The following is a 144,179-nucleotide window of genomic DNA, read 5'->3' as shown; positions in this document are numbered from 1 at the left end:
AAGGTCAGGAGATCGAGACCATCCTGGCTAACAGGGCGAAACCCCGTCTCTACTAAAAATACAAAAAATTAGCTGGGCGTGGTGGCGGGTGCCTGTAGTCCCAGCTACTCGGGAGGTTGAGGCAGGAGAATGACGTGAACCCGGGAGGCGGAGCTTGCAGTGAGCCAAGATCGTGCCACTGCACTCCAGCCTGGGCAACAGAGTGAGACTCCATCTCAAAAAAAGAAAAATAAATAAATAAATAATTTGACGTGTGCTATTATCTCATTTAAACATCCCAAGAGCACTGTGAAGTAGTCTCATTATCCTCATTTTTTGAATGAGGAAAGTAGAGTTCACAGAATTTTCGGAACTTGCCCTAGCTTCACAGCTAGTGAATGGCAAAACTAAACTCTTAATTTAAGTCTGTCTCACTCCAAAAGCAATGGGTTTCCCACTATTTCAAACTGTCCCCAGATACTTCCTGGAAAAGCGGACCTAGAATACGATCTGAGCTGGTCAATGTTGTCACAATCTCTAGAGCTTGGGAGTAAACAGGCCTGGTGACATTACTTAGGGCCACATGCTACTAAAATAATAGGACAGTTAACAGAATGATTTGGAAAGGACCCAGAATGTAGGTGTCAATGACCCTGACCAAAACTCCCTGATCCCCTGAAGCTAACTCAGAATGCAAAAAATCCCAATGCAACCATCACCTCTACTTCCTCCTTTAATAACGACAGAGACCGTTCAAAACAGATTCTCGTCTGACTTTCCCCCTTCACCTTTCCATGAGCCTTCTGCCACATTAATTCAATACGAGAAACAATTCTACAATAATGTATAAAAGCAAAGACTTCAAACTCAAGTCGATGCTGTATGTGAGCAAAGGAGTACGATTTTCCTGTTGAATTTTTGTCATCTAAAAGACTTCAATTCAGACATAAATTACCAACTTAAGAAATGAGAGAGGACCAGGCACGATGGCTTATGTCTATAATCCTAACATTTTGGGAGGCTTAGGTGGGCGGATCACCTGAAGTCAGGAGTTCGAGACCAGCCTGGTCAACATGGAGAAACCTCATCTCTACTAAAAATACAAAACTTAGCCGAGCATGGTTGGTGCATGCCTGTAATCCCAGCTACTCAGGAGGCTGAGACAGGAGAATCGCTTGAACCCAGGAGGCGGAGGTCGCAGTGAGCCGAGATCGCTGCACTGCACTCCAGCCTGTGTGACAGAGTGAGACTTTGTCAAAAGAAGGAAAGAAAAAAAGAATGAAAGAAAGAAAGAAAGAAAGAAAGAAAGAAAGAAAGAAAGGAAGGAAGGAAGGAAGGAAGGAAGGAAGGAAGGAAGGAAGGAAGGAAGGAAGGAGAAAGGAGGCCGGGAACGGTGGTTCACTCCTGTAAACCTAGCACCCTGGGAGGCCAAGGTGGGTGGATTACTTGAAGTCAGGGGTTCAAGACCAGCCTGGTCAACATGGTGAAACCTTGTCTCTATAAAAATCCAAAAATTAGCTGAGCGTGATGGTGCACACCTGTAATCCCAGCTACTCAGGAGGCTGAGGCAGGAGAATCGCTTGAACCCAGGAGGCAGAGGCTGCAGTGAGCCGAGATCGCACCGCTGCACTCCAGCCTGGGTGACGGAGCGAGACTCCATCTCACAAAAAAAAAAAAAAAGGGAAATGAGAGAGGAGATATCACAAAGATTAAAAGGATGGTAAGGAAAAGTCATGAACAACTTTATGCCAATACATTTGACAACTTAGATGAGAGGGACAAATTCAACTACCAAAGACACTTGAGAAGAAATAAACAACCTGAATAGACCTCTATCTGTTAAATAAACTGAACATATAGTTTAAAACCTTTCCACAGATAAAAATCCAGATCCAGATGGTTTCACATATGAATTCTACCAAACATGTAAGGAAGAAATTATACCAATTATATACTTCTGGAAAATCTAGTGGGGGGATTACTTTTCAACTAATTCTATGAGGCTAAAATTATACTGAAATTAAAAGACTTTAGTTCAAGGCCGGGCAGGGTGGCTCATACCTGTAATTGCAGCACTTTGGGAGGCCGAGGTGGGTGGATTGCTTGGGCTCCAGAGTTTGAGACCATGCTGGGCAACATCCAAAACCTCATCTCTACAAAAAAAAAAATACAAAAAATTAGCTGCACATGGTGGCACATGCCTGTAGTCCCAGCTACTTGGGAGGCTGAGGTGGGAAGATCACCTAAACCTAGTGGTTGAGGCTGCAGTGTGCCATGATCGTGCCACTGTACTCCAGCCTGGGTGACAGAGTGGTATGCTGTTAAAAAAAAAAAAAAAAAAAAAAAAAAAAGACTTTAGTTCAAGTTGAGACCAAAGACTGTGCTATTACGGGGTGGAGAACAGTATCACAATTTTGGTAATACTAGACAAGATGTAACCTCAAGTCTCCGGGCAGCCCCATGAGGTAAGCAAGTTTCCTTCGTGTCCCTGTTTTGCCGATGAGGAAGTAGAAAGAGTAAATAGACTAGGGAACCTCAACCTGATCACCTCTCTTCTGGTGGTCGCGAAGGAAGAGGTAGGCAGACACCCAAAATAAACTTTGCCTGCTTCACAGTTTCCCTGTGAATGAAAACAGAAAAAGTTCAGGAGCAACCAGAGGATGTTAAGGAGGCTTCTTAGAGAAGACATGGCAATGTACCTCATGGAGATGTTTGATTTCTTCATTACAAGGAATTTCAAACTTATCTAAAAGGAAACAGAATACAACAAAGCTCCCTTACCCAATCCCAACGAACAACCATCAATGTCCTATTCATTCATACCTCCATCTACTTCCTCTGTCACATATTATTTTGAAGCAAATCTTACCCATTGTATTTTACCAATAAAGGTTTCATTCTGTATCTCTAAAACATTGTCTCTAGACCTCAGCACTATTGATGTGTGGGCTAAATAATTCTTTGTTGTAGAGGACAGTCCTGTGTGTTGTAGGACGTACAGTAATATTCCTGGTCTCTACCCACTAAATGCCAGTAACACCCCTCCCCCGCTGTTTTGACAAACAAAAATGACTCCAGAAATCTCCCCTGGGGGTGTGGGGGTAAAACGTCAAAACTGAAAACTACTGCTCTAATAGATAAGGACTCTTTCTTAAAAAGCATACGCATGATACTATTATCACACCTTAAAAAATATAATTTTTTTTTTTGAAACAGAGTCTCACTCTGTCACCCAGGCTGGAGTGCAATGGCATGGCCTCAGCTCACTGCAGCCTCCACCTCCCGGGTTCAAGCAATTCTTCTGCCTCAGTCTCCTGAATAGCTGGGATTACAGGCGTGCACCACCACGACCGGCTAATTTTTGTATTTTTAGTAGAGAGGGGGTTTCACCATGTTGACCAGGCTGGTCTCGAACTCCTGACCTCAGGTGATCTGCCTGCCTTGGCCTCCTAAAATGCTGGAATTACAGGAGTGAGCCACCACGCCCGGCCTAAATTCTTGTATTAAATTTCCTCTAAGAAGCAATTTATTTAGTAATGGCTACCTGCAAGGTTGGGATGAACAAGATTCTGAAGCTTTGTCCAAGTCCAGTAGAAAGAGTGCCAAGACTGATTTTTTTTTAAGATGGCGGGAGGGGGGTTTCACTATGTTGGCTAGGTTGGTTTTGAACTCTGCCTGGCATGAGCATGTGATGGGACAGTGCTAGTTTCTGTCCCTAATCTAGTCCATTCCCCTCTTTTTGAATTGAAGACTCAGTAGAAAGAAATGAGATCACTAAGCATAGCTTACAGAGTATTGAGTATGGTTATGGAATCAGGGCAGATTCAAAATCAAAGTGGGATTTTTCTCTTTTTTGTTTTTAATAACTCCAAGTGTTGACAATGTGCAAGGGAATAAGCATGTTCAGATATTATTTGTGAGAATATAATTTGGCACAAATTTTCCAGAGAACAATTTGACAATATATAACAAAAACCTTAAAAGTTTGCTTACCCTTTGACCTGGAAATTCTACTGCCAGAAATGTATTCCAAGGATGTGCAGAGAGACAGTGAAGATTGTTTATTGCAAGGTCTGTAATAATAAACCATTGGAAACAATCTAAGGGTTTGACTACAGGGGATTAGCTAAACACAGTATGCTCTCCAACTGATGACCTTGCAGTCACTTGAATATTACAAAAACACATGAGGACATGGAAAGATATTTGTGACATATAGGGAAGTGAAAAAAAGCAAGTCTGTATATTCAGTAAGTCTCAGTTACTGAGTATATTTCAGTAAGTAAGTAAGACTTACTGAATATATTTCAGTATATCACTATATATATATTTACTTAATATCAAGCAAGTATATTCAGTAAATCTCACTATTTTTTTAAAATTTTTACACATAAATATATGCACAAGAAAAAAGGTCATAGTAATTATCCAAAATAGTAACAGCGGTTGTTGCCAGCTAGTTAAATTAAGAGTAATTTTTATTTTCTTCCTTTTGTTTACCTGGCTTTTCATAATTTTATTTATTTATTTATTTATTTATTTTTTGAGACAGAGTCTAGCTCTGTCGCCCAGGCTGGAGTGGAGTGGCGCAATCTCGGCTCATTGCAACCTCCGCCTCCCAGGTTCAAGTGATTTTCCTGCCTCAACCTTCTGAGTAGCAGGTATTACAGGTGCCTGCCACCAAGCCCGGCTAATTTTTTTATTTTTAGTAGAGACGGGGTTTCGCCATGTTGGCCAGACTGGTCTCGAACTCCTGATCTCAAGTGATCCGTCCACCTTGGCTTCCCAAAGTGCTGGGATTACAGGCGTGAGCCACCGCACTAGGCTTATAATTTTCTATAAGAATTCCATGTTATTTTTTAGGGGAAAAATGTTTAATAACAATGCTTTTTTTTTTTTTTTTTTTTTGAGACAGAGTTTCACTCTTGTTGCCCAGGCTGGAGTGCAATTGTGCGATCTCGGCTCACCGCAACCTCCACCTCCCAGGTTCAAACAATTCTCCTGCCTCCGCCTCCTGAGTAGCTGGGATTACAGGCATGTGCCACCATCCCCATCTAATTTTGTATTTTTAGTAGACACAGGTTTTCTCCATGTTGGGCAGGCTGGTCTTCAACTCCCAACCTCAGTGATCCACCCACCTCGGCCTCCCAAAGTGCTGAGATTACAGGCGTGAGCCACCGCGCTCAGCCAACAATGCTTTTAACTGGCTTGCCAGATCAAATGCACCATGGGACATACTTACACTAAAATATTATTTATTATTTATATAGAATTTAAATTTAACTGAGTGCTCTGAATTTTTCTTTACTAAATCTGGCAAGCCCACTTTTAATGTGAAGTAATAAAAGAGAGATCTGGGTGCTGGAACCCAGTGGGCTGGCCTCTGTGAAGATAGGAGAGGAATTATTGTTCCAAGTCTTTTAAACAAGAACATCAGGATTTGGGTGAAATAAGGAGGGAAAATCAATTTGAGAGCCACACAGTCCTTGTCTGAAATCTGGAGTCTACTATCACCATCACCACCACCACCACCATCCCACCTCACTCCCCTCTCTGCGTCCTGATCTGCATGTCCTGGAGCAAGTTACTTGTTTCCCCCCATTCTCAGTAATAGTGCGTATCTTCCAAGGATTAAATGAGAACATGTGTGTAAAGGCAACTTGTAAATTGCAAACTGCCAAACAGCAGGTTGTTATCACGTTAGTAAATTACACACACAAGGACACGTCAAACAGGAACAAAACATCTGCCGCAGACAACCACAAAATTGTTCCTCGCAGCACATTTTTGATGGCTCTCTGAGGTCAAAATAACTCAAGGTTTAGTCACTCCAGTGCTGAACCCATATATTAACATCTATCCAAATTGTTCTATGATCCTATTTACAGCTGCACTGATCATTAAATGTTGTTGGAACATTTTGCCTCAAGTCAGTTGTTAAATTGCTTGGCGAGTAGTGTACAACGCGTGGCTCAGGGGAAGCCTGTGTGGTTTATGAGTTTGGCAGCTCATAACTCCAGGGCCTCACCTTATCCTCACACACTAGTCCCAGTCACCTTGGAAACTGCCCTATTCTAGATGCAGAGCACAGGACCCCCTGGCTGACATGGAATCAATCAGCAGCCACCTTCTCTACTGGTCTCTGTTACTGGAAAAACATCAGTGCCTCTCAAGCCATTTTAGGGAGGATCCATGGCAGAGTTTTAAGGATCTTCCAGGGAAAATTAATATAAGAGTCTGGGGTTTATGAGAAAATGGAAAAATAAAACAAGTGAGAAAGAAATTAAGAAAGAAAGAGGAAAAGACAGAAATAAGAAGAAAGAGAAAAAAAATAAGGAGAAGAAAAAAACCAGAAGATTATTATCCCATTTTACAGATGACGAAACTGAAACTCAGATGCCCAAAGTTACAAAACAAGTAAGTATCAGAGCTGTGTTTCAAATCCAAGATAAACAAAATACCTTCAGGAGAAAAAACTCCCCCCAAAAAGAATGAATTTTACAGATGTCCAAGGATGTAAAGACAATAACCTGTGTTTATGTCCTTCAGCTAGAGAGTAAATTCAAAAATTCCATGAAAATATATGAGGATACCCCAATGGATGGATATTTTTTAAAGTGAAAAGTCTCAAAGCCAGCAAAATGTGTTATTGAAACTCATGCATGCAGACGTGGTTGGTGACAACAAAAAGCAATTTGTAAAATTTAACAGGAGTCATAAAAATGTTACTAGCTTGTTCTAGTTACTGTTGCTTATAACAAATTACCCTAAAATTTAGCAGCTTAAAATAACCATTTAATGATATCCATGGATTCTATGTGTCAAGAATCTAGACAAGGCACAGTGGGGTGGCTTATCTCTGCTCCTCAATGAGTAGGGCTTCAGCTGGGAAGACTCTATGGCTGGGAGGACTTAGTGGCTGGGCTTGGAATTATCCAAAGGCTCGACTGGGCTGAAAAATCCTAGATGGCTGCCAGTTGGTGCTAGATGTTGGCCAGGAACTCAACTGGGCTATCCTGGAGAGCATCTATCTGTGGCCTCTCTAGCATGGTGGTCTCAAGGTAGTTCAACTTTGTGGCTGACTCTCCCAGGAGAAAGAATCAGGCAGCAGCTTCATGGCCTTTTCTGACCAGTCACACGGTATCACTTTCACTGCATTCCCTCAATTGAATCAGTCACAGCTGGACACAGTGGCTTCCGCCTGTAATCCCAGACTTGGGGAGGCCAGGGCGGGAGGATCATTTGAGCCCAGAAGTTCGAGACCAGCCTGAGCAACACAGGGAGAACATGTCTCTACCAAAAAATTTAAAAAATTGAAATTAGCCAGGCGTGGTGGTGTGCACCTGTAATCCCAGCTACTCAGGAGGCTGAAGCAGGAGCATCACTTAAGCCGAGGAGGTCAAGGCTGCAGTGGGCTATGATGGTGCTGTTGCACTCCAGCCTGGGTGACAGAGTGACACCTGTCTCAAAATCAAAATAAAAATTGTTTTTAAAAGTGTTGAATATAGGCCGGGCACAGTATCTCACACCTGTAATCCTAGCACTGTGGGAGGCCAAGGCAAGCTCATCACTTGAGGTCAGGAGTTCAAGACCAGCCTGGCCAACATGGCAAAACCCCATCTCCACTAAAAATACAAAAATTAGCCAGGTGTGGTGATGCACACCTGTAATCCCAGCTACTCGGGAGGCTGAGGCAGGAGAATCGCTTGAACCTGGGAAGTGGAGGTTGCAGTGAGCCAAGATCACACCACTGCCCTCCAGCCTGGGTGACAGAGTAAGACTTTGTCTCAAAAAATAAATAAATAAATAAAAGGCTGGGCACTGTGGCTCACGCCTGTAATTCCAGCACTTTGGGAGGCCAAGCTGGGCAGATTACCTGAGGTTGGAAGTTCAAGACCAGCCTGGCCAACATGGTGAAACCCTGTCTCTAGTAAAAATACAAAAAATTAGCTAGGTGCAGTGGCACATGCCTGTAATCGCAGCTACTCGGGAGGCTGAGGCAGGAGAATCGCTTGAATCTGGGAGGCAGAGGTTGTGGTGAGCCAAGATCGCACCACTGCACTCCAGCCTGGGTGACAGAGCAAGACTCCATCTCAAAAAAAAAAAAAGGGTTGAATATCTTATGGAATTTATTGACTAAGTACTGAATGTATATTGCTTTTACACCATAGTAAAGTTGAAAAATTGTAAGCCAAGCCATTGTAAATCAGAGTCCGTCTATATATACATAGAATCAAAGACTGAGAGGAAACACAAAAATGAAAACAGTTGCTGTTTACAGGACTGGAATTATAGGTGACTTTTTTCTCCCTTCTTTGTTTCAGAATTACTGTTGTTTAACTTCTTTATAATAATTTCTGAAATTGTCAAAGTCTAGGATAAAAAACAGGCACAGAAAATGAGAGCAACAGGGAGAGAGAAGAGGATGTGTGGGGAGTGTATCAGTCAGCTACTGCTACGTAACCAACCACCCCAAAACTCTGCGTCTTAACAATTATTATTGATTGTTAAGCTCACTTGTGTGAGTCAGCTGAGGTGTGGCCAATCTACTCTGAGCTTACTCATGCATCTATGGGTTGGTTGGAGGATCTTATCTAGGCTGGGTTTGTCTGGGGCAGCTCTGTTCCCCATGTTCCCTAGGGGGCTATGGGGAGCCATATTCTTCTCATGGTGATGGCAGAGGTGTACAAAGATAAGCAGAAACACATGAGGTCTCTTGAGACCTAAGTGCAGAATTCAGGTGTGTTCACTTCTGCATTACTGACATAACCAAACCCAAAGTTTAGAGCCAGGTGGAATTCACAGAAGACACTGCCAAGTTACATTGTAAAGGATGTGGATACAGGAAGGGATGATAAATAGGGACCAAAAACATCATCTAACTACAGGAAAGGAAAGGAAAATGAGAGACTGGACAGGATGAGAAGCAGTTCAAGGGAGGAGGTTGAAGGTCACAGTGGATAACAGTTATTCTCTCATACTCCCCAAACCGGACCCCCCCCACCCCCGCCACACACACACACACACACACACACACACACACACACACACACACGAAGCATCTAGTCGTCTACCTACTATCCATTGCTTTTCTCCTTTACAAGAAGAAATCTGACCCAGCTCCAGCCAGAGGGGATACTTCCTACCTGGTCTAAGCTAATCTTTGTAGTCCATTTATCTGGTCAGTGATTGGTTTAGGATTGGTCACATGATACAGTTCAGGCCAATAAGAAGTGAGAGAAAAAAAGCTGCTAGCCAGTAGAAGGGTTTCTCTGAAATGTTTCCTGGCTAAAAACAAAACAAAAACAAGGAAAAATCAGCAGTCCTCCCTCTTCCAAACTTTGTGAGATCTGGACCTGCCACCACCATCCTGCATGGCAGAGTGGACAGAAGGAAAGAACCTTAGACTTGCTGATATTGATAACAGCTGAATTCACTGCCAGAGCTACCCTCCCTCTGGGTGACCTAACATCTGAAATGAATTTTATTTTCTCCAGTCTTGTCCTCGCCCCTAGACTCTAAATGCTTTCAGCTGCCTGTAGTAGCCTCTACATTCGAATGTCTCACTTAAGTCCAAACAAATTCCTCACGGGATTTGCTGGGATTCCCCAAGAGCAGAACAGAAATCGGGCACTCTGAAAATCGTGCCATGGAAATGCAATTTGTTAGTGAGGTGAGGAGAGAATACCAGTGTGGAGCCCCACAGTCCTCAGCCTGAATCCTGTGGTTCTGCCACATACTTACCTGAGTGAAGTCCTTATATCTCCTCTGTGGGTCTCAATTTCCTCATCTGTAAAATGGGGATAATAGAGTCCAGGTGAGGATTACAGAGATAACATACAAAAAGCTCCTAGTGCACGATGCTCAGTAAATGTCAGTGGTTCCCTTTGTTGGTGCCGAGAACAATAATAAAATCTTGGCTGGGCGTGGTGGCTCATACCCGTAATCCCAGCACCTTAGGAGGCCGAGGCAAGTGAACCATCTGAGGTCAGTAGTTCGAGACCAGCCTGGCCAACAGGGTGAAACCTTGTCTCTACTAAAAATACAAAAAATTAGCTGGGCGTGATGGTGGGCACCTGTAATCCCAGCTACTTGGGAGGCTGAGGCAGGAGAATTGCTTGAACCTGGGAGGCAGAGGTTGCAGTGAGCTGAGATTGTGCCATTGTACTCCAGCCTGGGCAACAGAGCGAGACTCTGTCTCAAATAATAATGATAACAAAATCTCAGTTTGGAAAGGAGCCTGACAGGTACAATAAATGATTGTATTTCCTGGATGATCATAGCAGGATCATTGCATGTTCTGCCCAAATAACCATCACTGCACACAGCAAGGCATACAGGGCCAGAACCAACTGCACTGGGCATTAGGGTGGCATTTCCTAAGTGTATTCTTAGAAACTTAGCTCTCAAGTAGTATGAATGTTATGAAGGGGCAAAAGAAATGCTAGGATCAAATAACTTTGGGAAACATTGCGTTAAATAACACCAAAGCAGGTTTCTTTAATGCAGGACCTCTCAGAGCATTGAACATAGTTGTACACTTTGAAATATCCAATGAAGGATGGAATCTGCAGAGTTTCCTAAACCTCTTGCTCCTGGGAGACCATCCAGCTGGGAAAGGCTGCATCAGGAAATGAGGCATCTGTCCACGTAGTGGCGAAACCACAGACAACCACCAACGTCAGCCTCAACTTTACATTCACCCCCAATCACTGCATTGTAGAAATTCTCTCCTTTCCTACTTTAGTCTAAATAGTAATTTAAGAAACTCCAGTCACTGCTGCTCCGCAGCCTTCCACAGTGTCCCCATTCGCTCCCTCTGAGTGAAGCAAACCTCCAAGTTCATGGTTTTAGGTAGTCTTCTGAGGCTAAGAGAAGAGGGTCATCTTGTCAGGACGGAGAGAATTCTCCCTTCCTATTCTCGTCCTGAAGCAGGCCCTAAACAATGTGGGCAGAGCTGGCTTTCCCATCTCAGCCAGGTCTCTCAGCTGCTGAGTTCAGTAAATTTCAAGATAGCTGGCTTTCTTGGGTCCTTCTATTGCCCTCTTGTAGGTTAATGAACTTCCTTTAAAAACCCATCATATGTTTTGAGACTGTAACTAAGAGATATAAGGAAAGGTCAGGATCTGGGGCAGACCAAACAGCCTTAGCAAAACCCTAAGACTCTGGGAAAGGGACTGTGCATAGTTCCAGAAGACCTTTGTTCCAAAGTTCACCTGTAATACACATGTGAATAAGCTATTCCTTTCTGTTGTCACCTCCCAGAATGATCAATAATTCTATCTCAGAAATTGACCAGATAAAATGACTCTCAGTTCTCATATAGGCTCATCCTGAGTCTTTTCGTCTCAGAAACATTGAGAAAGCAGGCCTTTTCCTGAACTCTTTTAACTAGACTGAAGAAGACATTCCCAGGATGACTCTAAGACAAAAACCACAGGCACTGATGAATCTTTATTAAGCATGTACTATGTGACAGATGTATATGGTCCTAGTCAGAGAGAAGAGCCAACTGCCCACAAATGTGTATGGCAAGGATTAATCCTAGCCATTCCTAGGACCATCGCCAGCTCCCGCGAGCTATCTGCTCAGCTGCAGTTTGGGAAACTGAGCAATGTCTGCAATGTAAAGAATCCGATCCACCCAACCCTTATCAACCCGCTCAGACAGCTGCAGCTGTGGGTGAGGCCCTTGGGAAGATTTACTTAAATATGAAGCTAGACATGGGTTTGTCTTTCATTCAACTTACTTGCAGGGAACAGGCATTGGAGACAGCAGAAGCCTTTACAGAAACTATGGAGTGGCATGCAGCTCAGGCCTTTGCATGCCCCTGAAACTTAGTTTTTTTGGTAAGGGGTTCTGGGGAGGGGGTGGTTGAGGAAGAGAGGCAGACTGCTGTAGGGGGCTAGGGGATCAGCAGTCCTAGCCTCACCTCTAACAGGTGGTTGTCTGTGGTTTCACCACTACGTGGACAGATGCCTCTAAATGATCTCACCAGGTCATTTTCTTTTTTTTTTCTTTTCTTTTTTTTACTTTTATTTTATTTTCTTTCTTTCTTTCTTTCTGTTTTGTTGTTGTTGTTGTTGTTGTTGCTGCTGCTGTTCTTGCTAGTACAGACAGGGTTTCACTATGTTGCCTTGGCTGCTCTCAAACTCCTGGACTCAAGCAATCCACCCAACTAGGCCTCTTAAAGTGTTGAGATTACAGGCATGAGCCACCACACACAGCCATCATTTCTGCTCTCTGACCTCAGTTTCCTTGTCAGTAAAAAATGAGACGGTTGTTCTAGATCTGTCTATTAGGATTTTTTTTATTGTGGTAAAATACAATTAAAATTTACTGTTACTGACATTAAGTACATTCACAATGTTGTATGACCATTATCACTACTTAGTTCCAGGACATTTAATCATCCCCAAAAGATACCCTATATCCATTAAGCAGTCATTCCCCATCGCCCCCTCCCCCTGACCCTGGCAACCACTGGTTGGCTTTCTGTCTCTATGGATTTGCCTGTTCTGGATGTTTTGTATAAATGGCATCATACAATATGTGGCCCATTGTGTCTTACTCCTTTCACTTAATACACTGTTTTTGAGGGTCATCCATATTGTAGCATGCATCAGTATTTCATTCATTTTTAATGCCTGAATAACTCTTTGTTGTAGGAATAGATACATTTTGTTCATCCATTTATCAGTTGATAAACATTTGGGTTGTTTCCATCTTTTGGCTATTGTGAGTAGTGCTACTATGAACATTACAGGTTTTAAATTGAATACCTGTTTTCAATTCTTTTGAGTATAAACCCAGGAGTAGAATTGCTGGGTCATAAGGTAATTCTATGTTTAACTTATGAGGAACTGCCCAACTGTTTGTCATAGTGTCTGCATCATTTTACATTCCCACCAGCAATGTAAGGGAGTTCCAATTTCCCCACATTGTTGCCAAAAGGAGAATTTTTTTTTTTTTTTTTTTTTTGAGATGGAGTCTCACTCTTGTTTCCTAGGCTGGAGTTCAATGGCATGATCTTGGCTCACAGCAACCTCCACCTCCCAGGTTCAAGCAATTCTCCTGCCTCAGCCTCCCAAGTAGATGGTATTACAGGCATGCGCCACCATGCCTGGCTAATTTTGTATTTTTAGTAGTGACTCAATGTAGTTTGTCCATGTTGGCCAAACTGGTCTCAAACTCCTGACCCACCTGCCTCAGCCTCCCAAAGTGCTGGGATTATAGGCATGAGCCACCACGCCCAGCCAAAAGGAGAATTTTTTAAAACAGGGAGGCCACTTAGTAATCAAATGTTTTCTTCTAATGAAATCTTTCTTGGAAACCCACTATAATAAAACAGATTAAAATAAACTGCTGGGGTAAAAGTGACAGCACTTCTGAGGGCTATTCTAGGGTTTCAAAAGCACAGTTTTAAAACTACTTGCTCCAAATGAGTTTGTTAGATCCTTCCCTGCATGGCATCTGAAGACCCTATTTTCTCCCTTTCCTTCTCCAAGGTCCATCCATCTGGTCCCTAGAAGTAGGAATAGCTTGAAGAAGGTTATTCCCATCTCTATTCCATGCTTTTGGGGAAAGTCTGAGGTTACGGTGCTCCTCAAACTGTGGCATGGGGCCTACTTTCAGAAGAAATCACCTGGTTATTGTTAAAATGAAAATTCTGGGCTGGGTGCGGTGGCTTATGCCTGTAATCCCAACACTTTAGAAACTCAGGGCAGGTGGATCACTTGGAGCCCAGGAGTTCAAGACCAGACTGGACAATAGGACAACACCCTATCTCTACAAATATATATATATTTTAAATTAGTCAGGCTTGGCGGCACATACCTGTGGTCACAGCTACTCAGGAGGCTGAGGTGGGAGGATCACTTGAGCCTGGGAGGTTGAAGCTGCAGTGAGCCATGATCACACCATCACACTCTGGCTTGGCCAAGACCCTGTCTCAAAAAAATAAATAAATAAAACAAAAAAATAAAATAAAAAAAAATACTAGGACCCCACTCCAGACTTACAGAATGGGAATCTTCTTAGGGAGAACCTGAGATTTGCATTTTTTACATACTTTCCAAATGATTTTGATGCCCTAAAATCTGAGCACCACCAGCTGGAAAGGACTGAGAGGTGAGAGATGGGAGAGTAAATGAGGGAGGCTGACAAAGACCAAAAAACCACCACCTTCCTGTGCCCTTGTGAACACCCTTCTCTGCTCTCTGAATGGGAGGGAGAAGCTGGATTTACTTTCGGATCCAGGTGCCAACTGGGGCTACTTCAAGGTGATCTGGGCATCACTCCCTGTGCACAGGACTGTAAAGACTGGTCCCGAAGGACAAGGACCCTCTTATGCCCATCAGGAACTGTGTACGGTGTTTAGCATTTCTAAGTGCTGTTATTTTTTTTCTAATAATGCTTATTATGGCTACTTTTTTGAAATTGGAAGATTTCAAAAATAGCAAATCAGCCATGAAGCAATGACTGTTTATGTGAGTTTAAGCAGCATTAGGCAATGCTTCCTTTGTGCTGAGAATCAACATTATTTACTTTGGGAATCTTGCCCAGATTTCTGTTAACTCATTTATGTACAGTTTCTCCTCCCAAGCCTTGTGACTCAATGTAGTTGTTCCAAGCTGGGGCAGGGAACAAGAAAAAGCACCATACACAGACCCAGCCTTGTGCACTGAACTCATCAAGGCCATTGAAGGTCCCCTACTCCAGCCACACCCCCAGGGAAGTAATCTCCTCTTCAGACTCTGCTGGGACTCATCCAAGAATGAGTAGCTTCCCCATTTTGGTTATCCATTGCTGTGTAACAAATTTTGCCAAAACATAGTAACTTAAAACAACCACCATCATATTCACTCTCGCCATTCTTTGGATTGACCGAGCTTGACTGAGCAGTTCTGCTCCCTGTTCTGTCAGCTGGGGCTGCAGCCATGCGAGAGCTGAACTGGGCTAAGAAGTCCCACATGACTTATTCAGATGGCTGGTTGTTCACTGGGAGCTCAACTAGGGCCGTTGACTGAAATGTCTCCACCTGGCTTCTTCGTGTGCCTTGAGCTTCCCACAATATAGCAATATAGCAGCTGGGCTTTGAGCAGGAGTATCCTAAGAGCAAGTGTTCTAAGAGGGAGGAAGTGGTTCAAAGCACAGATTTGGAATTCAGTTCCAGCTCTAGGATCTTGAACCAGTTACTTAATCTCTTGGAACCTCAGCTTCTCCATCCACCTGATGAAAATAATATCTTCCTCATCAGATTTATGTAAAGATTAGAGATAGCATATGTAAAGCCCTTCTCACAGCGTTTCATAAACAGGAGTGGGTTATGATCATGGACACTCCAACACCTAAGCCTGGGATCACCCTTGAAAGTACATGCTGACTGGGCGAGGTGGCTCACACCAGTAATCCCAGCACTTTGGGAGGCCGAGGTGGGTGGATCACTTGAGGTCAGGAGTTTGAGACCAGCCTGGCCAACACGGTGAAACCCTGTCTCTATTAAAAATATACGAAAATTAGCCGGGCATGGTGGCCAGCACCTGTAATCCCAGCTACTCAGGAGGCTGATGCAGGAGAATCGCTTCAATCCGGGAAGCGGAGGTTGCAGTGAGCCAACATCACACCACTGCACTCCAGCCTGGGCAACAGAGCGACACTCTGTGTCAAAACAACAAAAAAGAGGAAGTGCATGCTGGATCTTTCCACTCTCTCTCTGAGGCTCATACAAATTCCTGAGTTGCCATCCTGACTTTTAAAAAAGTGTGTGTGTGTGTGTGTGTGTGTGTGTGTGCTGCCTGTAATGGGATCCTACAGGACTAGATGCAGAATCAGAAACTATGACCTGACTTTTCAGAAGTTATCTTAAAGGAAAAAAACCTTGCAAGTGTTCAGAGATATTTATAGAAAAATGTCCCTTGCAACAGGACAAATATCATGTTATTAATAGCACATTACAACCTAAATATGTAACAATAGGGGATGCAATGTTGGGATATTATACATCCATATTCTGCTGGATATTAGCTGCTTATTAAGATATAAAGTATCTGATCATCATTCCTCTTAGGGGGAAATTCTAAGGTAGGGAAGCTCTCCTGCTTTTCACTACAGAATCAGGAAGAAGGCAGATATACTCACTCCCTGCTCCCTGGCAGGCAAGGTACAGGCATGTGAGCTGAGTGTGGTTGAGTGAGACACTCCTGCCTAAGGCTTTGCCCACAAAGACAGAGGGACCATGAGCGGCTTTTGAGATTGCCACGTTGGTAGTAGAGCCTAGCTTCCAGGGGCATAGATGTCTTGTTGTGCAGAGCTGCCTTACCAAGCTAGACTATGAGAACTGTGATGTGTGAGAGACACACATTGGAACTATGATGTGTGAGAGAAAGAAACTGTATTCATTAAACCACTCTAGGTTGGGGTCTCTTTGTTACAGCAGCTAACCTTACCCTAATTGTGGTGGCTTTAGGGCATGGCCACAAATTCTTTGGCACTCCTCCCATTGAGAAGTAGAGTAGGTCCCCTCCCTTCATACCTGAGCAGACTTATGACCACTTGGATCAATGTAATATGGTGAAAGTGACACTATTGACTTCCAAGGCTAGGTCATAAAAGGCCACATATCTTCCTTTCTCTTTGCTGGAATGTTAGCCTCTAGAACACCTAGCAGCCTTTTGGAAGAAATTAGACAACCCAGGCTGGGTGTGGTGGCTCATGTCTGTAATCCCAGCACTTCGGGAGGCAGAGGTGGACAGATCACCTGAGGTCACGAGTTCGAGACCAGCCTGGCCAACACGGTGAAACTCTGTCTCTACTAAAAAATACAAAAATTAGCCAGCCACGGTGGTGGCCACCTGTAATCCCAGCTACTTGGGAGGCTGAGGCAGGAGAATCGCCTGAACCTAGGGGGTGGAGGTTGCAGTGAGCCGAGATTGTGCCTCTGCACCCCAGCCTGGCGACAGAGTGAGACTCTGTTTCAAAAAAAAAAAAAAAAAAAAAGAATCTTGGTTAGCATATATACAATAAAACACTATGCAACCTTTAAACTAATGATGTAGTTGCATATGAATTGTCATGAAAAGATGTTCCAACTGTAATTTTAAGTGAAAACAATAGGTTCCAAAACAGCATGTACAGAGTAGTTTTATTTTTTTTAAATAAAAGTATTACTTTTGCATAGAATAAATTCCAGGGTGCTATCTACCAAAAATATACAGTGATTCTCTCAGGATATTGGCATGATAGCTTCTTTCTTGTGCTTAACTGTATTTTCTAATTTTTCTATAGTGAACATCAGTTTCTTATGTAATTTTTATCTTACATAATTTTTTAATTAAGAAATATTTTTTAGAAAAAACAAAGCAAGGGTTACAGATCTAGGAATTTGAGAGTGCCTGAACTACCCCTCTGCCTCTGAGAGACCCAATTTCCCAATGAGAGACCCCAAAGTGTAATCTCTTAAGTGTATGGTAGCCCTGAGTAATTCCTCCCCTCCACATATATATGTGTGTGTGTAATGTATATGTACATGTGTATATATATAAAATACATGTATATGTAGTGTGTATATATATGCATGTACACACACAAATATATACATATGTATATACACATATATATACACACACACACATATATGCTGCTTTTCACTTTAAGAAGTGTTTATTTCCCCTCTCCTTACGTCTGAACTGGCCTGTGACTGCATTGGCCATAGAATGCATCATAAGATGTTCAAGGACATCTGAATCTCAGGCCTCAGGAAGACTGGTAGCTTCCATTTCCTTCCTCTTACAGTGCCTGTCCTTGGGGTGTTCTTTTTTTTTTTTCTCCCTTCAACTTTTTTTTTTTTTGAGATGGAGTCTTGCTGTGACACCCAGGCTGGAGTGCAATGGCATGATCTTGGCTCACTGCAACCTCTGCCTCCTGGGTTCAAGGGATTCTCCTGCCCTGGACTCCCGAGTAGCTGGGATTACAGGCATGTGCCACCATGCCCGGCTAATTTTTGTATTTTTAGTAGAAACGGAGTTTCACCATATTGGCCAGGCTGGTCTCGAACTCCTGACCTCAAGTGATCTGCCCACCTCAGCCTCCCAAAGTGCTGGGATTACAGGCACGAGCCACTGCGCCCGGCCTTCCTTCAACTTTGAAGTTCAGGGGTACATGGGATGTTCTCTGTCATTATCAGCCTATTCCATGTGGAAAGACCACATGGAGGAGAACCAAGACTCTCCTGCTGACAGCCTCAGCTGAGCTCCAGGCCAATAGCCAGCAACAACTGCCAGCCTGGCGAGTGAGTCATTTTGGATTCCAGCCATGTTGAACCCTAGTTGACTACAGCTTCAACCAATATCATGGAGAGCAGAAGAACTGCCAAGCTGAGTCCTGTTAACCCACAGATATAAGGGACACTAAAATGGTTGTTGTTTTAAGCCTAGGTTTTGGGGTAGTGTGGTAGCCAGCCTCCAAGATGGCCTCAGTGGTCCCCACCTCCTGGTATTCACACCACTTTATAAGCCCTTTGCACTTTGTACCAGACCTGGTCTGTGTGACTAATAGAATACAGCATGGTGTGTCACTTCCTGGATTAGGCTATAAAAGACCCTGTGGCTTCTGTCTTGGTGACTCTTTCAGATCCCTCTTCCTGTTGGAAACAGCACCATGGAGAGGCCCACATAGTGTGACCGACTCCTTCCAGGACTTCCCAGGACTTTCCTGGTTCAGCACTGAAAGTCTCACATCCTGAGAACTCCCTCAAACCTGGACAAACCAGGATGGTTGGTCACCATATGCCCATATGGTAAGGAAATGAAACATTTGGATAATAGCAAGCAAGAAACTGAGGCCTCCTACACACAGTCATGTGAGGACACCATCTTGGGAGCAAACCCTCCAGCCCCAGCCAAGCCCTGAGCTGCCTACAGTCCCAGCTGAAGCTTAACTGCAACCTCAGGAGAGCTTCTGAGCTAGAACCATTTGCCTAAGCTGATTATGGAATCCTGTCCCTGTGATGTATTATTTTAAGCTGCTAAATTTGGGATAATTTGTTAAACAACAATAATAGATTTTTTTTTTCTCAAGACAGGGTCCTGTTCTCTCGTCCACGCTGGAGTGCAGTGGCACAATCTCAGCTCACTGCAACTTCCGCCTCTCAGGTTCAAGCAATTCTCTGGCCTCAGCCTCCCGAGTAGCTGGGATTACAGGTGCACACCACCACGGCTAATTTTTTTTTTTTTTTTTTTTGTATTTTTAGTAGAGACAGGGTTTCACCATGTTGGCCAGGCTGATCTCGAACTCCTGACCTCAGGTGATCTGCCTGCCTTGGCCTACCAGAGTGCTGGGATTACAGGCGTGAACCACTGTGCCTGGCCAACAAGAGATATCTTATACAGGTTGTTTGTTACACCCCAACAGAAGCAGGGGACATTAGTGGATCATGTTCTCCACCCTGTTGTCTGTATTTTATATAAATGTATGGGGTAAACAATAATTAAAATTTAAAAAACGAAAAAAACTGGCCGGGCGCGGTGGCTCACGCTTGTAATCCCAGCACTTTGGGAGGCCGAGGCGGGTGGATCACGAGGTCAGGAGATCGAGACCACGGTGAAACCCCGTCTCTACTAAAAAAATACAAAAAAATTAGCCGGGCGTGGTGGCGGGCGCCTGTAGTCCCAGCTACTCGGAGAGGCTGAGGCAGGAGAATGGCGTGAACCCGGGAGGCGGAGCTTGCAGTGAGCCGAGATCGCACCACTGCACTCCAGCCTGGGCGACAGAGCGAGACTCTGTCTGAAAAAAAAAAAAAAAAAAAAAAAAAAAAACAAACAAAAAAAAAAATGAAAAAAACTTTTATGGGGTACAAGTGTAATCTTGTCACATGGATACATCGTGTAGTGGATCTACCTTTGTGTGTGTGTGTGCGCGTGACAGGGTATCACTCTGTCCTCCAAGCTGGAGTACAGTGGTGTGATCATAGCTCACTGAAGCCTCAAGCTCCCGTGTTCAAGCAATTCTCCCACCTCAGCCTTCCAGGTAGCTGGGACTACAGGCATGCAACACCATGCCCAGCTAATTTTTAAATTTTTTCAGAGATGGGGTCTCCCTGTGTTCCTCAAGCTGGTCTCAAACTCCTGGACTCAAGCAATCCTCCAGCCTCAGCCTCCCAAAGTGCTGGGATTACAGGTGTGAGCCACCGTGCCCAGCCTACCCTGTTTTAGACAGCTGTGATGATCTTTCTGTTTGGGGATTTCTTTTCCTTTCCTGAAAATCAACCTGAGGGAATTTTGCTCCTAGAGTTTCTGGAGAGCAGTGCTGGGCAGGTCTCCTGGCTGCTGCTGGGTGAGCATTCCAACTCTAATTGTTTTCCAAGCTTTAACCGTAAGTCCCTTGGACTCCCTTGGGTCCTCTAACCTCTCTATTTCCAAATGCTCTCAGAGGTGGCCCTTATTTCCCTGAAGGCCTGAGGTGTTTACCTGGGCTGCTTACATAGCCTTCACTGCTAGAAAAGATCCCTGATGTCTGGCAGCATGAGATCTGTGCAGAGAACAGTACATGGGGTGCATGGCCTACAGGGTACGCAGGTGTGGGATTCTGGGTGGGCCCCTCCTTGACCTCAAAATCTTTTCCAACCAGGCACCAAGGAATCAGATCTCAGCATCTGGGTGTGATTCATTCACTTGGGAGGGACAATTTCTTCACTGGTACCTCCTTTTGAGTGAGTTTATTGAAGACATTCTTTTCTGCTGGGGTAGCATGAGATGAATTTGAACATAATCCAAGGCCAGCACAGAAGGCAGGTGTGGCCCAAAGCTGACCCTGGCTCCACTTCATAATGTCATGTTAGACCGATCCTGATCTGTCTACAGAGAGTCAGGCTGCAGGGCTACACCCGTGCTGAGTATGCTCAAGGGCGTGAGTATGCTCAAGGGCAGGCCCTGGTGTACACCAGAGACCCAGAGACAGGTTGCAAGTACAAAGTAGGTAAGATATAAATTAACATGTACTGAGTGCATTTGCTTCCCAAGGCTGCCATAACAAAGTCCATAAACTGGGTGGCTTAAAATAACAGAAATGTATCCTCTCACAGCTCTGGAGAGTAGAAGTCCAAAATTAAGGTGTCGCGGGCTTGGATCCTTCGAAGGGCTGTGAGGGAGAATCTGTTCCTGGCCTCTCTCCTCGCCTCTGGTGTTTTGGTGGCGATCTTTGTTGTTCCTTGACTTGTTGGTGCGTCACTCCAATCTCTTCATCTTCACATGGCCTTTTCCTCGTGTGCATCTCTGTCTCTGTGTCCAAACTTTCCACCCTAATGTCTTCATCTTCACTTAATCATCCACAAGGACCCCATTTCCAAATAAGGTCACATTCACAGGCACTAGGGGTTAGAACTTCAACATCTTTCAAGGGAATGCAATTCAATCTGTAACACTGAGCAGTTAGTAAAAATAGTTAATATCTATGAAGTATCAGAAACTGCCGTGACAGTCATTTTATATACATTATTCTTAAATTTTCTTTTCCTTTTTTTCTTTTTTTTTTTTTTTTTTGAGATGGAGTCTCACTCTGTCGCCCAGGCTGGAGTGCAATGGCACGATCTCGACTCAATGCAACCTCGGAGTCCCAGATTCAAGCAATTCTACCTCAGCCTCCCAAGTAGCCAGGATCACAGGCATGCACCATTACACCTGGCTAATTTTTGTATTTTTAGTAGAGACAGGGTTTCACCATGTTGGCCAGGCTGATTTTGAACTCCTGACCTCAAGTGATTCGCCCGCTTCAGCCTCACAAAGTGCTAGGATTACAGGCGTGAGCCTCCACGCCCAGCCTATATACATTATTCTTAATCCGCACAAAGATGTCCTCATTTTATAGCTGTAGAAACTGAGGATAAGAAAACTTATGGGGCTTATACTAAATTACATAGCTAGAAAGTACAAGCTCTGGAATCAGATAGCCTGGCTTCACCACTTACCTGTATGAAGCCTTGGGCAAGTTATTTTAACCTCTCTGTGCCTCAGTTTCCTCATTTGTAAAATGAGAATAATAATCATGATACTTTCATTCATGCTGAGTTGTTGCAAGGATTGTAAAGATAATGCACAGAGGGCCGAGCACAGTGGCTCACGCCTGTAATCTCAGCACTTTGGGAGGCCAAGGCAGGCAGATCACGAGGTCAGGAGCTCGAGACCAGCCTAGCCAACATGGTGAAACCCCGGCCCTACTAAAAATACAAAAATTAGCTGGGCGTGGTGGCAGGTGCCTATAGTCCCAACTGCTTGGGAGGCTGAGGCAGAAGAATTGCTTGAAACCGGAAGGTGGAGGTTGCAGTGAGCCGAGATCATGCCATTGCACTCCAGCCTGGGTGAAAGAGTGAAACTCTGTCTCAAAAAAAAAAAAAAAAAAAAGATAATGCACAGAGCCTGGTACATAGAAATTACTGAATTCATGGTAGTTGTCGTTTTAAGTCATGGAGTCAAGATTTAAATCCACATCTCCTTAGCTCCAATTTCTTCATTCTTTTCTCTCTGATCCAGCATAACCAGGTGTCAGGCACTTCTGTGTCCATGATTTCATAGAATCTTCATAATACCTCTGTGAGGTGAATATTTCTGGCTAGCTTTTATGCTTGTAGGAAATAAGGCACAGAGAGGTGAGGTGACTTTACCAAGGTAATCCAGTAAATAAAGCATTCTATTCTAGCTCCATGGATTCTAATATTTCTTCCCCTATGTTACCTCTCATCCCAGGGCATGGAGGTTCACAGGCATAATATAAAGGAACATTTTCCTCTACAATGGTTTGCTAGTAGCCTCTATATCTAAGGTAGTCAGTCAAGATTATGAGCTAGGTCAGTGGCCCAATCTGAGACTATGACAGGCAAAGAGTTCTGTTCCCATAAGAGTCAGCTCCTGCCAGGTTCAGAAAGCTCAGGCCACAGAACGTGCTGTTAATCTTGAGAAGGTCCTTCAGGAGAAGGCAGCTGTCTCTCCCTCTTTTTCTCCCTCTCTCTCCCCTGCTCCTACACCACACACACACACACACACACACACACAAACACACACACACACACACACAATGCTTAGAAGAGTCTTCACCCTTGGGACAAGCAACTAACCATTGAAAAGAGATGGGTTATATAAGACTTTTCTGTTCGGAAGCCTGAGAAGTGAAAACCAGCTGTGATATGGTTTGGATCTGTGTACCTGCCAAATCTCATGTTGAAATGTAATCCCCAGTGTTGGAGGAGGGGCCTGGTGGGAGGTGTTGGGTCAGGTTGTCTAAAGTGCGTGGCACCTCCCCTACTCTCTCTTGCTCCTGCATTTGCTGTGTGACGTGCAAGCTCCTGGCTTTGCCTTCCGCTGAGAGTAAAATCTCCCTGAGGCCTCCCCAGAAGCTGAGTCCTGATGCCAGCACAATGCTTCCTGTATAGCCTGCAGAAACATGAGCCAGTTAAACTTCTTTTACTATAAATCACCCAGTCTCAAGTATTTCTTTATAGCAATGCAAGAACAGCCTAACACAAGCTGCCAGGCCCAGTTCAAAGTTCCCCAGCAAACCAGTGCTAGGGAGGATTCCAAAAGACAAAAATAGAAAGAAATTCCAAAAATACAAATACCTCAGAGAGGAATGCTTTTGGGTTTCTTCATCAGGATAGAAAGAAAGTTAGAGCAGCAGAGGCCTTTTGCTGGAGCTTTCTCTGATCCTCCCTCTACCACCTCTGCCCAGCGGCCCTCCACACCACAGCTTAATGGAGACACCTGGGGAGAACAGACATTTCCATAGCTACCCAGGGGCCTCACCTGGCCCTTAGACAAGTTTTGTTTAACCTGCACACATTTTTAAGTAGTTGCTAAAAATTTTAAATTATGAGATTTTACCTAAGCTTCTGGATTTTTGTTGTTTTGCTTCTTTTGAAAAATCAAAGGTTCTGGCCAGGTGACTGTATTCTTGAGTGGTGTGAGCTGGAGTTGGGTCATGGCTGCCTCCTGATTATTTTTATGCCCAGACCACTAATCTTGCCTAGTCCCTGCAAGAATTTGGGTTTTTCACTTCAGGCCAACTGTGACCTCACCTCTGCCTTTCAAATGAAACGGATGTGGCTTTGCCCTGGCATTCAAAATTATTTCTAAGCATGGCTTATTCAGACTTACCACTCATGACTACACTTCATTCAAAATTTTTCTACTCCTTCATCGTCTAACGGATCTCTTATTTTCCCACATTAATGGCTTTTCTAGTGATTTTTATTTCCTCTAACATGTCTTCTTTCCGAACTTGGCCTTGGAAGTCTTCCATATCCTTTAAAATCCATATGAAGGCCTTGCAGAATCTCCCAAATAAAGTTTTACAAACTTTCTTTCCTTTGATGCTCCAAAACAACTTTTTTTTTTAATTTTTAAATTTTTACTCAGGCTGGTCTTGAACTCCTGGCCTCAAGTGATCCTCCCACCTTGGCCTCTGAAAGTGCTGGGATTACAGGTATGAGCCACCCCATTCCCAGCCCAACTTGTTATTCTTTGAAGTACTCACTCTGGATTTTCATAACTTCACATATTTGCACATTCTATTTTTTCTTCCTGGAATTTACTTCCCTCTTTCTCTGCCTATTGAAGTCCTAATTCTTTTATACTCCTTCATAAGCCACTCCCTCTGGGCTTCATTCCCCATTTACCTGAGCAGAATGGATTGATTTTTCTTCTGTGAGATGCATTTGTAGAAACATATTTAGTATGTAAATATATATACCATCTATTTGCATTACACACACACACACAACATAATAACATATATACCTTTTGGAGACAGAAAGCCCTGGATTCAATCCCAGCTCCACCATTTGCAAGCTGCTTGATTTCAAGCAAATAAATTATCTAAATCACATCTGCTTCATCTATAAAAATGGCAGTGACAATGATAAAACCTACACCAAACAGTCATAGTGAATATCAGCTGCCACACAGCTAACCTCTCAGTAAAGTTTCACTAGTGCTTTTATCCCTGTATTAGCACTAGTTTCTTTGTATAATTATTTGGGGGAATGTGTCTTCCCTATCAGCCTGTGGGCTTCAGAGTGGGGACTGTGTCTTATTCATCTTTCTAGTGCTTAATAAATATGTATTCAATGAACCAACTCACTATTATGTGTACATTGGTTTCGTGACCTCTACTTGAGGGTTAGCTCCTTGAGGTTGTCAACTGGGCCTTTCTTTTTATGACGTAAGCTCCATGATCCTCCAGGGCCTACCACAGTGACTTTAATAGGCCCTTAATGTGTAAATACTTAGCGAATGATTGAATGGACTTCCCAGAGTCTAGCTTTCAAAGACCACTGATGAACAAGAATCTGTGCTAGTAACTGCTATGTGCCAGGAACTGTATACATATCATTTCCTTTAAAGAGGACATATCATTTCCTTTAAAGTCAGACCAGGAGCAGTGGTTCACGCCGGTAATCCCAGCACTTTGGGAGGCCAAGGTAGGAGGACTGCTTGAGCCCTACAGGTCAAGGATGCAGTGAGCTGTGATTGTGCCACTGCACTCCAGCGTGGGTGACAAAACAAGACCCTGTCTCAAAAAAATAAATAAAAATAAATAGATTTCTGTATTAATCTTTACCAACACTTAATCCTCACCAACATGCTGTAAGGTTAATGTACTGTTTTAGAGGAGGAAACAGAGACTTAGAAAGGCTAAGTGAACTTGTAAGACTTCAGAATCCCATTGCAGTAGCACCACTCTTCTTAGCCAGAAGTTTTTTGTCAATATCCAGTAAATAGAACAAAATTTCTCAACTGTCTCTGTTCTAACCTGGAGCAATAATGGTTGCTAAAAATAGGGCCCTGCCCCTCACTCCCAGCCCACGGCTCTTCTGTTAAGGACTTTTAAATACTTTCTTTTTCTCCTTGTCTTTCCCTTCCTCCACTTTTCTAAAGGAATGGAAAAACCTTCCTTGTGAAGAGGCTTGGAATAAGAGCTATGATCACGTTCTCAGGGCCCAGTGCAAAATGTAAATGCAGGGCCCCTTGTTCAAAAAAAAAAAGTTTTTTTTCTTTTTGAGATGGCGTCTCACTCTATCGCCCAGGCTGGAGTGCAGTGGCGCGATACCAGCTCACTGCAAGCTCCGCCTCCCGGGTTCACGCTATTCTCCTGCCTCAGCCTTCCGAGTAGCTGGGACTACAGGCGCCCGCCACCATGCCCGGCTAATTTTTTTTTTATTTTTATTTTTTATTTTTAGTAGAGACGGGGTTTCACCGTGTGTTAGCCAGGATGGTCTCTATCTCCCGACCCCGTGATCCGCCTGCCTCGGCCTCCCAAAGTGCCGGGATTACAAGCGTAAGCCACCGCGCCTGGCCCCCTTGTTCAATAATTATCAAGAATTTAAAGATGGCTGACAACAGAGCATTTAATTGAGTGTCCAAGAGCAATCCTGCCGTTTCTGAGAGCAGGGTCCTGGGCAACTGCACAAGGCTGCAGGCCTCTAGAGGCATGCCATGCCCCTAGGCCTCAACTGTTTTTCCCATCAAAAATCGGTATCACCAGCTTTTGTCCTACCCAACTTTCCAAACTTGGCTGCCATTAATTTCTCACATCCCTGCATGCACTAGCCACTCCCCTTAAGTAGAGGTGAAGAGAATTCCTCTTCTTCTTCTCCCATAACATGTTTTAAATTTTAAAAAAAAGAAATTTAACCAGGAGTGGTGGCTCACACCTATAATCCCAGCGTTTTAGGAGGCTTGAGGCAGGAGGATCACTTGAGCCTAGGAGTCCAAGACCAGCCTGGGCAACGTAGCAAGACTTCTTCTCTACAAAAAATAAAATTAGTAGGGCATGGTGGCACGCACCTGTAATCCCAGCTACTCAGGAGACTGAGGCGGGAAAATCACTTGAGCCCAGGAGTTCGAGGCTGCAGTGAGCCGTGATCCCACCACTGCACTCCAGCCTGGCTGACAGAGTGAGACCCCATCTCAAAAAAAAAAAATTAAGCTGGTGATAGTGAAGCCATGTTATGAGCTTTAAGGACATTGAAGTCATTAAGATTCCTGGAAATGGCTACAAAAAATTTTTAAAAAACAAAAACCAAAAAACTAGAGGTGAAGTTTATTTTATTTCTCTTCTTTTTGAACTTTGTATGGCAGACACACCTGACACCGGTAACTTAACTTAAGCATACGCTGAGAATGACCCTATGGTCTAAGAAGAGTATGCATTTGGCGTTCCGAGCTAAGAAATCCAGGAGTGGCAAACCCACAGACTTACTCATTATCAATGAAGGACATTTGAATCCTTGGCCCATTCCTTGGAACACAGGCTGTACAGGGCATGAAGGCCCTTTGTTTTGGGTTAAAAGAAGGTTGCTAGGTGGAGGCTGCTAAATAAAAATGCTATGTGTAGGCTGGGAGCCGTGGCTCATGCCTGTAATCCCAGCACTTTGGGAGGCCGAGGTGGGCGGATCACCTGAGGTCAGGAGTTTGAGACCAGCCTGGCCAACATGGTGAAACTCTGTCTCTACTAAAAATACAAAAATAAGCCGGGTGTGGTGGCAGCCGCCTGTAGTCCCAACTACTCTGGAGGCTGAAGCAGGAGATTTGCTTGAACCTGGGAGGTGAAGGTTGCAGTGAGCCTAGATCACACCACTGCACTCCAGCTTGGGTGACAGAGCAAGACTCCATCTCAAAAATAAAAGAAAAACACTTTACATATATTATTTTTTTTTTCAAGATGGAGTATCTCTCTGTCACCCAGGCTAGAGTGCAGTGGTGCGATCTCGGCTGGCTGCAACCTCTGCCTCCCCGGTTCAAGTGATTCTTCCCACCTCAGCCTCTCAAGTAGCTGGGACTAAAGGCACGCACCACCAAGCCCAACTAATTTTTGTATTTTTAGTAGAGACGGGGTTTCACCATGTTGGCCAGGATGGTCTAAAACTCCTGACCTCAGGCGATCCACCCACCTCAGCCTCCCAAAGTGCTGGGATTACAGGCGTGTTTTGTTGTTGTTGTTGCCAGACTGGTCTCAAACTCCTGGACTCAACCAATTCACCCACCTCAGCCTCTCAAAGTGCTGGGATTGTATAATAGGTGTGAGCCACCCCACCCGGCTGTATTATCTTTTCATTTTGTTTTATTTTATTGTTTTGAGGAGTCTCACTCTGTCGTCTAGGCTGGAGTGCAGTGGCGCAATCTTGGCTCACTGCAACCTCTGCCTCTCAGGTTCAAGGGATTCCTGCCTCAGCCTCCCAAGTAACTGGGATTACAGGCACACACCACCACACCTGGATAATTTTTTATTTTTACTAGAGGTGGGGTTTCACCATGTTGGCCAGGCTGGTCTCGAACCCCTGACCTCAAGTGATCCACCCACCTTGGCCTCCCAAAGTGCTGGGATTACATGCATGTGCCACCGTGCTTGGCCTATGATCTTTCAAATGATCAAACCAATCATGAAATGCAGGCAAAATTATTATCCCCATTTTAGAGATAAGGAAATTGCAGCTCAGAAAATTTAAGTGCCCGCCTGGCATAAGAACACCAGCTCTGTCTGACTCCAAGAAACCGCCACACCCCATAAGTCAATGGCCAGGTATCTTCCCAGGGAAACATTTTGATATTTCACTTTAAAACAAATGTTAATATTAATATCTTTCAGACAGTTGCTGAGGTAGGTTAAAAATGGCTCGAATTCTGCAACATTCCTCCCATGGAGATGTGGGGTCTCTGTACACTCTCCTTGAATCTGGGCAGGCTCTGTAACCACTTGAACAATAGAACACGGTAGAAGTGAGCCCAGGCATGGTGGATCATGCTTGTAATCCTAGCACTTTGGGAGGCTGTGGTGGGTGGATTACTTGAGGTTAGGGGTTCAAGACCAGCCAAGCCAACATAGTGAAACCCCGTCTCTACTAAAAATACAAAAATTATTTGAGTGTGGTGGCACACACCTGTAGTCCCAGCTTCTCAGGAGGCTGAGGCAGGAGAATCCCTTGAACCCACGAGGCAGAGTTTGCATTGAGCCAAGATCGCAGGGCTGCACTCCACACTCCAGCCTGGGTGACAGAGGGAGACTCTGTCAAAAAAAAAAAAAAAAAGAACACAGCAGAAGTGATTCTGTGCCAGTCTCCAGGCCCAGGTCTTAAGAGTCTGACAGCTTCCTCTTCCTGTCCTTCAGACACTCACTCTAGAAGTCCTGAGCCACCATGTAAAAATGCATTTACACTGAGACCTCCATACTGCAGAGGCCACAGGTAGGACTGAAGAGCAAAAAATAAAAATAAAAAATAAAAGAGTTTCAACTGAGCCTAATACCAGCCCTATGAATAAGGAAGGTATCTTGACCCTCCACATCAGTTCAGTCATCAGATAGACTACTGAGTGGCTTTAGTGAATGCCACAAGGAGCAGAAGAATTCTATGGCTGAGACTTGCCTAAATTCCTGATTTTAAAATTGAAATATAATGAAGTAGTTGTTTTAAGCCACTAACTTTCAGGCCAGTTTGGTACATAGCAATAGATAACTGAAACAGCTGAGAAAATAAAAGAGACCTGCCTGCTTCCACCTCTCAAAGCGCTGGGATTACAGGCATAAGCTACTGTGCCCGGCCTCGTGAATTACCTTATCCAATACTGAAAACAGTCAAGCTTTTTTACCCATATTTTACTTGTTCTTTCTTTCTCTTTTTTCAGAGGCAGATCTCACTCTGTGACTCAAGCTGGAGTGCAGTGTCACAATCTTAGCTCACTGCAACCTCTTACTTCAGGGCTTATGTGACCCTCCCACCCCAACCCACTGCCTCAGCCTCCAGAGTAGCTGGGACTACAGGCATGAGCCACCATGCCTGGCTAATTCCTGGCCTCAAGTGATCCTCCTTCCTTGGCTGCCCAGAGCATTGGGATTACAGCAATGTGCCACAACTCCTGGCCCACATTTTAAAAGCAAAGATTCAATGATGATAGTAAGGAGCTTAAAACAAAAGGAAAAACAAAAATAAAAAAGAAGAAAACTAAAGCCCAGAGAAGTTAATGAGCTTGCAGATGATCACACAGCTTGTAAGTGGGGGAAATGGAAACTGAACCCCCAGTCCGGTCTATCCAGCTAGAAAATCCATGTTCTTGTCACCATCTCACATAGCTGCACCACCTCTCTGGGTTCTGATTGTGTTTTTTTTTTTTTTTTTTTTTTTGAGATGGAGTCTCGCTCTGTCGCCCAGGCTGGAGTGCAGTGGCGCGATCTCAGCTCACTGCAAGCTCCGCCTCTCGGATTCACGCCATTCTCCTGCCTCAGCCTCCCGAGTACCTGGGACTACAGATGCCCTACCATCACGCCTGGCTAATTTTTTGTATTTTTAGTAGAGACGGGGTTTCACCGTGCTAGCCAGGATGGTCTCGATCTCCTAACCTCGTGATCCGCTCGCCTTGGCCTCCCAAAGTGCTGGGATTACAGGCATGAGCCACCGCGCCCGGCACTGATGGTGTTCTACATTCCCCTTAGTATGACATCATGTGTGGTTTTTCATGTTGCTACAAAGCCTCCAAAATCCTCCTTTAATTTATTTATGTTTACCTTTTTTTTTTTTTTTTTTTTTGAGACGGAGTCTCATTCTATGGCCCAGGCTGGAGTGCAGTGGTGCAATCTCAGCTCACTGAACCTCCACCTCCTGGACAACACTTCTTTTAAATGGCCACATATTATTCCAACTATAGTTTACATGCCATCCCCTTTTTGAGTATTTACATTCCTTCCAAATGTTTTTGTCATTAAAAGGAATTCAGAAATGAACAAGCTGCATCATGTGGACATAAAGCAGAAATTCTAGAGGGAGGACTGTATTATGTATTGAACCTGCTTCCAAATAAACTCAATGAAGAATAACTCAATTTGTAAGTTCTCGGTAAAATGACAAAGTCAATTAAAGATGCTCCGTGATGGTAAGCCACTCCCTGCCCTGTAACCCCACTTCCATGGCAAAGCAGCCCAGATCCAAACCTACCCCTGTCCCACCCTGCCACGTTGCAGCAAAGCTGCAATTGTTGGGAGACTGAGCCTCTCTTGGGGTTCCTTTGGTATTATCGGCAATTTCATTTACACAACTCCTCCCCATTTTCTGCTTCTTCTCTGCGCTGACTGCCTTAATGAACCTGGTTACCCAGTCACCTAAGAAGGGTGTCCTGGCCTTGCTGTGTCCCAATGTGCAGCAGGGAAGGTAGAGAAAAATGATCCCCTTGGAATTCCCATGCCATTCAGGCCAGATAAATTAATCACCATTTAACAACTTAGTGCAGACCTCATCAATCTTAAATAGCTTGGACAGCTGCAAAAATTAAGATTGTCTCAGGATGCTTGTTGGCTTTGAAAAGATTATAAATCCCCTTATCTCAAAAGGGCCAGGTGAAGAATTTGTAAATCCTGTTAAGAATTTTAGTCTTTATCCTGAGGGCAGTGGGTAGCCCTTGAATGGTTTTAAACAGAGGAGTGATGGCCTGATCAGATTTTTTGATATGGAAAGAACACCTTGGTTGGAGGGCAGTTGTAGGATTAGGTGATCAAAGGGATGGAGGGTAGAGAAAAGGGAGGATTCCATCATGCCCCCAGGATCCTGCCCAGAACAGCTGGGTGGGTAGGATGAAGAGCAGAAGGGGAGGGAATGACAGGAGAGTGGTTCCCTCTTGGACCATGTGAGTAGGGTACCTGAGGGTAGAGCCCAGGGCTGTGATTAGGGCAGACAAGCAAGCTGACTTCCAGATGCTCATCACCCAGGGCTCTCTTCCTGGCTGGCCACTTGGTCACATGGACCCAGGTACAGGAGGGAGGGCCCCATAGGCCAGCCTAGCCCAGGGAACTGAGCATTCTCAGAGACCACAGCTGGCCCAGCAGAACTGCGGACATTGGGAAAGATCCTGAGGCTACGAAGGCTGCTAAATCCATGAGACTGTGAACCTCTTCCTTCCTGTATAGGGAGCAGTGGACTACCCCATCTTTAGGGGCTGTTGGAAGCTATCAAGTCATGGAGCTTTTCAATTCAAGAATTCTTGCTAATTTTATACTTAGGGGTAAGCACTATCCCATAGCCCCAGGATGAAAATTCCCCAGTTCCTCCCTCCCAAAGATCTACAGCCAGAAGGAGACAGGAGCCAAGGTGACACACAATGGCGTGGGCTGGGACCAGTGCTTTAAGAGAGGGAAAAGACCAGGGCAAACCTGGAGGAGGCAGAGTTTAACCCAAATGGTGGGCATCTGGGAAGGTGTAGAAGGTCATAGGTTTTCCTCTGGGCCCTAAAAAAAGGTTGACTTCCACAGACGGATAGGAGGGAGCAGGACATTCTCGCAAAAGATAATAGCTTGTGCAAACATCCAAAGTTGAAAAAATACAGGACGTGCTGGAGCAGAGGCAGCTTTGCAGAGGCATGATACTTTTTAGATGCAAGGATACACAATTGTTCATACTGCCCAGATTCCTCAGATTGTGAGAATCTGGGACAATGACCTAGATTTGGCCCTGAATTCAACATTAGCACCAGTGGCTGAGATAGAAATTTCCTGGTGACGTCACCTAGGGAAATGCTAGGAAGCTCAGTCCCCGACTTGCCCTGTCCCCAACCCCAAAAAACAACTTCCCAGATCATTGAGACATACATGTTTTGTACCAGCTTCATATCTCCATACATTTTACTTTCCTAAATATGTTTCTTTTTTTCTTTTTTTTTTTTTTTTGAGACGGAGTCTTGCTCTGTTGCCTAGGCTGGAGTGCAATGATGTGATCTCGGCTCACTGCAACTTCTGCCTCCTGGGTTCAAGCGATTCTTCTGCCTCAGCCTTCCAAGTAGCTGGGATTCCAGGCGCCCACCACCACACCTGGCTAATTTTTTTGTATTTTTAGTAGAGACAGGGTTTCATCATATTGGCCAGGCTGGTCTTGAACTCCTGACCTTGTGATCCACCTCCTTTGGCCTCCCAAAGTGCTGGGATTACAGGTGTGAGCCACTGCACCTGGCCCTAAATATATGTTTCCATTGCTTTCTTTCTACTTAAGCCTTTAGAGGAGGAGGTAAGGTATGTAAAAATAACCCCACAAAACACAAAATGTATCATATTATCTTTCTCTTTTTTTGAGACAGTCTCACTCTGTTGCCCAGGCTGGAGTGCAGTGGCATGATCTCAGCCAACCGCTGTCTCCCAGATTCAAGCGATTCTCCTGCCTCAGCCTTCCGAGTAGCTGAGATTACAGGCATGTGCCACTACACCCGGCTAATTTTGTATTTTTAGTAGAGATGGGCTTTCACCCTGTTGGCCAGGCTGGTCTTAAACTGCTGACCTCAGGTGATCTACCCACTTCGACCTCCCAAAGTGCTGGGATTATAGGTGTGAGCCACCATGCCCAGCATCGAATTATCTTTCAAAACAAATCCAGGCTGGTTGAGGTGGCTCATGCCTGTAATTCCAGCACTTTGGGCTGGCGTGCAGTGACTATTCACAGATGTGATCATAGTGTACTATAGCCTCGAACTCTTGGCCTCAGCAATCCTCCCTCCTCAGACTCCCAAGTAGCTGGGATTACAGGTTCATGCCTCCTTGCCAGGCCAAATTCACAATTGTTTACAAATACATGACATGCACTTTGTTCCTCCGGGACCTCTTGGCCCACAGATGCCCATGAGGACAAGATTTGCCAGCAACAACGGAAAAAGCCCCAGAGAGCTTCACAAAACTTTTCAATTTCTATCCTCTGGCCATCCTCAGGTTGGGCTTCCCATTGCATGAAGAGGCCTGCCTGAGGCCAGGAAGGGGTTGGGGGAGCAGATCCCAGAATCCAATGGTCTAGGATTAAATCCACGAAGTGGGTTGGGTCACAGCCATCAAATTGTTCCATAGGAGAATAATCAGTGATTATCTGAGGCTACTTTTGCCCCCACCCTCAGTCCAGTTCTATTTGGTCTGAGAGGGAGAGTGACTCCTCAGCTCCCAAACAGACTGAGTGAGAAAGCAGGTAGCAGTAATGTACTCAGGAATGAGCCAGTGTCACTAAGTGGACAGGGAACTTGGGAGTGGTCATTTTGCTTCAGTCATTTTTTTTTTGAGACGGAGTCTCGCTCTGTCACCCAGGCTGGAGTGCAATGGCGTCATCTTGGCTCACTGCAACCTTCACCTCTGGGGTTCAAGCGATTCTTCTGCCTCAGTCTCCCAAGTAGCTGTGATTACAGGTGCCCACCACCATGCCTGGCTAAATTTTTTTTTTTTTTGTATTTTTAGTAGAGACGGGGTTTCACCATGTTGGTCAGACTGGTCTCGAACTCCTGACCTCGTGATCCTCCTGCCTTGGCCTCCCAAAGGGCTAGGATTACAGGCATGAGCCACTGCACCCAGCCTATTTCAGTCATTTTGAGGTCATGGATGGTTTAGCATGAGGAATAGAAACTATATATAATCAGAACACTTGAGAGAAAAGCCCCAAATACCAAGCTATTTCATATCTAGAAACTGCAAACGTATGGCCGAGCGTGGTGGCTGGCGCCTGCAATCCCAGTACTTTGGGAGGCTGAGGTGGGTGTGTCACTTAAGGCCAGGAGTTCAAAACCTGGCCAAAATGGTGAAACCCCATCTCTACCAAAAATACAAAAATTAGCCAGGCGTGGTGGTGTGAGCCTGTAATCCCAGCTACTTGGAAGGCTGAGGCAGGAGGATCGCTCGAACCTGGGAGGTGAAGGTTGTAGTGAGCCAAGATTGCGCCAGTGCACTCCAGCCTGGGTGACAGAGTGAGACACTGTCTCAAAAAAAAAAAAAAAAAAAAAAAAAAGAACACATTGAGGACCCAGTAATGAATGAGTGGCAGAGTTAGGGAGGACAGATAAGAGAATAATCCAGCCAGGTGAGATGGCTCACGCCTGTAATCCCAGCACTTTGGGAGGCCGAGGCAGACAGATCACAAGGTCAGGAGATCGAGACCAGCCTGACGAACATGGTGAAACCCTGTCTCTACTAAAAATACAAAAAATTAGCTGGGCGTGGTGGCACGTACCTGTAGTCCCAGCTTCTTGGGAGGCTGAGGGAGGAGGATCGCTCGAACCCAGGAGGCAGAGGTTGCAGTGAACCGAGATCACGTCACTGCACTGCAGCCTGGTGACAGAGCAAGACTCTGTAAAAAAAAAAATAATAATAATAAATAACCACAGACCCCCACCGTGTAATTATAAATGAAGATACACGCCATCATGATCATCACCGTCATCATCCCTCACACTAATTGTAACATTAATTGGGTTTCCTATTTGCCAAGCACTAGAGCTGAGTGGTCTTAAATTCACGTCCACATTTCATCCTCACAACTCCAGGAGGCAGTTGTCTTTATCATCCAGACTTTACAGGTGAAAAAACCTGTGATGCAGAGAAGTTAAGTGACTTGCTAGGAGTAGGCAGAGCTGGTACTCGAACCTAGATTTGACTCTAGAAAGCATGCGCTTGACCACGGAGTAAAAAGCAAGGTCCCCGAGACAAAGTATAGGATTTGCCTTCCACCCAGCATGCGGAAGGTTTCCCTGCACTCTGACCCTCTCTCTGCTTTTTGTCAGCCTAAGGAGGATGACAATAGCATTGACCTAGTGACCTAGTAACCAGGAATACGGAGGCTCTGAGTCAGAAGCAGAAAATGCCAGACAATCTCACATGTAGCTGTTGGATCATGAAGTAAGATCAGGAATGGAGCTGGGGTCAGGAACAGGATAATTGTGCCTTGCCAACGTAATTATATCCCTTGCACTCTGTGATCAAAACGATTGAGTCAGAATGTCTTGCTTTGTGCCAGAGTCATTCGACTGGCTCCCAAAGCGGACACCCAGAGTAGCTTTTCCTTGGCGAATTTGCCACAGAGCTGAACCTGGGTCATAGTCATATCAGTGTCCTGTCAGGGTTCATCTGCCTGAAAAAGCCTGACTCCCAGCAATCCAACTCATAAGAGGCCAAACTATATAACCACATACATACCAATGTATTCACTACCAGTGTTAGTCTTTCAGTAACTGGAATGTTCCTCTCCCAACTAGGGCACGCTTTTCCCAATATCAGCAGTCTCAGAGAGTCAAGTTAGTCATCAACAGGCTGGTTGGTGAGTGTATCCCAAGAGTTAAGGAAAGCTGACCTTTTGAGGGCTATTTCAGCCAAATCAGGGTACGGTCTACTGAATCATCTCCACCTTACAGCAGGGCATGTCTATGTGAACACAAGTTTCACACTGCTCTTTCCTGGACAGTGGTGGGTAATAAGTGCCAACTTCTGGCCTCATGGCTTTATCCTATTTCTTTTTCCTTCCTCTTTCTATTCTCCAGCCTCTTCCCTCATCCTTCAGTTCACACATTCTCCATACAATAAAGTTGATTCGGTTGCTGATCATTCAACTGTCATCACATTGCAGCCCTTCCCTCACTGATACGCTCAAGGAGGTCACCTTGATGGATAGGTTGGTTGTTCCCAAGCTCTTCATTTATTTACAGAACTTTTTGGTTTATTTTCTAATGTTAGGTTTAACCTTTTGAAATGATTGTTTTTGGCAGGTCAAAAGCAGTCAAATAGCAGCAATTTTATGTGGTTCGACAATCAGCAAACCAGACCCATTGGGGGTGGGGTTAATGAGTCTGACTCCCTTCTCAAGCCATGGTGGTGGGTGTATGTGTGTGTGTGTGTCTGTGTCTAGGAGAGGGGGGTGTATGGCAGCCCTTTCCTCTTTCTGGAAATAAGCTCTCCTGGATAGTTGCTGGGCCTCCTCTTGCTGTCCATATATCCTCCAACTAGGGCCCTAATGTCAAAAATGAGCTAAGGAGGAACTTGAGGTTGAGGGAGAAGGTTGAATTGTTTGTTATGTGTGGCAGAGTTAGCCTATGCTCATAAGCCAACAAGGAAACACTTTTAGAGTCCATGATTTGTGCCGTCCTCTGTTAATGTGGAAAACTGGAGATTAATGGAGACATTTTTCATTTTACAAACATCAGTTAAATGCTCGTGTGATATAGGCTATATGCTCAATGCCATTCCTACCTTCAAGAGTTTTCAATGTGCTATTGTAGGTGTACCTGTGTGTCTCCTTCTAGTTACCAGCTTAGTGTACAACAAGCTCTGTGAAGGTAGGGCTTATCTCTCATTTAACTCCTAACATAGGGCCCAGCATATAGTAGGTGCTCATTAAATACATGTTTTATATATGTGAGTGAATGAATGCGAGTGGTTAAATAACAAACCAATCACGCAAATACCAGGAAGGCATCAACTATCATACCAAATGAAAAGACTCTGGGCCTCTGAAGTTTAGGAAATCAAGCTGCCTGTAGAGAATAAGAAGAGACTCCCAGAAGAGATGACCTGTAAGTAGTTGCTCCCCAGTTGAAAAGGGGACAGTTCAGGCAGTGGCATAGTTGGCCTTACAGATGTTAGAGAGGAAGCCAGAAATGAAAAGAAGAATTCTACTCACCCATTTCCTGGTGAGCACTTTGGCCAGCATGAGCTGCATTCCTTTGAGCTGAGCATGAGTGGAATTTCCAGCCTAGGTAGCAGAATGGAACTTGGAACAAATAGCCCAGCAGAAAAGAACCCAGAAACAATGGGGCTGGGCTCAACTGCCCTTTGCCAGCTCTTGAGCTCATGGAATATTGGAACTCAGCAGGCCTTGTTGAGGGAGATACATGATGTCCTTCGGATTGCACCACTTCAGAGGACCAAGAGGGAAACTGCCATGTTCAGACAGCATTAGGAACCTTGGAAGATGTGCAGAAATACCTGGGAATAGTACGCATTACTATTCAACTTTTCCATCTGGCAAGTACAAGTGAAGGTCTGTTTGCTTTAAGCATGCAGACAGTCCAAACACATTGGATGGCATAGGGGAAGACACCTCCTTCAAGAGAGAGCTAGAGGAGCCGGGCATGGCGGCTCCTACTTGTGATCCCAGCTACTCAGGAGGCCAAGGCAGCAGGATCAATTGAGCCCAGGAGTTCCAGACCAGCCTAGGCAACATAGCAAGATCCCTTTCTCTAAAAATGTAAAAAAAAAAAAAAAAAAATTCAGCTGTACATGATGGCACCTGCCTGTAGTCCCAGCTACTCTGGAGGCTGAAGCCGGAGGATTGCTTGAGCCCCGCCTCTTAAAAAGAAAAAGAAAAAAAGAGAGAGAGACAGGGAGGGCAGAAGGATGCTTCAAAGATGAGGGGGTGCCTGGTGATGATGATAATGATAGCACGATTCAGGGCACTGTGCAACCAATCTGGAGGAGGGTGGTAAGGGAGGTTTAAAAGGAGCAACTGGTGGGAACAGATGCTGTCAATTTTAGGGCAGGTGATTCAAAGAGGAAGGGACCAGCTTCACAAAGGAGAGAATTACTACAAACAATGACACAACCACAAAGACACTGGTCTCTCTACTGGCCTGACCTGAATTTCTCACACATGATCAAGTTCTGGGATCATGCCATCAATCACACTGAAAAATGTAGTGGGAAATTCTGCAATGTCAGCCCTCAACAACTGTTCCTTCTCTGTATTTTCTCAAGTCATTAATTCTTTCAAGACAATGATGAATTGATAAGGACTTAAGAAAGATATAAATAACTGAAACTTATTTATATCTAGATCTTCTCTTCTAGATTATAAGGGAATTGAATGCAGGAATCACAAATTACTCACTTTTGAATAAAGCACTTTGCCCTAAATATAGCTAAATAAGTGCTTCATAGATGAGGAAAGAAAGAGAGGGAGGGGGCCGGGCATGGTGGCTCACGCCTGTAATCCCAGCACTTTGGGAGGCCGAGGCGGGTGGATCACAAGGGTCAGGAGTTCGAGACCAGCCTGGCCAACATGGTGAAACCCCGTCTCTACTAAAAATACAAAAATTAGCTGGGTGTGGTGGCGGGCGCCTGTAATCCCAGCTACTCTGGAGGCTACGGCAGGAGAATCGCTTGATCCTGGGAGGCAGAGATTGCAGTGAGCTGAGATCGTGCCGTTGCACTCCAGCCTGGTGACAAGAGCAAGACTCTGTCTCAAAAAATAAGTAAGTAAATAAATAAATGAATGAAAGAGAGGGAGGGAGGAAGGAAGAAAGAGGGGGAAGGAAGAAAAGGAAAGAAAAGAGGAAGGGAGAAAGAAGGAAGAAAAAAAAGAAAGAACATAAATTTGATTAGTGATAGTAAGGGAGCGTGATGGCGATGGGCAGTACTGAACCTGGCCTGCATCACAGGAAGATATATGTTGTCATAGAAGGAAGTCACTCTGGGAGCTGTTTATGTTTGGGGAATAGTATATGTGTAAGCTCAAGCTACTTGCTGGCCAAGGCTAGGTCCTTCATTTATTTGACATTCAGAAGTTAGTTAGTTTTTTTTTTGTTGTTGTTGTTGTTTTTTTTGAGACGGAGTTTCGCTGCTGTTGCCCAGGCTGGAGTGCAATGGCGCGATCTCGGCTCACTGCAACCTCCGCACCCCCGGGTTCAAGCAATTCTCCAACCTCAGCCTGTAGCTGGGATTACAGGTGTTAGCCACTATGCCCGGCTAATTTTTGTGTTTTTAGTAGAGACGGGGTTTCACTATTTTGGTCAGGCTGGTCTCAAACTCCTGACATCAGGTGATCCGCCTGCCTCGGCCTCCCGAAGTGCTGGGATTACAGGCGTGAGCCACCGCGCCCAGCCAGAAGTTAGTTCTTTAATAGCATTGTAAGTAGGGGGTAGGAAAAGAAACTTTAATGGGGTAACTGTAAAGGAAAAGACGAAGAAGTCACTCCATTTACTGGCTGGGTTCTGTCTACCCCATAGGGCTACCAACATTTGTCTGAGTCATTTCCTCAATGGTTGTGACAGCTCCCTCTTCTGCTTTTAGAAGGAGGAAGTAGAAAGTTTAAGAGCTTACTTTAGACCACCTTTTGCATATAGAATTCATTTCATTTTCAAGGCCCCAAGGGTATTTAAATGGGCTTTAAACCCATTTAAACCTGGCCTTCGCCTGGGCATTTTGGTCTCCACCCCTATGATAAGACAGTCCCCTCCTTTTATCAGGGATAGAAGCTAAGGATAAACTGCATCATCATCTAGACTCAAGTCAGGGCGTTAAGCAATGTGCTGGGCAGCTAATAATGTTGACTCTCTTCCCTCCATCCCCCTATCCTGTAAGAAATAGTATACCCACTTTACAGATTAGGGACTTGACGACAGGATTTATTCAACTTGACCTTGGTAAACATAATTCAGAGGGTGGCGTTCAGACAAAATCCCTTTCTACCTACCAACCAGCCTATGAAAGAGCTTTTAGTAAATGGGACCTAAACTTCAGGCTCACTGCTCCTCTCACTTTCACAATCAACCTGTAAAGAAGAAAAGTAATGGTTGCCACACTAGAGAGGGTGGAAATACAGAAGCGATCAGAGGAGAGGAACAATCTTTAACACAGTTGGCTTAACGCAGTACCTGTCCGTTTCGCGAAAGTTCAAACGACTACTATGGGGCCACGGTTTGTTCTGGGCCAGGAAACGCACGTGCATCCTGCACATGCGCCCAAAAGGAACCCACCGCCCCTCCTGCTGGACCTCTTTAGCCAAGTCATCAACCAGCCCTCAAAATGCCCGCCCTCAAGACTAAACCCTCGGCCAATCGGGAAACCGGAGTCATTAGACACGTCACTTATTTTGCATATACCCGCCTCTCCCCGCCCCCATGCTTGGACTCCGCCCCGTCTAGGTCAGGAATTGTCACCTAAGAGCTTCGTCCTGGCACCTGATTGGCTCTCTTTCCAGCTCCGCCTCCATCTCCTCCCGCCACCGCCCCTTGGCGATCCCACAGTGGCAGGCCTAGCAAAGTACGCAGGCGCAGGCGCTGCCTCTCTCTTCTAGCAGCCCGCCCTCCCTCCTCCCTCTCCCTCCCCTCCCCACCCCCTTCCCCTCCTCTCCGGGCCTGCGCGCGCGCGTCTTCCTCCGGCACGCGCCGCTGCTAGCCGAGCACTCTCGCCAGGGCCTCTGACTCGCGTGCCTTTTCCCCTCAGGTTGTCGGGAGAGCGGGATCCTGCTCCGCCACCGCAGCAGCAGCCCCGGCAGCCTCGGGCTACAGCGGCGGCGCGCGAGCCCCCGGGCGGACCGTACCACCGCTTGCCAGCACGCAGGGGGAGCCGCCCGTCTCGCCGCGCACGCCTCAGCGACCCCGCGGGGCTGAGGCGTCGCCGCGCCCGGCAGCGTGAGCGCAGAGCCGGCCTCGACCCCGAGCTCGGAGCCCCGCGGGCCGCACCCGCCGCCGGCCCCACCCATCCGGGTCGAGGAGGCCGAGGCCATGGCCGAGACGGAGGAGCGGAGCCTGGACAACTTCTTTGCTAAGAGGGACAAGAAGAAGAAGAAAGAGCGGAGCAACCGGGCGGCGAGTGCCGCGGGCGCAGCGGGCAGCGCCGGCGGGAGCAGTGGAGCCGCGGGTGCGGCGGGCGGTGGGGCGGGCGCTGGGACCCGGCCGGGCGACGGCGGGACCGCGAGCGCGGGGGCTGCGGGCCCAGGGGCCGCCACCAAGGCTGTGACGAAGGTGAGGGGCCAGGAGGCCGGCACTCAGGGCCCGGGCCGCGCGCCGGTGCCCCATGTGCCCGCCCCCGCCTGCCGGGGAAGCGTCCGGGAGGGGCCGGGCGGACGGGCGCGGGCCACCACGTGACGCAGGCTCTCCACCTCGGGCCGGCATTGCCAGGGCTGAGACCCCTTCCGACACCCGCGGTGGAGCCGCCCTTCCCACTCCGCGTCGCTTGGCGTTAGCCAAGGCCCGGGCGGCGCCACCCTCCGGGGGCACTAGGTCTGGGGCCGCAGTGCCCAGCACAGAGCAGCGTTTATCGGGTGACGTCTAGGCTGAGTAATTCCGTGTGCTGACCTCAGCCCAGTAGTTTGAGCTGAATTTTCGCTTTCAGCAGCCGCATTTGTAGCAGCTCTTTTGTGTTGACTTAGTCTCTAAGCCCGTGAAAGAAAAAGAAAACTCTCGGTGGCAAGGTTGAAGTAGAAATGTAGTTGTGAAATTCCTATTGACTTCTTCCTTCGGCTTTTCTTAGTTGCTTAAAGTAACAGCTCTCATGCAGGAACCCAGCGGAAGTATAGTGTTAGCCTACGAGCATGTTTATCCTCCATTTAGCCTAGTTTGCCCCAGAACGAAGCAAGAGTTTTGACCAGAAGACAAGTACATACTTAGTTTAGGTTCCAGCCACTTGATACACTTTTCGTAGTGTGTTATTTGCTTAGTTATATGTCTACAAAAAACTTTAATTGATCAGATGGCGTTTGTTTTACAGGACGAAGATGAATGGAAAGAATTGGAGCAAAAAGAGGTTGATTACAGCGGCCTCAGGGTTCAGGCAATGCAAATAAGGTATAGTCTGGTTACAAATGTGTTTAGATGACCTTTAGGACAGATATTGGATACAAGTTAGGTTTTCCTTTAGCCCCAAAGCAGCATCATAGTAGCCTTGTGCTCTAGATATGCTTATTAGGACTCAAATGGGTTCTGTCTACTCTTTCTCACTCCATGGAGGCAGCCCTTCCGTGTGCTCATGAAATTAGCTGCTGACTCTAAAATCCTGTGAGAGCTTGCCTACTTCCAGTTCTGGTTAGGCCTTCTCATTTCAGACAGCTAAAGTGGATTTTGTCGCTTCAAAATGTTTACTTTTAACATCGGTGATTGTACTTAGTTTTGGTTTCAAAAGTAATGTGGATGTTTTTCACATCCTCTCCAGTAAGCAAGTGAATATATTTTTGTAGTTGAAGTATGTCATACTTAGAGAGAGAGGTTTTATGCGTTCACACAGTGCAACCAACCTGTGCAATAAGCACGAAGTCAAGAAACTCAGTATTACTAATACAGAACAAGGTTCCCCTCTTAACACCTACTCACTGCATTCACCTTCAACATAACCACTATCCTAACACCATAATTTTTTCTAAAACTTCATAGGAATGGAATTATATGTGTGAACATGTTATTTTTTAAAGTTCAAGAAAACATAGTAATTTTTAAAAATTGGGTAGTTTCGAAGATTTGAAATTAACATTTTGTCAAGTCCAGTCTATGGCAGTCAACTTTAAGGTTGATGTTAAGTAAGTGCTATATTTTAGAGGGTTCATAAAGTAGGAAAAAACAAGTGAAGATATGGTTCTGCTTTAAGATTAAAAAATCCTTTGCTCCCGATTTAAAGAAATAAAGGATCTTGATAAACTGTCTCCAGTTTGAAGTTTGCATTTTATAGGCAATGCCAGTGAGTGCGAGGCACAGTGGAGGAAATACTTTCCTTAACTGAAAACTGTCTTTTGACCTCTCTGAATGTTAGTATCTATAGCTTTCGATAACTTACAAAGCTGCGTTAATATTATTGACATTTGTTGAACACCTACCACAGCTAGGCATTAATGTTCTACTGTGAAAACATCATTTTGTGAGCTTAACCAAAGTGAAACCCCCAGATTGATAATGGGAAACTTTCAGGAATGATGGCTTCTCCACTCTTGAGATTTCTTTGTAGTGGTGTTGAGTAGAAGTGATTAGACTTGAGTTTGATTCCCAACCACTTGTTGGCTTCCTTCATGTGTCTTCCTCTTTTCTGTCTCCTGGGGCTTGACCTGTAAAGAATGGGGAGGAGGGAATGTGAGGTTCTTACCATTTGGTGTCGTGGAACTGCCTGTGTGTGTGGCTCCTGTTCTGTTGGAAAGTTTGGCTCTTCTTAAGTCTTTTCTTTCCTAAGTGACTGCAGGTTCTTGAAAACGTGAGTTACTGGAAGAATAGTGTTTGGCCATGTTGAACTTGGCAAACGTAGCACTTTTCTGAAGATAAAATTTTGGTTTCAAGTTCACTAAGGAGTAGAAATTGATTTGGTTAAACTATGGAGATTATTTAAACAGAACCTGTGTTTTTCTGTTACTGACTATAAATTACATGTTCATCTTCAGGGTTATTTTGGTCTTGATCTATTTTGGTTACTCTTGAGATAGTGAAAAGTGTCTTAAATAACTTACATACTTCACCCTTGCCAGGGATATAACTAAGTATCAGCTAGTACAAGCATTTAAGTTCTGTTCAACCTGAAGTAGACTAGCTTTTTTTTTTTTTTTTTTTTTTTGAGACAAAGTTTCGCTCTTGTTGCCCAGGCTAGAGTGCAGTGGCGCAATCTCAGCTCACCACAACCTCCGCCTTCTGGTTTCAAGCGATTCTCCTGCCTCAGCCTCCCGAGTAGCTGGGATTACAGGCGCCCGCCACCACACCTGGCTAATTTTTGTATTTTTAGTAGAGACGGAGTTTCATCATGTTGGTCAGGCTGGTCTGGAACTCCTGACCTCATGATCCGCCCGCCTTAGCCTCCCAAAGTGCTGGGATTGCAGGCATGAGCCACAGTGCCCGGCCTAGACTAGCTTTTATATTGTTTTTTTTAATTTTCTTAACATCTAGTCATTGGCCCTAAGTGGCCATCCTAGTAGAGGTATTCCACTAACCTGCAACACTGAGAAACACTCCTTCCCATATGCTCTTCACTCAGATCCACAAATCTCTGCTACATGTGCTTTATCTTTTTCTGTTTCTCCATATACTGAGAGTTAGCTGCAGATGTCACATTCAGTCTTTTTTTTTTTTTTTTTTTTTTTTTTGAGACAGAGTTTCGCTCTTATTGCGCAGGCTGGAGTGCAATGGCGCGATCTCATCTCACCACAACCTCAGCCTCCCTGGTTCAAGCGATTCTCCTGCCTCAGCCTCCCGTGTAGCTGGGATTACAGGCATGTGTCACCACGCCCAGCTAATTTTGTGTTTTTAGTAGAGACGGCGTTTCTCCATGTTGTTCAGGCTGGTCTCGAACTCCTGACCTCAGGTGAAAGTGCTGGGATCACAGGAATGAGCCTCTGAGCCCAGCCAGATGTCACATACAATCTTAAAGTTCTTGACCCTGGTCCTTATAGTAGTTAGCATGTTAGTCTTTTACCTGTACATTTGAAAGGGGAAATTTTTCACTAGCAGCAAATGTATTATATATTAAGATCCTATTTCACATTTACCAACCAGCTCAAGATTTAAGTACCAGGGTACTTAATGTGCCCAGTTTTCTGTCTGAATTAACAGATCTTATTCAAGGTCATGCTGTTACAGACAAATTCTTGAGAGGGAAGCCATTGAGGTGGTTATAAAGGAGCCTGTCATTTGAGTTAGATCCTTGGTTGTTTGTAGGCCCTGTAGGCCTCTTTCATCTCTATTTTTTCATTTTTTTGAGACAGTCTCTGTCACCCAGGTTGGAATGCAGTGGCATGATCATAGCTCACTGTAGTCTTGAACTCCTGGGTTCAAGTGATCCTCCCACCTCAGCCTCCCGAGTAGCTGGGACTACAGGTGTGAGTTGCCACCCCTGACTAATCTTACTTTTTTTCTGTAGATGAGGTCTGTGTTACCTAGGCTGGTTTCAAAACTCCTGGCCACAAGTGATCTCAAAGCAAAGGAATCACAGGCATGAGCTGCTAGGCCCAGCCACTTCTATCTTTAAAGTGGATTTTTGGGAGAATGTTAGAAAGATTTAATTCTTGAAGGTATACAGTGTTGAGCGTTTGTCATGTTTCAGTAAATAATTGAGTTCTTGGAGCCCAGTGGTTTTCTAGAAACTTTGGTGAGAAATCTAGACTTAAACCTGGTAGAGCTGGTTACATTATCCAAGGTGGATTTATTCTAGCAAATACTTATGTGACTCCTCTGCTAGACACTGAGGTTTTCTGGTTGTAGGAATAAGTCATGCTGTAATAGACAACAGTAGATAATTTCAAAGAGATGTGCAAAGTGCTCTGGGGCAGAGGAGAGACATTTCATCATCCATGAAGGGGTCAGGAAAGATTCTTTGGATGAGGTGCAGTGACATTTTAAACCTCCAGGCCAGGCATAGCTGATCAGGCCATGTTTATCTCCCCATTTTACTGTTGCAGCAATGCTAAGTATAATAGGGACAAACCTGTGGAGATGCCCGGTATTCCAGCAGCTCAGTCCAGTCTGATTTTTGTTTTAGCTGCTTCCCCCTAGTGTTGGGGAAGGGGAGTTAGGATGTGTAAATTCTCATGTCTCTTGAGGTAAAGAGATAAGGCTGTTCTATTCTTTATAAATATACTGCTGCAGGATGTGTGATCCTATCAGCCTTACTAAAGAAAATGCATTTCTCAAATCTTAGAGAATGTTTTTGCATCATACCTTAGAGCTATAAAGGGAATAAAATGAATTAAAAGATAATGTGAAATAATATAGCCTCTAGAATCCCACACTATTTTGGCTCTGCTACTTTGTAGCCCTGGGGGAGGTACTTAAGTTTCCTCATACATAGATACAGTGGGTCTCTTGCCTGCCTTAGTGTTACTGTGACGTTTAACTTTGTACAGTGGGGTGGAATGCTGCCTGCTGCAGTAGATATTCAGTAAATCCCCCTTTTGTAGCGTCATTATTCTCACCTTACCAGTAGTGCCTTACAGACTTACACATATTTAAAACTATGTATGTGGAATTGTGATGAATTTACAGCATTACTGTAGTGTTTATTTATAAAATTTAGCTGATGAGAAGCTATATATTATATTTGGGTCAAACACTGAATTTCAGCCTGTCTCCCATGGAAGTAACCGTTTGGAACATGTTTCTTGTTTGGCTATGACATTTGGAGAGTTGATACTTTCTGAAATATGTAAATATGAAAAAGTAATAAAATATGTAAATCATTTCTACCCTGCTAACTGGCATTTAGGCAAGCCTCTAAGCATCTCTGGGCTTCAGTTACTTCAGTTGTTGGATGAAGAGTTCTTTTGGTTTGTTCATTCTTTTTTTTTTTTTTTGATAGAGTTTTTGCTTTTGTTACCCAGGCTGGGGTGCAATGGCGTGATCTCTGCTCACTGCAACCTCCACCTCCCAAGTTCAAGTGATTCTCCTGCCTCAGCCTCCCAAGTAGCTGGGATTACAGGCATGTGCCACCACGCCTAGCTAATTTTTGTATTTTTAGTAGAGACAGGGTTTCACCATGTCGGTCAGGCTGGTCTCGAACTCCTGACCTCCAGTGATCTGCCCGCCTCTGCCTCCCAAGATGCTGGGATTACAGGCGTGAGCCACTGCGCCCGGCTGATGAAGAGTCTTGACTAGACAATTTCCACATGTTTAGTTTAGCTAGTATTTCAGAATCTTAACCCAAAATACTTATTTATTTTTATTATTATTATACTTTAAGTTCTAGGGTACATGTACACAACGTGCAGGTTTGTTACATAGGTATATATGTGCCATGGTGGTTTGCTGCACCCATCAACTCATCATTTACATTAGGTATTTCTCCTAACACTATCCCTCCCCCAGTCCCCTACCCCCCAACAGGCCTTGGTGTGTGATGTTCCCCATTTGTTCTCATTGTTCAACTCCCACTTATGAATGAGAACATGCAGTGTTTGGTTTTCTGTCCTTGTGATATTTTGCTGAGAATGATGGTTTCCAGCTTTATCCATGTCCCTGCAAAGGACATGAGCTCATCCATTTTTATGGCTGCATAGTATTCTATGGTGTATATGTGCAACATTTTCTTTATCCAGTCTATCATTGATGGACATTTGGAAAAACCCAAAATATTTATTAAAAAAAATTTTTTTTGGCCGGGCACAGTGGCTCACACTGTAATCCCAGCACTCTGGGAGGCTGAGGCAGGTGGATTACTTGAGGTCAGGAGTTTGAGACCAGCCTGGCCAACACGGTGAAAACCCATCTCTACTAAATACAAAAAATTAGCTGGGCATGATGGTGCATGCCTGTAATCCCAGTTACTTGGCAGGCTGAGATAGAAGAATTGCTTGAACCTGGGAGGCGGAGGTTGCAGTGAGCCAAGATCAGGCCATTGCACTCCAGTCTGGGCAACAGGAGTGAAACTCCATCTCAAAAAAAAATAGAGACAGGGTCTCACTGTGTTCCTATGTTGCTCAGGTTGGTTTTGAACTCCTGGCCTCAAATGATCCTCCCACCTTGGCCTTCCAAAGTGCTGGGATTACGGGCATGAGCCACTGCCTGGCCAAGAATCCAGAATACTAAATTGTCTCCTTGTGCCTTTCATTATTGAAGTACAATCCCTCTAATTAAACAGATTATGCTTATTTTTTGGTAATAGTTTGTAAACTAGGTGTATTTTAAATTTGTGGGGTTTTTTTTTTTTATTATTCCTAAGGGCAAGGAGATGTTAGACACTAGACAGTAAAAAAAAACTTCAGTTGAGATACTGTCACTATTCCATCAGACCAAATAGGAGTTTTTATTTAAAAGCTTTTTGTGAGGCTGGGCGTGGTGGCTCACTCCTGTAATCCCAGCACTTTGGGAGGCAGAGGTAGGAGGATCACCTGAGGCCAGGAGTTCAAGACCAGCCTGGGCAAGACCCTGTCTCTACAAAAAATGTAAAAAAGTAAAATTAGCCAGTTGTGGTGGTCTGCACCTTTAGTTCTAGCTTACTTGGGAGGCTGAGGTGGGAGTATCTCTTGAGCCCTGGAGTTGAAGATTACGGTGAGCTAAGATTGGGCCTCTGTACTCCAGCCTGGGTGACAGAGCAAGACCCTGTCTCTAAAAAATTTTTAAAAATAAAAAATTTTGTTATGTAGGTTATAAAAATAATATGCTTGTTTTTAGAATTTTTTTGAGAAAAATGTAGAAGCATAAAGAAATATGTAAGAATTATCTGTAGTCTCTTCTACTTAGAGATAATCAGTAAATAGTGCCGATTATTATGGGGTTGTCAGCTCCATTTTACATAAGAAGAAATTGAGGTATAAAGAAATTAAGTGCCATATTCAAAGTTTCCTGGCTGGTAAGTGGCAGAGCCTGGATTTGAACCAGGAAGCCAGCCTTTAGAATCTGCTTCTAATTGCTTGCTGCATGAAAAAGATAAAGTCATACATTCTGACATCCAGAGCTACTCTATAAAACTTTTTAAAATTGTTGTAGATGTTTTTGTATTTATATTAGGTATATAGATGTTGTTTTAGTGAATTTTGGTTTGTATGACATGAATACTACCTCCATGTCAGCATAGGGTTTACATTTTAAATGGCTGCATAGAATTCTCTTACATGTTAACGAGCAGGAAAACTGAGGGATGGCTTGGCTATATTTTTATTTTAAATTGTATTTTTTTCTTTCTCAGACCTCTTAGGGATGAATTGCCATATTCTCTATCCTTTTTCCTCTCAGATAAAGTTGTAAGTAAAATCTTGCTGTAAATGTAGACGAGATAAATCTGTTCTTCTTTCCACTCTCTTCCTCATTGTCACTCTAGCCTCTAGATTCTGCAGTCACTTCTGGTTGGTAGGTAATTCATACAATGCTGCGGAGTCTCGCTCTGTCACCCAGGCTGGAGTGCAGTGGCACAGTCTTGGCCCACTACAACCTCTGCCTCCTGGGTTCACCTGATTCTCCTGCCTCAGCCTCCCAAGTAGCTGAGATAACAAGTGTGTGTCACCACACCTGGCTGATTTTTGTGTTTTTAGTAGAGATGGGGTTTTGCCATGTTGGCCAGGCTGGTCTCGAACTCCTGACCTCAGGTGATCCGTCTGCCTTGGCTCCCAAAGTGCTGGGATTACAGTCGTGAGCCACCGCGCCTGGCCAGTGCCATTATTTTTGAATGGCATTTTGCCACTTATTTTTTTCTAAGTATCTTTAAAGGAGACCGTCAAGCTAGTCAAGAACTTTGTCTTATAGTCAGCATGTGTCTTGTTTTAATAGAAATGGAAGGAAAGCATCCTTAGATATCCTTTTGCAGAAGCCAAGAGAAGCTGTGATGTTCCCAAGGTTATACAGTTGAGAGTCAGGGTGATAAGTGGAAGGCCAGGGACAGAGTTTAGGGAACCAGCCTTTTTTTTTACAGGTAGGTGGGGGAAAGGTAGAATGGTGAAGGAGTTGAGAAGCTTGAAGACCTAGGAAAAGCACCATTGTCATGAAAAATAATTTGATGAAAAGGTTGGTAGTTTCTGCTAGGTGTATCTTCAAGGTGAAGAGTTGCAAAAAGGACGTTCGATTTAGCCATAGTTGTGCTTTAATATCCCTGTTGTCAGTATCCCTTTTGTCAAGAGACAAAAGATATATACACGGTAATTTAGGACATGTAAAGTTACATAAAATAATAAAAAGTAATCCAGCAAAAAGAGAAATAAAGATACCTTGGAGAAATAGATTATGACTCAAGTCAATTCAAGAATAAATTAATTAGCATTGAGAAAATACTGCAAGCAGTCTTAAGATGGTATGTTACCACTGAGGGTATCTTTTCCATTTATAACATCTAGAAAGCCAAAGACTGAGCTGTTATATATTTTTTTAAACAGGTGATAAATACATGTCTCTTAGGGGCTAATTCTATCCTCTGTAAACACTGGACACCGACTTGTTTTCATCTGCTGGAATGTGAATTCTAATTCTGAGAGGATTTTGTTATGTGGGAAAGGATTGGCAAATAAAATTATACAACTTTCAAAACTCTTCATTTGCTCACTAAAAATATGCTTACCTTAAATGCCTGTTTGTACACTTTGGTGCAAGGAAAATTTTGTAATTGTGCTCTTAATCCTTCAGCTCACCCTCTTCTCTGCATTTCAGGTTGTATCATCCTCTCTTCCCTCCCTTAGTCGCTTGAGGTGGTAACTGGGGTCCTGCTCTTATGTGGGGCTGCTATAAATGATCAGGCATATTGTCACAGAGGCACATCAGTTTTTTTTATTTTTATTTTTTTGAGACAGAGTCATGCTCTGTCGCCCAGGAGGGAGTGCAGTGGCACGATCTCAGCTCAGTGCAGCCTCCGCCTACCGGGTTCAAGGGATCCTCCTGCCTCAGCTTCGCCAGTAGCTGGGATTGTAGGTGTGTGCCCTCATGCCTGGCTAATTTTTGTATTTTTAGTACAGATGGGTTTCGCCATGTTGCCCAGCCTGGTCTTGAACTCCTGACCTCAGGTGGTCCACCCATCTTGGCTCCCGAAGTCCTGGGATTACAGGTGTGAGCCACTGTACCCGGCCTCACTTTTTAAATAAGTAAGATGTTCAGTCTTAAAAGAGATTGACTTCTTCAGGGTTGTACAGATAATCATGGATAAAACTTAACGATTTGGACTGAGAATTTTCTTGGTGGTTCCTTAATGAATTTACATGTTTGCTTTTCCAACAGTGAAAAGGAAGATGAAGATAATGAAAAGAGACAAGATCCAGGTGATAACTGGGAAGAAGGTGGAGGTGGTGGTGGAGGTATGGAAAAATCTTCAGGTCCCTGGAATAAAACAGCTCCAGTACAAGCACCTCCTGCTCCAGTAATTGGTAATTTTACTATTTCAGTTTCAGATGTGTAATGTATATATGATTTTATATACGGTCCACTTTCAATTAAGTGCATGACTGTGGTGGGGTGAGGAGGAGAGGCTCCTTTTCATTCCTGGTAGAGTGGGATGTGTATATATCTTGTTAAATCCTAAATAAAAGGAATCTGGAAGTTAAAAGACATACTTTTGTCCTATATGTTGCTGTAAAATTTATATAGATATTCGATTCCAGTTTCATTTACTGGAATTGAGCATTTCTTCTAATATTCTCTTTAAATATTAACTACTTGCTAAGGGAGGAAAAGGTAAGGAAAAGACTTTAATTTACTAGAATCCAAGGTAAGCTTCATTTAGGATTTTTAGTAGTAACTACCCTAGGGTTAGGTTTAACTCCAAAAGTTTTCATGAGAGAGAAAATTCCTAGCTTTTATCATTTAAAATATTTTTGACAGCTGAGTAAGGACAGAAAGACAAGGGGCCCTTGTCTTTCACTTGTGCTTTGTCTTTTTCATTCCCTATTTAACTTTCCTGTTTTTTGAAGCATGAATTCTCAGCAGGGCCGATTGTATCATTCTGAAGGGGGTAAAAGTTGCTTCTTATAGAATGAAGGAATCTTATACTTTTTTTTTTGTTTTTGAGACAGAGTCTCGCTCTGTCGCCCAGGCTAGAGTGCAGTGGTGCAATCTCGGCTCGCTGCCAACTCTGCCTCCCAGGTTCATGCCATTCTCCTGCCTCAGCCTCTCTGAGTAGCTGGGACTACAGGCGCCCGCCACCACGCCCGGCTAATTTTTTGTATTTTTAGTAGAGACGGGGTTTCACCGTGGTCTCGATCTCCTGACCTCAAGATCCGCCCGCCTTGGCCTCCCAAAGTGCTGGGATTACAAGCGTGAGCCACCGCGCCCGGCTAGGAATCTTATACCTTAACAGTCGTTTGTGGCCCACGAAAAGACTAGATTGCATAAACAGATGTATAGTATATCTGCAGTATTAATTCATGGAGCGGGGGTGCAGTTAGGAAACAGATGTCTGAAAGGTCTCCTAGGGCAATAATGAAAGTTTAAGAGCACTACTTTAAAGAAATGTATACTCATTTTATTTAGAATGTTATAAAGAACAACATATCACTCCAAATCTTGCTATGCAGAAATCACAGATAACTACTGCTATACGTTAAATTTTTATTTTTATATTTTTTAGAGACAGGGTTTCACTCTGGCCCAGGCTGGAGAGCAGTCGTGCAATCATGGCTCATTGCAGCCCCTCAACTGCTTGGGCTCAAGTGATCCTCCCACCCCAGCCTTCCAAGTAGACTACCGGGGCACGCCACCTGTTTATTTTATTGTAGAGATGAGATGTCACTATGTTGCCCAGGCTAGTCTTCAACTCCTGGGTTCAAGCAGTCCTCCCACCTTAGCTTCCCAAAGTGCTGGGATTGCAGGTGTGAGCCACCACACCCGGTCTTATGTTTTTAAATCATCTTTAGAATCTTTTTCTTTTGTTTGTTTTGTTTGAGACAGAGTCTGGCTCCTGACTTCAAGTGATCTGCCCGCCTCGGCCTCCCAAAGTGCTGGGATTACAGGCATGAGCCATCGTGCCTGGCTAGAACCTTTTTTTCTTTTTCTTTTTCCTTTTTTTTAGACAAAGTCTCACTCTCTTGCCCAGGCTGGAGTGCAGTGGCACAATCTTGGGTCACTGCAACCTCCACCTCCCGGGTTCAAGCTGTTCTCCTGCCTCAGCCTCCTGAGTAGCTGGGATTACAGGCGTGCACCACCATGCCCCGCTACATCTTTGTATTTTTAGTAGAGACAGGGTTTCACCATGTTGGCCAGGCTGGTTTTGAACTCCTGACCTCAAGTGATCTGCCTGCCTCAGCCTCCCAAAGTGCTAGGATTACAGGCTTGAGCCACCGCACCCAGCCCTGGCTAGAATCTTAAAAAAATAACCACACTGGCATTTCATTAAATAAATTCTTTACATATGGCATCTTAATCAGTCCACCAATCAGGTAAAGAAGTAATTCGTATTTACTGATAGGGAAACTGAGGACTAAAATCCTACTCTGAGAGGCAGTCCCTGATGAGACCAGTCATCCAGGCCCAGCAGATTCCTTTTCTACTTCCAGTAATTTGGCTTGTGGAACTCATCATTTACGTAGATTACTAAAGTTGTACATGGAGGAGGAGTTAGAATACTACCCTAGAAAAATACAATGTTTTCACTTTTCTTTTTTCTGAGAGACGGAGTCTCCTTCTGTTGCCCAGTCCGGAATGCAGTGGCTCAGTATTGGCTCACTGCAACCTCTGCCTCCTAGGTTCAAGCCATTCTCCTGCCTCAGCCCCCTGAGTAGCTGGGATTACAGGTGCCTGCCATCATGCCCAGCTAAGTTTTGTATTTTTAGTAGAGAGGGTTTCACCATGTTGGCCCAGCTGGTCTTGAACTCCTGACCCCAGGTGATCGACCCACGTCAGCCTCCCAAAGTACTGGAATTACAGGCATGAGCCACCATGCCCGGCCTGTTGTCACTTTCAGACCTTTTCTGAAATGACTAACCTGTGGTCTGACCCAGAGACCCTGGTATTGTTTTTTCTATAATTGTTAAATGATTGGGAATGCAAGAATAGCTTATTAAAATGCTGAGCATTTAAATAGTTTATCTAAAAGTTGTTATAAAATACTAGTTACAGAAACCCCAGAACCGGCGATGACTAGTGGTGTGTATAGGCCTCCTGGGGCCAGGTTAACCACAACAAGGAAAACACCACAAGGACCACCAGAAATCTACAGTGATACACAGTTCCCATCCCTGCAGTCAACTGCCAAGCATGTAGAAAGCCGGAAGTAAGTACTATAATTAATTGCATTTTGTTTGGGACTTTTCTGTTCCTTGGCCAGGGAGTGGGATATAGGGGATGTGCATACCCACCCAAGGGAGACTACTCCTTAACTAATAAAGCCTGAGTTTCAGCTGACAGGCAGCTGAGAATCAGGATGGGACTTTATATGCCCAGAAGGGAGGAAAGGGGGAGGGCAAAGAGCACTGGAGACACTTTGTCTTCTGTCTGCAAAAGTTTATCTCAGCCCTGGTTTATGTTGTTTTATAGCAATGACAAGTTTTAATGTAGTTAAAATTCTTTTATAATTAAGTGGCTTTTGCTCCTTATAATATGGAAACTAGAAATATAAAAGCACTGTTTAATTGTATTCCCAGTTAATGTGACTATAGACAGAAGATGTTGGCATTTATAAATCTAATATTAAAATAATCTTATTTCAGCAGGTACTTAAAATGAATACTACCTGGAATTAAATGACTACATATGGCACATCTACATCTTACTTAGGGACATGAATTTTTTAAAATAAATAAAATGGGAAGAAATGTAAATGACATCAGATGGAAATGTGTTTTTTAGGGTGGCTTTTAGAATAAATCCCAGCCTTTTCACCACTTTGAGAGCACAGCTGGCTTGAATTTAAACCTCCACGTGGACTTGCTCCTCTGCTCTGTCTTAAAAAATGTATAAGGGACCTTTGGGAGGGCAGTGATTCACCACACTCAAGTTTCTTTACCTGATCTAATCAGATCCACTCCCACAAAATTGATGTGAGGAGAAATCATTGACTAATGAGTAGAATTTACTTGAATGAGAAAATTGTTACCCTTGTGCATAAAGAGAGAGATTATCTATTACTTGCTAAAAGTGAAAGTCTTAGGAGGAATGTCATTACACAGCTTTTAACAGTTTTCTTCAAGTTTGTCTTGAAATAGGGTCACAGTTAATACTATTCAGTAGAAGATAGGACCCTAGAGCTTCAGTACAGCGTTCTGTTTTCTGTTCGAATTGAAGCCTTAAAATGGTTTGATAAGAAGGATTTTATATATGCCTCCACTCCTACCCCTCCCCAGGAGTGGCTTTTTTTTAAATTCAAGGACGAATATTTTTCAAAAACCCTAGTGAAGAAGAAATATTTACTGATTACATTTCTTTTCCCTTAGGGATAAAGAAATGGAGAAGAGCTTTGAAGTAGTAAGACACAAAAATAGAGGTAGGGATGAGGTTTCAAAAAACCAGGCCCTTAAACTTCAGCTAGACAACCAATATGCTGTGCTTGAAAATCAGAAAAGCAGCCACTCACAATACAATTAAGGAATGGGCTTTGCTAATCCTTCTGAGGTAACTAGACTGCACCACCAACAGCCATTCATCATCTGATCTCTGCTGGATCTACAGACACTGATGCAGACCACTCGATTTCATGACTGGCCCTATTGCACTATGGAAGTTAAAGTGTCACGACTGCTCTATGCATATTGGAATTAGGGGAATTTTCATTGTTACATAAATGTGTGAACTAGTTTCAACAGTGTTCTTTCATATTTACTCTGCAAATACAAAAAACCAAAACCTGCAGCCAGTGGTCATTTCAAAATCTTTTTATGTTCAGATACTGAGCCTTCATAAGGGTTGACTACCTCAGATTTGCTGCACTCATTGTGGACTTCATGTGGATCACAACTTCTGGATAAGAAGATTACAACTATTAAGTGTCGATGTGAACCTTGCAACCAGCTCTACTGGATTCTTACCAGAAATCCTGCATAAAAAGTCAGCCATCTGGGTTCTGATCTGCTGTAAAAGATGAAGATTTAAGTGACCTTAATTAATCTGTCCTGTGCCCTACCTTTAAGGAATACTGTCTGTAGTAGGCTGTGGTTATATTAGACTTCCTGGAACACACCGCTGAAAAGAACTGATGTGTTCAGATCATCTGTGTAGGGCTGTGATTTGTAATTTAAACTTTAATTGTATTCTGAGGTAACCACAAAATAAATTCAACCAAACGGGTCCACCAAGTGGGGGAAGGGGTAAGGGAGAGAATAATCTTGGGTTTGTTTTTTTTTTGGTGATTTTTTATTTGGATAGTGCTTTTTTGTTTTGTTTTTGTTCTGCATTAAGGCCTTTTTTGCTTTGACTTGAAATAAGTTCTTTGACAGAGCATATTGCTTGGTTAAGTAAGTAACCTAAAGTATGCATTAGGATTGTGAAATGTGAGTATGCCAATCCTGAGGGTGGAACCAAATAGCCTTTGATGAAAAGGGCAGTGGATTCTGGAGGCTGTACTTCAGGTGCTGCTATAATGCCTCATCTAATCAGGTCTAAATCGTGTAGTAAACTGCAGTGGGAAGAATATGCTTTCTGCTCAGGCTAAGAGGTTCACTGATCTGGCCTTACAAATTCAGAGCAACATGAGCAAAACCTCAGCTAAAACTCATTTAAGTGTCATGGATTGTGCACGATATTTGATAAGAATTCCTCATGTACTTGTGCCCAGTTTTTCAAGGTATTGGCTGTTCTATAGATGCAGTGATTGTCCCAGCTAGCTCTGTTATCAACCTTTTGGTGTGTCTTTATGTTCATTTGGAGAGTCAGGGCGAAAGACAGGTGATGTAGCACTTCTGTTTTTAATAATTACAGCTTAAAATACCTATTAATAGTTTTGGGTCATTTAAAGGGACTTGAGGCTACCCAGGATTACAGAAGAGTGTCCACCTAACAAGATGGTCTGGCAGTTTCCTAGTTTTGTATCTGGTTCAATAGAAATACCTGAAAGTGGTAATGTGACCACTTGATGCAGAGTCTGGGTTTCTCTATAATAAATCCCTTTGCCAAATGCATGAGTTGCAGACTTGCTACGGGCAAGAGTGAAGCAAGTGGGGGAGTAAAACTATTTTGATGTGGGAGCATTTTCAGATAGGAGTTTAGTCTTGACGAAAGTGTCCGTGCAGGAATTGGACTCCGAGGAGGGTTACAGTATCTCCTGACAGGACCTGCCACTCACATCTGGGCAATAATGTTGACATTTGAGGTGGCAGGCAGGATGCCTGCCTTCTAATATATTTGGGTGAGTAGCTGAGCCAGCCAAGGGGGGGTTGAATGATTAGATCAGAATGGGATTCTTGGTAAACTGAAGACTTTTACTTGGGAACGAAAAACCTTAAAAAATAATCTATCATTGGACTGTGCATTTTCCCTGCATTTTTTCCCAACAAAATTTTGTTGGGGGTTATGTTACTGAAGAACGAACAGATGAATAAGTGGAGGTGTTATGTAAAGACATATTGTACTCGAAATCTGAAGACCTGCAGCAGATTTAAATTATAATTCTTGTTATAACTTTTTAAAAGATTGTGAAAATATCAAAATGTACATGAATCAAGTTTTAATATACTGTATGATGGGTGGATGAGGCTGTCCATTGTACCATTTGTTTGAATTCTCAGGCATGGTTTGGCAGTGCAAGAATTCTGTAACATTAACAAATTCAATAAAAAGTAAATATATGGATTTTGGACTGTAATGGTTATTTTAAAGCCTTATTCTGTCTTTGAAAATGGTGAGGTGAGGTCACACCTCTCTTGCTGTGGGAAGGTGAAGATGCTCTAAACTCAGGGGTGTACTTTTTTTTTTTTTGAGACAGTCTTGCCCTGTCGTCCAGGCTGGAGTGCAGTGGTGTGATCTTGGCTCACTGCAACGTCCGCCTCCCCGGTTCAAGCGATTCTCCTGCCTCAGCCTCCTGAATAGCTGGGATTACAGGTACGCACCACCACGCCCAGCTAATTTTTGTATTTTTAGTAGAGACGGAGTTTCACCATGTTGGCCAGGCTGGTCTTGAACTCCTGACCTCGTGTTCCATCTGCCTCGGCCTCCCAAAGTGCTGGGATTACAGGCATGAGTCACCGGGCCTGGCCAGGAGTGTACTTCTGTTTCAGAAGTGTTTACAGAGTACTCAAGCATAAAAAAGACCAATGAGGATTTAGGCAAACCAAAGACAGTGAAAAAAGAAATAGAAAATTTAAAAAATACAAAACGAGGTATGAAAGCGGCTGCAAAGCCGTGACAAATATTTTTGGAAAACTTGAAATACACATTTGTCCTTGTTGCTGTATTACATTTTGTTACCTTAAACTATGGCAGATGAATCTTAAATCTTTATATAGACTAAGGATTTAAGGCTTTGTTCCATGAATCTTACAATTCTCAAAAAAAGCAGTAATTTTAAATTTCAGGATTTAGTTTGGATTATAGTCCCTAGATTTCTAAATTAGCAAAAGTATATTTCAGTCATTTTGGTAGTGGAGTTTAAATATGTAATGTTAACAATTTACTATTTGGTTGTTCTTTGTGCTTGATTGAGATCTTTTTTTTTTTTTTGACAGCCCTATTTAAGATAGAACACACACAGAAACTCACATTCTGTCTTCCCTGCTTTAATTCTTTCTATAGTGTTAACTTTTTAGATAAAAGTCACCCTTTTCAAAAAAAAGAGACAGGGTCTTGGGCTGGAGTGCAGTGGCACAATCATGGCCCCCTGTAGCCTTTAACTCCTGGGATCAAGGAATCCTCCCGCTTCAGCCTGCTGAGTAGCTGGGATTACTGTGTGTGCCACCAAGCACTATTTTGTTTTTTAAGAGATGGGGTCTTGCTGTGTTGCCCAGGCTGTTCTCAAGCTTCCTGGTCTCAAGCAATCCTCCTCTGCCTCCCAAAGTGCTGGAATGTTTTACAGCCACTTTGGGAGCCACTACACCTGGCCAAAAGTCACCTTTTGAAGTGTACAATTTAAGACTTTCTTACATTTCTCAAAGTTACGCAACCATCATCACTCTTAAAATTCTTGAACATTTTCATCACCCCAAAAAGAAATTCTATTGTTATTAGTCATTATTTTCTTCTTTCCTCCCAAATTCCTCAGTCCTAGGCAGCCACTATTGTCTCTAGTTTCTTTTTTCTGTTCTGTTTTTTTTTTTTTTCTGAGACAGTCTTGCTCTGTCACCCAGGCTGGAGTGCAGTGGCGCATTCTCAGCTCAATGCACCCTCCGCCTCCCGGGTTCAGGTGATTCTCCTGCCTCAGCCTCCCCAAGTAGCTGGGATTACAGGCACCCACCACCACGACTGGCTAATTTTTGTATTTTTAGTAGAGATGGGGTTTCACCATATTGGCCAGGCTGGTCTCAAACTCTAGACCTCAGGTGATCCACCTGCTTTGGCCTCCCAAAGTGCTGAGATTACAGCTGCATGAGCCACCGTGCCCGGCCTAGATTTTCTCATTCTGGTCATTTCATATAAACAGGGTTATACAATTTGTTTTTCAGCGACTGGCTTCTACACTTGTTTTTGAGCATGTTTTGAGGCTTAGCATGTATCAGTGATTCGTTTTTATTGCTAAACAATATAGGTAATTGTATGGGTATACCATGTTTAAATTGTACATTCATCCGTTGGACATTTGGGTTGTTTCATTATTATGAATGATGTTGCTATAAACTTTCATGTGCAAGTTTTTGTATCAACATTTCCAGTTCTCTTGGGTATATACTTAGGGATGAAAGGCTGTATCACTTTGAGGAACTGCCAAACTCTTCTAAAGTAGCCTAACCATATTATATATTACTATTCCCACCAGCAGTGTCAGAGGATTCCAGTTTCTCCAATATCCTTGTGATCACTTGTTTCAGATTGGTTCTAGTCTTCCGAGTGGGTGTGAAGTATCTCATTATGGTTTTATTTTGCATTCCTATAATGACTAGTGATGTTGAGCACCTTTAAATGTGCTTATTGGCCATCTGTATGTCTTTGGAAAAATGTATATTCAAATCCTCTGCCAATTTCTAAATTGGTTTACTTATAATTTTATTGTTGAGTTGCAAGTGTTTTAAATTTCAGGTACTACTTCTTTGTCAGATACATGAATTGTAAACATTTTCTCCTACCATTTTTCCCTTTCTTAGAAGTGTCTTTTGGAGCACAAAATTTTCAATTTTGATGAAGTCCACCTTTTCTATTCTTTAGTTGCTTGTGCTTTGGGTATTATATCTAAGAAAACATTGCCTAACCCAAGTCATAAAGTTTTATGCCTATTTTCTTCTAAGAGTTTTATGTTTTTAGCTCTTTCATTTAGGTCTTTGGTCTATTTTAATTTTTTTTATTGTGACTTAGGGCTCCAGCTTCATTCTTCTGCATGTGACTATCCAGTTGCTCAGCACCAAGACTTACAGTTTTGGGGGGATTTTTTGGTTGTTGTTTTTGAGACAGTATCACCCAGGCTGGAGAGCAGTAGTGTGATCATAGTTCACCGCAGCCTTGGCCTGGGCTCAAACGATCCTCCCCGCCTCAGCCTCTCAAGTAGCTGGGACTAAAATGCATGCCACCACACCCAGCTAACTTTCCTTATTTTTAGTAGAGATGGGGTCTTGCTATGTTGCCAAAGCTAATCTCAAAACTCCTGAGCTCAGGTGATCCTCCTACCTCAGCCTCGCAAAGTGCTGGGATTACAGGTGTGAACCACCATGCCTGGCCTGTAGTTCTTACTCTTTATTTAGCACACTAAACATTTTGGTTGTTTATCTCCCTCTGTTAGAATGTGAAATTGGTCTGGGGTAGGTACACGTAGGCGGAGATGTCAGGAGGTTGAGCGTGTGGGGTAGGAATTTAGGACAGGTCATGCTATATGGGTGTCTAGACTGACAAAGGAACAAATTAGGTCACGATCTCAAGTTAGGGAGTGGAAACAAATTAATGGAGGTAGATCAAAAGGAGAGCCAAGAAGTTAGAAAATCATATGGACCGGTGTTCTAATAACTAGCATCCTGAAACTGCAGGTTTGTAATGGTTTTAATTCACCAGTTACTACAACTAGGTACTAATGGGGCCTGCAGAATGCAAGCAAGTTATGAATTGCTTCTCCTAGGCTTGAAATAAAGATAATGGATATTATAAGTGATATATTGAGTAAGAAATAATTGCTTATTTTATCTTTTTGACACAGTTTCACTCTGTCACCCAGGCTGGAGTGCAGTGACACGATCCCAGCTCACCACAACCTCTGCCTTCCAAGTTCGAACAATTCTCATGCCTCAGGCACCCCAGTAGCTGGGATTACAGGCGCATGTCACCACGCCCGGCTAATTTTTTTTTTTTGTATTAGTGGAGACGGTTTTCCCATGTTGTCCAGGCTGGTCTTGAACTTCTGACCTCAAGTAATCTGCCCACCTCGGCCTCCCAAATTGCTGAGATTACAGGTGTGAGCCATCACACCTGGCCTTAGAAATAATTGCTTTAAATAATCATATTTGTATTATCTAAAATAGGAATTACGTTCACATCAGGAATTTAGGATATACATAAAAGTAATCATTAAGGCAGTTCAATTCTTTTGAATCTGCAGCCCAAGTGGGAACTGGAATTCTAAATAATTGGATATTGCCGGGCGCGGTGGCTCACGCCTGTAATCCCAGCACTTCGGGAGGCCGAGACGGGTGGATCACGAGGTCAGGAGATGGAGACCACGGTGAAACCCCGTCTCTACTAAAAATACAAAAAATTAGCCGGGCGCGGTGGCCGGCGCCTGTAGTCCCAGCTACTCCGGAGGCTGAGACAGGAGAATGGCGTGAACCCGGGAGGCGGAGCTTGCAGTGAGCCAAGATCGCGCCACTGCACTCCAGCCTGGGCGACAGAGCGAGACTCTGTCTCAAAAAAAAAAAAAAAAAAAAAATTGGATATAGTAATACAGACGATGGGTAGGATTTAAGTCATTCACTTTAAAAGTCTTTTTAATCCCTCAACCTAACTGTTCAGGGATCCAGTCAAAGCATGCCCCAAGAAACCTCTGTAAAATGGTTCATCTCCAAATATGATGGAGAGTAGCACCCAGCCTTCGCAACTTTAATCATAAGAAGTGGGGCAACTCTGTAACATTATGTCCATGGTTCTCAAACTGCTGCATTTTGGAATGACCTGGGAATCATTTAAAAAAAAAAAAAAAAAAAACTCGCTGGGTGCGGTGGCTCACGCCTGTAAACCCTGCACTTTAGGAGACCAAGGTGGGCAGATCACCTGAGGTCAGGAGTTCAAGACCAGCCTGGCCAACACGGTGAAACCCCGTCTCTACTAAAAATACAAAAATTAGCCGGGCACGGTGGTGGATACCTGTAGTCCCAGCTACTCAGGGGGCTGAGGCAGGAGAATCACTTGAACCTGGGAGGCGGAGCTTGCAGTGAGCCAAGATGGCACCATTGCACTCCAGCCTGGGCTACAGATCAAGACTCTGTCTCAAAAAAGAAAAAAAAAAAAAAAAAAAAAGTGATGCCCGACTCCCACATCCAGACATTCTGAATTAATTGGTATGGAGTGTGACCGGAGCAGAGGAATGTTTTTTCAAGTCCCACAATTCTAATGTGCAGCAAAATCTGGGAACCAATGGGTTATGTCAAAAAATGATAAATTATTTCCCTAGTAGGCAGTTGGAAGACAACCATAGGGGTAACTCAAGCAGGAAATCCCTTAAATTGCATTCTTAGACCAGAAAGGATTATCATATTCCTAAATGCATTTTTGGATACTGTTAAATGAGGGAAAGTGGATACTGAAGTTGGAGGGAAAGACTTGTCAACTGAAATACTAAATTTTTTGATTTTTTACAAAACTACACATTTTTGTAGTTCAGTAGTTATCAGTATATAAAGGCCATTTTTAATATCTCATCTGTCATTTCTTAGATAACTGCCTCATCATCAATGTAACTTCTGTAGCTACTCGTTATCCTTCTCCAACAATGCTTCCACGATGTTTGACTTGTCTTTTGACAGCAGATCTGACCATTCCTGAGTTCTTACACTACCCCTGGCCACTTTAAATTTGCCCTTTCATTATGTTGCTCAGTAATAGCACCTCTGGGTTTTAAGAGTTTCTTTAGAATTCTGCTATTCTCCCTGGTGACTATGAATTCAACCATAATTAATTAACCTTACCAGAGATAAGCTTTGGCAGCCGCAGAATCATATAGCTCAACTATTTAGGAATCAGAACCTCGGGCCAAGTGTAGCTTGTACCACCTACACACTCTGGGTCTGTGACTCACCTTACTCACCAGTTCCTGCCTTTTAAAGATCATGTGGATTATACTTAAGCATCTTTTCATAATGAGGTGTGGGCACAGACTGGAATCTCTTAGGTTTGTCTTTGGTTTTATTATAACTTGCTGGGACTACTATGGCTTCCTTCCTGGATTTCTCTGATTTTACAGTTCAAATGTATGTCTTTAATTAGAACCTGAATTAAACAAGGAAGTCAGGGACTCCCAACCTCAGTGGCATCATGGTAATGGGGGTGAAGAAGAGGTTGCAAGTTTCCATTATATTCTTTTGTTCTGTCCTGACATCCTCCTCTTTTTTAAAAACCTTAGCTCCAGCTGGCAAAAGTGTTAAATCACTTACTGGAATTTTAAAAAATTGTATAGTTTTTAACCTTGAGCCAGGCAACAGGTAACAAATTGTTGACTCATTTAACCCTGAAAGCCCTTTAAAGAGGAGAAAATAGGTTCTGAAAAGTTAAATAGTTTGCCTGGAGTCATAGCTAGTAATGAAAGAGCCAGGACTCCAACCCAGGTGTTTTGGCTCCAGCATGTTTTTAACCATGAGGCTTTGCTTCCACTCTTCACCTTAGATTTAAGTAAGGGTAGCGATGGAACATGAGAACCAAATGCTCCTTCGAAATGACTTGAAAATGCTGTTTGCCCTGTTCCCATTCCAAGGTCAGCAGGGATGCATTAGAGCCTGACTTCTTCAGTCTCCCCTCAAAGCAGCAGAAAGTTGTTTTTTTTTCTGAAACGGAGTCTCCCTCTGTCGCCCAGGCTGGAGTGCAGTGGCACAATCTCGGCTCACTGCAATCTCCACCTCCCGGGTTCAAGTGATTCTCCTGTCTTAGCCTCCCGAGTAGCTGGGACTACAGACACCCACTGCCACTCCCAGCTAATTTTTGTATTTTTAATAGAGATGAGATTTCACCATGTTGGCCAGGCTGGTCTTGAACTCCTGACCTCGGCCTCGGCCTCCCAAAGTGCTAGGATTACAGGTGTGAGCCACCATGCCCAGCCAAAACTTGATAATTTCCACTGCAGATTTCCAAATGTTAAACAAGCATGGGATGGCTCTGCTTAATGCTACTACTTGTCGTGCCAGACTGCTATTGACTCTACTGGGGATGGTGCCATGTGAGGGAGGCTGAAGAAGAGATGTGGAGCCAGTGAATGAGACATAGGGTTTATTGTGGACTTACATTACACAACAGTCCAGGAGCAGCGGGCTGGACAGGAAAATTGCTTTTTTTTTTTTTTGAGACAGAGTCTTGCTCTGTCACCCAGGCTGGAGCGCAGTGGCACGATCTCGGCTCAATGCAAGCTCTGCCTCCCGGGTTCACGCCATTCTCCTGCCTCAGCCTCCCCAGCAGCTGGGACTACAGGCGCATGCCGCCACGCCTGGCTAATTTTTGTGTGTGTGTATTTTTAGTAGAGACGGGGTTTCACCATGTTAGCCAGGATGGTCTCGATCTCCTGACCTCATGATCCGCCTGCCTTGGCCTCCCAAAGTGCTGGGATTACAGGCATGAGCCACCACACACGGCCAAAAATTGCTACTGTTTTTTAAAAGCATGCAGTTTAACATGTCATTTTCACGTAGCAACCTCTACCTAGCAACTTCCACTTAACCCAATACAAAGGGCCACCATCCCCTATACAGCTTGCATTCCAAGGAATGGGGCAGGGGTATGGACATCCGTCATTGATAGTGAGTCTGGATTGGCCACTCCTGGATTCCTTAACTTGGAACTCCAAACATACATTCTTCTTAGACCACAGGGTCACCTCCCAGGGTATGCCTGAGTTGTTGTCAAGTATGTCTGCCATAGACTGCTACTCAGGATGGTAGAAAAGGAGCTGAGTGGCAGGGCACAGTGGCTCACACCTGTAATCCCAGCACTTTGAGAGGCTGAGGCGGGCAGATCACTTGAGGTTGGAAGTTTGAGACCAGCCCGGCCAACATGGCAAAACCTCATCTCTACAAAAATAGAAAAGTTAGCTGGGCGTGGTGGCATGCATCTGTAATCCCAGCTACTCAAGAGGCTGAGGCAGGAGAATGGCTTGAACCCAGGAGGCAGAGGTTGCAGTGAGCTGAGATCATGCCACTGTACTCTAGCCTGGGCAACAAGAGCGAGGCTCCATCTCAAAAAAAAAAAAAATGAGCTGGGTGCCTTGCTTGTTGACAGATCTAGATTTTAAAATCTTTTTAGGGATAGAAAATAAGTATCAGTCAACTATGGCCCACTGCTTATTTTTGTATGGCCTCAAGCTAAGAATGATTTTTATGTCTGGAAGGGTCAGAAGGAAACCAAGCCCTGATACAAAGCAGCCTGTATTAAAGCACTTGGTGAGAGGTGTAACTGTGAAATAATAGTTTTGCATTAGAGCAGTGGTTTGTGACTTTTGGGTGGAAAGTCGCAGATCCAAACTCTAGAATTATGAACTCTACCCTAAAAATGCTCATATACAAAACAGCCTGTTCCATTCCCAGGCATCTCAGGCCCCAAAGAAAGAACCTTATTACTGTTAATATTGTCACTGGTCTGCTCAGGCTGCCACAAAAGAACATCACAAGCTGAGTGGCTTAAACAGAAATATATTTTCTCACAGTTCTGGAGGTTGGAAATCCAAAATCAAGGAGACAGCTGGGGTTGGTATCTGGTGAGACATTTCTTCCCGGTGTGTAGACAGATAGCTGCCCTCCCCGTGTCCTCACAGGGCTTTTCCTCTGTGCAGGCAAACTCCTGGTGTGCCTCCCTCTTCTTACCAGGACACCAGTCCTGTTGGGTTAGGGACTCATTCTTATGACCTCATTTAATCCCCTTATAAATGCTCTGTCTACAGTCACATAGCAGGTTAGGCTTTAACCTGTGAATTTTAGGGGGACAAGCTCAGTCCTTAACAGTGTAAATACTAAATCTGAGTATAATTGAGTACTGTATTTACAGTAAGGATTCCTACCTCTTCAAGTGCTAAGAGACCATGTGTTCCAGGTGGTTTGTTGCTGAATCCTAGGCACAGGTTGAGGATTCCTACCTGTTGAATTAACGAATGTTGGTGAGATCAGACTAACGCACAAGAAAATTCGTGGAGGGAGAAAGGTGATAATTTAAATATCACATTAAAATACTGTAGCAATTCAGAAAAGAAACTCAAACTAATCTAATCAAGGCAAGTTCTGCCCCCTCCCCTTTTTAAACAAGAAGACTACCTATGCTTGGAATTATTTGTATATAAGAGGATATTGTTGCTGGCATTAGGACATTTACAGATTAACAGCCAAAGCCAGAGTTCAAGTGGCTTATACAGGGTATGGGCAGATGCTGGAAAGTTAGGAGGAGAAACTGAGACCTGGAGCCTTAAATGGTAAACTGTGTGTCTAAGTTTGAACTGGAAAACCATTCATAATTTTGGCAGAAAAGAAAGTGGTATATTAGGTAATTTAAAAAGTAACTATTTCAGCCAGGTGCAGTGGCTCACGCTTGTAATCCCAGCACTTTGGGAGGCTGAGGCGGGCGGATCACGAGGTCAGGAGATCGAGACCATGACGAAACCCCGTCTCTACTAAAAATACAAAAAATTAGCCAGGTGTGGTGGTGGGCGCCTGTAGTCCCAGCTACTTGGAGAGGCTGAGGCAGGAGAATGGCGTGAACCCGGGAGGCGGAGCTTGCAATGAGCCGAGATTGCGCCACTGCACTCCAGCCTGGGTGACAGAGCGAGACTCTGTCTCCAAAAAAAAATAAATAAATAAAAGGAATAAAAAGTAACTATTTCAAAGAATTTTTTTTTTGAGATGGAGTCTCACTCTGTCACCCAGGCTAGAGTGCAGTGGTGCGATCTCAGCACACTGCAACCTCCACCTCCTGGTTCAAGTGATTCTCCTGCCTCAGCCTCCCGTGTAGCTGGGATTACAGGCACGTGCCAGCACACCTGGCTAATTTTTGTATTTTTAGTAGAGATGGAGTTTCGCCATGTTGGCCAGGCTGGTCTCGAACTCCTGACCTCAAGTGATCTGCCCACCTTGGCCTCCCAAAGTGCTGGGATTACAAGCGTGAGCCACTGTGCCTGGCCTATTTCAAAGAATTCTGAGTAATAAAATTCAGGGAAACGTACTACAATCTACAAAATGATTCAGCTAAAATAAAATAGCTCTGATAAAGACAGGCCCATGTGGTTTTTTGTTTGGTGGGAGGGAGACAGTTTACATCATAATGCTTACCTATTTCTCTATGTAGAATTTGTATTGTCCTAAGCTGTGAACTAGCTCAAAGCTGAAAACTCTGAAGGACCAATCCTCTAGCAGCAGGGATACCTTCAACTCCATTTTGAAGAAAATCTGTTGAAAATTTAAGGGATTTTGTGTCCAAGTTAAGCGCTCTCTCCTTCACTGTTTGAATCTGCCTTTCAAAAATTCATTTGGAATTGAACGGTTTACATCAAAATTACAGTCGTAACGGATTCTAGTTTGTCCTTAAAATGAAATTAGGTGTATTTATAGAGAATTCTGGTAACGCATGTAGTATTAGGTGTTTAGGTTTAGCATAATAAAGGCTAATGCAATACAGAGTTCCAATAACAGTATGTTTTAATCTAATAGGGCAATATTCTAAATAACAAACATCAGAAATGTTAACAAGCAATTCATTTATTTTTTTTGAGACAGGGTCTCATTCTGCCACCCAGGCTGGAGTTGCAGTGGCATGATTTCAGCTCACCGCAACCTCTGCCTCCTGAGTTCAAGTAATTCTTGTGCCTCAGCCTCCCAAGTAGCTGGGACTACAGGCATCAGACACCACGCCCAGCTAATTTTTTGCTATTTTTTGTAGAGATGGAGTTTCGCCATGTTGTCCAGGCTGGTCTTGAACTCCTGGGTTCAAGCAATCCACCCACCTTGGCCTCCCAAAGTGGTGGGATTACAAGCATGAGCCACCGTGCCTGGCCTGCAATTCTTTTCTTTTTTGAGATAGAGTTTCGCTCTTGTTGCCCAGGCTGGAGTGCAATGGCGCAATCTCAGCTCACCGCAACCTCTGCCTCCCGGGTTCAAGCGATTCTCCTGCCTCAGCCTCCTGAGTAGCTGGGATTACAGGCATGTGCCAACACACTCGGCTAATTTTTTGTATTTTTAATACAGATGGGGTTTCTCCATGTTGGTCAGGCTGGTCTCAAACTCCCGACCTCAGATGATCCACCTGCCTCAGCCTCCCAAAGTGCTGGGATTACAGGCATGAGCCACCGCACCCAGGCCCCTGCAATTCATTTTTTAAGTTACATAAATGTTTTGTTGCTTCAACAGAAGAACAGATGCCAGGGTGCTCTTTTAAAAAATTTATCTATGTAAACACATCTTAATACTAATTTGAGTTACTACTTTTATTCTTTATTATCACATTTTCCAAGTTTTGCGCACCCAAACTTGGCAAACATCATGGAGATTTGTACAAACATACATATACATATATACACACATATTTATAGCTCCAGCCTCCTCATTAAACCTTGTGCTCAGGCTCCTGTTAAAAGAGGTAAAATGGTGAGTAGATAAAAATCAGGGAAAACATGAATAAATGCTGATTGACAAATCTTGTTATGAATTTGTAAGGCAGACATTTTAAAGCAAAATCCATTACCTTGCTAAAATTTCCACTAAGCTACAGCTTCAGATATTTACAAGAAAAATAAATATCTTTTAACAGACTTCAATGTGTTTTAACAGCAAGCTAGCTGAGGAGTTGTATTTTGTTGTTATTTCAGGTAACTTTTTATTAAGAAACACTTAATATTTCAGTGATTACAATTTCAGGTGTTCAAAACTCAAGAAGGGTCATCATTATACTCTGAAGCAGAATTCTTCAGGTACTCATCTTTAAATTACTACCCAAATCTATCACAGTCACATTCAGGCTTTCAATTTTTAAAAACATTTAATGTTTGGTAACTAAAGGGTAGATGCGATTAGTGTACTCTAGGTCGTTTGATTTTATTTTTTTCTGTAGGAGCTTTCCTCTTTTGTGATAATCCAGTCCCAAGTTCCTTATTATTCTGAATAAATGAAATAGCTTCTGGTAGACAGTAATTTTCTACATGAGGAGGTGATTCCTATAAAAGGAAAAATAAGTGATTTTTTAAAATGATTTCAAACATTTACATGATCCGGTAATAGATTTTTTCTTTAAATCTCAGACCTCTCAGGGATGAATCTGACAAACTTAAAGGAAAATGCATATTCATTCCTAGGTTCCAGCAAATTAAACAAAATGGACCCTGTGGGACAAAGTCTCACCTTTTTGTCAGAGAAATACGTGTATAGCTCAGGTAGAGTGGGACTAACCCAGATCTTACAAACATTTCATATTGGTGTTTTTAATCCCCATTTTAGAGATAAAATAAAAAAGTTAAATGAAAACAACCAATGTCACATAACTAGCAGGTAGCAAAGCCAAATCATAACTGATCTGACTCCAAAACCCTTGCATTTTCCCCCCACAACCATTTCCCAACATAGAAGAAATGGATCTTTTCCCTCTTATTATAAGTGTAATAAAACTTAATTTTCTAGCAATATGGCAGACTGGGCAACCTGAAAATGAATCACCACAAAATACCAAGTAAGTGCCTTTTGATTCAATGCTTCCATGGATAACAACTACAAATTCTGACCAAAATATATTAAAAGCAACCATAGAGCCTGGAGAATAAACAAACCAAGTAAATGGGGGGCTGGGGACACGAACACAGTGTATGAAGTAAACTGCCTGTTAAACAACACAGTACTCTTTGGAGGAGCAAAAGAACAGAATCTAGAGTTTCTTTTTTAGGGGGAGACAGGGGTCTTGCTGTGTTGCCCAGGCTGGTGGCTGGTCTCAAAAATGACACATTGAATACAAGGGAACAATTCAAATGACCATCACTGATTTCTCAACAGAAACAATGGAGGCCAGCAGACAGTGAAGTCTCTAATAGAAGAAAAAAACCTGTCAATCTATAATTCCGTATCCTGCAAAAATATCCTTCAAGAATGAAGGTAGAATAGACATTTCTTTTTTTTTTTTTTTTTTTTTTTTTTGAGGAGTCTCGCTCTTTAACCTAGGCTGGAGTGCAGTGGCGCGATCTCAGCTCACTGCAGGCTCCACCCCCCGGGGTTCACGCCATTCTCCTGCCTCAGCCTCCCGCGTAGCGGGGACTACAGGCGCCCGCCACCTCACCCAGCTAATTTTTTGTATTTTTTTTTAATAGAGACGGGGTTTCACTGTGTTAGCCAGGATGGTCTCGATCTCTTGACCTCGTGATCCGCCCGCCTCGGCCTCCCAAAGTGCTGGGGTTACAGGTGTGAGCCACCGCGCCCGGCCTTAGAATAGACATTTCATACAATAGAAAGCTAGAATTGATCCCCAATCAAGCTGCACTCCAAACTAAAGTTAGTTCTTCAGGCTGAAGGAAAATGTTATCAGATGGAAACTCAGATCTTCAGGGAAAAATGACACTCAAAACTGGTATACATGAGGGTAATTATAAAATACTATTTTTTATTTTAGTTTCCTCAAAATGCACAGAATTGTTAAAAGCAAAACCTATTTAAAGTAAAATCTTATTTGGGGCTATAAGATGTAGATGTAAAATATATGACAACTACTGCATAAAGCAGAGGTCAGCACACTTTCTGTAAAGGCTCAGACAGAAATATTTTAGATTTTGTGGGATAGATGATTTGTGCTGAAACTACTTAACTCTGCCATTATAGTACAAAAACAGCCACAGAAAATACATAAATGAACGAGTATGGCTGTGTTTCAACAAATCTTTACTTATAAAATAGGCAGTGGGCCAGATTTGGCCAGGGGGCTATAGTTTACTGACCCCTGGTATAAAGGACAGGGGAAGCAAACAAACCAACTTGGATGCAAGAGATCTACCTTTTTTCGATGTTTTTTTTTTTTTTTTTTTGAGACAGAGTTTCACTCTTGTCACCTAGGCTGGAGTGCAGAAGCACGATCTTGGCTCACTGCAGCCTCCGCCTCCCAGGTTCAAGTGATTCTCCTGCCTCAGCCTCCCAAACAGCTGGGATTACAGGTGTGCGCCACCACACCCAGCTAATTTTTGTATTTTTAGTAGAGACAGGGTTTCACCATATTGGCCAGGCTGGTCTCGAACTCCTGACCTCAGGTGATCCGCCCACCTCGGCCTCCCAAAGTGCTGGGATCACAGGTGTGAGCCGCCGTGCCCAGCCTCAGGAAGTAATTTGTAATCTACATATAAACACTTCTCCCTCCAAAAGGTAAATATATATTTGCTTTAGAAGGCCAATGGATAAAATAAAATTCTAAAAATATTAAACTAGTACAAAAAAAGCCAAGAAAGAAAAGGAAGAACAAGGACAAAGAACGAACAGAAAACAAACAGCAAAAACCCCATCCCTAAATCCAATCATATCAATAATTACATGATGGACTAAATACTGCAAAGAATAAAAAAGCAAGGCCCAACTATATCCTGTCTACAAGAAAGCCATTTTAAATATAAGACACAGACAAGTTTAAAATTAAAAACCATGCAAAGAGATATCATGACACAGAGTAAACAGGAAAAGGCGATATTAACCTCAGATAATGTACATTCAAGCCCAGAGATACATGTTATAACAAAGGATCAATATGTGAAAATCACAGAAATTATATATGGGTAAACAACTAGCAACAAAGTTTGAAATAAATGGGGTAAAAGCTGACAAAATTAAAGAGAAAAAACAGACAATTCCACAAACAGCTGGAGATTTTAGTAACAGTAATTGATATAACTAAACAAACAAAAAAAACCACACACACAGAAAATCTGATCAACATTATCAACCATATTAACCTATTTGATATTTTCAGAACACAACACCCAACAGCTGCAGAATATAAAATCTTTCACATACATGATACGTTCATTAAGATAGATGAAGCTGGGTGATAAAACAAGTCTCGATAACTTTAAAAGAATTAAAATTATAGAGTATGTTCTGTGATTACAATGGAATTCAATGGGCAATCACAAATTAAAAAGATAGAAAAAAAAATCCTCTTATATTTAGGAACTAAACAACAGACTCCTAAATAAGCCAGTTATAAATGAACACAAGTTGCCAATATCAGGAATAAACTTATTTATTTATTTATTTATTTTGAAACAGAGTCTTGCTCTGTTGCCCAGGCTAGAGTGCAGTGGCGTGATCTTGTCTCACTGCAACCTCTGCCTCCCGGGTTCAAGTGATTCTCCTGCCTCAGCCTCCCGAGTGGCTGGGACTACAGGCACACGCCACCACGCCCCACTAATTTTTTTGTATTTTTAGTAGAGATGGGGTTTCACTATGTTGGCCAGGCTGGTCTTGAACTCCTGACCTCAAGTGATCTGCCCACCTCAGCCTCCTAAACTGTTGAGATTACAGGCATGTGCTACCATGCCCAGCCAGGAATAAACTTATTACACTAAAAGGATAAGAAGAATATTATGAAGAACTTTATGCCAACAAATTTGATAAGATGAAATGGATATATTATTTGAAAAATACCAGTTATTAAAAACTGACATAAAATGAAACAGAAAATAGGAAAAGCTCTGTATCTAGTAAAGAAAATTTGTTATAAAAAACCACGTATAAAGAAAACTCCAGGCCGGGTGCAGTGGCTCACGCCTGTAATCCCAGCACTTCGGGAGGCCGAGACGGGCGGATCACCTGAGGTCAGGAGCTTGAGACCAGCCTGGACAACATGGTTAAAACCTCATTTCTACTAAAAAATACAAAAATTAGCCAGGTGTGTTGGCTCATGCCTGTAATCCCAGTTACATGGGAGACTGAGGCAGGAGAATCACTTGAACCTAGGAGGCAGAGGTTGCAGTGAGCTGATATTGCGCCACTGCACTCCAGGCTGGGCGACAGAGCGAGACTCCATCTAAAAAATAAACAAAAAAAGAGAAAACTCCAGGCCAGGCGGCTCATGCCTATAATCCTAGGACTTTGGGAAGCCGAGGGGGATCACTTGAGCCCAGCATGGTGAAACCCCATCTCTACCAAAAATACAAAAATTAGCTAAGACTGGTGGCATGTGCTTGTAGTCCCAGCTACCCGGGAGGCTGAGGTGGAAGGATCATTTGAGCACAGGAAGCGGAGGTTGCAGTGAGCTGAGATCATGCCATTGCACTCCAGTGTGGGCAACAGAGCCAGACCGTGTCTCAGAAAAAAAAGAAAACTCCAGACCTTCAAACATTCAAGGAAGAAACAGGCATCTTACACAAACTTCGAGAAAACCAAGGGAGCACTTCCCAACTTGTTTATGATGCCAGCAAAACGCTAATACCAAAAGATGACAAAAACATTACAAAAAAATGAGAATTACACACCAATATCCCACCGTGAAAATAATTTTAAAAATTCTTAATCAAATAAATCTAGCAATATATACAAAGATGAATATGGTGTGATCAAGTGGGACTGATACATGAAACTTCACATTTGAAAATGCATGCAATTCCCCATAGTAATAGAAGGAAAGAGAAAAACCTTATAACAACTCCAACAGAAGGAGAAAAAGACATTTAATAAAAGTTAACCCCAATTAATGATAAAAAAGAAATCTTAGTAAACTAGGAATAAAAGGGCTCTTCCTCAATCTGGAAAAGAAATCTATGAAGACCCTATAGCTGGTGAATTACTGAACACTTTCCACCTAGGCTAGGGAATAAAGACAAGGAGGCCCAATCTCACCACTTCTATTCAGCAGCATACTTGAGGTCCTAGCCACATAAGACAACAAGAAATAAAAGGCATAAGGAAGGGAAAATCTACAAATCCCTTTTTACATAAAATGATTGCTCATGTAGGAAAGCCTAAGGTACTAATTGTACTAAGTGAATTTTATTAAGATCATAGGGTACAAAAGACTGACAGGCCAGGCACAGTGGCTCACACCTGTAATCCCAGTACTTTGGGAGGACGAGGCAGGTGGACTGCTTGAGACCAGCCTGGGCAACCTGGTGAAACCCTATCTCTACCCCTTCCCCCTGCCAAAAAAAATTAGCTGGGCATGGTGGCACATGCCTGTAGTCCTAGCTACTTGGGAGGCTGAGGTGGATCTCTTGGGCCTGGGAGGCAGAGGTTGCAGTGAGCCAAGATCACGCCACTGCACTCCAGCCTGGGCAACAGAGTGAGACCTTGCCTCAAAATAGATAAATAATAATATATAAAATTTATATTCTTTTGGATTGGCAGCAAATTGTAGAAAAAAGTCTAAATGTAAATCTAAAAATTTTCATTTACAATAGCATCACAAAATAGGAATAAATTTAACAAAAGATAGGCAAGTTCCCTTACTGAAAAACCACAAAAGTTGCTGAGAGAAATTAAAGAAGACCTAAATAGAGACATTCTAGGTTTATGGAATAGAATGCTCAATACTGTAAAGATGTTAACTGTCCCCAGGTTGGTCTACAGAGTCAGTGCAATCCTAATCTTAACCACTCTAGGCCTTTTTTTTTTTTTTTGTAGAAACTAACAAGCTGAGTCTAAAGTCCATATGGAAATGCAAAGGACATGGAATAGCTAAATAACCTTGAAAAAGACAACTAAAATTGTAGTCTTAATACTAGCTTCAAAAGTTGCTGTACAGCTACAGTAATCAAGACACAGTAGGAAAGGTATCAACAAGTAGATAATGAAACAGAATAGAGACTTACAAAAATACGATCATTTGATTTTTTATCAAGATGCCAAAGCTTTTGTGGGAAAGGAAAATCTGTTCAACAAATGGTGCTAGAACACCTAGATATTTATATGGAAAAAAATCAACCCTAGTCCATACCTCATAGCATTAAGAAAAATTAATTTGTAATAGGTCATAGAGCTAAACATAAAAGCTAAAACAGTAACTTTTCAGAAAAAATATTAGAGAATACACACACACACACACACACACACACACCAACAAACAAACAAACAAAACAAAGAGACCATGAAAGAAAAAGTGCTCAATGTCATTAATCATCAGGGAAATACAAATTACAAACACTTTGTACAAATTACAATGTGCTCCCACTATAAACCTACCACATGGCTAAAAATCAAATGACTGTCAACACTAAATGTTGGCAAAAATATGGAATAACTGGAAGGCTTACACAGATTGAGTATCCCTTATCTGAAGTGCTTAGAATCAGAAGTATTTCAGATTTTGGAATATTTATATTTACTGGTTGAGCATCTGAGACCCAGAAATCAGAAATGTTTAGGATTTTGTACCATTTCTAACTTTTGGATTTGGGATGCTCAATCTGTATATTATTGGTGGAAAGTGTAAAATGGTAAAAATCCCTGTATATTTTTAGTAGCTTTACTAATGATAACCAAGATGACAAACAGCTACTAAAAATATACAGGCTTTTTTATGGACATATTTTTTCATTTTTCCTGGGTAAAAAGGACAGAATTGCTGGGTAATAGAATAAGTAAATATTTCGTTTTTTCAGAAGCTGCCAGGCCTTTTGCCAAAGGGATTTTTACCATTTTACACTTCCCACCAATAATGTACAGATTGAGCATCTCAAATCCAAAAGTTAGAAATGGTACAAAATCCTAAACTTTTGAGCACTGAGGTGATGCTCAACGGAAGTGCTTATTGGAGCATTTCTGATTCCAGGAGTCCAAGGGTCCATCAATAGGAAAATGAACAAACTATGGTATATTCAGACAAAGAAATACTATTCAGCAATAAAAAGGAATGAACTACTGGTATACACTACAACTTGAATGAATGTCAAAAACATCACGTTGAGTGAAAACCTTAGATAAAATCGTGGATACTAATCAGTATGCCCTCTGCTCTATAATGGCTTCACATTTATGTTTTAGGCATTCTATTAAATCCTGGGCAATCTCCAAACACAGCAGCAAAATCACAAAGCTGACTTTGAGTTTTGGCCTCCCCTTATTTCTATATCATCCCAGTTGAAATCCGTCATAGATTATGATTATGAAATCTAATCCTTATGATTATGTGTCATGCCTGCTGATTCCTGATGGCCTTTTGAGCACTCTGGTGTCAGAAGATTTTTCTTACCCCATTCAAATTACACAACACAGGCCAATTCTGAATATGAGAGTAGTAAGCCCACCACATAGCAAATGCTTAAATTTACCACAGTGTCTAACATAGGTTATTTAATGTATATGAAAGCAAACAGTCAAGAAAACTAAAGGACCTTTGGATAAATGTTTCTCCTTGGACTCCTGGAATCAATTTCTGCTTTCTTTATATTCCAATATTTTAAAGGGTATTTTTAAAGCCTTTAGAGGTACCTAGATTTTTATACTCTTCTCATATTTAACTTCCAAGCTAAATGTTTACATAATATGTTCATTACAATAAAAAACACAAATAGAATAAAACTGAAAGGGCTGGAATAGAGGAGAATAACAGAAGACTAATGTTCTACTAATCATGAGCTGAAGGTTTTGTTGTGCAGTTACTTATCTATGCATATAAACATATCTCTGGTAATGAAGAGGTCAAGGATAGAATCTCACAAACCTGCATGAGATAATCAGCAATGTATTCTGTTCTCAAGCAGTACACGTTCTGGGCAGCAGCTTCTGCTATATTAACTCCTGAGTCATCTGGTTTCAGTTTATTCAAGTCAGAAAAAAGATGTGTGGCCTCTTTAAATAAAGGTACAGAATGACCAGGTAGCACCTAATGAAAAAACAAGTAGTATCACAATATACCAGTATTCCAAAGTAGTTCAGCCATATAATGTGTACTTAAGGATTACCATTTCAAAAAGTAGAGAACATGAAGAACTCATCATAGCAATCTTGGTTAGATAATTATTTATGTAAAAAGGTCAGTAAATTAATTTGATACAAACCTTTGCTCCTCCTGACTGAAGAAGGCGTTTGAAGCCTGCTTCTCGAGACTGATCCACATGTAAAATAACCTTCCACCCACTAAATGCTCCCTACAAATAAAAAATAATCAGTGGTGAAATCATTTGGAAAATAACAAAATAATACAGATAATGCATGATTTTATCTGTAGACTTAGTTTTGTCAATAAATCTTATAAACTTTACTTTTGCCACAGTATAATTATCTCTGGTCAGAACACTGAAACGTGAATCCATGGTATCTGGCACATAGTAGGCCATCAAGAAATACATGAGGAATGAAAAACCATTAATGATTAGGTAACATTCAAACAAAGCAGTGTGATTGATGTTTAGTCGTTTCTAGTATTTTTTTCTTTTGATTAATCAAGGGAAGAGCTTCAAACAGAGCTCCTTAGGTTAGATGAAGCCTGCGTTTCACTTCTTTTAAAAATGTTTGCAAATTGGAAACATAAAATATTTAGGCAGGGAATAACAACTAACAAAAGCCAGTGGAATTACCCCAAAAGAGAGGGTATCATGGCTAATAAGGATTTGGAGATATCAGAGAACTTAGAATACAACATGAAAGACTATTTAACTCAGGGTTTCTGATAATGGTTTGGCTGTGTCCCCACCCAAAATCTCATCTTGAATTGTAATCCGAATGATAATCTCCAAGTGTTGGGGGAGGGACCTCGTGGGAGGTGATCAGATGGTGGGGGTGGTTCCCTCATGCTGTTCTCCTGATAGTGAGTTCTCAGGAGATCTAATGGTTTTATAAAGGGTTTTTCCCCACTTTGCTCTGCACTTCTCTCTCCTGCCACCATGTGAAGAAGGACATGTTTGCCTCTTACATGACAGTAAGCTTCCTGAGGCCTCTGTAGCCATGTGGAACTGTGAGTCAATTAAACCTCTTTCCTTTATAAATGACTCAGTCTCGGGTGTTTCTTCATAGCAGCGTGAGAACGAACTAACACAATTAACCTTTTTGTGAGCCATGGATCCCTTTGGCAGTCTGGTCATTAGACTACTCTAAATAATAGCTGTATTGAGATATAATTCCCAAACCTTTTGGGTGATTTTTAGAAAATATTAAAATTAAAATATAAAGGATTACAAAAGGAAGCCATTTTATTGAAAGTTATCAAAATATTAAAAACAAATTTGTGATGTAATTATAGATGTGCTTTATATTAAAGTAGCAGACAATGACTAATATGGTTTCCAGTGCTTTGATGAAACCTCAGATATGTGGTCTTCTGGCCAAGTGTCTGTGATTTCATATTGTGAGAGCATTCATTGTATCCCTGGGGTTGCAGCTCTCTGTTTGCTGTGGCTGAACCAAAACAGAAAGGACATGCTGGTTTCTACAGAAGTTATGATTCCATGAAAGATTTTGAGATGAAGAGTGCTATTATGTTTCAGAGTGCAAAGTGATTTTGGAATATAAAGAATTTCTTTGGACTGAATCATTAATACATAGAAGTTTGTCTTTGACTTGTGTTCCTGAACTATGAAACATGAACATGTGGCCTAATAGTTTCTCTTGATAAATCAACAGTTAACAAATAATATAAATAACTAAAGTACTGATGAACACAAACAGTATTTCAAGATGCTTGCAATTACAATGCAAAACAGAAACGTGATTTCTGTTAGTGCAAAATTACAGGTACAGTTGATAGTGTTGTGATTTGTTGCCTAGACCTTTCATTAAAGGAAGTGCTAGTTTTCTCAAAGGATGATGTAGGCTGATTAAAAAAAAAAAAAAAAAAAAAGACGGGAAGTGCTAATTTTCAATTAGAGGTTAGTAAAAATAAGGATGTATTTTTCTCCCTATGCAAAGTACACGGCCTTCCCAGATTTGATCTACAAATTCCTTTGTGAGGGTTCTGGACTCAGGTCAAGAACCCCTGACATTAGATGCTGAAAAGATTCTTTGGAAGAAATGCAATATGGGCCACATTTTACATATATAAATTATTTTTGAAAGAGCCATCAAAAATCTGGGGAAAAAACACAAGTAGAATCATTATTTCCTCAAGCACATTCTCTTTAAAAACAAATGTGAAAGTGTCATAATATTGAATGCGATTTGTATTACCTATATAATTATGTATTTTAATACCTCAACAATGCCAGATTCTTGTCTTTGCTGGATTTTTTTTCTCCATCTCATTGCTGCAAGTGCTAGTCTTCGTTGCTGTACATTGATTCCAGTCAAAACATCAAGTATGGAACTACTTCCCCATTCATAGTCTTCTTCCTAGAGAATTTGTCCAACAAACCTGAGTTGCTACAGTCTGGGGAGCCACTGTGCAACATACAGGGATCCTCAAGGAGCCCAAAGTCTAATAACTGTTAAAGCTATACATTTAATTGTTATAAATACAGACAGTACTAAGTAAATATTGTTTTATGAGCATGGAGGAAATGTAGATTAGTTTCATATAAGAGTCAAATATATTTGGCTTTTAATTAGAAATCAGAAAAATACCACATACATTTTTAAGAAACAAAATGATACCTATATCTTGGCAACTGGTAAGAGTCAGATGGACAAATCTCACCTGCTGTAAGACTAAGTTCATAAAAGGACACAGTCTCAGAGGAGGTATGTACTGATAACTTGATTATCTGTCTATAGAAGAGATCCCTAAGGGACCCTGATAGGAAGCTTCAAAAACTACATGGTTTTTGAACCTACATGTGATGACCAGTTAGGAACCAAAATACTTCAAGTAATTTGTTTAATAGGCTAGTAGTAAAGATGACAGCTTACAATGAGATAATCTTGAAACTTTCTAAAGAAAATGTTATTTCAATTAAAAACAACACTAACATTCAAATTAAATCATTTAAAAAGTGATTAAAGGTGAATCTGGCTCTGTGAAGTTTTGTTGTTTGGCTTTGTTATTGAAAAAGCTGGTATACTCTAACTGGCCATATTTGGTTATTTCAATTATATGAGCAGTCAGCAAATGTGATGAAATCTGAGATTTACTCTTTTAAGTAAATAAATAAATTTATTTATTTGTCTGTTTCTTTCTTTAGAGACAGGATCTTGATTTGACCTCCTGGGCTCAAGCAATCCTCCCACTTCAGCCTCCTAGGTAGCTGGGACTACAGATGGGAACCATCATGCCCAGCTAATTGTTTTTATTTTTTGTAGAGATGGAGTCTTGCTATGTTGCCCAGGCTGGTCTTGAACCCCTAGGTTCAAGCCATCCTCCTGCCTTGGCCTCCCAAAGTGCTGAAAGTGGCATGAGCCAGCCACTGCCAGCCAACACTTACTTTTTTTTTTTTTTAGATGGGGTCTTACTCTTGTCGCCCAGGCTGGAGTGCAATGGCGTGATCTCGGCTCACTGCAACCTCCACCTCCTGGGTTCAAGTGATTCTCCTGCCTCAGCCTCCTAAGTAACTGGGATTACAGGTGCTCACCACCATGCCTGGCTAATCTTTGTAGTTTTAGTAGAGAGGGTTTCACCATGTTGGCCAGGCAGGTCTCGAACTCCTGACTTCAGGTGATCCACCCACCTCTGCCCAAAGTGCTAGGATAACAGGCGTGAGCCACCGCACCCGGTGGACACTTGCTTTTAAAGAAAAATAAACTTCCACAAATCTGAATACACACCTGCACGAAGTGTCCAGCAGTCCTGCATGCTTCAAGGTAGGAGCGATGAAGCACCCACTTCCCAGCTGCCACTGAGGCTAAATACTTCTCGTTTCGAAGTGGATGTCCCACAACAATGTGTGTACAGCTGGGATCAAAGCACTGCTTTTCTATCACCAATCCACCTTAAGCAGAGAAAAATTGATTGTACTTTATTGATTCCCAACTTCTTTCTAGGAAAAATGTAATCTCAACTATGCATAGAAATTATTTATAAATAAAATGCCCCAAACCATTTAAACCAAAAAAACTTGACTTACTTAGAATTATTTTACTTTATACACATATGTATGTATTAAAATGTTTATTATGAACATTTTAAATACAAAAGTAAATAAAATAATAAAATGAACCCCAACACATACACTACCTAGATTCTAAAATTATCAAAATTGTGCCACCTTTTTTTGCTTAACTACTTAATTTTATTCTGTTTTAATTTTAATTTTTTTGAGACAGGTTCTCACTCTGTCACCCAGACTGGAGTGCAGTGGCATGATCTTGGCTCACCACAACCTCCAGCTCAAGCGATTCTCCTCCCTCAGCCTCGCGAGTAGCTGGGATTACAGGCACACACCACTACGGCCTGGCTAATTTTTGTATTTTTAGTAAAGACAGGGTTTCACCATGTTGGCCAGGCTGGTCTTGAACTCCTGACCTCAAATGATCCACCTGCCTCAGCCTCCCGAAGTGCTGGGATTACAGGCGTGAGCCACCACGCCTGGCCCTGCTTAACTATTTTAAAGCAAATTCTAGATACCATGTTACTGACCCCTAAATATTTCAGTATGCATCTCTACAATATATGGAAATTTTCTTAAACAGCCATAATGCCATTATCAGATCTAATAGGATTAACAAAGATTCTCTGCCGTCTCAGTACTAAATCCTCGTTCAATTTTTCCTGTTTGTCTTCACTTGGATTGTTATAATTAGGATACAAAAAGAAATAGAACATAAACATGAGCCACACACTGTAGTTGGTTATGTCTCTTAAGTCTCAATTACCAAAGCAGTTTTCAAGCACTGAATATGGGTAACCAGGGAGATGGAAGTAAAATAGGGGCATCTGCAGACTTTAAAACAGGAGGAAATTTTCTGTGAGTGGAAATAAGGTCGGGAGACCAACAGAGAAGCTTGGGAAGAAAACACACACAGATAAATAAGAGATGAAGCAGCAGGTGGGAAAAAGCAATAATTGAACCTCTTCTCAGATATAAATGCATGAAGCCTGACTTTGAGGAAAGAAGAAGGCATAAGTAAACATAAGCTTATGTAAAGCATGGCTGTTGATTTATAGCTTAGAGGTTAACTTGACTACTGGTTGGGCAGAGTTAGTTATATCAAGGACTTTTTTTTTTTTGAGATGGAGTCTCACTCTGTCACCCAGGCTGGAGTGCAGTGGCATGATCTCGGCTCACTGCAACCTCCACCTTCCGGGTTCAGGCAATTCTCTGCCTCAGCCTCCCGAGTAGCTGGGATTACAGGCGCCCGCCACCACACCTGGCTAATTTTTGTATTTTTAGTAGAGACGGGGTTTCACCATGTTTGCCAGGCTGGTCTTGAACTCCTGACCTCATGATCTGCCCACCTCAGCCTCCCAAAGTGCTGGCATTACAGGTGTGAGCTACCACACCCGGCCATATCAAGGACTTTCTAAGATTTTAACAGAACATTCAAACTCATGATTTAAGATGACTCTAATAATAATAGCGGCAACACTTTCTGAGCATTTACTTTACGCCAGGAACTATTAAAAGTGCTCCAGATTACTAACTCATTTAATTCTCACAACCATATGAAGGAAGGTTACTATTATTATCTGCATTTATGCACACGAAAACTGGTACAGAGTACCTTACCCAGGATCACAGAGTGACAAAAAGACAAGAAGGTAAAATTCCATATTAATATATAAACATCAATTTCCAATTTTATATAACAAACTTATTCTGTGACCCAGACAACATAATAGACTGATTTATATATTTATCAGTTGGCCACAGTTGCTTCATTTATAAAATGAAGGATTGGGCATGATATCTATTATAATGTCTCTTTGCATTCTAATATCGGAAAACCTCTAGAGTTACAAGACTCTGAATTCCAGCATAATCTGTACTCATCTGCCTCTGCTCCCTGCCCTCTTCTAGATCAATTCTCTGCTAATTGCTATCACTCTTCCCCAAAGTTTGCAGAGATGGAAAAATCTATAGGAGACAGACACTTGAGGCCTTTCATTTTCATAAGTTCTGGGTAAAGCTTAGCAATTCTGACTTATAACCTCACCTAAGTTATCAGGGAACTGGGAAACAAAGTGTTTTATATGAGTAAAGTTTCTAAGAAGAAACAGCCACACCGGGGCCTGTCCTGGGGTGGGGGGAGGGGGGAGGCATAGCATTAGGAGATATACCGAATGTAAATGACAAATTAATAGGTGCAGCACACCAACATGGCACATGGATACATATGTAACAAACCTGCAGGTTGTGCACATGTACCCTAGAACTTAAAGTATAATAATAATAATAATAATAATAATAATAATAAATAAAGCTGTGAGCTTCACCCTCAAAAAAAAAGAGAAAGTTTTTCCAAGTATACAACTGTATTTGACATAAATCTTTTTTTTTTTTTTTTTTTAAAAAAAGCATATCACAGTTCTCCACATTCTTAAAAAGACAGCATTAAATAACATTTAATCTTTTCCTGATACTTCAGGGCCGCTATTAAGAACCATTATTTTGGCCGGGCGCAGTGGCTCACGCTTGTAATCCCAGCACTTTGGGAGGCCGAGGCGGGCGGATCACGAGGTCAGGAGATCGAGACCACGGTGAAACCCCGTCTCTACTAAAAATACAAAAAATTAGCCGGGCGCGGTGGCGGGCGCCTGTAGTCCCAGCTACTCGGAGAGGCTGAGGCAGGAGAATGGCGTGAACCCGGGAGGCGGAGCTTGCAGTGAGCCAAGATTGCGCCACTGCACTCTAGCCTGGGCGACAGAGCGAGACTCCGTCTCAAAAAAAAAAAAAAAAAAAAAGAACCATTATTTTGGCCAGGCGCGGTGGCTCATGCCTGTAATCCCAGCCACTTTGGGAGGCCAAGGTAGGTGGATCACCTGAGGTCAGCAGTTCGAGACCAGCCTGGCCAACATGCTGAAACCCTGTCTCTACTAAAAATACAAAAATACACAATGAGCCACGCGTGATGGCACGCACCTGTAATCCCAGTTACTTGGGAAGCTGAGGCAGAATTGCTTGAGCCTAGGAGGCGGAGGTTGCAGTGAGCTGAGATTGTGCCATGGCACTCAAGCCTGGGAGACAGAGTAAGACTCTGTCTCAAAACAAAACCAAAAAAAGCCCACCAATATTTCTTAATGTTTTATTTTTCCATGCTGAGCTGCCAGATTAACTTCTCTTACTATACTTTTCCTAACTCTATAGAGCTGCTTTGTTCAACAGAGTAGCCACTAGACATCTGTGGCTATCAAACACCTGAAGCACAGTTAGTCCAAATTGAGATGTGTTGTAAGTAAAATACACACTAGATTTTTACTTTATATAAAAAAAACTCACTGATATTTTATCTGATCACATATTGAATGATAAATGTATGTTTAAAGTTCATTTCACTTGTTTCATTTTACTTTTTATTTTTGAGATGGGGTCTCACTATGTTGCCCAGGCTGGTCTTGAATTCCTAGGCTCAAGCAATCCTCCTACCTCAGCCTCCCAAAGTCTGGGATTACAGGTGTGAGCCAATGCATCCAGCCTCTTTTTAGTTTTTAAAATGCAGCTACTAGAAAATTTAAAATGACCTATATGGTTCACATTCTGTTTCTATTGGACAGTGCTGCTGCAGCATACCAGATTGCTCTTTTACTATGCTGCTTCTAGAATGATGTCAGGTGGAGAGCCTGACAACCAGTGGAATAAGAATAATGTTACATAAGAAGGAACTCTCTTCCACACTGAATTTCTTTCTTTTCCCTTTTCTTTTTTTTTTTTTGAGACCGAGTCTTGCTTTGTCGCCCAGCCTGGAGTACAGTGGCGCTATCTTGGCTCATTGCAACCTCCGCCTCCCAGGTTCACGCGATTCTCTTGCCTCAGCCTCCTGAGTAACTAGGATCACAGGCACGTGCCACTACGTCTGGCAAAATTTTTTTATTTTTAATAGAGACAGGGTTTCACCATGTTGGCCAGCCTAGTCTTAAACTCCTGACCCCAGGTGATCCGCCCACCTCAGCCTCCCAAAGTGCTGAGATTACAGGCATGAGCCACCGTGCTCGGCCTCCACACTGTTTCTAACTGGAAACAAACAAAACAAACAAACAAAAAAAAAAAAAAAAAAAAGAGGGAGCTCCTCTCTAGATATTATTAACCTTTCAAGTTCATTAAAATGTGGTTTTATTTATACAGTAAGTCTTTAAAGCTTCATTAGTGAATGGTCAAACAGCACAGAAGATTCTTCAACCTCAACTGCTAGATTCCATTTGAATTTTAAATCCCATGACCTACTGACTTCAGAGCTTTTTAAAATCAAAGTTCCAATGCTGACTCAATGTATAGCCTTAGACAAGTTACCCATGTTCTTTTCCTCTACTTCTAGACTTTACAAATGATATTAACATTGACTACATTTGACTTCCAAATATGGTTATTATATGCGACATTTTTGATTTAAGTAAAACACTGGTACCTAGTTTCTCAATCAGATGGCAATAGTCAATACGTTCTTGAGGATTCAGAGATGATAACTGAAATATGTACTGTTTTTTTAATTCTTCATGAGTCTCCTCTATCGTTATAATCTGGAATGAAAGTTTTATTTTAGAAAAAATTAACATTAAAAATGATCAGATACACAGTTCTTTTACAGTGGTATTTTACTCAGTCTTCTAAGTTATGAAATACACAAATAATAATACAATGCAAAAAACAGTTTTCAACATTTGATGAAGCCTTGACATTGGTATCAACAAATTTCTAATACAGCCTAACAGCAGTATGCAAAAGCTGTATCACCATATCAAGGATCAACAAACCTTTTCTCTAGGGTGTGGAGCCACAGGGGGGTTGGCGAGTGGAAAGGCAATACTGGGGGCTTGAGGCGTAGGGATCAGGTGGCTGTCTTTTATGGGAGTTTCCAGTTCTTCAGAGGTCAGGTGTTTGGGAGCTTCAGTCACACGTATGTTTCCAGGATCACAGACAGCTGAGGACAATAAAATGCTGCAGTGTGACAGGATCCAAATAAGACTAAAAACAAATTCTAGGAAATATTCTCATCTGTCTTAGCCAAGATGAAGTCAAGCACAAACTCTGGAATGTAAAAAGTACAGGCAAAAAAGTATCCTATCTCCAGAACTTATAAATAAATGCATCCCATCTGCATGTAACAATAATAATAATAAAGAAAAAATGCAATTAATTAGCATTAAAGGGAGCAAGTGTGTTATCTGTGGGCTTCTCCCAACATTTTCCTTAAATACCAAGTTTTCATTGTTAAGTGTAACCCAAATTTGTAACATGACAGCAATTCTACACTTGGAGAAAAGCAGAAGCAGAGATAAATCTATGTATCTAATGTAGGGAGGTCATCATGCAATGTGAAAAAAGAAAAGGAAGAAAAAAGATGAGAGATAGGAAAATTTTGTTTTCAAGGTAAAGCTCAAGGAAGAAAAAAAATAGGAGAATTCAGAAAGAAACTCATACAATCCAAAGAACAAATGTAGGTATGTGCTAGGCAGAATTCAAAAGACTTAAATGAAAATAAGATGATAGGAAGAAAAACCAAGCATTAACTCCACAAATACAAAAAGGCCTAGCTAGAATAAAAGAACAATGGCAGACACCATGTCTAGAAAAAAATGCCCAATTCTAAATTTCCAAATTTATGAAAATGTTTTTCAATTTACTGATGAAGTACCTCAATTTACAAATTATTTTTCTGGCTCAAGTTTAAACCAAAACCAGAAATATCTACTAAGTTTTTTTGTTTGCACATTCAGTTCAGAGAACTACAACATGCTCATCTGTTTATTTTTAAGAGGTCAACATGTACTTAATACAAACAAATGCCAAGATTTCTTTTTTGTTACCCTGTTTAGCAATTTCTGAATCACGTAAAGGCTTTTGAAAAGGAGAATCCTCCAAGTTTTGAATGTCAACCTGAAGCTCAGAGTATTGTGTGGGACAACTAGGCCACTGCAAATTGCTGGCGAGCCTTGCTCTCTCCTCCCTTGCTGTAGGGTCATCCCAAATGATCTGTTCATTTTGGGAAGGCTCTGTGTTGACATCAGGTACTGTTTGACGAGACTGCCTAAGGAATAAAAGTGACAGTTTAAATAAACAGCAATAACAAATCCAAACTCATTAAATCCATAAGTTAGACCATAAAAGTTGTGGCTCGCCTTTATATGCCCACCATCTAGCACACAGTATGCATTAAAAATATTAAATAAATGAACCTAGGGACATTTTTTTTTTTTTTAAAAGGCTTAAGGTTTCTTCCAGAAAAGTTATCTGTTTTAGCTAGGAACACATATTTTGACTACATGTCTACAGAACTAAAACTTCAAAGGAGAAATTCAACACTGTCAAGAAATTTTTTTTTTTTTGAGACGGAGTCTGGCTCTGTTGCCCAGGCTGGAGTGCAGTGGTGCGACCTCGGCTCACTGCAAGCTCTGCCTCCCGTGTACACGCCAGTCTCCCGCCTCAGCCTCCCGAGTAGCTGGGACTACAGGCGCCTGCCATCGCACCTGGCTAATTTTTTGTATTTTTAGCAGAGATGGGGTTTTACCATGTTAGCCAGGATGGTCTTGACCTCCTGACCTCGTGATCCGCCCGTCTCGGCCTCCCAAAGTGCTGGGATTACAGGCGTGAGCCACCGCGCCTGGCCAAGAAATTTTTTAAAAATACTAAAGTAATTGGTACATTTAAAAATGTGATTTTCCTTAATTATACAGGTTAGGGAAACAGTGTAATGTTTCAAACACTATGGTTACTTTACTTAACAGTAGTTATATTTTTTAATTACTCGAAATTATAAGCACTATGATTACATGGGAGGCTTGCTCTAAAGGCTGCCTTATCAGAAGGGCCTTTTGGCTATTGGTAACCGCTTTCCAGAGTCTATGGTGGAACAGCAATATGCTGAATTACAGGAAGTGCATTTTATGGTGCGATCGTAATGATTCCACGTGACAGTAAACAGAAGTCCTATAATTTTCTTTATATTCACTCATTCATTCATTCTTAGTAAAAATAATTTACCATAAAACTTACACTGTGGAGAAGCAAAAAACAAACAAACAAAAAACCAAAAAACCAAACACCAAAACCCATAAAACAATTTACCAAAGGAACCCCCAAAGAGTTCCTTTGCTTCAAAAATAAAGAATATAGCCTTTTATTCTCACACTATATTTATTTACTCTGATTTGGTACAGGATTTAGGTTCTCTATAATGATAAAACATGATCTGAAGCATATTAAAAAGCTACTTTACTCAGTACTGAGATAATGAACTGCCTCATGTAATACAGTTAGCATAAGATAAATGCTAGTTTATCTTATACTTAATTCAATTAGTCAACTGAAAATACAAGTCCCATAATTCTTATCACACAATTATAGATTTTTTCTTCTATCACGAAAAAGATGAAGCTATGCAACTGAGCTTAAGTCATATCACACTAGAAACTGTAATCACCTTTTCTAGAAGATAAATTTTACAAGGAGAATACAAAATGCATGCAAAATCCCAACAAAAATAACTTTAAAATTTTATATATTGCATTAGAAAAAGACTCTGAAAAAAATATGTATGTGCTTATTGTTTAATACAAATACTATTGAATACTAATACTAAAGAGCAGAGAGAACTGCCTACTGAATCCATTTCAAATGAGGCAAATTAAATCTTAAAATCATTTCTTTCTCAACGGAGGTAATAAAAAGTATGAATCATGCCTCACTGTGAAGCAGGTGCTGTTGTAAGACAAATCTCCATGTCTACTCCACCTCCGAGTAAGAAATCTAGAACTGCTGGGAGCAAGAGATGGAAGGACAAGCTAGAACAAACAATCTAGTCAGCAGAGAGCCAAAAGCAATAGACAATACTGAAATATAATATTTACTGTTTGGGCTAAATAAGGCCTAGGCGTATAACCCCTTCACTAGTCTTGATATTTAAATTTCTGCTTTTACTGCATATTGGGGGGAAAAAAAGCTAAATTAGGCCAAGCTCATGGAACTGAGTCAGCTGCAGCAGGTACGTAAATCCTTTCTCTCAAGTCATCTAGTGTTTCTTGCCATCAGTGACAGGTACACACCTCAGTGCCTCTAGGACTCTACTTCGTCCACTGCGAGCAGAGCGAGTGCTGTCAGGGGTTGAAGACGCGCTGTTACAAGCACTTCTTGAAAGGGAAGTCCTCTGCCCTTGGGGTTTCACTATTGATGTTGCAGACATTATCTCCTGTAACTGCTTCTGAAAGTTCTCTCTCATCTCTAAGGTCTGTGTCAGAACTTGAAACAAACACAAATACACCATTCAAGGTAAATTCCTCTTTTTTACCATATCTTACATTAACTATTTTGTTTAGACCTGGTTGAACACAAACTTATTGACTTGACATTTACTGAATACCAACTACAGGCTATAGTAATGTACTAAGACTATGAATACTGCAGAACATAAAAAGCAGCCCTTATCACAAGCACTGTATATGAAATAACTAGGAAGCCCTTCAAATACTTTTTTTTTTTTTTTTGGTGATAGTCTAGCAGTGTCGCCCAGGCTGGACAGTGGTGCGACCTCGGCTCACTGCAACCTCCACCTCCCAGGTTCAAGCAATTCTCCCTGCCTCAGCCTCTCAAGTAGCTGGGATTACAGGTGCCCAGCACCATGCCTGGCTAATTTTTGTATTTTTTAGTAGAGATGGGGTTTCGCCACATTGGCTAGGCTGGTCTGAACTCCTGACCTCAGGTGATCTGCCCACCTCACTCTCCCAAAGTGCTGGGATTATAGGCATGAGCCACCGTGCCCGGCCCCCTTCAAAGACATTTCATCAAGACCTGTAGTGATTATCCCTCTGTAAAGCTCCCTGCCTGCTTCTGACTCTCATGGTATGTACTATACTCTGAGATGTATTACAGTCATTTGTGTATGTGTCTGATTTTTCCCAAAGATTCTTTTAATTTTTTAGAGACAGGGTCTTGCTCTGTGGCCCAGGCTGGACTGCAGTGGTATGATCATAGCTCATTATAACCTGTAACTCCTAGGCTCAAGTGATCCTCCAGCCTCAGCATCCTGAGTAGCTGGCACTACAGGTGTACACCACCATGCCCGGCTAATTTTTAAAATTTTTTGTAGAGACAAGGTCTCACTAAGTTGCCCATGCTGGTCTGGAATCCCTAGCGTCAGCAATCCTCTTGCCTTGGCCTCCCAAAGCTCTGAGATTACAGGTGTGAGCCACCGTGCCCAGACTCCTCAAAGGCTCTTGAAAACACAGACCACAATATACAGCCAGCCCTCCACATCCGCCAGTTCTGCATGCATGGATTCAACCAGGTATGGATCAGAAATATTTTAAAGACATAAAAATGAAAAATATCACAATTAAAAGTACCAGTAAAAAAAAAATAACTATTTACAAAACATTTACAGTGTATTAGATATTATAAGTAATCTAGAGATGATTTAAAGTATACAGGAGGATGTGCATTGGTTAAATTCAAATCCTATGTCATTTTATACATAAGGGACTTAAGCATCTGTGGATTTTGGTACCTGAGGTAAGTCCTCGGAACCAATGCCACATGGATACCAAGGGACAAGACAACTGTATTTACCTTTGGTTTTCTTTAAAGCCTAAACTCTGGAGTAAGTATTAAATAAATACATTTGGAATGAACAGAGTGAGACTAACCAAATAGGTAAGTCACAGGGAAAGCTTTGGTAGGTTAGAATGAGTAAGGAAAATAGAACATATTAAATCTATTAAAAGATATCTATGTATAAGGTTATTCAATGCAGTACTATTTATAAAAGCAAGAAGTAGAAATAACCTAAATGCCTATTAAGAATGGATGCCTAAACAAAGTGGGACTATTCATAATGAATACAATACAGTTGCCCAAAAAGAAAGAAAAGGGAAGAAAGAAGGAAAGGGAAAGGAAGAGAAGAGGGAAAGGAGAGGAAGAGGGACAGGAAGGAAAGGCAGGGAAGGAAGGAAGAAAAGCAAGAAAGAAAAAGACTAAAGAAGCTCCTAGTTATCTACTGATATAAAACACTCCCCAAGGTAACAAAAAGATCAGCGTATGAAATAGCATGTATAGTAGTCCACCATTTATTTTTATTTATTTATTTATTTTTGAGACAAGAGTTTTGCTCTTGTTGCCCAGACTGGAGTGCAATGGCATGATCTCGGCTCACCACAACCTCCGCCTCCCGAGTTCAAGCGATTCTCCTGCCTCAGCCTCCCGAGTAGCTGGAATTACAGGCATGCAACCACCATGCCTGGCAAATGTTTTGTATTTTTAGTAGAGACGGGGTTTCTCTACGTTGGTCAGGCTGATCTCGAACTCCCAACCTTGGGTAATCAGCCTGCCTCAGCCTCCCAAAGTGCTGGGATTACAGACGTGAGCCACCATGCCCAGCCTATGTGTTTTTTTTCTTTTTTAATGGGGGAAAAACATATTTATGGCTATATATGCATAAAACAGCTCTAGAAGGATACATAAGGAACTAATAACACTGGGGTGCTGGAGAATAAGGGTGGAAGAAACTCTTCATATGTCTTTTTGTATCTTTAAAACCATGTGGATATGTTAAAATATATTGTACATATAAGAAAACTTTTTTGAAAATCACTCAAAAGAACTGGACCAAAGACTAGATTTTTAAAAATCACCAACTTCACCTACCTTTAATGGAATAGGGCTGTATCATACTAACTCCATAAAAACCTAGTTCCATAAATTTCATCAGCTTTACACTTAAACTACACAAAACTTTGCAAATTATCACTGAATGGTCAGCATGGGACCGCAAATCAATCCTCTAATATATGCTTTGCTTGTATTTAGTAATTTAAACATATTTTACAGCTGGGTGCAGTGGCTCACAAGGCAGGAGGATCCTTTCAGCCCAGGAGTTTCAGACCAGTGTGGGCAAGATGACAAGACCCCATCTCCACAAAAAATTGAGACCCTGTCTCAAAAAAATCTTTTTTAATTAAAAAATAAATAAAATATTTTACCTCCTTTAGAGTCATTCTTTCCATTTCCATTTGATGGTGCTGACTCTTTATTATTGGTGGCCATATTGTCTACATCATTTTCTTCTAAAATCAAAGGATCTGGCTATTGAAAAAGAAAAATTATAAATTCTCAAACCAAGCCACTGTATAAGGTTTCATAGCAATATTTGATTATACCTTTAGCTTAAGAGGGGGTAAATGTATCATCCGTATCTCCTACCTCGTCATCCTTTGTTGCAGACACAGCTGAGAGTAGTCGACTATTACAGAGTCGGCCATCTTGCACGGCACTGATATCCAAGCTCATTTTGGGATTATAAGTATGTGGATAAAGAGATTCAGGAAGATGTTTACACTCTTGGGCACACTGCAATACAATGGTGTGCTTTAAGACAGGATTGACAAAATCTTAATGAATAGATGATGTTAAGTAGGATCAGGACAAGCAATACATTATACTGTAAGATGGCAAAAAGTTCACAAAATTGGTTTGAAAAGTAGTTTACACTGAAAAATTTGCATCATACAAATGACAAATTGTCCTCACGTTTTAAATGTCATATCCACTGAAGTATAAAATCTGAAACCACTCCTGTGCTTTTGCAAAGGTATCAATTACCCTCCAGAGAATACCCAGGAAAAAAAAAGAAATACAGATCTAAACTCTATTGATATGTTAAATTTTCCCGAAATAATTATAAACTTTCCATTCATACCACATTTTTAATTAGTAAAGGGAAATGGAGAATTAGAAAGAGTATCCATTAAAGATTTGTTAAGTATTTAAGGACTAAAGATCTTAAGTTTTTGATGCCAAAGAACTGAAATGTGTACAGTTAACCAAGACTATTAAACTGGCTTCTAGTTCCATTGAGAGTGAAAACTCTTGAGTTAGTGCTCTGAAATAATGTTTGTATACATTTTCAATTAACAGAGAGGGGAAAAAAGCACTGCTTACATCTAAAAGCCAGTGCTCGGAAACAATGTGTACTCCTCTTTCTTTTACAGATTTATACTCCCGATTAGTGTCATTTGGCCGCCCTTGATAGATGAAATGAGTCACTGTTTCATCAAAACTCCACCTGAAATAACCAATACAAAAAAACAAATAACCAAGAGAAACATCCTCATTAGTTTAAGATGATCCTTATTTACTATGAACAGAATATTCTGACCTTCCCAAAACTTTCGGACTACAGTAAACAAGACCATTAAAATGACAGGCTCAAGCCAAGTGAGACATGCCTATAGTCCCAGCTACCCAGGAGGCTGAGGCAGGAGGACACTTGAGGCCAGGAGTTTGAGGCTGTAGTGTGCTATGATCACCCCTGTGAACAGACACTGCACTTCAGCCCAGGCAACACAGCAAGACCCCACCTCAAGAAAAAAACAGTTAAAAAAATGATGACAGGCTCTATCTTTTTGGACAAATTTTATGCATATATCTGTAGGTATATAAATACAGAGAGAGGTTTAGAAGAATATTCTTTAAAATATTACTTTCTTCTTTATGCTTTTCTGAATTGTTTCAATTTTCTTTTATAAAAAGTATCACTTTTACAGTAACCATAAAAGTATTTCAAATTAATAAATTGCAAAGCATCCAACTTGCCCTCCAGTTGCTGGCAGTCACTATTCATTGTATGCCCCAAAACAGACTATATATATTTTACACATCATTATCTCATCCATTCCTCACAACAATCCAAACACTGGTATTATTACATTTATCTTAAAGATAAAAGAACTAAGGGACATGGTTCAGTACCCTGTTCAAGGATATTCAATGAGTAAATGATAGAGATCACTTTGACTTCAAAAGCCATGCTCTTAACTATTATATTATGCTATGATCTCCCAATTCTTCCTATTCAATATTCTCTCTTTTTTTGAGACAGAGTCTCGCTCGTCACCCAGGCTGGAATGCAGTGGCACGATCTTGGCTCACTGCAATCTCCACCTCCTGGGTTCAAGCAATTCTCCTGTCTCAGCCTCCTGAGCAGCTGGGATTACAGGCGTACGCCACCACGCCCGGCTAATTTTTTTATTTTTCGTAGAAACGGGGTTTCACCATATTGGGCAGGCTGGTCTCGAACTCCTGACTTCAAGTGATCCACCCGCCTTGCCCTCCCAAAGTGCTGGGATTACACGCATGAGCCACTGTGCCCGGCCCCTATTCAATATTCTCTTGACCTAGGAAACATCAAGTAAAAACCAAAGGGTAGGTAAAAATTATATTTCTAAATACAATCACCAAAATAAACATAATTTTATCCTTAGGGACACTTAATGTTTTCCATTTTCTAAGTAAGGAATATCTCTGAACTTTTTAAATAGACAAATGAACTAAGAAGCTGGGTGTGGTGGCTCATGCCTGTAATCCCAGCACTTTGGCAGGCCAAGGTGGGCGGATCACCTGAGGTCGGGAGTTTGAGACCAGTCGACCAACATGGAGAAACCCCATCTCTTCTAAAAATACAAAATTAGCCGGGTGTGGTGGTGCACGCCTGTAATACCAGCTACTCGGGAGGCTGAGGCAGGAGAATCGCTTGAACCCAGGAAGTGGAGGTTGTGGTGAGTTGAGATTGTGTCACTGCACTCCAGCCTGGGCAACAAGAGCAAAACTCCCTCTCAAAAAAATAAAAGAACTAAGAATAAGAAGTAAGAAGTACTATTGCTTCCTAAGTTATATTATAAAAATCTCTATTTCCTACTAACCATGTATCCTAAAACATAACAGTAAAAATACACCTTGCCTAATTTGTTAGTTCTCAGAATAACTGTCTCCCTTTCTGCTGTAGTGGTATATTATCAAGATAATTCAGAAAAACAGAGGAGAATTTTTGCCTGAATCAATTTGGTTTACTAGTCAACTCCACTACGACAATATGGAAACCATGAGTTTTAGTCTTCAGAGGCCATTCAAGAACAGACTGTCAGTGGTTGTAGATGGTTTACATCAGAGTTTGGCAAATTTTTTCTTAAAAGGCCAGATGGTAAATATTTTAGACTTTGCAGGCCAAACAATCTCTTTTGCAACTGCTCAACTTTTGTCTTGTATGTGAAAGCAGCCATAGGCAATTTGTAAGTGAAAAGGCATTGCTGTATTCCAATAAAACTTTACTTACAAAAACAGATGAACCAGCCCATCCACCCTTGGTCTAGATCAGTGGTTTCAGCAAAAGTGTTACTTCAGGGGTTATTTTGGACATTTGTGAGGGTGATTTTGGTTGTTACAATGTGTGTTTGTATGTTGAAGGGTGCTACTAGCATGCAGTGGGTAAGGTACAGGATGCTGGAAATTCTGGGGAACAGTCATACATAAAATTATGTCATATCTTGCATGATATTCTAATGTCCCGACAAATTCACGTATGTAAAAAAAAGTTGTTTATAATTAGATGAGTCTAGAACCTGTTTGACATATAAACACGTTATTTTTTTGCAGTTTTAATATATGCTAATATTCCAAAAACGTGACTACTGTATAAATTGATGGAAGACCACTGCTACTCATGGTATCTGAGTCCCCAGATCGGTTTCGGCCTTGGGACTGTTGGATTTGTGGTGCCTTTACATAGGTATACAAACGTATTAATACTCCATTGTTTTCTAGTGTAGTCAGCCTTAGGATTATACATAAGTGAACATATATCTTTTCTATATTATGCACCTTCTATTTCTCCTATGCATCACAGAGTGCTATACTGTCTGCTACTTTTTTAAATTATAAAAGTAGGTAGGTTATATTTATAAATTTCATTTTAATAGAGGGAATGTTACACAAATATTTGTAATAAAATGAAGATGCTGCATCTGATTTGTTGCAAAGATCTGGCCTACATATTTAACTGTCTGAAGGCAGAAGACAGTATCGGATGATCTCTTTGGGACAGTCTGGTACTAGATCATGGAAGGGAACATTTGGAACAACTTCACTTGAGAACTGCTTTACTCTATGAATACATAAATATCATAACCTCCGCATATTATAAGGCTCTTCCCTTTATCAATTACCAATCCATTTCAGGAAAAGATTTAATATAAACTTTAATGCAATGCAACGGTTAAATTCTGTTTAGGAATTTCAGTAATAAATTCTATTTTTTATACTGAGAGGACTGGCATTTTAAATTGTATAAAAACATACATCCTATATGTTCCCTTGAAAGTCTTATATCATGTCTACATCAAAACAGAATAAACAAGGAAACATTCAATTTTGAGGAAAAAAAATATACACACACCCCTTGTAGGGCTACTATGAGAATGAAATGAGATAATGCTCAGCAACTGGCAATAGGTAACATAATAGGTAATTAGATAATAACAGATAAGATTACATAACAATTTATAATAGGTAATACAAATATACCGTAGAAGAGCTTGACTATTTCAAATGGATGTACCAAACACTAAGATGCTTATATCTATTACAGATTAATTTTACTTCTATATTTTCCTGTCCTAATTTCTTTATCAAATAGAAAACAAACTGAAATAAGAGTTACCAAAGGGGAAGATGAAACTAATCATATTCCTGAAATGGTTCATCATTTGTTAAACAAATTCTTATGATATCTATGAATGGCTGAACACAAGTTATCAACAAAGTAAGCATTACAGCTAGTGGAGGAGTACAGTCAACTCAGGACTGGCTGAAATAGGTAAGAGATTCTCAATTCCGGATACTGATGCCATTTGTGCTAGAAATCTGTTTTCAGCTTAGGCTGTCAGGTAGACTGAAGAAAAATCTGATAATGTAAGTCTCCAAAGTTTAAAAAAAAAAAAAAGATAATGAAAACATGCTCAAAAAAGACTATCTTAATAAAGGAGGGCTGCCAGAGTACTTAGTACTACTCCCAGAGGGCTCTAATCTGAAAAATCACTAGTAAAAATAAACTTAATCTCAGATCCAGATGTATCACTATTAATAGACTCTAAACTCCTTGAACACAGGGATTCTTTTAGACTATACTGATCATTCATGGATCCCAAGTTTCTAGAATAGTTAGTGGCACAAAATAGGTTCTCCAATATTTGTTGTGCATACCCTAAAAAATATACATTATACATATAAGAGCGAATTGATATGTGAGAGGCTATTTTCAACAGATGTGGCAAATTAAAAATCAACTGGAGACATTTTGTAGATAAAGACGCATAAAACAAAATAAATGTTTTCTTGTAGATGCTCACAATAGCTTTAGGTTTCCTTATAAATTTCAGTCATATCACCATGAAACAGAAAGATGTGCCAACTACCTGTAATCTGCTCCTAGAGAGGCTGCAATCCCATTTAGTTCACTCTGCTTCTTACCAAGTTTTTTACTAACACATACCACTACTTTGTGAAGTGGCTTTGGGGCTTCTTCCTGTCCATGGAAAATAAAAGAAACAGATCAGTCATTATCGTTTGAAATGTTATCTAAAACTTCCTTTTAATAACAGAACTAATCCTACCTTCTCTGACTGGGCCTCTTTCAGTTGAGGGCTGGCAGAAAGAGCGACAGCATTTCGAGAGCTATTTGCCAAAGCAAGTTGCAAGTTTTTGACAATAACTTCTGAGAGCGGTGTACTCATTTTCCTTTTCTGTTGGCTGGGACGTCCTGGAGTTTCCAAGGCTGCAAGTGCATCCTATACATACGAAGGAGAGAGAGAGACGGAGAAAAGAAGAGAGAGAGAGAGAAGCAAGATGGGTTAATAGGACAGGAAAAAGAAAGAGGAGGAGAGAGGGGTAAAGAGAGAGAAGGGGGAGAATCCTAAAAATTAATGGATTACAGTTTAACTTCCTCTAGTTTTCCTCCAAATAACAATAAAAAGAATAAAATATAACCGAATCTATATACTATGAACAAAAATTCCACACTGTCCAGCAAATTTGTTCAAAGAGACTAACAAGCTTACATTTTCAGCAGTGCTTGTCTCTTACCTGAATCTTAGAATTGAATTTGAAAACAAAACAAAACAAAAAAACCCAGAAGGAAACAAATAAGCAACGATGGATATAACGAAGAAATGGATTATAAGGAAGGCTAGAAAGTCAAAATGAGCTGAGAATTAAAAAAAAAAAAAATCTTCAAAAGTTCAAAATATATTCCTGTTCTAAAGCCACCAACAGTTGCCTCCTGAAAGGAAGCTACTGTTGTCCAAATGGCTTGCTCATTTTTTTTTGCATGTGTATAGTATTCCATGTATGTATCAGAATGTATTTAACCTGTGTACAACTGATAAGCTTTCGGTTAACAGTCTTTTGCTAGTATAATGATGCAATGAATAACCTTGTACACAAACCATTTTGCACACACAAGAGTAAAGGAAACCTTTTAAGCAAAATGTTATCTACCAGCCCAGTGCAGTGGCTCCTGTCAGTAATCTCCAGAAAAGTTGAAGCAGGAAGACAGCTCAAGGCCAGGAGTTTTGAGACCAGTCTGGGAAACACGGTTAGACCCAATTTCTTTAAAAAAAAAAAAAAAAAAAAAAAAAAACTAAAAAAACAAGACCAACATATATCTACCAATGCTGACATTTTCATGAGCAAAGTATGAGTGTGTGTGTTTTCTAAACGTGCTTGATATCGCAGTAATCAGATTTTTCTTTTTTGACAATCTGATAAGACTAAAAAGTTTTATCTGTATGCTGTAATTTTCTACTCTTTTATACTGAATGAGGTTAAATATCTTTGTGTGTGTGTGTGTGTGTGTGTGTGTATTTTTGAGACAGAGTCTCGCTTTGTCACCCGGGCTGGAGTACAATGGCGCAATCTCGGCTCACTGCAACCTCTGCCTCCTGGGTTCAAGCAATTCTCCTGCCTCAGCCTCCCAAGTAGCTGGGACTAGAGGCATGCACCACCATGCCTGGCTAATTTTTCGTATTTTTAGTAGAGACAGGGTTTCACCATGTTGCTCAGGCTGATCTCAAACTCCTGACCTCGTCATCCACCCGCCTTTGACTCCCAAAGTGCTGGGATTACAGGCTTGAGCCACCACGCCTGGCTATATGTATATTTATATCTAATTTTTTGTGATAACTATCTGCTCCTATCCTTTGCCCATTTTTCCACTGGGTTGTTAGTCTTTTTTTAAAAAATATATTTGCTTGTATGAATATACTTTTATATTCATTTGTATGAATTTATATGTGCATGTATCAACTGTGATATGATACCCACGTATTTATTTTCAATTTATCATTTGTCAAATTTTTGCCATGGAGCTTTTTTTTTCAGAGATGGAGTCCTGCTTTGTCACCCAAGCTGGAGTACAGTGGCATGATTATAGGTCACTATAACTTCTAACTCCTGGGTTCAAGAATCCTCTCACCTCAGCCTCCCAGGTAGCTGGGACTCCAGATGCACAACCCTGTGCTCAGCTAATTTTAAAATTTTTCATAGAGACAGGGCCTTGCCGTCTTTCCCAGGCTGGTCTCAAACTCCTAGGCTCAAGCAATCCTCTCGCCTTGGCCTCCCAAAGTGCTGGGATTACAGGTGTGAGTCACCGTGCCTCGCTGGTAATTTTTTTGTTTTTTGAGACAGGGTCTTGCTTTCTTGCCCAGAATGGAGTGCAGTGGCTCGATCTTAGCTCACTGCAACCTCTGCCTCCGGGGCTCAAGCAATCCTCCCTTGTCAGCTGGGACTATAGGCGTGTGCCACCACACAGAGAATTTTTAATGCTGTCAAATTCATACGAATCTTCTATTTCTTTTGGAGTGCATGTTATAGTTAGGCCTTCCCCACACTAGGATTATTTTAAAAACAAATTCATGACATGTTTGGGAATTTTTATGGCTTCATTTCTTATGTTTAAATCTGATCATCTAGGCTGGGTGTGGTTGTTCACGCTTGTAATTCCAACACTTTGGAAGGCCAAGGCAGAACTTGCCTGAGCCCAGGAGTTCTAGACCAGCCTGAGCAACATGGTGAGACTCTACCTCTCCAAAAAATACAATTAGCTGGGCACAGTGTCATGTACCTGTAGTCTGAGTTACTCAGGAGGCTGAGGTGGGAGGACTGCTTGAGCCCAGGAGGTCAAAGCTGCAGTGAGCCACGATGATGCCGCTGAACTCCAGCCTAAGCGATAAAGTGAGATCCTGTTTCAAGAAAAACCCCAAAAGTTGATTATCTAAAAAGTATTCTGATGTAAAGTGTGAGCTTTAATTACAAAGTATTCTCAGATGGCTAGCTAGTTGTCCAATTTGAATGCCACCTTTATTACACAATAAATTCCCCTATTTGTGGAGTATAATCTTATACACTAACTTGATTATTCATGTGACAACACACTGCTTTAATTACTGAAGCTTTATAGGAGGTTTTAATAAACGGTAGGGCTACTGCCTACCTGCAATTATACTTTTCAGGTTTTTTTTAATACTGTTTCTGCTTGCATTTTTTCCTAGTATCTACACTACCTTTTGATATGGTTTGGATTTGTGTCCCCACACAAATCTCATGTTGAACTGTAATCCCCAATGATGGAGGAGGAGCCTGGTGGCAGGTGACTAGATTATGGGGGTGGATTTCCCCCTTGCTGTTCTTGTGATAATGAGTGAGTTCTCATGATATCTGGTTTGAGATGGAGTCTCACTCTGTTGCCCGGGCTGTGGCACGATCTTGGTGCACTGCAACCTCCACCTCCTGGTTCAAGTGATTCTCTTGCCTCAGTCTCTCGAGTAGCTGGGATTACAGGCATGTGCCATCACACTGGGCTCATTTTTATATTTTTGGTAGAGATGGGGTTTTGCCATGTTGGCCAGGCTGGTCTTGAACTCCTGACCTCAGGTGATCCACCCACCTTGGCCTCCCAAAGTGCTGGGATTACAGGCGTGAGCCACCACGCCTAGCTGATATCTGGTTGTTTAAAAGTTTGTGGCATCTCCCCCCACTATCTTTTCCTCCTTCTCCAGCCATGAAAGACGTGCTCACTTCCCCTTCACTTTCGACCATGATTGTAATTTTCCTGAGGCCTCCCCAGTGGTGCTTCCTGTACAGCCTGTGGAACTGTGAGTCAATTAACCCTCTTTTCTTTATAAAGTTGGACGTGGTGGCTCGCGCCTGTAATCCCAGCACTTTGGGAGGCGGAGGTGGGTGGATCACTTGGTCAGGAGTTTGAGACCAGCCTGCCCAACATGGTGAAACCCGTCTCTTCTAAAAATACAAAAATTAGCCGGGTGTGGTGGTAGGTGCCTATAATCCCAGCTACTCGGGAAGCTGAGGCAGGAGAATTGCTTGAACCCAGGAGGCGGAGGTTGCAGTGAGCCAAGATCATGCCACCGCACTTCAGCCTGGGTGACAGAGCAAGACTCCATCTCAAAATAAAAAAATAAAAATAAGAATAAATTACTCGGTCTGGGGTAGTTCTTTACAGCAATGTGCAAACAGATTAATACACCTTTATAGATCTTGACAGTGCTTAAATCCATTTTGCAAGAACATAGTAAGTCTTTCTATATGCTAAACTTTTTAAAATTTCTTCAAAGCATTTTATAGGATTCCTTATATAAAAACCAGAAGCTCCCATACCACATCTATCTGCCTTCAGCAAACGTGCCACTAGTACTTTCCTCTACTTAAGAGTAGATCCCAATGCCTCTCAGACTCAAGCCTCCTGCAAGTCTTCCTTCTCTCATCTGCATCATCAATTGGCTCTCTAATAGCAGTTACGCTGGCATATAGTTATTTCTTCTTCTTCTTTTTTTGAGACAAGGTCTCAGTTTGTCACCCAGGCTGGAGTGCAGTGGCATGATCACTGCCCACTGCGTCCTCTATCTCCTGGACTCAAGCAATCCTCCTGCCTCTGCCTCCCAACTAGCTGGGGCTACAGACGTGTACCACCACACCCAGCTAATTTTTGTGTATTTTGTAGAGACAGGATCTTGCCACGTTGCCCAGATTTGTCTTGAAATCCTGGACTCAAGTGATCCTCCCGTCTCGGGCTCCCAAAGTACTGGGATTATGGGCATGCAGCAATGAGCCTAGCTATTTCTTCTACCTTAAAAAGAAAACAACCTTCTTTTGACCCTACTTTGCCCCATAACTACAACTCCATTTCTTGGCTCCCCTTTATGGCAAGACTCCTTCAAAAATTGTTGTTTACACTCAATGTCTCCGATTCTTCTCATTTCTTTATGAACCCACACCAGCTTCCACCTCCATCATGCCACCAAAACCCTTACTGTTATGATGACATCATTGACCTTCATAATGCTCAATCCACTGGCCAATTTTCTATTCTCACCTTTATCTTTGAGCAGTCCTGGACATAGTTAACCCCTCCTCCCTCTTTGAAATACTTGGCTTCTAAAATAATCTCTAGGCTTTCCTCCTCTCTTATAGCTCCTTCTCAGTCTCCTTTGCTGGTTCCTCCTCTAAAGGTGAGCACCTCAAGGTGTTGCTTAGAACTCTTTTCTTTGGCTGGACGTGGTGGCTCACACCTATAATCCCAACACTTTGGGAGGCCAAGGCAGGAGGATTGCTTGAGTCCAGGAATTTAAGACTAGCCTTAGCAATGTGGTAAGATCCCCATATCTACAAAAAAATTAAAAATTAGCCAGGTGTGGTGACATGCACCTGAAATCCTAGTTGCTTTGAAGGCAGAGGTGGAAGGTATTGCTTGAGTCCAGAGGTCAAGGCTGTAATGGGCTGTGATCATGCCACTACACTCCAGCCTGGACGACACAGTGAGACCTTGTCTTAAACAAAACAAAACAAAACAAAACCTCTTTCCTTTCTTTGCCTTCTCCTACTCTCTTGGCATCTATTCTCACATGGCTTTACACATTACATACAAACTCAGAACCCCAAATTTTTATCTCCAGCCCAAACCATTCCTCAAACTTCCAGCTTTATTTGCAACTGCCTATTTAACAACTACTTGGATATCTAATAGGCATCTCAAACTTAATGTGTCTAACATGTGAACTCTTGGTCTTTAGGCTCCAATCCCAACCTGTTCTGTTCAACTCAGTTTGGACTGGCAACTCCATTCTTCTCATCTCTCAGACCAAAAATTTGAAAAGAATCAAATTTTAAAACCTACCATATATTGTGGAAAACTGATTTCAAATGACTGAGAATTCTTAACATCTAGACATCCTCGTAAAACTATTTGAGTTCAAAGATAAAAGAAAAGGCCAGGTGTTGTGGCTCATGCCTGTAATCCCAGCACTTTCAGAGGCCAAGGCAGGCAGATCACTTGTTATCAGGAGTTCAAGGTCAGCCTGGCCAACATGGCAAAACCCCATCTCTACTAAAAATACAAAAATTAGCCCGGCATGGTGGCGCATGCCTGTAATCCCAGCTACTCAGGAGGCTGAGGCAGGAGAATCGCTTAAACCTAGGAGGCAGAGGTTGCAGTGAGCTGAGATTGTGCCACTGCACTCTAGCCTGGGTCCTGGGTGACAGAGTGAGACTCTGTCTTAAAAAAAAAAAAAAAAAAAAAAAAAAGATAAAAGAAAAATCCACATGACTTCCAGGCAAAAAGATGAAATAACTTACAAAGACAAGTAATTTAATTAGATTGGCATCAGATTTTTTTCAAAAACAACACATACAAAGCAAGACAGTAGTGGAAGAGCATTTTCAGGAAACTCAAGAAAAAACACTGCAAGCTAAGAATAGTACATCCAAACAATTTGTAGAAGAAGCAAGGCCATAGTAAAAGTTATGAACATGCAGAACTCAAGGAATACTGTACACATGTGTACACACAGATTCCTGAGGAATCTATTGGAAAATGAAATTCATCCTACCAAAAGTGACAGGTAAGCTTCAAAAAGAAGAGTACGCATTTCATATATTCGATTGTAGAGTTAAGACCAAAACGGGGGGGGGGGGGTCTGTGGGTTGAAAAAATATATTTTCCCTCCTGACAAAGTAAAAAAATATGCAATGAAAAATAGAAGAGAGAAAAGGAGGAAACAGAATAAGATCTTCTATATAGGCAATTAGTGGGAGTCAAAAATATAATTTAAAACTGACAAATAATAAAGAATACTATTTAAGTAAGAAGAGGTACTCATCATCATGCCCAGCTAATTTTTCCAACTTTTTGTAGATGTGGGGTCTCACCATGTTGCCCAGGCTGGTGTCCAACTCCTTGCCTCAAGTGATCCACCTCAGCCTCAATGTGCTGGGATATAGGCATGAGCCACTATGTCCAGCCATCCTTGAACCTATTTCTTGTTGAGACAGGGTCTTACTCTGTCACTCAGGCTGGAGTGCAGTGGTAGGATAATAGCTCACTGCAGCCTCAAACTCCTGGGCTCAAGCCATCTTGCCGCCTCAGCCTCCTGAGTTCTAGGACTATAGGTGCACTCCAATAAGCCCAGCTAATTTAAAAAAAAAATTTGTTAGAGATAGGGGTCTCTCTATATTGCCTAGACTCGTCCAGAACTCCTGGTCTCAAGTGAGGCTCCCACCTCAGCCTCCCAAAGTGCTGGGATTACAGGTGTGAGCCACCACGCCCAGCCCCTTATACCACTTTTATTTTACAACTTTTTGTAAGTTAGAAATTATTTTGAAGTAAAAAGTGAAATAAAACAACTTATAATAGCAAGTATCAGCAAAGATGAGGAACACTGGGTACACTCAACACATTACTGGTGGAAGCATAAACTGGTATAATCACTTTGGCAAAAAATTTGTCATTCTCTACTGAAGCTGAAATATAACCCAATAATTTCACTTCTAGGTATATACCACATAGTAACACACACACATAGACTCCAAGAAACATGCACAAGAATGTTCACAGTAAAATGATTTTGTAAGGGCAAAAAACTAGTAACTAACTAAATGCCCATCAACAGTACACTGGAAATGTAAGTTCTGTATATCCATACAAAGGAATAAATAAATGAACTATATTTGCACGCAGCAAAACAGACACATCTAAATAAGGGTTAAAGAACAATAAAAAAAAAAAGACTCAAAAGAATACATACTATGATTCCACATATTTAAAAGTCAAAAACGAGCATAACAAAACTATAGTGTTAGAAGTCAGGAGTATACTTTAGGGAGGAAGCAGTGATGGAGCCACAAGGAAGGGTTTACAGTACTGACCATGGTCTCTATCTGAACGTGTATAGTGGCTTCCCAATGATTAACACTGATATTTCATTAGCAGTAAATTTATTGTACTGTTTTGATGTATATTAATTAAAAATTAAGTTTAAATAAGTGGTGAGTTTTTTTTGGGAGGGGGCAAGGGTGAGGCTTAATAGATGGTCAATTTTGTGATTATTCCATGGGCCCTTTTATGTTTTGAGTAAAGAATTCAACATACCATATTAAATCAGTTTGAAGAACCACTGATTATAAGATGAAGCATTATTTATGTGCCATCAAAAAAGAAAGAAAAAAGAGAAAAAATACTGCTCAATAAACTATGACTCTAAACAATAAAATCTTTAAATGTGTTTTTTGTACTGAGGCTATTCAGAACTATCAGCTTTCCACTGCAAAACTTTTATTGCAAAGTATCTATGTAAGAATGGTCTCAATGACTGAAAATATTTCTACTATTTTCTTGCCTACTAATATTATTACATTTGCTCTTCAGAGAGTCTGTGAGCTATGACACTTTAGAGATCACCTGGATTTTACAGATGAGAATAATGAAGCCGAAAGAGGTTGACTTGCTTTTAAAAGGTAGTAGGAGGCAAAGAAGAGGCTTGATCCTACACCTCACAGTTCCCAAGACTGATTTTTCTCTATGTCTTAAGGGATATGGACCTGAGTATTAATCACAGTACAAAATGTTACCTCAGAAGAGATTTCATGTGAAAACTTAGAATTTTGAGTTTAATAGTAACACATTTTTTTTTCATGTGCGTCACTGGAATTCTGACCAAAAATAAAGACATAAATTAGCTTGAGGAAAACTGTCCTGGATATCAATTAATATTTATTTTCTGAATATAAATAATCTATAAACTTTTTAGTAAGTCTGCTCCAAAACAATAAAAATTATTAAAATATTGCTTCTAAATACCCTACAAGCAAAAATATCAACACATGAATGAGTAAAATAATTCTTCAAAGGTTCATGGATAAAGAAATCATAGACAGTGGGTTTGAACAGCCACTGAAGAGGTCAAAAGCTGCTAAAGAAATAATGATGAAAATCAGCTTTGGAAAATCAAAGAAAATTATCTGGAAGATTATATTAGCCCCTGATTTACAAATGCATTTTTCAGAAAGGGAGCCATACTATAATGCTCACGAGATCAAACTAAAACACAGACTTAACTCATGTCTTTACAGGAAACAATTCAAGTAAGGTGATATACACACATTTTCAGAAGGCAAATCGTGGGTGTACTCTGAGAACCAATATATAAAGAAGCAGTGTGTTTACATTTTATAGCTTATAAAGTGATTTTATCATTTGATCTTTATAATCTATGAATTTTCAGAGCAAATATTATCTTTGTATGAAAAAAAACTGAAGCTCAGATATGTTAAATGATTGGCCTAGTCATACAGTTCAAGATCAATCTAGTACTTGAACCCAGATGTCCTAATTTCACACCATATTTATCTATAGCTGTTACCTTAACCCTAAATGTATACTGGGACTCAAAACATTCAAACTCAGTAACATAAATCTACTTGCCAACGTCTCTGGAAAATTTATTACTACACTTCAGAGGTGATGCCGAATTTGGTGCTTTAACTTTATAAACGGTAAAACTGTTAACTCTGGGACCACTGCCTATAAACCTTACCTTCACATCAAAGGAAGGCTTGAAGAGTTTGTCCTTGGACAGGAATTTTGATGGTGTATCCAGGTGTAATGAGGGCTCCTTCTGAAGTGGTTGTCCTACTGCTGGGGAGGCTGAGACCTGTCTGGTATGTTGAGAGACCACAGCATGGAAAGCTTTACTCTGAAAGCGGTTCATATCTAAAGGTGTAACGACAGTTTTTCTGTGAGTTTGCAGGCGTGTGCCAGGATGCTCTGCAGTATCTGAATTTAGATTGATTCCATTTGTTATTTCTGTTTCCAAACTTTGTTCTAGAGATTTAAAATGAAAAGAAACAAATATGAGCCACTAATGCCCACTTTTTTCCGGTACACAAGAAGTAATATTTTACATCTGTTTTCTTTCCCTTCTTTCTTGCATAACTCCTGGGCTCAAGTGATCCATCTACCTTGGCATCCTAATCTAACTGTTAGTTTTCATGTCAATTCTCAGGTACACTTTAAATCACAAAATTATATACCTACTTTCCAAGAAACAAACCAGATTATGCATTAAATATATGTTGAGTTAGACAAGCACATTAACTGAAAAAACAAAAATAGATTTCCTGTTTCATCTTGCTATGTCTCAATAAGCCTATTTGCCAAAAATTGTTATCAGTGAATGTCTTTCTAGTCAATGACAGAGTAAAAAGAAAATCTGAATTACAGGTACTCAGAGCTAACTACAGTCTAGTTTTGGAAAGTCCTTAATCAAATTTTAATATGATCTAAACATCACTTAGCCTCAGTCATAAAATTACCAGTCTGTCTGGCAAAATAAGTAATGACTCTGAGAGGTATTCCCAAGCTGCTGATATGTCCCTGAAGTTTGCCGAGGGATGCTATTATCTTACAAGAGAGGGTACTGCATTCTTTCACCTCTGCCTTCCACCTTTTTTCAACATTTAACAAAAAAACTTATTAGATAGCTACTCCATGTCATGCCTAGTGTTAGACATGGGAAATACAGAATTCACAAGACATGCATGTTCACTGCCTTTCTGGAACTTTAAATTCAGCAGGGAGACACAAAATAAACCACCATTATAACACTGAGGTAAGAGATAAAAGGGATGATACAGAGCGTCATGGTGAAACAAAACATTACACCAAGACAAAGGCCATACTTGGTGAGTCAAGAATGCTTCCCAAGACAGTGTGGCGATTCCTCAAAGATCTAGAACTAGAAATACCATTTGACCCAGCAATCCCATTACTGGGTATATACCCAAAGGATTACAAATCATGCTACTATAAAGACACATGTACACGTATGTTTATTGCAGCACTATTCACAACAGCAAGACCTGGAACCAACCCACATGTCTATCAATGATAGACTGAATTAAGAAAATGTGGCACATATACACCATGGAATACTACGCAGCCATAGAAAAGGATGAATTCATGTCCTTTGTAGGGACATGGATGAAGCTGGAAACCATCATTCTGAGGAAACTATCACAAGGACAGAAAACCAAACACCACATGTTCTCACTCATAGGTGGGAATTGAACAGACACAGGGCGGGGAACATCACACACCAGAGCCTGTCGTGGGATAGGGGGATGGGGGAGGGATAGTATTAGGAGAAATACCTAATGTAAATGATGAATTAATGGGTGCAGCAAACCAACATGGCACACGTACACATATGTAACAAACCCGCACGTTGTGCACGTGTACCCTAGAACTTAAAGTATAATAATAAATTAAAAAAAAAAAAAAAAAAAGAAAGCCTTCCCAGGCAAAGTGGTATCTTAGCTGAGAACTGAAAGATAAGCAGGAAGAGCAGGCAACTGTGAGGTGGTCTACAGGAAACATGCAGAAGCCCAAAGATAAGAGGAGAGAGAGCATCTTAATTACATAGTGTGTTACTATGAGCCATAGAAGGAATCAACAGTAAATAGGAGCCAAGCTTACATCTTTAGACTTCAAACACTGAGACCCTCACTGCACCCAATGTGAAAAGCAAAAGTCAATGACCTTTCCTAAACACAAGCATTGGCACATTTATATCCCAGAAACCATCTAGTTGTAAATATATATAAAAGAACAGAATAAAAGTATTAACCTTCTTTAGATGAATTTTCAATCAGAAAATGGCTTTCGTCTGCTCTCTTTCCCGTTCTAGCAGTCTCCAACAGCCAAGCTATAGTAACTGCAGGTAAATTCCACTTCTTTGCAGCTTCATATTTAGAGCCACCACGTTCTTTCAATATAAGATGAGTACTGGCAAACATGCCTTTCTTTGCATTGGATTTGCGAACAAAGTATTCTTGAACACTGAAATTTATATTAAAGAAGTGGAAATGGTCACATATACAATTAACCCACAAAACTAACAAAATTTCCAACACAACAGTGTGGTTAGAGATCATGTAAGTATAAAAAAATACTGATTAAAAGTTGGTTTACTCTATCTGAAATTAAGCTAATCCCCTTACAAATGCTTACCCTATGGTAAAAATGTATTGCTGTAACAAACTTTTTATAAAACATAATTAGACATGCAAAGAACAGACAGCAAAAATCCTTTTTTTGGATTTTTCTGGACAACATAGCAAGACCCTCAAAACAGGGTCTTGCTATGTTGTCCAGACTGAAGTGCAGTGGCACAATCACAGCTCACTGCAACCTCCGCCTCCTAGGCTCAAGCCATCCTCCCACCTCAGCCTTCCCAGTACCTAGGACTACAGGTGTACATCACCACACCTGGCTAATTTTTGTATTTTTTGTAGAGATGGGGTTTCACAATGTTGCCTAGCCTAGTCTTGAACTCCTGAGCTCAAGTGATGCTCCTGCTTCAGCCTCCTAAAGTTGGGATTACAGGCGTGAACCACCTCACACAGCCAAAATTACCTCCTTAATTAGTTATCACCCCCACGCCTTGTCCTTTCCTCCCAAAAGAAGGCATAGAAAAAATGACAGGAGCAAAGTGTATAAATAACATTATTCTTTTTTTTAACCTACTACAACTTTCCAAAGCATTTCTACATATTATTTCATTTGATCCTCTCAATATTTAAGTATAGACATGGGAAAAAATACAGAGAAATTAAGTGCCTCAAGAGCATAGGATATTAAACACAGAGAATACGGGGCAGAAAAAGAAGTCTACGACTTGAGATTGAACAGAATTCCGTGATTTCTTTTATGACTTCTGGGTTTTACGTTCTAGTTCCCAACTTTTCAGGTTTTTAAATTTCTCATATTTCCTAGCACTTTTTCTCTATGTTTTGTGTTTATCTTAGTACTTTTATAACTTCATTTTTTAAATGTAACCCACCAATCCATTCAGTACTTATTTAGATATGAGATACTGCTCCAACTTTAATGAATCCTATTTATTGAATAAGCCATGTCTTCCTTATATATATTTGAAATATCACTTTTATCATAAATTCCTTTTTACATTTGGGTCTCCTGCTACATTTGCTGTCCATTAATTAAACTTTCTGCTACACGCAACCACACTGTTATTTAGTGAAGTTTCACAAAATATATATTTGTATGTTTGTTTTCTGAGACAGGGTTTTGCTCTGTCCTCTAGGCTAGAGTAGAGTGGCGCCATTGTGACTCACTGCAGCCTTGACCTCCCAGGCTCAAACAATCCTCCCACCTCAGCCTCCCAAATAACTGAGACTACAGATTTATGCTATACTGCCTGGTTCATTTTTAAAATTTTTTGTAAAGACAGGGTCTCAGTATATTGCCCAGGCTGGTCTTGAACTTGGCCTCCTGCCACAGACTCTCAAAGTGCTAGGATTACAGGCATGAACCACCACACCTGGCCACAAAAGATATTTTAATAACTGTTAGGGCTAGTCCTAATTATTCTATTTCAGAATTTACATGACTTTCCTGCTGACTACAGCTTTAGTTGTATCCAGTGGAGTCTGTTGTCATGTATGTTATTATCTTCCACAATTTCAGTTTTAAAAGAATTTTATTATTTCATATAATTCAAACAGAAAACAGCAAAAAAAGAAATATACAGCTTAATGAATTATTATAAGGTGAAACCCTTAAGTCCACCACCCGGGTCAGAAGACAGAATCTTGCTAACCACCCCAGAACCTCTCCAACATGCCATATAACCCCCCTTCCCTCCCTTCTTAATAGTAGCCACTATTTGGGCTTTTTTTTTGGAGACAGGATCTCACTTTGTTGCCCTGGCTGGAGTATAGTTGTGTGATCATAGCTCACTGCAGCCCTGGTCTCCTGGGCTCAAGTAATCCTCCTGCCTTAGCCTCCTGAGTAGCTGGGACCATAGGCACATGCCACCATGCGTGGCTCATTTTTTAAACTATTTTTTAAATAGAGACGAGGTCTCACTATGTTGTACAGGCTGGTCTTGAACTCCTGAGCTCAAGCAATCTTTTAGCCTCCCAAAGTGCTGGGATTATAGGTGTGAGCCACTGTGCTTGGCATATTTGGACACTTATAGTAATCACTTCTTTACTTTTCTATAATCAAATAATGGCAACTTTAAAGACTACATTTAGGCTTTTGCTTTTTCAAGTCTTTTAGCTTATAGGTTCCTACCTTCTTTTCCATGCCCTTAATAATATATTTGTTAAAGACACTGGATCACTTATGCCAGAGTTGTACTAAAGTCTGGGTCTTGCTGATTATATCACTGTGGTATAGTTTAACGTGTTATTCTGCTGTTTGCATTTCCTATAAATTGGGAATTGGATCTAGAAGCATCATCAGATTGAGGTTTGATTATTTTGGCAAGACTACTTCAAAGTGGTGGTGTATTCTTTGTAAGAAGGCACATCATGTCTTGTCCCTTTATTGTGTGATCAACTATTGATGTTCAATGCTGAGATTCTTTCATTCATTAGGGGTTACAATCTTATCATTCCTTATTTGTTTGTTTGTTGAAACATCTTTATAAACGGAAACCTTGCTGTATCCACTATCATGTTACCCTGATGCAAACTGCACAGGAAATGCAAGGTAATTACTTGATCCTTTCCTTTTGTCAGCTTTCAAAGTAATGGACTGGTTCTCTACCATCTTTCAAAGATGACCAATTACCTTACTTTATTTGGTGTCATTATGAAGTCACAGCTTAAACACTATTTCATGTGTTTGGACCCACTGCAGTTATTACCTCTAATGATACCTAAGTTTTCATCTTTGGACAACGGAGGTACTTTTTTTTTTTAAGGCTAGTCAAGTGAAGCAGTGGGAGTGGAGAAGGAACCACACAACATCCAGAAATATAATAAAGACACCCAACCAAATTCTAACTTGAATGCTCTCCAAGAAGTCAAAATAAATAAAAAGATACACCAACACAGCAGGTGCATTAAAAATATTACATACCTTGCTCCAAGGAGGTTTGCTAGGAATGTTAAAGACTCTTTTTCTGCTCCAGCACACTGGCTAAATGAAATAACACAATCCTCTAAAGGAGTCATTCCTGTCATTACTGGGACTGGTGTGAAGAGAGGATTCGACTTTGGATGAAACAAAGTCTGATAGTCTATGCAAGTAACCTTTTAAAAACAAGAGAAACAGTAAAGCCAACCTGAAATAAGCAAACAGTGGTTAACATTGGTTCAGGTAAAGGAGCAATAATTTAGTTTTGATAAGAAGAAATTTTACCTTAATACAACCTTGTGTATGCTCATTCTCAATACATTTCATATCATAACGTTAGAGTATATATATACATACACACATATACATACATCGACTAATTACATTAGGCTATTAAAATCAGTAAGATCTATTACTGAAGTTACTGAATGTTGCTTTAAATTTCATTCCTTCTAATGTATTAGTTTATACTATTTTTCTCATAATTCTTGGAACATTAAAAAAAAAAGTCTACAGTGAAATTACCAGTGATGCTTCGGTTGTGAGAAAACAAGACAAATAGCAGGAGATGACCCTAGAGTGACCTCCTAAGAAGGAATGTTGCTGCTGTGGCCCTGGGAAACAGTAATCTCTACTGTATCGGGATTAGGCCAAGAAGCTTGCACATTTAATTTTAGAATTTCCCTTGCTAAAAGCAAAATCAAGAGTGTTCAAGTCCAAACATCGATTTACTGTAACCGAACTAAGAAATAAACATTAACCTTCTTGGCATTCAAATATCCTTCAATACTTTATTTCAACCACTAGTGTTGTCTTACCAGCCACGTATTTGTAACAACTTCTCCCACAGTGGCTTCCACTTCACACCCCAGCAGAGGAACCACAGCATAATCGGCAACAGTTCTGCTCAGAAGGGACGTGATTTTCCCAGCATTTTCTTTTATGATGTTTGCGATGTTAGATTCATTTTCATTACTAAAACCCAAAACGAGGAAACTCTTTTGGCTAAATAAGCCTTCTTCAGTAATTGTAGAAACATCAGGGACACAATGACTGACAGAAGACTGGTTTTCTTCTTGCAAAGAAATGTGAGTAGAATCATTCAAGGGCTCAGCATGAGTAGAATCATTAAAGCGCCTAACTTCAGACTTCTCGGCTTCAGACGTCTTAGCCTCAACTGAAAGAGAAAAGTAGATGTTTTCTAACCAACAATTTACCTTATACAGTTTACTTCCTAGCAAGGATATTAATGTAACATGGAATCTGATAATTTTGACCATACATACAAAACTAAAGCTTACGTGTATAATAAAGGGATATGGATTCACCCCGTCTTCGGGGTTACCAAGAGTCCTTATCAGTATCACCATCATCCATTAGGAAGGACAAGAGCAATCATGTTAGTTCTAGGTATTCCTAGTATAATGGAAACTTGAATTAGTTTAAAATTATATAGCTCCAACAGGACCGTCTTAGTTCCAAAACTGGTTTAGATGATTCACCATAAAATTAAGAAACTATCATTAAGAAAAAAATTAACAAGTCTAAATGGTATAACTGTCAAGCCTTTAACATGGAACATGTTAACATGGAAATAACTATAAGGAAGTGGCTGGCGAATCCTAAAATATTTATTGTCTACTCCTTTAGAGAAAATGTTTGCCCTGCTCTGTGATTCCAACGAGGCTGGAAGCTATTCGAGAATCACTCTTCCATTTATATAAGCACTGTGACTAAGTGCTTTACATGCATGTAATGCTCACATAATGCTAACTGTGAGGCTGATACTATCAGTACATCCCTTTTGTACAAAAGGAGTCTCAGGCTTGAAGAGGTTATGTAACTTGCCTAAGGTCACACAGTTAAGTGGCAGAAATGAGATACGAACCAAAGCCTGTCTGACTCCAGAGTTCATAACACCATGTTATAGTGCCATCTTCGTACTTCTATCCTCATCTCCAATAGACACTAGCATTTTCATTTTTAAGTAAATTGTAATATATATTAAGAACTTGTAAATTAAGTACATTGCAATATATATTAGGAACTTATGACTCCTACTAAACATAAGTATTAAAATTGTACTTATTCACACTAAGGAAGTGTAGTTTTGTCTAGGGAGTTTACTGATCAGTAAGTCAGGAGAGCTGGGTTCTAGTTTTATAGTCTTTTTGACCCTTGGTTTCATAATATAAGGAATAAAGGGTAATAGTATACTTACAATTTATAGATATACTCATGAGAATGAATATACTTAGATGGAATCAAAGGTGATGCAATACTACAAAACATTCCGGGAAGTTTTTTAAACAGTTTTGTTAAAATGTAAACAGTTTGCTTTGTAAGTAAAAACATTTTTATTTTTTGCAAGTACAATTATTTCGCAGTCACATCTAGGAGAAAAAAATAACTTTGTTCGATGTCTATATGTTGTTGGTAAGATGTGAAGGAGGAAGAAATCCAGTAGAATTTTAGACTACTACTATAAAAACAAAGTAGAAATACTAAGTTCTTGTAAACCATCAGTAAAACTCTGAAGTTATTAAGAGACTCATAATAAACTAACATGTTCTACAGTAGTTCTTTCCATTTATTTTAGCAGTAGGATCTCTTTTCAAACAGACTGCACCCAAAAGCCTAAGAGATACTACGTAATAAACCTATCATTCAACAAGCTCCCCTAGGGCTGGGTGTGGTGGCTCACACCTGTAATCCCAACACTCTGGGAGGCTAAGACAGGAGGATCACATGAGGCCAGGAGTTTGAGACCAACCTGGCCAACATGGTGAAACCCCATCTCTACTAAAAATACAAAAATTAGCTGGGTGTGGTGGTGCACACCTGTACTCCCAACTACTAAGGAGGCTGAGGGAAAAGAATTGCTTGAACCTGGGAGGAGGTGCAGTGATCCGAGCTTGTGACACTACACTCCATCCTCAGCAATGGAGTGAGACCCTGTCTCCAAAAAAAAAAAAAAAAAAAAAAAATCACTTTCAGTTATACCACAGCATCCTGGAAAATTAAGATGATTTCCTGATGTGATACAATACTAACGCATAAGTAAATGGTTTGAGAAAAGTCAATTTTGTAGTATGGAAATAGTGTAAATAAAAAAGGAATGCTAGGAATTTCCTCTCTAGAAATATGGTGGGCTAGGATCTTTGAAACCCTCTCACTAAAAACACTTCAAAATACAGGATAAAATATTAAAATCCAGACCACTAAAGTGGTTACTAAATCCAGAACATTAAGTAGTTACTAAAGCTAATGGTTAGTCAAAATCTATTAAATATTTGTGCAGTAACCCAGACCCTTGGAATGTAAAGGCATCACACAAAAGATAGGAGCCAATCCTTTGGTTTCATAGAACTTAGAGGTGAAGGAGAGCATACCCTGAGAGAACAAACCCAGAACCCATGAAAAGACATACCTTTAGTAAATAGACCAAAACTAACCAACCAACCAACAACAAATCTGCCCTGTAAAGGAAGAGGTCAAGAACACTGGCTTTGGGTCAAGGGGAAAAAACACCTCTCCTAAGAATCTGTTCATGAGAGGCTGGTCCTCAAAGTAGGTTTGGGTATAAATTCATATAGTTGGATGGTCTAAGAAACCTCCAGCCAATACACCAACTTAAAGGTGTACTGAGTTTGTAAACTCCTAGGCACCCAGCAGACCCAAACACGAACCTTTTCTGGGGTAACAAACCCCTACCCCAAGTTTCTTAGAATTCCTAGAGTCCTAGTAAGTACAAGTTCACAATAAAAATCACAAAACACAAGAAAACCAGGCACCATAAACAATAACCAACAGAACAATTCACAGATGTTTTGATAGGTTTAATGTGTTTTAAGAAATAAAGAACAAAAAATACAAATACAAAATGACAGACTTGGCTGGGTGTGGTGGCTCACACCTGTAATCCCAGCACTTTGGGAGGCTGAGGTGGGAGGACTGCTTGAGCCCAGGAGTTCAAGACCAGCCTGGGTAACATAGTAGCACCCCATCTCTATTTTTAAAAGTAAAAAAAAAAATGACAGACTATTTAAAAAGCTAAAACTTCTAGGAATTGAAAAATTAATTATTAAAACAGAAAATTTAACGGATGGGTAAAACAGATTAGGCAATAGCGGAAGAGATGATTCGTGATCTGGAAAAAAATCTGAAGGAATTACACATAATAAATCACAGAAAGACAAAAAGATGGAAGATAAGGACAGGTTAAGTGACCCACATGCAAAGCAAATGGGAGTTAAGAGAATATAGAGAATAGGGGAGAGGCAATACTCAAAGAGATAATAAACATTTCTTGACCTAACAAAAAGCAAAAAACCTACTAATTCTCAGATTCAGAAAGCACAATGAATCTTAAGCAGGACAAATAAATGGTAAAGCTCTAGGACACAAAAACCAAAAGGAAGACTATCTTAAAAACAGCCAGAGGATAAAGACAGATTACCTGTAAAGGAATGACAGACTGACATCTGACTTCCTATCCAGCAGTCAGGGAAACAGATGACAATGAAACAATATCTCTGTACTTAAAGAAACTGTCTAGAACCGTATACCCAGCCGAAGAGTCTTAGAGAAACTAAAGGAGTTTCTAAAGGATATTATTTTAGGAAGAAAGAAAATGATTCCAGAAGAGAGGTCTCAGATGTAAAAAGAACTGGGGAGAGCAAAGAAACAGTTAAACGTGTTAGTAAATGAAACAAATATTGACCATATAAAAGGATAATAATGCCTAATCGTAAGATGTTAAAAGATAATGAAAATACTAGACAAAAGCATATAAGCTGAGTATGTTGATGAGTGGGGAGAGGGAGCAGGGCTAGTTGTGATCATTAAAGTATTTTAGGTTGGGCTCAGTGGCTCACGACCGTAATCCCAGCACTTTGGGAGGCCGAGGCGGGTGGATCACCTGAGGTTGGGAGTTCAAGACCAGCCTGGCCAACACGGAGAAACCCCATCTCTACTAAAAATACAAAATTAGCCAGGGGTAGTGGCGCATGCCTGTAATCCCAGCTACTTGGGAGGCTGAGGCAGAAGAATCACTTGAACCTGGGAGGCGGAGGTTGCAGTGAGCTGAGATCGTGCCACTACACTCTAGCCTGCGCAACAAGAGTGAAATTCTGCTTCAAAAATAAAAAAATTTCTAAAGTTCTTGTTTTATTCGAGGTAGATTAAAACTCTGATTAACTTTAGATTTTACGATACACATTAAATTTACTTAAATTTATATATTTTTGGCTATATTAGGTATTTTATAAAGGCTTTTTTTTTTAATAAAAAAGAAGTAATGATGTTTATAATGCTTCACTGGCAATTTACCTTACTACATGATAAGAGTACATACTGAGGTGGTAGTCCACAGTACAGTGTTTCATGCATTAAAGACCACAATAATCCACTAAGAGGCATTTGTTACAAGGTTTTAATAAAAGGCTCATGATATTATAAACTCACACACAAATCAAGCAATGCCTGTAAATATAACAAATCAAAATAGAGCGAGTTAGCTGAAGACAGAAGAGAGGGTTAAAGGATTCAGGACCCTATTGTCTTGCCTGCTCAGGAAAAAAGTTATAAGCAAAATTTTAAGGAAAGAAAAAGGTTAATTTAACTTAAAATCTAGAAAACTTGGCAGAGATCACATATGTATTAGGCTACTAAAATATTTCTTACTAACTACAAATACTAATCAAGCATTTCTTACCTACTGTGGAGCTATCATTTTCATATTGAGAGAGCAGATCTTCATCAGCTTGCTCATGCTTTTCACTAGGAGCAAAGTCTTTCTTAGAGAAGCTGCTGTTCTTCTTTTTTAAAAGAGCTGCTTTACTTTCAGGCTGATCTGAAACTGGAATTTCCACTGGCTGGTAATTAGCATGGATATATGGTTCTTCAGAAAGCATATAACCTTTACTGAAACACTCTAGCAACCACTTTGCTCCCACTACATGAGGCCTACAAAAATAGCACATAATTATGTATTAGTGCAAGCTATAAAGACCATCATCTCACTTGTCATGCAGTTTCCAGAACTGCATGGATATGCAATTTTAAGAAAAATTATGTAGTAGAAATTGCTTTGAATTAAAAACTGAAAAAAACCTGTGGGCCGATTTATTCCAAAATTGCTTCAATTCATCATCATAATCTCCCACAATAACGTGAGTTACATCTTCATTAAGCTGGTTAAAACGAACTCCACCTCCACTGTTAATAAGTCTTCTCAGTTTATCTAGCTTTCTGCCACTAAAACCGCAAAGATATATCTGCAAGAAAGAAAATATTTAATGTATATAACATGCTTTCTCTCAACAGAAAAAAACTAAAAATATATATCTAAATCCACTGTGTATAAATAAGACAACTTGTGTACATTTAAGATATATAAATAAATACGTTCTGAAACTTTTGATTTTTTAACAGTTCTGTAACTGAGTTTTTAATCACTCTTCACAATCTCATACAGCATTATCTTTCACAGTAGATACTTTATAAGTATTTTGAGGCTATAAATAAAATAGAAGCCAGATTCCAACATCTTCTAAGTATTAGTGCATACCAATTTCTAAAATGCAGGTAACTTCTTTCACTGTGAAGCTTACTTGCAAATTTTAAAGTAATTATAAAAGTAAACTGTAGTTAACCGTCTGAATTCTGAACACCTGCGCTTAAATTGTGTGTGTTGGAGGGGAGGGGGTTGTTTTTTTCCAGCTGCCTATGATTAACGACAATAGGCAAGTTGCTTACGCTCTTTAAACCAATTTTCTTACCTATAAATTGATGTTACCTTACTCACAGAGTTGACTGAACAAAAGATATATATAAGTCAAAGAACTGAACACAATGCTTTGAGGATAACATGTATGCAGTAATTTATTCTTAGCTATCAGGATATATATATTTAAACCAATTTAATCAATATAAAATCATTTTACCTCTATTTTACATAAGGTGCCCTTAAAAAAATTTAAGTATGACAAATCTACTCCAAACTGCATTTACACCCCAAATTAAATCACCCCATTACTAGAATATATTTTAACAAATATTTGGAATCATACACTTTCTATATGTAAGAAATAATTAAAAGTTATATCTAGAATTAGTAATCTAGGATAAAACACCATACAAAACACCTCTGGGCCAGGTGTGGTGGCTCATGCCTGTAATCCCAACACTCTGGGAGGCCAAGGTGGGCAGACTGCTTGAGGTCAGAAGTTCAAGACCAGCCTGGCCAATATGGTGAAACCCTCGTCTCCACTAAAAATAGAAAAATTAGCCAGGCGTGGTGGCATGCACCTGTAATCCCAACTACTTAGGAGGCTGAGGCAGGAGAATCACTTGAAACTAAGAGGAAGATGTTGCAGTGAGCTGAGATTACGCCACTGCACTCCAGCCTGGGCGACAGAGCAAGTCTCCGTCTCAAAACAAAAACAAAAAACACACCTTTTGTAAGTTGGCAAGTTTTAAAAAAAAAAAAAAAGTTTAAGGTAATTTGCCGAATTTCCCTTTTTTTTTTTAATTTTGAGACGGAGTTTCACTCTTGTTGACCAGGCTGGAGTACAGTGGCGCAATCTTGGCTCACTGCAACCTCCGCCTCCTGGGTTCAAGCAATTCTCCTACCTCAGCCTCCCAAGCAGCTGGGATTACAGGCGCCTGCCACAAAGCCCAGCTAATTTTTTTGTATTTTTAGTAGAGACGGGGTTTCACCACGTTGGCCAGGCTAGTCTCGAACTCCTGACCTCAGGTATCTGCCCACCTCGGCCTCCCAAAAGTGCTGGGATTACAGGCATGCCCAGCTCCAATTTCCCTTCTTTACAATAAGGTAGGGTTAAATTTTTGCTACTCTGTGAAAATTAATGCACAGCCAAGTCATTCTACAAATAGGAATACCTTAAGTATTCCAACCTAAGACAGCGGAAAAAGTATAGCATATGCTGTTTCCATCAACAAACTTATAAGACAGTTATTCATATACTAAAAAATAACCTAATAAATACCAAACAAAGCAGTGGCTCTAATGGTGAGGAATACAGACTTTGGAGTAGATAACTGGCCACTTAATGTCACTCTGTGTGACTCTGAACAAGAATTTTAATTCTCTGAGTCTTACCCTCAAGATAATATCCATTTTAGAGTTATTTGTGAGAATTAAATGAGATTTTATATATATATTAACATACATAAAATGATTAGCACAGTGTCTAATACACTGTAAACCCTTAGATGATAGTTATAAATAAGAGTCCAAACCTGGGCAACATAGTGAGACCTTGTCTCTACAAAAAATTTTAAAAATTAGCCAGGTGTAGTGGCACATGCCTGTAGTCCTAACTGCTCGGGAGACTGAGGGGTGGCTGATGCCCAGGAGTTCGAGGTTACAGGAAGCTATGATTGTGCCACTGCATCCCAGCCTGGGCAACAAAGTGAGACCCTGTCTCAAAAAAATTTAAAAATCCAATTAAGTCGTTCAGAAACTAAGTGCTCTCGAAATATAGCAGATGGAAAGATTAATGTAGTTAGGAGGGTTCAGAGAAGAGTTAAAACCTGAAATGAACTTTTAAAAGATAACAGAGGAAGATACCTTGCAGGCAGAGGGACTCTCGCAGCCAAAAGATGGACATGGTCTAGTAAGTGCATCTACTTAGCTAGAGTGGAGGGTTTACATAGATAGTAAGGAGCAAGCCCAACTCTGAAAGGTCTTCAAAGTCAGGCTAGGAAATGTTAATGTATATCATCTACTGCATGTATTATATAATAAAGACATACCCGACAACCATCTAATAAATCTTCAGGTGCTTGAAATGCACTGACATCCAGATTTTCTAGATTTTCAAGTGTAGGCTCCAGTTTGCTGTTAAGTGAATTACATATTGATTCACTTACGCAACTTGCATTTATGTTGGAAATATTGCTGACATCTGAAAGAGTACGACCTACATATTTTGAAAACATGTATAAATTTATGGGAGATAAAATAATCATGATTACATATTGTCTATGGATTAACTTTTCTTACAAATATAGGGCAATAAACAACTTCCAAAGTAAGATTCAGGGGTGTTTACTGAAATCTTAGAGGCAAAGTATAAAAAGGGAAAATGAAATTAATTAAGCCTCCTATCTTATTTAAATGAAAATAGATTTAACACATTTTCTTAATAGTGTCTTGTTTCCCATAAAAATCTGAAGTTGCTGACTTTAAGGTCCAAGAAGCTTACACTTGAAAAAATATTTTACACATTTTGCCAACACGACACCTACAAAATAGAAACGGTTTTAATTTTTATACAAATACAGGTAATCTATAACAACTGCAGCAAAACCGTAAATTAAGGAAAGATTAATATATGCATGTCAATAATGTTTAAAAGATTAATACTTTTATTTTAAGCCTCCATCTACCATTGTTCTTAATTTCTTTGATTATCTTTTGCATTACATCAGAGTATAAAAGAAAGCATTCATTCATTCTAAAAAAAAATTATGAACAGTTCAGTGCTAACTTTTTATACAATTTGACTATTATACAATTGTGCCTAGAAGCACAGCAAACAAGAAAAAGAAATTCCCTATCTCAGTGATCCTACTAACATACTGATTATTACATAGAAATATGACTGTCTTTGGAATAATTATTTTAATCTCAACGAGACTCACTATCAGTTGTGTTGATCTGGCCGGTAGGAGTTGAAGAATTGGGCATAGTCTTTCCTTCTGGTCTAGATTCTGTCTTGTATATGGATTCATCCTGACAAAAACCTTTCTCAATACTGTCAAAAAACCACTGTGTGGTCACACAGTGTACATTCCATCTCTTGGCACACTCATACTTCTGACCTGTAGCGTTTATTAAGAAAGAAACAGAGAAAACAGGAGAAACCAAGAAACGAAAACCATTACAATCTATCTTTGCAGAAATATTCAAATTATAACAGGTTAATTTTTTCTTTTTTTTTGAGATGGAGTCTCACTCTGTTGCCCAGGCTGGAGTACAGTGGTGAGATCTCGGCTCACTGCAACCTCCACCTCCCTCCTGTTCAAGCGATTCTCCTGCCTCAGCCTCCTGAATAGCTAGGATTACAGACACGTGCCACCACGTCTGGCTAATTTTTTTTGTACTTTTAGTAGACATGTGGTTTCACCATGTTGGCCAGGCTGGTCTCAAACTCCTGACCTCAGGTGATCCGCCTGCCTTGGCCTCCCAAAATGCTGGGATTACAGGCGTGAGCAACCGCGCCCGGCTGTAGCAGGTTATTTCAAAAACCTACCAACAAAATTAAAGTTACCAGTACTTACTCTAAAACAGTATGCTGCATAGTTTATTACAAAATAGTATTTTAGCTTATTGCCTAATTATATTTTCTACGTGTTGTATAAATACATATGCCATGTGAGAGGTTTTATCTTTTATACAAACTGCAGGAAGACAGGAGCAACTGTGGGGTAACTTAATATCGGACTTGGGTTTGCATATAGGCTCCATCACTTAATTTCTTTAAACCAGCTGTACAATGTGAAAATTGTAAATTTGTGCTATATAATAAATCCCAACTTTGAACAGACTATTCCATTGTCAACAGGCTTCTACTTAAAGTCCAGGATAGATAAGCCAATAGATATATTATATTAAAAATATGTATCTTTTATTACCTTAAAAATCTTTAACACAATGTATTTTGAAGCAGTATCACAGAGGAATTGAGGTCAATATGTCACATGAAAGGTTTTTTTGGGATTCTTGAGAGAATCAACAATGAACTGTCTTCAGATTCAGAAAAAGAACAGCAGTAACAACTCTACTCACAGTGATCCTATCACAATCGGCCATACCCAAAGTTCTGACTTAAGGACAATTACCATTTAATCTTAATTTCTTCTCAATCTAGGTAGCTTAGTAAAACACAGTACACATATAAAGGGCAATAATAAAAACATTAACAAAACTCATCTTTTATCAATTTGTGTATATTTTAAGAGTGCTGATAAAAATTTATCCAGAATAATGTTATGGAACACCAAACTTCATAGCAATTTTAAAGAATTTTTTTTTGGTAATGTCTTTTTCATTTTTTACTGCCTCATGTGCCGCAAGGTGTGTCTTCCAGTTAAAACTTGTAGTTCATTCAAACTAAAACTAAGTTAAGCCTTTTAAAATTAGTCATTAGAAAGAAACGCCATTTAGCTATATTTATTAGTTTTCTTGTTATTTACCCAAACTTCTTTTCATTATTTGGTAACTGTGTGAGGAACATTTTTTAAAAATCAAAAGATACAAAAGTAAGCTTAAATAAAACATCACTAAAAGTTTTTGGTTTTTTTATACTTATTCAATGACCTGAATAAATATGAAAAAAGTCATATAATTGGTTTATAGATTGTGATCCAAACTACCTTTGCAAGACGTTAAACAGTATCAAACTAGATTAATGACATGTCAGAAGTAAAAGCTGTTCTATAAAGATTTTAAAATATTAAATACTAGTGGCTGGGCACAGTGGCTCATGCCTGTAATCCCAGGACTTTGGGAGGTCGAGGTGGGCAGATCACTTGAGGTCAGTTAGAGACCAGTCTGGCCAACATGGTGAAAGCCCATTTCTACTAAAAATAAAAACTTATTCAGGCATGGTGACAGGTGCCTGTAATCCCACTACTCGGGAACTGAGTTGGGAGAATCGCTTGATCCTGGTAGGCAGAGGTTGCAGTGAGCTGAGATTGTGCCACTGCCCTCCAGCCTGGACAAAAGAGCAAGACTGTCTCAAATAAATGAATAAAAATAAAATATTAAATACTAGAGAAAATGTTTCATTTGTCCCTTTGTGAAACACAGTTTTACCTTTTGGTTCTTGCACAATGAGGTGTGTACATTCATTCATTTTCAATTGTCCCATGTATTGACCTCCATGCTTAACTGTGAGTTGCTGAACTTCCTTCCTGTCTAAGCCACATAAGCCAGTCACACAGATTATGCAACCAAGAAAAATAGGACACTTGAAATCTTCCATGTTTATATCAGTATATCTAGTTATTTTTCTGTGGGAATCAAACGGTTAAAAAAGAAAATATTAAATTTACCAGAAGAATAATGAAAAAACAACACAAATATCGCTATTGCTTCCCTCATTTTTTAGGATTTATAATCTTTTTTTTTTTTTTTACAAAGGAGAACCACCAAACAGAATTACACTAATTGCTCACCTAGTTCAATAACATGTCTCTAATACAAAGTAACTGTTTCAGATACAGTCTCTCAAAATCATTTTAAGGGAAAAATATATATTTCCTTAACTCTAGCCCTTGCTGGTCAAAGTGGTATATTTTCCAAAATTATAAGTCTGAATCTCTACTTAAAAACCCAAAGGTAATTTGGTTGCCTATTAGAAAAATGACCTTTTAAATCTTTCCATTATTCTATATAAGTAAAAGCAATGATTTTTGGCAAAATACCAACAAAAATATCATTATTCTGTTGCCATACTAGGCAGGTGTGCTGATGAAGTAATCACATTGGGAATGAGAGTTGCTGACATGGAGACATATTTAGGATATGCTGGATGGTGCTGAAAATAAGCCCAGAAAAATGCCGATACAATTCGTATGCCAATACAATTCTGTGGTATTTGGTCTTGTGGTTGTTTATCTAGTTGCAGGGGAAACTGAAGTGTGCCCCTTGAAATAGGCTCTAAGCTCCATGAGGGAAGTGACTATCTTGTTTTGCTTACTACATATACCTAATGCCTAGCTCAGGTCAGATATGTAAAATGGGCTCAATTAGCATTTATTAAATGATCACATCTCAGCTGATGACTTACATATGTTTATATTCAACCTTACATATGCCATCTTTTGGAAGGAATGCAACTGCCAAAATGACTAATTTATTATCTATCTTAACATATGGGAATGGTGTTGAAGGATAATGCAACATAAAAGCTACAGAATTGCCAAACTCGTTTTCTCAATTATTTCAGAAATATTTACAGCTGAGAACTTTATCACCAAAGCATTTCTTACTCTGTAGCTAATGCTAAACCCTTAGCCCATTCTACGCCTGTCAACTTACATCTTGGTAATAAGAGCTTGTGGATTCTGCTCTTCTGTTTTCGCTGGAGAAAAGAGTAATGACACTATTTTTTTCCCTGAATAATAAATCCAAAGAGTATATCACACGCCAAAAATGATTAAATGCATCATTTTTTCAAATCTAGAAAATATAAAAATGTCTTTCTTACTTCTCTTGTGACTTCTCCCAAAGTGTTTTTATCCAAGAGGGACGCAAAATAGGTTTCTTCAGGTTTGCAGCAACTAAATATTTTTTGCTACCAACTTCTCCTGCAATAAGGTGAGTTACTGATACATTAAGGTCTCTGTATACTCGTCCACCCATCATTTGTACATATTTATGAACTTCTTCCTGCAGCCCCAAAAGAGAACACATTAATACTGAAGCAAACAATATTGCTTCCATTTTTATACACTATCTCATAAATACAATTTGCTGTTGATAGCTTGAATACATAAGTGTTACACAACATTATAAAGTTAAATAACCAAATTATTTTTGGGGAGATAAATATGTATAATATTTTTTAAATATTATCTTCCTATATTTATCCCTTTCCACTCCATTAATGTATTAAACTATTATACAAAGGATGTATAAATGTTTGCTTCTATATGTTTTAATACACATGTGTATTTTTAACAACATAAATTATATCTATATAATATATAAATATATATTTTTAGCCAGGCTTGGTGGTGCATGCCTGTAATCCCAGCTACTTGGGAGGCTGAGGCATGAAGATTACTTCAGCCCAGGAAATCAAGGTTGCAGTGAGTTGTGATTGTGCCACTGCACTCCAGGCATGGGTGACAGTAAGACCCTGTCCCAAATATATATATATATTTCTATAGCTCTCTCTTAGAATGCTTTTTTTTTTTTTCCAAGACGAAGTCTTGCTCTGTCACCCAGGCTGGAGTGCAGTGGTGTGATGTTGGCTCACTGCAACCTCCGCCTCCCTGATTCAAACGATTTAGAATCCTTTTTTTTTTTAAAGACTGTCCACCTATAGTGGAAAAAATGTAAGTGATTAAAAAATGAGTGTCCTTGGCCGGGCGCGGTGGCTCACGCTTGTAATCCCAGCACTTTGGGAGGCCGAGGTGGGCGGATCACGAGGTCAGGAGATCGAGACCACGGTGAAACCCCGTCTCTACTAAAAAATACAAAAAATTAGCCGGGCGTGGTGGCGGGCGCCTGTAGTCCCAGCTACAAGGAGAGGCTGAGGCAGGAGAATGGCGTGAACCCAGGAGGCGGAGCTTGCAGTGAGCCGAGATTGCGCCACTGCACTCCAGCCTGGGCGACAGAGCCAGACTCCGTCTCAAAAAAAAAAAAAAAAAAAAAGAGTGTCCTTTTAAATTAAAACAAAAAATTTCAATTAGCCAGTTTTCAACAAAACAAATTCTACTATATTCAATTTACTTACAAAATATACATGCATACATATATACACACTGTGGTTGTACACTGAATTTTGTTAAAAGTCATGAACAATAAGTGGAAGGTCTTTTAAGTTATATTCTATGCAGTGAAAAATTAAGAATAAGAGAGAGATACATAAACTGATCAATCATGATGAGGTCAATATCTACCCTTTTTTCTTTTTCCAGACTTGTACAAGATATGGTTACATCAGACATAACCATATTATAAACTGGATGTTCGGCTCTTGGGACACATCGCTGGTGGTGCATACAAAATATGACTACTTGAGGACCAACAATTCTGCAGCCAAGCTACAAAAAAGAGAAAAGTTTAAATGAGTTAAGAAGGAAAAGACCACCAGTCTTACAAAATTACATTTTGTAACATTCACCAATTCTTTACCAAAGTTGATTACCACCGTAGAGAAATCAGCAAATTGTTATAAGAAAAAAATAAAGACTATATAATTTCTCAGACATACTATACATTAAACACTCACACACAAAAGCAAATAAAACAATGCAAGCTATTAAAAGAAATAAACTTCAGGCCGGGCACAGTGGCTCATGCCTGTAATCCCAGCACTTCAGAGGAGGCCGAGGAGGGCGGATCATCTGATGTCAGTTCGAGACCAGCCTGGCCAACATGGTGAAACCCCGTCTCTACTAAAAATACAAAAATTAGCCGGGCGCAGTGGCGGGCACCTGTAGTCCCAGTCTCTAGGGAGGCTGAGGCAGAATTGCTTCAACCCAGGAGGCGGAGGTTGCAGTGAGCTGAGATCATGTCACTGCATTCCAGCCTGGGTGGCAGAGTGAGACCCTGTATCAAAAAAAATAAATAAATAAAAATAAAAATAAAAAAGAAAAGAAAAGAAATAAACTTCGAAAGCCCCTTTCACTCAAAACTGCCTTACTGCTTACACCTATAAGCCCAATACTTTGGGAGGCTGAAGTGGGAGGATCACTTGAGCCCAGGAGTTCAAGACCAGCCCAGCCTGGCCAACATCGAGAAACACTTTCTCTACTAAAAATACAAAAATTAGCCAGGTGTGTATATACATCTGTAATCCCAGCTACTCAGGAGGCTAAGGCACAAGAATCACTTGAACCAAGGAAGCAGAAGTTGCAGTGGGCTAAGATTGTGCTACTGCACTAAAGCCTGGGCAACAGAACAAGACTCTGTCTCAAAAAAAAAAAAGCCTACTGTAACATAATTAGCCTTTCAATCCTGGTCTTGCCAAACCAAAAGAATTCTACTGTACTCGTAAGTTGCATAATACTTCATAATCAGCAAAGAACGTATGTCCACTAAAGCAAAGATAAACCAAAAAATAGACTACCAAAGGAACACACTAGAAGTCAGCAAACCTTTTTGAGGTGATCAAAGACAATGCCACTAAAAGGGTCACAGATATAAAGTGATCTATCATTCTCCCTTATCTTCAATGCCTCTTCTTCTGTAATAATCTGAAGATATTCTTCTGATTGGAATTCTTTTATGGACTGAAAGAAAAAATAAAATGAGAATGTATCTGAAATTACTCCCCTGTATTTAGGTCCTACTCAAATTCCATGTCAAATCCAGCCTTTTCCCTGTTGAAAGCCACCATTACATCTCACTTAGACCTCTGCAGAAGGCTCCCAAGTGGTCTCTTTTTCCCTTCCTTGCCCTAAATCTGTTCTCTACACAGCAGCTAATAATCTTTTTAAAAATACAAATCAGATCATGTCACTGTCTGCTCAAAACCTAATGTCTTCACACCACACCCAGAATAAAATCCACATTTCTTACTATAGCCTTCAAGACAACAGAGTCTGGTTCCTGCCTATCTTTCCACCTTTACCTCCTACTTCTCATCTCCCTTGCTTACTCTATTCCAGCCACTCCCGCTTTCTTGCCAACCCTGGAACAAGCCAACCATAACCTCATTTAGAGGCTCTGCTCTTGATCTTGCAGCAAGGAATACTTTTTCTCCAGGTTTTCACCTGACTTAATCCCCCACTTCTATCAGGTCTGCTTAAATGTCACCTCCCCAGAGATGCCCAACCTAATCAGGCTTTCTCAAATACCCTTCCTCTACCCTTTTAGTCTGTTCTATTTAAAAATACATTTATATATATATATATATATATATACACACACGCGTATATATATATACACACACACGTATATATATATACACACACGTATATACACACGTATATATATACACACGTATATATACACACGTATATATATACACGTATGTATATATATACACGTATGTACATATATATACATATCTGTGTATACATATATGTGTATGTATGTACATATATACACACATATATGTGTATGTATATGTACATACGTGTGTATATATATATATATATATATATATATATACACACGTATATATATATAGTTTTTGTCTCTCTCCCCTGGAAGTTTCATTATGTATCTTGTTTGCTACTATATCCTGACATCCAGTAAGCACTCAAAAATGTTCTGAACCAATTTTGAGGTCCTTATGTTAAATACAGTAATCTCTTTAAAACTACAAGTCAGATCATGTTTACTCTTCTGATTAAAACCCTCCAATAGCTCTCCACTGAGAGAAAAATGGCCCACAAGGCCCTACATGACCTCTTTACCATTATTCTCTGATGCATTCCTTAGTACTCTTCCCCCATCCCTTACTCACTACACAATACACTAAACTTGGATAGAGACTACAGGCACTTTCCCAGTGGCTGTATAAGGTTGCTCTCTCTGCCTGCAACATTCTTCTCCAGATATCTGCAAGGCTGTCTCACCTCCTTCACATTTACTCAATATCTTTTTCTCCATAAAGCCTACCCTGATCACACCCTATTTAAGATTATAGCCCCCTTCTCTTCCCACCCCCAATAAACATCCTCTGGAACCCCTTAACCTGTTTTGCTTTTTTCTCTTCCTAATTTATCATGTCTGATTAGTGTCTATGTCCTCCTGCTAGAATGTAAGCTCTGAAAGAGCAGAAATCTTTGCCTGTTCTCATCACTGATAAATCCCAAGGACTAGAGAAGTGCCTATCAAACCATGAACACTTCAATAAATACTTGCTGAATGAATGAAGTTTAAAAAAATCTGCTACAAATGCTTCTCAAACTTTAATGCACACTGAAGATCTTGTTAAAAATGCAGATTCTAAGTGGTAAGTCTGGGTTGGAGGCCAAGATTCTGCATTTTGAATAAACTTCCAGGCCATGCTGATACTGCTGGGAACTGTGAGAAGCAAGGCTCTACATCACCCCAACTATTATCCAATTATTATACTGTACATAATAAAACATAATTTTTAACAATTAACCAAAAAATACTCAAGTATGACCAGTATACGACTGACTCAAATTTCTACAGCATGCAAAGGACCACTCTGGTTAGGAGACAAATGAAAGCAACTTAATTTCCAAGAACTGCAGGTCAGCCACATTAAACAGCAATGTGATAATAGACTTCCAGCCCCCCAAAACACATAATGATGTACTTAGATCAATTCGAAAATATGTGATAATGATATATCTGTATTAATGTAGACTATAAAATTATTATGAAAGTGAAGTATCTATTTCTAAGACATAAAGCCCAACAAATCAAAAACACTTAAAAACAAAATGAATTCACGATATTAAGATGTTTTCAACTCTTACCTCGAGAGCTTTAAAAAAACATTTGGAATTGTCTGAAGACTTTAAAAACTTCACAAAAAACGGTTCTTTGTCATTTCTGGACATTTCTGAACTGTCAAAATAAAGGAATCGTTAACAAGAACAAAACCACATTAGGTATAAAGTTGCATGTTTAACCCACCTATTTTTCTGTGCAGAAAAGAATGCCTAAAGACAGACATTCTGGCTCTGCCCGTGAATTCGTCAACGACATTTGTAAGAAACCCTGGAACGTGGGCAAAGCCAAGGAAAAAGATGACAACACCAATCCTTGCAAATCAGAGAGCAAAATTAACCCGAACTGAATACACTGAGGAAGGCCCTGCTATGAAGGCTCTAAGCCCTCTAGGCCAATGGACATTCAATTGCACTTGTTTTAAGGATACACAGAGTGTATCTGTCCCTGCGGATACCCACGGCCTGCGAGGTTCGTTCATCCCTCAGTAAACAGATTTTAAATATAAACATGGAAGCCAGTTAGCATGGTCTTGCCCAAGCATAAGGCCAGATGCTCCGACTCCCAGCTCCAGGAAAAGGCCTGGCTCTGGGATCACGGAAGCCACGTCCTCTCGGCGTCAAAGGCCCACCCGCCGGCTCCAGGGCCAGTTACCAGGACAGGAAAAGAGGGTCCCGAAGGCCACAGAAGGCATCGCGAACCCCAGTTGGGGCTGGGGAGGAGCTGAGTCCCCACTCCGCGCCTCACTTACCTCGTTGGAGCCTCGGGGTCTCCGGGCGGCGAGTCGGGGGATGCGCTGCCCGCAGAGCGGTGGCTGGGGTCGGGCGCCAGCCCGGCGCACAGCCCCCTCCCCCGACTCGGCGCCGCCCCTACCCCAAAGCAAACGCTGGAGAACCCGGAAATTGCCCAGAACGGGAACCGACTTTCGCGCCAACCGCGCGGCCGCGCTTGCCTTTTCCGGTGGAAGTGACGCCATCAGCAGCTGCAGCAGGAAAGCGGAAATGTCAAAAGTGGAGGTGAGCAGTCCCTGGGCGGTGGGGCTTCAGGGAAAGCTTGGGCCGATTCCTTTGGGTTTAGGGCTTTGCTGGGCGGGCGTAGTCTCCGCTGCGAGTAGGCCCAGCGCCGTCGGTTCAAGAGGTAGGACCACAGGCCAGGAATACTCCTTTACTGTTAAAAAAGCCAGGGAAAGAAAGCATTTCCTCAATAGATATTTATTTTATACTTGCCTTATACCAGGCATGCACGGGAAAAGGTATTATCCAAAACAATTCCGTGAGGCAAATAGTGGTAGTTCCATTTTGCAGATGTAAAAACGGAGGAAGTTAAATGATGGGTTCAAGGGCACACGGCTAATAAGTGGTAGAATTAATACTGCATCCAGGTCTTCTGACTACGGACTGGGTGATTTCCCTCCAACACAGCAGGAATAGAATCACCGCCTAACACAGCCACAAGATGGCAAGGGAAGAAAGGATGACTTATTACACAGCTAATGCAAAGGGATCTTTGTCAAGATCTTCAGTGGTCTCCCCTCCTCCTCCCCTTCAGTGGACATCGCCGTTCTCTTTCTCTGCATCTGCCTCAGTACTGGGGAGATTCTGGGACTGAACCTAAGGTTCAGATGGCAGAGAGCAAAGGGAGAGGGGGTAAGATGGGCCTGCAAAACCTTAGCTCAGTGATAACCAGTGGAAAACTGATTCGTTGTTGCTTCTTTTCATTTTATTATTTTTTAAAAAAAATTTATTATTTTATAAAATCTAGCCACTATACTAATGAGGATCATTTTATTCTTGACTGCTGAGATTGAGAAAATGACTTTGGATTTACTAATGTAAAAGTATAATGTCATGTCCCTTGATTGTTTTTGTTTTTCTTTTCTTTTTAGAGCCTAAAGATAGTAATGAGCAGCTTGAATCTTAAGTGTTTGAATACACCGATGGAAGGTGACAAAGATTCTTTGCTTGGCCGAACTTTAGTCAGACTCCTCAACCTTCTCGTAAGTTTATCTGTGCATTTCCTTGGAAAATCCAGTTAGAACCCTCTACCCTCAATATCTGATCAGGTTCCTCATCCTCTAAATCCAAGGTGATGTCTGATCACCTTCACCTATTTTCAGCAAGAAACCCCTTTGCTCCTGAAGTTCCTTCTTAGTAATTTTTTATCCAGTGACCCCAAGCTTTTGTTCCTTGGCTATAAATTCCCACTTGCCCATTCTGTATTTAGAGTTGAGCCCACTCTCTCTCTCCTAATTCAGAATCCTATTGCCATGGTTGCTATACCTATCCTGATGGTCCTGAATAAAATCTGTCTTACTGTGCTTTAATAGATATCATTAATTTTTTTCCCTCCCCCCTCCCCCCACCCCACAACAGTCCCCGGAGTGTGATGTTCCCCTTCCCATGTCCCTGTGTTCTCATTGTTCAATTCCCACCTATGAGTGAGAACATGCGGCGCTTGGTCTTTTGTCCTTGCGATAGTTTACTAAGAATGATGATTTCCGGTTTCATCCATGTCCCTACAAAGGACAGGAACTCATCATTTTTTATGGCTGCATAGTATTCCATGGTGTATATGTGCCACATTTTCTTAATCCAGTCTATCGTTGTTGGACATTTGGGTTGGTTCCAAGTCTTTGCTATTGTGAATAGTACCGCAATAAACATACGTGTGCATGTGTCTTTATAGCAGCATGATTTACAGTCCTTTGGGTATATACCCAGTAATGGGATGGCTGGGTCAAATGGTATTTCTAGTTTTAGATCCCTGAGGAATGGCCACACTGACTTCCACAATGGTTGAACTAGTTTACAGTCCCACCAACAGTGTAAAAGTGTTCCTATTTCTCCACCTCCTCTCCAGCACCTGTTGTTTCCTGACTTTTTAATGATGGCCATTCTAACTGGTGTGAGATGGTATCTCATTGTGGTTTTGATTTGCATTTCTCTGATGGCCAGTGCATTTCTCTGATGGCCAGTGCTCAATGATGAGCATTTTTGCATGTGTTTTTTGGCTGCATAAATGTCTTCTTTTGAGAAGTGTCTGTTCATGTCCTTGGCCCACTTTTTGATGGGGTTGTTTGTTTTTTTCTTGTAAATTTGTTTGAGTTCATTGTAGATTCTGGGTATTAGCTCTTTGTCAGATGAGTAGGTTGCGAAAATTTTCTCCCATTTTGTAGGTTGCCTGTTCACTCTGATGGTAGTTTCTTTTGCTGTGCAGAAGCTCTTTAGTTTAATGAGATCCCATTTGTCAATTTTGGCTTTTATTGCCATTGCTTTTGGTGTTTTAGACATGAAGTCCTTGCCCATGCCTATGTCCTGAATGGTAATGCCTAGGTTTTCTTCTAGGGTTTTTATGGTTTTAGGTCTAACGGGTAAGTCTTTAATCCATCTTGAATTAATTTTTGTATAAGGTGTAATGAAGGGATCCAGTTTCAGCTTTCTACATATGGCTAGCCAGTTTTCCCAGCACCATTTATTAAATAGGGAATCCTTTCCCCATTGCTTGTTTTTGTCAGGTTTGTCAAAGATCAGATAGTTGTAGATATGCGGCGTTATTTCTGAGGGCTCTGTTCTGTGCCATTGATGTATATCTCTGTTTTGGTACCAGTACCATGCTGTTTTGGTTACTGTAGCCTTGTAGTATAGTTTGAAGTCAGGTAGCGTGATGCCTCCAGCTTTGTTCTTTTTGCTTAGGATTGACTTGGTGATGCGGGCTCTTTTTTGGTTCCATATGAACTTCAAAGTAGTTTTTTCCAATTCTGTGAAGAAAGTCATTGGTAACTTGATGGGGATGGCATTGAATCTATAAATTACCTTGGGCAGTATGGCCATTTTCACGATATTGATTCTTCCAACCCATGAGCATGGAATGTTCTTCCATTTGTTTCTATCATCTTTTATTTCATTGAGCAGTGGTTTGTAGTTCTCCTTGAAGAGGTCCTTCACGTCCCTTGTAAGTTGGATTCCTAGGTATTTTATTCTCTTTGAAGCAATTGTGAATGGTAGTTCACTCATGATTTGGCTCTCTGTTTGTCTGTTATTGGTGTAGAAGAATGCTTGTGATTTTTGTACATTGATTTTGTATCCTGAGACTTTGCTGAAGTTGCTTATCAGCTTAAGGAGATTTTGGGCTGAGACAGTGGGGTTTTCTAGATATACAGTCATGTCATCTGCAAACAGGGACAATTTGACTTCCTCTTTTCCTAATTGAATACCCTTTATTTCCTTCTTCTGCCTAATTGCCCTGGCCAGAACTTCCAACACTATGTTGAATAGGAGTGGTGAGAGAGGGCATTCCTGTCTTGTGCCGGTTTTCAAAGGGAATGCTTCCAGTTTTTGCCCATTCAGTATGATATTGGCTGTGGGTTTGTCATAGATAGCTCCTATTATTTTGAGATACATCCCATCAATACCTAATTTATTGAGAGTTTTTAGCATGAAGGGTTGTTGAATTTTGTGAAAGCCCTTTTCTGCATCTATTGAAATAATCATGTGGTTTTTGTCTTTGGTTCTGTTTATATGCAGGATTACATTTATTGATTTGCATATGTTGAACCAGCCTTGCATCCCAGGGATGAAGCCCACTTGATCATGGTGGATAAGCTTTTTGAAGTGCTGCTGGATTCGGTTTGCCAGTATTTTATTGAGGATTTTTGCATCAATGTTCATCAAGGATATTGGTCTAAAATTCTCTTTTTTTGTTGTGTCTTTGCCAGGCTTTGGTATCAGGATGATGCTGGCCTCATAAAATGAGTTAGGGAGGATTCCCTCTTTTTCTATTGATTGGAATAGTTTCAGAAGGAATGGTACCAGTTCCTCCTTGTACCTCTGGTAGAATTCGGCTGTGAATCCATCTGGTCCTGGACTCCTTTTGGTTGGTAAGCTATTGATTATTGCCACAATTTCAGAGCCTGTTATTGGTCTATTCAGAGATTCAACTTCTTCCTGGTTTAGTCTTGGGAGGGTGTATTTGTCGAGGAATTTATCCATTTCTTCTAGATTTTCTAGTTTATTTGTGTAGAGGTGTTTATAGTATTCTCTGATGGTAATTTGTATTTCTGTGGGATTGGTGGTGATATCCTCTTTATCATTTTTTATTGCATCTATTTGATTCTTCTCTCTTTTCTTCTTTATTTGTCTTGCTAGTGGTCTATTAATTTTGTTGATCTTTTCAAAAAACCAGCTCCTGGATTCATTGATTTTTTGAAGGGTTTTTTGTGTCTCTATTTCCTTCAGTTCTGCTCTGATTTTAGTTATTTCTTGCCTTCTGCTAGCTTTTGAATGTGTTTGCTCTTGCTTTTCTAGTTCTTTTAATTGTGATGTTAGGGTGTCAATTTTGGATCTTTCCTGCTTTCTCTTGTGGGCATTTAGTGCTATAAATTTCCCTCTACACACTGCTTTGAATGTGTCCCAGAGATTCTGGTATGTTGTGTCTTTGTTCTCGTTGGTTTCAAAGAACATCTTTATTTCTGCCTTCATTTCATTATGTACCCAGTAGTCATTCAGGAGCAGGTTGTTCAGTTTCCGTGTAGTTGAGCAGTTTTGAGTGAGTTTCTTAATCCTGAGTTCTAGTTTGATTGCACTGTGGTCTGAGAGACAGTTTGTTATAATTTTTGTTCTTTTACATGTGCTGCGGAGAGCTTTACTTCCAACTATGTGGTCAATTTTGGAATAGGTGTGGTGTGGTGCTGAAAAAAATGTATATTCTGTTGATTTGGGGTGGAGAGTTCTGTAGATGTCTATTAGGTCCACTTGGTGCAGAGCTGAGTTCAATTCCTGGGTATCCTTTTTAACTTTCTGTCTCGTTGATCTGTCTAATGTTGACAGTGGGGTGTTAAAATCTCCCATTATTATTGTGTGGGAGTCTAATTCTCTTTGTAGGTCACTCAGGACTTGCTTTATGAATCTAGGTGCTTCCGTATTGGGTGCATATATATTTAGGATAGTTAGCTCTTCTTATTGAATTGATCCCGTTACCATTATGTAATGGCCTTCTTTGTCTCTTTTGATCTTTTTTGGTTTAAAGTCTGTTTTATCAGAGACTAGGATTGCAACCCCTGCCTTTTTTTGTTTTCCATTTGCTTGGTAGATCTTCCTCCATCCTTTTATTTTGAGCCTATGTGTGTCTCTGCACGTGAGATGGGTTTCCTGAATACAGCACACTGATGGGTCTTGACTCTTTATCCAGTTTGGCATTCTGTGTCTTTTAATTGGAGCATTTAGTCCATTTACATTTAGAGGTAATATTGTTATGTGTGAATTTGATCCTGTCATTATGATGTTAGCTGGTTATTTTGCTCATTAGTTGATGCAGTTTCTTCCTAGCTTTGATGGTCTTTACAATTTGGCATGATTTTGCAGTGGCTGGTACCGGTCGTTCCTTTCCATGTTTAGTGCTTCCTAAATGGAGCTCTTTTAGGGCAGGCCTGGTGGTGACAAAATCTCTCAGCATTTGCTTGTCTGTAAAGTATTTTATTTCTCCTTCACTTATGAAGCTTAGTTTGGCTGGATATGAAATTCTGGGTTGAGAATTCTTTTCTTTAAGAATGTTGAATATTGGCCCCCATTCTCTTCTGGTTTGTAGAGTTTCTGCCGAGAGATCCGCTGTTAGTCTGATGGGCTTCCCTTTGTGGGTAACCCGACCTTTCTCTCTGGCTGCTCTTAACATTTTTTCCTTCATTTCAGCTTTGGTCAATCTGACAATTATGTGTCTTGGAGTTGCTCTTCTCAAGGAGTATCTTTGTGGCGTTCTCTGTATTTCCTGAATCTGAATATTGGCCTGCCTTGCTAGATTGGGGAAGTTCTCCTGGATAACATCCTGCAGAGTGTTTTCCAACTTGGTTCCATTCTCCCCGTCACTTTCAGGTATACCAATCAGATGTAGATTTGGTTTTTTCACATAGTCCCATATTTCTTGGAGGCTTTGTTCGTTTCTTTTTATTGTTTTTTTCTCTAGACTTCCCTTCTCACTTCATTTCATTCATTTCATCTTCCATTGCTGATGCCCTTTCTTCCAGATGATCGCATTGGCTCCTGAGGCTTCTGCATTCTTTACGTAGATCTCGAGCCTTGGCTTTCAGCTCCATCAGCTCCTTTAAGCACTTCTCTGTATTGGTTATTCTAGTTATACATTCGTCTAATTCTTTTTCAAAGATTTTAACTTCTTTGCCTTTGGCTTGAATTTCCTCCTGTAGCTCGGAGTAGTTTGATCCTCTGAAGCCTTCTTCTCTCAACTGGTCAAAGTCATTCTCCATCCAGCTTTGTTCTGTTGCTGGTGAGGAACTGCGTTCCTTTGGAGGAGGAGAGGCACTCTGCTTTTTAGAGTTTCCAGTTTTTCTGCTCTGTTTTTTCCTCATCTTTGTGGTTTTATCTACTTTTGGTCTTTGATGATGGTGATGTACAGATGGGTTTTTGGTGTGGATGTCCTTTCTGTTTATTAGTTTTTCTTCTAACAGACAAGACCCTCAGCTGCAGGTCTGTTGGAGTTTGCTAGAGGTCCACTCCAGACCCTGTTTGCCTGGGTGTCAGCAGCGGTGGCTGCAGAACAGCGGATTTTCGTGAACCACGAATGCTGCTGCCTGATCGTTCCTCTGGAAGTTTTATCTCAGGAGTACCCGGCCGTGTGAGGTGTCAGTCTGCCCCTACTGGGGGGTGCCTTCCAGTTAGGTTGCTTGGGGGTCAGGGACCCACTTGAGGAGACAGTCTGCCTGTTCTCAGATCTCCAGCTGCGTGCTGGGAGAACCACTACTCTCTTCAAAGCTGTCAGACAGGGACATTTAAGTCTGCAGAGGTTCCTGCTGTCTTTTTGTTTGTCTGTGCCCTGCACCTAGAGGTGGAGTCTACAGAGGCAGGCAGGCCTCCTTGAGCTGTGGTGGGCTTCACCCAGTTCGAGCTTCCTGGCTGCTTTGTTTACCTAATCAAGCCTGGGCAATGGTGGGCGCCCCTCCCCCAGCCTGGCTGCCACCTTGCAGTTTAATCTCAGACTGCTGTGCTAGCAATCAGCTAGACTCCGTGGGCGTAGGACCCTCTGAGCCAGATGCGGGATATAATCTCCTGGTGTGCCGTTTTTTAAGCCCATCGGAAATGCATAGTATTAGGGTGGGAGTGCCCCAATTTTCCAGGTGCCATCTGTCACCCCTTTCTTTGACTAGGAAAGGGAACTCCCTGACCCCTTGTGCTTCCCGAGTGAGGCAATGCCTCGCCCTGCTTCGGCTCGCACACAGTGTGCTTCACCCACTGTCCTGCGCCCACTGTCCTGCGCCCACTGTCTGGCACTCCCTAATGGGATGAACCCGGTACCTCAGATGGAAATGCAGAAATCACCCGTCTTCTGTGTCGCTCACTCTGGGAGCTGTAGACCGGAGCTGTTCCTATTCGGCCATCTTTGCTCCACCATTAATTTTTTTTTTTTTTTTTTTTTTTTTTTTTACCAGAAATGAGTCAGAATCAATTAACCCTGGGGCTCAAAGGTAAAGGCCTATTGCTGGGGGAAGGGTGAAGAAAGCCTTAAAAACAAAAAAACAAAAATCACTAGAGGTGGGGAAAAAAAAAAAAAGAAACCACAGTTAATTGTTAAGGTGCAAATCTGACCTGAATCTGTAATAATAATTAATTTTTCTAGGGCACTTTACAGTTAACATGGGACTCCTGCTCACACTATTCCCATTTACTCTTTTCAGCAACCCTATAATAGATGGGTATCATTGTCTTATGTTGTGGAGATGGGGAAAGTGAAGTTCAGGGACTGTGTCACTTGCCCGTGCCTTTCCTGACACACCACACTGCTCCTGGGCACGTGCTGTCTGCCCATCTCTGTGTGAAGTTCCACACCAGGGAGGGAGCCCATTCCTGGCATTTCTGGGCCAAGCAGAGACCTCATAAGAGAAGGAGATTCATAGATGCTGCTAATGAAGATGAAGAAAATGAACCCTTTAGCTTTTAGCCAGCCGGAACTTGATACCAGAGGAATGACCTATCTTTAGAGTAAGAGTTCACCACTAGGGGGCAAGTTCTCCCATCTTGTGTCTCCAGATAAGCAGAGAGGGTCTGTCTCTAGTACCTACTCCTGGAAAATGGATAGAGCAGTGGTTCTGATGTGTAGTCTCTGGACCAGCAGCATCGGCATCTCTTGAGAATTTTGGGGAAATGAAAATTCTTGGGTTCAACTTCAGACTTACTAAGTCAGGAGCACTTGGGGTAGGGCTAGCAATCTGTGCCCTTCAGGTGATTTTGATACATATTAAAGTTTGCTTGAACAGCAGTCCTTCAGGAAAGGGTGAAATGATTAGTATCCACGGAGGATTGATTCCAAGGCCCCCTATAGATAACGAAATCTGAAGATGCTCAAGAACCTTATATATAACCTATGCACATACTCCCATGTACTTTTTTTTTTTTTGAGACGGAGTCTCACTCTGTTGTCCAGGCTGGAGTGCAGTGGCACAATCTCTGCTCACTGCAACCTCCACCCCCGGGGTTCAAGCGATTCTCCTGCCTCAGCCTCTCAAGTAGCTGGGATTACAGGCATCTGCCATTGCACCCGGCTAATTTTTGTATTTTTAGTGGAGACAGGTTTCACCTTGTTGGCCGGGCTGGTCTTGAACTCCTGACCTCGTGATCCACCTGACTCAGCCTCCCAAAGTGCTGGGATTACAGGCATGAGCCACTGCGCCTGGCCACTCCCATGTACTTTAAATAATCACTAGGTTACTTATAATATCTGATGCTATGTAAATACTATGTAAACGGTTGTTATACTTTTTTTTAATTTTTTTTATTGTTGTATTTTTTTCTACTATGGCAAATTTTACACAAAAATTGTATTTTTTTCTGAATATTTTTGATCCCCAGTTGGTTGACCTCCTCAGATGTGGAACCCACAGATACAAGGAACTAACTGTATATGGGTTTGTGGTCCCTGAAGACTTTGGTGAAAACAGGGAAAGGTTATGATATGCCCTCGGAAGCTGAGATTTCGGTGCTTGCTTTAGCAGCATGTTTACTGAAAAAAAAATGGAATGATACAGAGATTAGCATTGCCCATGTGCAAGGATGACATGCAAATTTGTGAAGCATTCCATATTTGCCCATCATGGTATCTCTCGCCTGTAATTCTAGTACTTTACGAGGCCCAGGCTGGAGGATCACTTGAGGCTGAGAGTTTGAGACCAGCCTAGGCAACGTATCAAGACCCCCCATCTCTAATATTTACAAACTTTTAAAAAAAAGAAGCTGAGGACCGAGTGCTGTGGCTCGCATCTGTAATCCTAGTACTTTGGAAGGCCAAGGTGGGCAGATTGCTTGAGCCCCAGACTTTGAGACAACCTGGGCAACATAGTGAAACCTCATCTCTACAAAAAATACAAAAATGAGCTGAACGTGGTGGCAGGCTTCTGTAGTCCCAGCTACTCAGGAGGCTGAGGTAGGGGGATCACCTGAGCCTAGGAGGTCAAGGCTGTGGTGAGTCATGATCATGCCACTGCATTCCAGCCTGGGGTAACAGAGTGAGACCCTGTCTCAAAAAAAAAGAAAAGAAAGAAAAAAAAAATGTAGTTGGGGTTGGGAATTAACTTTCCCCTCACTTTCCTGGCATTTAGGGTCAGTTCCCTGTTTCTCTGGCACTTCTGTCACATAGAGCCAGTCTCTCCAGACCCTGCTTGGGGTGAGATTACAGGCAACTTTATCTGTTTATAGAATTGAAAAGGAGGCCAGGAGTGGTGGCTCACGCCTGTAATCCCAGCACTTTGGGAGGCTGAGGTGGGCAGATCATCTGAGATCGGGAATTTGAGACCAGCCTGACCAACATGAAGAAACCCATCTCTACTAAAAATACAAAAATAATTAGCCAGGCATGGTGGCAGGCGCCTGTGCTCGGGAGGACGAGATAGGAGAATTGCTTGAACCCAGGAGGCGGAGGTTGCGGTGAGCCGATATCGCACCATTGCACTCCAGCCTGGGCAAAAAGAGCAAAACTGCATCTCAAAAAAAAAAAAAAAAAAAAAGAATGGGAAAGAAAACACAGGAAACAAATATGACTAAATAGTTATTTTACAATATGGATGGTGGGAATATGAATATTTCTTGTTATATTTTACTACATAGATAATATTTCTCAAAATTAAAGCCAAACTAAAAATAGGTTTTTTGAGTTATAGAGTTTTATGTTTGTTTCCAATGCTGTAAATGAATAAATACGTATAAATAAATGAATGTACGATTTGTTTTTGTTTTTGTTTTGAGATGGAGTCTCGCTCTGTCACCCAGGTTGGAGTGCAGTGGCATGATCTCGACTCACTGCAACCTCCATCTCCTGGGTTCAAGCAATTCTTCTGCCTCAGCCTCCTGAGTGGCTGGGACTACAGGCGCGCACCACCATGCCTGGCTAATTTTTGTATTTTTAGTAGAGATGGGGTTTCACCATATTGGCCAGGCTGGTCTTGAGCTCCTGATCTTGTGATTCACCTGCCTCGACCTCCCAAAGTGCTGAGATTACAGGTGTGAGCCACTGCACCTGGCCTTGAATGTACAATTTAGAAGTGAAATTAGTAAATGATATTATCGCTACAGAAATAGTCTGATTAGCAAAACATTTGTTTAAACTATTGTCTTCAGTAACCTGGAAGGTAGAACATAGGCCTACCAAGTCTGCTGAGTTCTAGCAAAGAGGAGGTAAAATAGAATGTCATTAGCACATTCTATTCTATGTTGGTTGCTACTGGCTGCATTTAATTAGATAAACAAAAGACAAGCTCTGGGAATTGGCCTGTTTGCAAACAAAAATAAAGAGAATTTAAAAATTCAGGCCTGGCCGGGCATGGTGGCTCATGCCTGTAATCCCAGCATTTTGGGAGGCTGAGGCAGGCAGGTCATGAGGTCAGGAGATCGAGACCATCCTGGCTAACACAGTGAAACCTCGTCTCTACTAAAAATATAAAAAATTAGCCAGGCGTGGTGGTGGGCGCCTATAGTCCCAGCTACTCAGGAGGCTGAGGCAGGAGAATGGCATGAACCCGGGAGGTGGAGCTTGCAGTGAGCTGAGATCTTGCCACTGCACTCCAACCTGGGCAACAGAGCGAGACACAGTCTCAGAAAAAGAAAAAAAAAATCCAGGCCGGATGCAGTGGCTCACACCTGTAATCCTAGCACTTTGGAAGACTGAGGCAGGAGAATTGCTTGAGGCCAAGAATTCAAGACCAGCTTGGGCGACACAGCCAGATCTTGTCTCTAAAAAAAAGTTGTTTTTTTTCTGTTTTGTTTTTAAATTAACTGAGTGTGGAGGACACACACCTGTAGTCCTAGGTACTGGGAGGCTGAGGTGGGAGGATTGCTCGAGCCCAGGAGTTTGAGGTTACAGTGAGCTATGATCTCACTATTGCACTCTAGCCTGAGTGACAGAGCAAGACTCTGACTCAAAAAAAAAAAAAAATTCCAAGTATGTGAGATTTTGCAAGGTTGGAAAAGCTGACTTCATCTGTGTCCCAAAAGTAAGAGATAAACCTGAGAAAGGTTTTGAGCAACAAATGTCCATTACAACCCAACCATGTGGAAAAGATCTAGTTAAAGAATATGGTCCTCTCACCCAAGCTAGGTAGGCACCATCAACTGAGAGAGAGAGAGAGGTATGGGGCCAAAGATAGCAATCAGGTTTGAAAATTATGTCAGGAAAGAACTAGGGAGGGGACTACTTCTGTAGAAGAACAGCTCTGCCATGGCTTCCTCTATTGATAAGCTTACACATATCAATAGAGGCAAAGGCTTGAATTGCAACTTATCTGAGCCCTGGCATAACACCTTGTCATCCCTAAAGGAGGTGTCTAAGGAGCTACTAGAAAGACATCTCTCACTCGCCTTTCTATCTCTCCTAAGAGCCTGTCATGACATAGTTTCACATCACCTCCCAGGTTTTGATGAGATATGGGGCTTTCTGCCCCACTCCCCTCATGATAGGCCTGCAGAATATAAAAGCACTAGCTGCCATCTAGATTTGACTCCTTAGTAATAGAGTATCCTACAACTCACATTGCAATCATCAGACCCAGGGAGATGACATCTTTCACTTATTCTTCTCTGTTGCTATCTATGGAAGTAATAAACCATCTAAATCTAAAAATGTCTCAAGTATGTTCACTGGTGATATCAGGCCCTACCCTTGACCTTGTTTTGTATGTGTGAGATTGACAACTACCATGTGAAACTGACTGGAACCAAATAGATCTGAAGGTTATGAACATTTTGACATAATTGCTTTCTGAACCCAGCCAGAAACCTGGAGTATTCAGACTTTGATTTAATCCTCAAATTTTCGCAGCACAAGTAGGTGAAAAGTCATACAGCCCCAAGGAGCACAAACTCCTCAATATTCAGATATGGATAGAGAGGGTAATAGAAAATGAAGATCCTCCCAGAAGGAGGTACCAGGGATCCTGGAGAGCAATGAGCAAAGGAGCTTGTGTCACAGAACAGAATCTGATCTAATCAGAACCCCCAATCGAGAGCCTCCTAGTGCCTGCCCAACTTCAAAATTGATACTGACCAATGATGGCTATGGGTCTCCACTCCTCCCTTTTCTGAAAGGGAGTTTTATTGTTGTTACTCTGTTTATGCCTCCGCATTCCCCACTGTGTAGCAGATGTGTGCTTGGACAGGGAGGGACAAAAACATGTCTGGATTCTGGCAGAGACCATGTAGAAACCCTTAGTGTCCCACCCATACCCCCTCATCCTTAGCACTCATGCACATTAGGAAACTTCCAGCTGCCAGCATCTGTGTTCATCGCATGAAGGCATTCTCTGGCACCAGGAATCTGCTCTGCCACCTGCACAGTAGGCCAGAGGGCTAGAGGATTTATGATCCATAGGGAAAAAAAACCCCCAAATGATGGCTGACAGGAGTTGGTGCACAAAAACCCTTGTTTGCGTGTCCCGTGGATGGGACATCCACTCTGACTCTCATAGTTTCCTCAGGGGAA

General features: G+C 41.2%; 2 protein-coding genes and 1 pseudogene across 10 annotated transcripts; 2 read left to right on the top strand and 1 right to left on the bottom strand.

Moving 5' to 3' along the window:
- Positions 1-40,800: 40,800 nt before the first annotated feature.
- CDV3 (CDV3 homolog) lies at positions 40,801-57,596 on the top strand. Of its 6 annotated transcripts, none has more exons than XM_063610731.1 (5): positions 40,801-41,474; positions 42,220-42,296; positions 51,102-51,247; positions 53,934-54,087; positions 55,247-57,596. In XM_063610731.1, exons 1-5 carry the CDS (start codon positions 41,235-41,237, stop codon positions 55,395-55,397), a joined length of 768 nt encoding a protein of 255 aa, XP_063466801.1. In that variant the 5' UTR covers positions 40,801-41,234; the 3' UTR covers positions 55,398-57,596. The 6 variants fall into 6 exon arrangements, with proteins under 6 accessions (XP_063466801.1, XP_055151382.1, XP_055151378.1 ...); XM_055295407.2 differs by having other exon boundaries at positions 40,813-41,474; positions 53,928-54,087; positions 54,527-57,596; XM_055295403.2 differs by having other exon boundaries at positions 40,814-41,474; positions 53,928-54,087.
- An 8,146-nt stretch (positions 57,597-65,742) lies between these two features.
- TOPBP1 (DNA topoisomerase II binding protein 1) lies at positions 65,743-131,185 on the bottom strand. Of its 4 annotated transcripts, none has more exons than XM_055295389.2 (29): positions 130,966-131,162; positions 130,241-130,331; positions 127,937-128,071; positions 126,737-126,880; positions 125,317-125,498; positions 123,921-124,117; positions 121,745-121,924; positions 120,854-121,020; positions 118,187-118,350; positions 117,789-118,039; positions 112,891-113,249; positions 112,076-112,248; positions 108,810-109,021; positions 106,719-107,005; positions 97,452-97,625; positions 97,254-97,363; positions 92,947-93,070; positions 92,209-92,355; positions 91,989-92,091; positions 89,061-89,253; positions 86,826-87,046; positions 85,773-85,939; positions 85,427-85,538; positions 80,693-80,856; positions 79,187-79,324; positions 77,059-77,148; positions 76,722-76,883; positions 66,124-66,198; positions 65,743-66,030 (listed from the first exon to the last, which is right to left on the bottom strand). In XM_055295389.2, exons 2-29 carry the CDS (start codon positions 130,322-130,324, stop codon positions 66,019-66,021), a joined length of 4,527 nt encoding a protein of 1,508 aa, XP_055151364.1. In that variant the 5' UTR covers positions 130,325-130,331; positions 130,966-131,162; the 3' UTR covers positions 65,743-66,018. The 4 variants fall into 4 exon arrangements, with proteins under 4 accessions (XP_055151364.1, XP_055151363.1, XP_055151360.1 ...); XM_055295388.2 differs by having other exon boundaries at positions 65,743-66,023; XM_055295385.2 differs by lacking the exons at positions 65,743-66,030; positions 66,124-66,198 and adding an exon at positions 68,518-69,258 and having other exon boundaries at positions 130,966-131,185.
- Positions 131,186-140,198: 9,013 nt separating this feature from the next.
- LOC129492381 (uncharacterized) lies at positions 140,199-140,298 on the top strand (annotated as a pseudogene).
- Positions 140,299-144,179: the final 3,881 nt, after the last annotated feature.

The sequence above is a fragment of the Symphalangus syndactylus genome, chromosome 10 (genome assembly GCF_028878055.3).
Source record: "Symphalangus syndactylus isolate Jambi chromosome 10, NHGRI_mSymSyn1-v2.1_pri, whole genome shotgun sequence".
Classification (NCBI taxonomy): domain Eukaryota; kingdom Metazoa; phylum Chordata; class Mammalia; order Primates; family Hylobatidae; genus Symphalangus; species Symphalangus syndactylus.
This window is presented reverse-complemented; position numbering and strand designations above follow the sequence as displayed.

Bases quoted from the DNA above. Each gene is read 5' to 3' on its own strand.
- CDV3 (XM_055295403.2), top strand. From the start codon at position 41,235: ATGGCCGAGACGGAGGAGCGGAGCCTGGACAACTTCTTTGCTAAGAGG. The intron at 51,248-53,927 runs GTAATTTTACTA...ATAAAATACTAG, and splicing joins ACCTCCTGCTCCAGTAATTG to TTACAGAAACCCCAGAACCG. The intron at 54,088-55,246 runs GTAAGTACTATA...CTTTTCCCTTAG, and splicing joins AAGCATGTAGAAAGCCGGAA to GGATAAAGAAATGGAGAAGA.
- TOPBP1 (XM_055295385.2), bottom strand. From the start codon at position 130,324: ATGTCCAGAAATGACAAAGAACCGTTTTTTGTGAAGTTTTTAAAGTCT. The intron at 125,499-126,736 runs GTAGATATTGAC...TTGGGGCTGCAG, and splicing joins GTCTGGAAAAAGAAAAAAGG to GAAGAAGTTCATAAATATGT. The intron at 112,249-112,890 runs GTAAGACAACAC...TGTTTTTAAAAG, and splicing joins TTGTTACAAATACGTGGCTG to GTTACTTGCATAGACTATCA.